General features: G+C 43.2%; 16 protein-coding genes, 1 long non-coding RNA gene and 1 pseudogene across 27 annotated transcripts; 9 read left to right on the top strand and 9 right to left on the bottom strand.

The window, feature by feature from the left end:
- Positions 1 to 3,334: 3,334 nt before the first annotated feature.
- On the bottom strand, positions 3,335 to 4,455 carry LOC127769647 (ethylene-responsive transcription factor 11-like). Its single transcript, XM_052295255.1, has one exon. The coding sequence runs from the start codon at positions 4,315 to 4,317 to the stop codon at positions 3,649 to 3,651; it is 669 nt and encodes a 222-aa protein (XP_052151215.1). The 5' UTR covers positions 4,318 to 4,455; the 3' UTR covers positions 3,335 to 3,648.
- Positions 4,456 to 8,866: 4,411 nt separating this feature from the next.
- Positions 8,867 to 16,051, bottom strand: LOC127771284 (uncharacterized). Its single transcript, XM_052297162.1, has 10 exons — positions 15,569 to 16,051; positions 13,161 to 14,451; positions 13,012 to 13,082; positions 12,270 to 12,403; positions 11,996 to 12,176; positions 11,482 to 11,913; positions 11,305 to 11,406; positions 10,901 to 11,206; positions 10,765 to 10,827; positions 8,867 to 9,817 (listed from the first exon to the last, which is right to left on the bottom strand). The coding sequence occupies exons 1-10, from the start codon at positions 15,980 to 15,982 to the stop codon at positions 9,719 to 9,721; spliced, it is 3,093 nt and encodes a 1,030-aa protein (XP_052153122.1). The 5' UTR covers positions 15,983 to 16,051; the 3' UTR covers positions 8,867 to 9,718.
- Positions 16,052 to 18,022: 1,971 nt separating this feature from the next.
- Positions 18,023 to 23,095, top strand: LOC127771397 (uncharacterized). Of its 6 annotated transcripts, none has more exons than XR_008017130.1 (9): positions 18,023 to 18,573; positions 19,595 to 20,545; positions 20,703 to 20,842; positions 20,948 to 21,137; positions 21,210 to 21,644; positions 21,747 to 21,857; positions 21,972 to 22,314; positions 22,448 to 22,537; positions 22,820 to 22,868. XR_008017130.1 is itself a non-coding variant. In XM_052297302.1 (9 exons), the coding sequence occupies exons 1-9, from the start codon at positions 18,106 to 18,108 to the stop codon at positions 22,940 to 22,942; spliced, it is 2,814 nt and encodes a 937-aa protein (XP_052153262.1). In that variant the 5' UTR covers positions 18,024 to 18,105; the 3' UTR covers positions 22,943 to 23,095. The 6 variants fall into 6 exon arrangements, 5 of the variants coding, with proteins under 5 accessions (XP_052153262.1, XP_052153263.1, XP_052153260.1 ...); XM_052297302.1 differs by having other exon boundaries at positions 18,024 to 18,573; positions 19,598 to 20,545; positions 21,972 to 22,280; positions 22,820 to 23,095; XM_052297303.1 differs by having other exon boundaries at positions 18,024 to 18,573; positions 20,706 to 20,842; positions 21,972 to 22,280; positions 22,820 to 23,095.
- Positions 23,096 to 24,337: 1,242 nt separating this feature from the next.
- Positions 24,338 to 29,277, top strand: LOC127771459 (uncharacterized). Its single transcript, XM_052297372.1, has 8 exons — positions 24,338 to 24,853; positions 25,199 to 26,579; positions 27,455 to 27,705; positions 27,783 to 27,986; positions 28,072 to 28,164; positions 28,236 to 28,343; positions 28,413 to 28,748; positions 28,865 to 29,277. The coding sequence occupies exons 1-8, from the start codon at positions 24,416 to 24,418 to the stop codon at positions 28,961 to 28,963; spliced, it is 2,910 nt and encodes a 969-aa protein (XP_052153332.1). The 5' UTR covers positions 24,338 to 24,415; the 3' UTR covers positions 28,964 to 29,277.
- A 666-nt stretch (positions 29,278 to 29,943) lies between these two features.
- On the top strand, positions 29,944 to 35,147 carry LOC127770555 (uncharacterized). 2 transcript variants are annotated; one of them, XM_052296317.1, is made up of 8 exons: positions 29,944 to 30,464; positions 30,641 to 32,558; positions 33,178 to 33,422; positions 33,505 to 33,708; positions 33,815 to 33,907; positions 34,111 to 34,461; positions 34,568 to 34,677; positions 34,788 to 35,147. In XM_052296317.1, exons 1-7 carry the CDS (start codon positions 30,012 to 30,014, stop codon positions 34,664 to 34,666), a joined length of 3,363 nt encoding a protein of 1,120 aa, XP_052152277.1. In that variant the 5' UTR covers positions 29,944 to 30,011; the 3' UTR covers positions 34,667 to 34,677; positions 34,788 to 35,147. The 2 variants fall into 2 exon arrangements, with proteins under 2 accessions (XP_052152277.1, XP_052152278.1); XM_052296318.1 differs by having other exon boundaries at positions 34,568 to 34,682.
- A 727-nt stretch (positions 35,148 to 35,874) lies between these two features.
- LOC127770034 (protein FORGETTER 1-like) lies at positions 35,875 to 55,496 on the top strand. The gene is made up of 32 exons (XM_052295702.1): positions 35,875 to 36,642; positions 37,230 to 37,295; positions 37,420 to 37,593; positions 37,671 to 37,801; positions 37,920 to 37,996; positions 38,098 to 38,279; positions 38,420 to 38,497; positions 39,087 to 39,219; positions 39,699 to 39,759; positions 39,980 to 40,061; positions 40,298 to 40,420; positions 40,636 to 40,779; positions 40,889 to 40,991; positions 41,349 to 41,477; positions 43,722 to 43,792; positions 44,240 to 44,409; positions 44,494 to 44,587; positions 45,355 to 45,452; positions 45,532 to 45,667; positions 45,760 to 45,866; positions 46,462 to 46,557; positions 46,631 to 46,718; positions 46,799 to 46,916; positions 47,007 to 47,118; positions 47,188 to 47,311; positions 47,394 to 47,471; positions 47,613 to 47,731; positions 48,195 to 48,248; positions 48,425 to 48,527; positions 53,694 to 53,822; positions 54,532 to 54,643; positions 55,064 to 55,496. The coding sequence occupies exons 1-32, from the start codon at positions 36,007 to 36,009 to the stop codon at positions 55,093 to 55,095; spliced, it is 3,960 nt and encodes a 1,319-aa protein (XP_052151662.1). The 5' UTR covers positions 35,875 to 36,006; the 3' UTR covers positions 55,096 to 55,496.
- Positions 51,007 to 52,448, bottom strand: LOC127770035 (L10-interacting MYB domain-containing protein-like; annotated as a pseudogene).
- An 8,457-nt stretch (positions 55,497 to 63,953) lies between the features above and the next one.
- On the top strand, positions 63,954 to 68,224 carry LOC127770608 (probable protein phosphatase 2C 44). The gene is made up of 5 exons (XM_052296384.1): positions 63,954 to 64,362; positions 66,554 to 66,805; positions 66,936 to 67,218; positions 67,316 to 67,470; positions 67,794 to 68,224. Exons 1-5 carry the CDS (start codon positions 64,228 to 64,230, stop codon positions 67,932 to 67,934), a joined length of 966 nt encoding a protein of 321 aa, XP_052152344.1. The 5' UTR covers positions 63,954 to 64,227; the 3' UTR covers positions 67,935 to 68,224.
- Positions 68,225 to 71,018: 2,794 nt separating this feature from the next.
- Positions 71,019 to 73,454, bottom strand: LOC127770607 (coniferyl alcohol acyltransferase-like). Its single transcript, XM_052296383.1, has 2 exons — positions 72,980 to 73,454; positions 71,019 to 72,277 (listed from the first exon to the last, which is right to left on the bottom strand). Exons 1-2 carry the CDS (start codon positions 73,388 to 73,390, stop codon positions 71,300 to 71,302), a joined length of 1,389 nt encoding a protein of 462 aa, XP_052152343.1. The 5' UTR covers positions 73,391 to 73,454; the 3' UTR covers positions 71,019 to 71,299.
- Positions 73,455 to 79,688: 6,234 nt separating this feature from the next.
- LOC127770606 (coniferyl alcohol acyltransferase-like) lies at positions 79,689 to 82,445 on the bottom strand. Its single transcript, XM_052296382.1, has 2 exons — positions 81,970 to 82,445; positions 79,689 to 80,899 (listed from the first exon to the last, which is right to left on the bottom strand). Exons 1-2 carry the CDS (start codon positions 82,405 to 82,407, stop codon positions 79,937 to 79,939), a joined length of 1,401 nt encoding a protein of 466 aa, XP_052152342.1. The 5' UTR covers positions 82,408 to 82,445; the 3' UTR covers positions 79,689 to 79,936.
- Positions 82,446 to 87,068: 4,623 nt separating this feature from the next.
- On the top strand, positions 87,069 to 91,135 carry LOC127769432 (organic cation/carnitine transporter 7-like). Its single transcript, XM_052295015.1, has 6 exons — positions 87,069 to 87,396; positions 87,942 to 88,213; positions 89,012 to 89,249; positions 89,445 to 89,970; positions 90,059 to 90,261; positions 90,409 to 91,135. The coding sequence occupies exons 2-6, from the start codon at positions 87,942 to 87,944 to the stop codon at positions 90,637 to 90,639; spliced, it is 1,470 nt and encodes a 489-aa protein (XP_052150975.1). The 5' UTR covers positions 87,069 to 87,396; the 3' UTR covers positions 90,640 to 91,135.
- A 5,767-nt stretch (positions 91,136 to 96,902) lies between these two features.
- On the bottom strand, positions 96,903 to 100,458 carry LOC127771194 (uncharacterized). Of its 2 annotated transcripts, none has more exons than XM_052297041.1 (3): positions 99,923 to 100,458; positions 97,416 to 99,358; positions 96,903 to 97,194 (listed from the first exon to the last, which is right to left on the bottom strand). In XM_052297041.1, exons 1-2 carry the CDS (start codon positions 100,306 to 100,308, stop codon positions 97,429 to 97,431), a joined length of 2,316 nt encoding a protein of 771 aa, XP_052153001.1. In that variant the 5' UTR covers positions 100,309 to 100,458; the 3' UTR covers positions 96,903 to 97,194; positions 97,416 to 97,428. The 2 variants fall into 2 exon arrangements, with proteins under 2 accessions (XP_052153001.1, XP_052153000.1); XM_052297040.1 differs by having other exon boundaries at positions 96,903 to 97,179; positions 99,923 to 100,457.
- A 3,200-nt stretch (positions 100,459 to 103,658) lies between these two features.
- Positions 103,659 to 107,535, top strand: LOC127770180 (serine/threonine-protein kinase STY13-like). The gene is made up of 3 exons (XM_052295846.1): positions 103,659 to 103,831; positions 103,965 to 105,033; positions 106,865 to 107,535. Exons 2-3 carry the CDS (start codon positions 104,105 to 104,107, stop codon positions 107,202 to 107,204), a joined length of 1,269 nt encoding a protein of 422 aa, XP_052151806.1. The 5' UTR covers positions 103,659 to 103,831; positions 103,965 to 104,104; the 3' UTR covers positions 107,205 to 107,535.
- A 167-nt stretch (positions 107,536 to 107,702) lies between these two features.
- On the bottom strand, positions 107,703 to 112,127 carry LOC127770179 (YTH domain-containing protein ECT3-like). Of its 2 annotated transcripts, none has more exons than XM_052295845.1 (9): positions 111,938 to 112,127; positions 110,973 to 111,028; positions 110,696 to 110,870; positions 110,245 to 110,321; positions 109,884 to 110,121; positions 109,685 to 109,749; positions 109,077 to 109,535; positions 108,698 to 108,910; positions 107,703 to 108,550 (listed from the first exon to the last, which is right to left on the bottom strand). In XM_052295845.1, exons 1-9 carry the CDS (start codon positions 111,969 to 111,971, stop codon positions 108,161 to 108,163), a joined length of 1,707 nt encoding a protein of 568 aa, XP_052151805.1. In that variant the 5' UTR covers positions 111,972 to 112,127; the 3' UTR covers positions 107,703 to 108,160. The 2 variants fall into 2 exon arrangements, with proteins under 2 accessions (XP_052151805.1, XP_052151804.1); XM_052295844.1 differs by having other exon boundaries at positions 110,955 to 111,028; positions 111,938 to 112,126.
- A 3,147-nt stretch (positions 112,128 to 115,274) lies between these two features.
- On the bottom strand, positions 115,275 to 117,316 carry LOC127771693 (uncharacterized). 2 transcript variants are annotated; one of them, XR_008017191.1, is made up of 3 exons: positions 117,115 to 117,316; positions 116,424 to 117,016; positions 115,275 to 115,700 (listed from the first exon to the last, which is right to left on the bottom strand). It is a non-coding gene; the product is annotated as an uncharacterized LOC127771693 (long non-coding RNA). The 2 variants fall into 2 exon arrangements; XR_008017190.1 differs by having other exon boundaries at positions 115,275 to 117,016.
- Positions 117,317 to 117,655: 339 nt separating this feature from the next.
- On the top strand, positions 117,656 to 120,507 carry LOC127769842 (probable nucleoredoxin 3). The gene is made up of 3 exons (XM_052295501.1): positions 117,656 to 118,017; positions 118,740 to 119,231; positions 119,747 to 120,507. The coding sequence occupies exons 1-3, from the start codon at positions 117,811 to 117,813 to the stop codon at positions 120,338 to 120,340; spliced, it is 1,293 nt and encodes a 430-aa protein (XP_052151461.1). The 5' UTR covers positions 117,656 to 117,810; the 3' UTR covers positions 120,341 to 120,507.
- Positions 120,508 to 121,928: 1,421 nt separating this feature from the next.
- On the top strand, positions 121,929 to 127,841 carry LOC127772198 (26S proteasome non-ATPase regulatory subunit 1 homolog A-like). 2 transcript variants are annotated; one of them, XM_052298204.1, is made up of 13 exons: positions 121,930 to 122,182; positions 123,314 to 123,377; positions 123,459 to 123,564; positions 123,670 to 123,781; positions 123,884 to 124,052; positions 124,218 to 124,352; positions 124,432 to 124,775; positions 125,044 to 125,179; positions 125,264 to 125,512; positions 125,598 to 125,818; positions 125,897 to 126,155; positions 126,366 to 127,109; positions 127,323 to 127,841. In XM_052298204.1, the coding sequence occupies exons 1-13, from the start codon at positions 122,028 to 122,030 to the stop codon at positions 127,650 to 127,652; spliced, it is 3,024 nt and encodes a 1,007-aa protein (XP_052154164.1). In that variant the 5' UTR covers positions 121,930 to 122,027; the 3' UTR covers positions 127,653 to 127,841. The 2 variants fall into 2 exon arrangements, with proteins under 2 accessions (XP_052154163.1, XP_052154164.1); XM_052298203.1 differs by having other exon boundaries at positions 121,929 to 122,182; positions 123,670 to 124,052.
- Positions 127,842 to 128,632: 791 nt separating this feature from the next.
- LOC127772199 (nuclear pore complex protein NUP88) lies at positions 128,633 to 135,035 on the bottom strand. The gene is made up of 10 exons (XM_052298205.1): positions 134,533 to 135,035; positions 134,093 to 134,244; positions 133,652 to 133,774; positions 133,316 to 133,460; positions 132,549 to 132,610; positions 132,056 to 132,269; positions 130,056 to 130,970; positions 129,565 to 129,814; positions 129,209 to 129,477; positions 128,633 to 129,130 (listed from the first exon to the last, which is right to left on the bottom strand). The coding sequence occupies exons 1-9, from the start codon at positions 134,983 to 134,985 to the stop codon at positions 129,209 to 129,211; spliced, it is 2,583 nt and encodes an 860-aa protein (XP_052154165.1). The 5' UTR covers positions 134,986 to 135,035; the 3' UTR covers positions 128,633 to 129,130.
- Between the last annotated feature and the right edge of the window lie 2,091 nt (positions 135,036 to 137,126).

The raw sequence follows: 137,126 nt of genomic DNA, 5'->3' as shown, positions 1-137,126 counted from the left end.
ACGAAGAAGTACTTGTTATGTGACCGATTGAGCTACAACCAATAAATTGTAATAAAAAAATATAAACGAAAGAACCTAATATAATTTTATGGATAAACTTTTGCAATTGCACCTTTGATTTAAAATCTAATTCTTAAAAATAAAATACCATGAAAAACCTTAACAATAAATTAAAATTAAGTTCAAATTTTAAATTTTGGCCGGTGGCAAGGGTACTAGCTGTTTGGGCTGTGTGTGCTGTTGATTCGCACCAATGGGCCGTACCGATCGACCGTCTCCTTGCTCCGCGCTGTTCGGCACGCCCTCCTCGTTCCGTCCAGCTCGCTAGCTCCACGCCTCCACCACCACCAGTGCGTGCCAACACGTCGGCACGTCGTGCCTCGTGCGGGTGGTTCGTGGGTGGGGGGCGACGCGTGGAGGCCTGCGCGCGTTTTCCGCACGCACTCGCGTGATCGAGAGTGGGTGGGACGGCGCGAACAATGGCCACCCGCGGCGCGCGGTACGGTGTTTAACCCGGTGGGTGGGAGGATTCGTGGGGTCGTAGACCGCGCGGAGCGGTTCATCATGGCTAGTTCCGCCGCGCGCGTGAGCCGCAACGTGCCGCGGGAGGCGGGAGCTCGATCGATCGGCGCGGCAGTTCGTGCACCTCCACGGCTCAAAGCACCGGACGAGCCGCATGCAGCAGCAGCAACAGCAGCAGCGACGCGGACGAGGAAATAATCTCCACGGACGCGGCGCCGTGACAGGTTTCGCGTGGGTTCGCTGGGGCCACGACGACGACGATCGATCGAGCACAGCTAATCCGGACGCACGTACGTGTCGTTCCGGCGCACGAAAGAGATCGTTCGGTGATTCTGTTAGTTACTCCTCGAGCACGGTAGCTGCACTACTAGTACTACCGGTGGACACACGCATACCTGGCGATGCGTACAATGTTGACCTGCCGCCCGCTAGCTGCGCATTGCGGTGTGGACGTGTGGTGTGGTGGGTTGCGTGCATCGTTTCGTAGGCGGCGGCGCGCGCGGGGGAGTGGTGGAGTACGTACGTACGCTGGTGGCTGGCCGAGGGGACACGACCACACGGGATTCCTCTTTTTTTTCCCGGTGGAAAGCGTGGGGGCTGGGCTAGCCAATGCCTCGCTAGTTAGGCGCCGTGACGCCGTCTGGAGCTGGAGCACGGCGCGCGGCGTGCAGGTCCACCGGTTTCGGTGGCTTTTGGCTCGTGATCCGGTGCGCGCGCGGCTACTTTTATTCTGATCTGCCGGCCGCCGCCTGAGATTCGAAGCCGCCGACGCCGCCTCCCTCTCGGATGTGGTGGAGTACAGGTGCATACACGTGACGCGTCCTGTGTGGCTGGCCGGCTCGAGGTCGGAACAGAAAGGCAGGTTCTGATCTGTCATCTTCGTCTTAATTTATTACTCTTAGAGCCAGTTTAACGGTATAGCACACTACTAACTCTGTAGCCGTTGCTCTTCTCTTTTTTCATTTATCTTTTTAAAATATGTTTATAAATGCTACTGTACCTGCTCTTACTACGGGATATACCAGTGGAGTTGATGAGTTGATGCCTTGATGGTGGAGCGTGGAGACTCGAGACTTTGCTCTTGTTTTCCTTTTTTCCTCCCTTCTACGGTTACTGTTCTTTTTCTGGGTTAGAGACATGGATGGGTATATATCAACCCATGTATATACCCATACTGTGTGTAGGTAGATACAGTAACCAGTAAGCTAGTAATCAAGTTCAGGCTGAGTTTAGTTCTATATTTTTTCTTCAAACTTTTAACTTTTTTATCACATAAAACTTTCCTCCACACACAAATCTATAACTTTTTCATCACATTGTTTCAATTTCAACCAAACTTCTAATTTTAACATGAACTAAACACACCTTCAGATATGTAATTAAGCATTAGCGCAAACAACATGTGCTTAGATGAGATGGAGAGGAGAACGAAAAAGATGCCAGACCGTTTAATCATGCCTTGAGAAAACCACTCAAATACTCGTAATTCAGTTGGAATAAAACTCTAGATTATCCAACTCCTCAAAACTTATAGACCCTTGTAGTAAGCTCACAGGCTAACAGCCAACATGTCCCTTAATTCTCTGGCAAATATACCAGCCAGCTAGCTAGTTGAGATACTGCGCCAACAACTACAGAGCACAGCCGAAATTTCGCAAAGTTGAGATAGTAAACTTGCGAGAGCTTCCAACGCTACCACCTACGCGAACCGCGAAAACCATCGGCGCTGATGAGCCAAAAGCAAAGCAGCTCGCTCGCGGCTCGACTCGCAGTCGCAGATCGATCCAAACAACCAACCAAACCAACCAATCCTTGTGCGGAACAAAAGGCGAGGACGCCTACTGTAGCCGACTAGCCGCCCCGCGACCGCGACGCCGGCCACCACATGACAAACACGATCCGAGCCACACGGTTGGTTGGGTCGTGGGGCCCCCGCGCGGTGGTGGACCCACGCATCCGCGCGTCGTTGGCTCACTGGCTCACGGGTCGCGCGTGTGCGTGCGTGCGAGTGTACGTAGCTTGCGCTGCGGTAGCGAGCTTGCCCCGGGGCGAAGCGAGGTGAAGAGACAGGAAGGCGTCAAACGCGCGTGGGGTGGTGGTGGGGGCGCGCCCAGGGAGGCCATAGCCGGTGGCTTTGGCTACGTGGTTGTCGCGCCGTGGGAGCAAGTGTGACTGTGTGAGCGTGACCACGACGACTCCTCCCCTCCCCTGGGCGACGCGACGCGGTGCGGCGCGGCGTCCTACGAGCTCTGCTCCCGCTGCGCACGCCGTGTGCACGGGTGGACTCGTTCTCCACGGGGCCCGCGGCAAGCGACGTCGTCGTAGACGGTCGTTGGTGCCGCGGTTTTCCGCGCGTCTCCTCCGTCCGGGTCGTACTCCAAGCCTTTCCTTCCGCGGGCCGCGGGGTGGTGTGGCTGTCGGTCGCCGGGGAGGAGGAGCGGGGCACTTGTACTTTGTTATGCCACGGAATTTCATCCACCGAACCGTTCAACGACGCGTGCTCTTGTACATCGAACACACACTTCAGATCGGTGGGAGAAGACTACTAGCAGTCATTGTTTGAGCTGATTTGCACATACATCTGCCTGTTTTGATGTGCAATTAAGATGCACAGGAGACGACAAAACCGGTTTCATTGTTTTCCTCCGTTTCATGATGCACAAGCTGGGATGGTAAATCTCAAGTCCTTTTTCCCTCAAGAGTCAAGACACAGATCTGGTTAGGTGCTGGAAACAAAGTTGCCTGTGCTGCTAACTTGCAGTGATGAAGCCACATACTAGTAATAAACGGGTAAAGCATCCACAGTAAATGGTTTTTAAGAACAAAATAACGTAAATTTCTCATTAATCAGAGATTGATGATCAATATGTTACATCGAACAACAAAATGTTTTCTTTTTCTTTTCTTGTTTTTTTCCTTCTTTCTTTAAAGGAACTGTAACACCGGGAGTAGTAGCCTTTTCCTCATACCTATCTCCCCGTGCAAAAAGGACACGATCTATGTACACCTAGTTGATCAATCCTGGCAATTAAACGGACGATTAACCTCTTACTATTACACGTCGCTCTAGACTTTTCTACGAGGGATTTGTGGGGGGGTCTTGTCGTCGTCATCGGGCGCTGCAACCTACGCCTCCTCGGTCGGCGGCGGCAGGTTCAGGTCGAGCCCCACGCCGACGGCCGGCGAGGCGTCCACCACGGATGACGACGAGCCGGTGTCGCTCTGCTCGTCCAGGCGAGCTACCTCCTTCTTGACGCTGACGACGGCCGGCCGGCGAGGCACCGGTGCCGCGACGGCCACGGTCACCGCGACCCTGGGGTCGAGGAACAGGAACGGCTGGGCGGCCACCATGGCCGACATCCCGAGGCTCAGATCGAGCGAAGGCGAGGCGGGCACCTGGGCCTTGGCCGCGGCCGCCACCGGGGCGGCGGCGGGCGTGTCCCGGGAGGACGACTCGACCGTGCTGCTGGTCGGGCTGACGACGGCCAGCGCCGCCGCCTTGGGCAGCGGCGGCGGCGGGGCGTGGTGGTGGGCGTGCGCGAAGGCGACGGGAAAGTTGGTCTTGGCCTTGGGCCCGCGGAAGTGGAGCGCGGCGCTGTCGTAGGCGCGCGCCGCGGCCTCGGCGGTGTCGAAGGTGCCGAGCCACACCCGCGCCTTCCTGGCCGGGTCGCGGATCTCCGCCGCGTACCTGCCCCACGGGCGCTTCCTCACGCCGCGGAACCTGGGCTCCATGCCGGCTCCTCCGCCCTCCGCCACGGCGACGGCGACGGCCTCGGCGGCGTTCCTGGGAGCCATGTCCGTTCTTGTTCGGGTCGAGCACCACGAGCAGAGCGAGCTAAGGCGGGCGAGAGCACCAAGTGTTCGACCGGTGGATGGTGGGTGGTTGGTTTGGCGCCGGTGGTGCGTTGGAGTTTGGGGGGGGGAAAGTGGGGAGGAGGAGGTGGTATTAATAGGGGAGGCGGGAGGTGCGGAGGGGCCAGCGGGAGGGGAGGTTTGACCCCATAGCGGAGCGGAGAGAGAGGCGCCGCCCCCGCCGTTTGTCCTGTCGTTAATCTTCCCTCTCTCTCTCTCTCTCTCTCTTTTCTTTTCTCCTTGCCTTTGACGGTGCTGATTTGGTAGCGTGTGTGTGTGGTTGCTTTCCCTTGCTCCTTGCTTGCTTGGTAGTACGAGTGCTGCGCTGCCCCGTCCTATTGTCCTTGTGATCCTTTTGGACGCACAACGGCACGACGCAGGGTGCTGTACTATACCTCCGTATTAAAATATAAGAATCAGGTATCCAATGAAACGTTTTCTAGTATAATATATGTTGACAGACTGTCTATCCAAATACATTATATTAGAAAATATTATATTTAATTCTAAATTATAATATTTTGTCCTCGCATTATTTGATAATCATGCATGCGTTAGAATGTTTGAGATCTGAAAAATAAATGGCTAAAAATATATGCAGTCGTAAGGTGCAGTCGCACTTACGACCGTATCCGATCTCAATCTGTATGTTTGGTTCCAATTTTTTTTCTTACTTCTTTTTGCCATTTCCCATCGGTGGAATCAACGGTGAGGTCCGTGTATTTTCGCGTCAGGTAGGCGGCGAAGCGAATGGTGGTGTCGCGCGCCGATTTTCGCGGTGAAGGGATGGTATAGCGAGCCAACAACGGCTGTGCCGTCGCGTCGCGCACCCAGCTGATTGCTTCCCATAATTCCGTCCACCGCGACGACGGCGGCGCGCGCAAAACGAGACATGCAGACAAGCAAACCAAAAAAAAAAAGCAGCAAAACCGTCGCAATTTCGCGTGGTGGGGCCAACGCCACCGGCCGCCGCCTTTGTTATCCCCACCTCCCCCGTACGTAACGTCGTAAACGCGAGTGCGAGAGCGCGAGGGCGCGCGCGCGGTGGTGGGGCCGACGGTGTCCCGGTCGCGGCGCGAGCCGCGTGGCGTGGCGTGGCCCGCGGTGCGGTGCGCAGTGCCGGGGGGCGACGACGCGGCGCGTGATGTGACGGGAGGGAGGTGTGGGCGGAAAAAAAAAGTGTTTTTTTTGGGCAACAGGGGACGGACGATGGATGTGGTGGGCGGCCGCAGGAGGACGACGCAGCTGCACCGCGTCTTCCTTGCTTGGCACGGCGGCGGGCTGAGGCGGCCGCGGGCAGACGGCAGATTCGCGGAGGATTATTGTATTGTTGCGCGTGCACGCTGCACCCGAGCTGAGCTGCGAGCTGGACCGGACAAGTCTTCGGGCGCCGGATTTGGACGGTGGAATGGGGAAACCGCCAACCCTTTTTTTTCCCTCTCGCTGTTCTCTGCCAGACGCTGAGGCGCAGGCGGCGTACACAGAGGCGGATATAGCCGGTATCACACCACCGATGATTTTTCGTAAAACCTATAGCAAAATTATATATCTATATCATCTAAATATAATTAGCATGCCATGACAACAACGAATCGATTTTCTGGAACCTTCCATTCAAACGAGTGTGATTTTAGTAGGAGTATTTAAATTTCGTAATTGCTATTCTAGTGTTGGTCTGTCGCAACAAAATTGGAGAGAGAACTTTGTCCGAAATAACAAGAATTAGAAAAAAGTTAGGGGTTGATTTTTTTTCAAAAGAAAATCTACATATGGATTTTTTTATTGAAAATCTATTTAAAATCTAATTTAGTAATATATTTGTTGGTATCCTTTAATGTGGTCACAAAATCATTCAGTTATTTAGCCATTAAAAAAACTAAAGGCATGTTCACTTTGATGCAAAAAAAAACCTTACCAAATTTTGGTATTGCCAAAATTTTAACAACTTTGCCAAAATTTTAGCAGGATTTCTTATGTAGTTACCAAATTTTGCAGCAAACTAAATGTAGCCATTTTTTTGGCAACTTTATCAAAATTTGGTAAGGTTTTTTTAGCATCAAAGTAAACAGTCCCTAAGCTACTGAATAATTTTGTTTTATCAATGCGATAATTATAGTCTTTATGTGATGGAGCGAGCACTTCACGTGACACATAGTGTAGCTGGACTTAATGGATTTTTTCACATTTTGGTCATTTGAAAAACTTATTTCGTAAATAGATCCCTGGGAAAACTTATCGAAGAAACGGTTCTTTTTTGTCGCCAGAGTGGCTGGCGTCATCCTCCTGCCACCGTGGCACATGCAAACCGACGTGGTAGGAGGAGGGCGCCGCCCTAGGGAGGAGGACGCCAGCCATGTTGGCGCAGCTCCCCCCCACCCCTCGCCTCCATTCCTATTCCTCTATATAGAGTTGCAACCTTTTTATTTTTGTTTTATTTTTTCGATGTTTTTTCGCACTTGGGATCACAATACAACCAACCACGAAAAAATTAAACTCGAACGGAATATACCACTTAGCTAGAAGTCTGAAAATAGCATACCACTTAGCCTACTTTCATCAAAATTAGACCATAACTCCTTTAGTAAATATAACCACATGAAATGATAGCCATAAGTTAAATAGTACAGAGATATGCACTTTTTTTATTTTTTTGATATTTTTTTCACACTTAGGATAATACAGGAACCAACCATAGAAAAAATAAACTCAAACGGACAAAATATGTAACTTGTAGAATTTTCCAAAGCTCTACCGAAAAGTCATTCGGGTGTCATTTATTAAAATAGGCGTAACTTTCTCATACGGACTCGGAAGATATTAAAACCTCCAAATTCCACTTGCAAGATTGTGTTTTCGAGAGAAGTTTTTTCGTAGAGCTTTGGAAAATTCCACAGGCCACATATTTCATCCGTTTGAGTTTATTTTTTATATGGTTAGTTCTTGTGAGTTCCTAAGTGTGAAAAAATATCAAAAAAACAAAATAAAAATAAAAAAGTTGCACATCTCTCTCCTCTGTACTAGTTCAGAGAAAGAGAGAGAGGAGAGGAAAAATTCTACAGGTCACATATTACGTCCATTTGAGTTCAATTTTTCTATGGTTGGTTCTTTGTGTGTTCCTAAGCGTGAAAAAAATATCAAACAAATAAAAGAAAAATAAAAAATTTCGGGGAGGGGGGGCGCCAACCACTCTGGCGCGCTCCCCTTAGCCACCTCAGCATCGCCCCGCCACGTCGGCAGGGGGACGGCGCCAGCCACTCTGGCATTCAAAAAGGACCATTTCTGTGATAAGTTTTTTTAGAGGTCTATTTGTGAAATAAGTTTTTTAAAAGGATCAAAATATGAAAAATCCAGACTAGACTTATCCTGTAGGACGTGGTTTGTAAAAAAGGTTTAAACCACTTAAAAATGTACTCCCTCCGTTAATACAACAACTTTTAATTTTTAGCTATCCCTCTGGACTTTACAATGGAGGAAGTGATTGATTAGATAGTTGAAAAAAGAATTCTAAATTTACTCGCAGTATGTCCCGTGTAAGGGTTTTATATGAAAAGGAGTAACTTTCCCGCTTGAACCTAACGGAGATAAAAATTAAGTATAAACATGTAGAAAAAATATTAGCACATAATTAATCGAGTTTCAAATTTTCTAATTTTTTAAAAAGATTATATGATATTTTAAAATAATTTTTATATAAAAACTTTTCGTAAACCCCCCCCCCCCCCCCCCCCCCAACCCACATTTAGCGGTTAGAAAAGAGCAGGACACGCATAGTATCCGAAGCGTACCCAGCGTGAGGCAATTCTCAGCTTCTGGTTTCCTGGCCAATCGCAAGCCTATTTTTATTCTTCGCGGCGTCGAACTAACGCGTCGAGCACCGGTGGCCGTCACGTCAGAGGCGCAGACCGCGGGGTTTCACACCACCCACCGTCCGCGTCGGCCGCGGGTCGCGTTGCGCGCGAGCCGTATGTCGCCGTCGTCGCAAAGCGCCCCGCTCTCGCTCGCCGAGCGCGTGACTGCGGCCCACCGTCCGTTACGGCGCCCACCACACACCACTTGTCCAATCAAATCTCCATCCAGGAGAAGGAGACGGAGACGGAGACGGAGACGGAGACGCACGCATGGGGACGGACACACGACTGCGGCGGCTGCGGCGTGGGAGGTGGGACCCGCCCTCCTCCGCGAGGTTTCTCTGCTCCACACGCACCCGCATCGGTGGATATCCGCCTCGCTACTTCGCTAGTCTCTGAATTTTATTTTGTCGCTCGGCGGCCGGCGCGGTGCGGGGCCCCCACTGCTACTTGTTTAACTTATTTTTTTCGTTCCCTTTTCCTCTTTTTTTTCGCCCGCTTCGGTCGCTCGCGGACTCCATCGCCTGGTCTGCGCGCGGCTTTTCACCGGCAAGTCTACTACTCCCTTTTCTTTCTTTCTTTTCTGGCCCTACAGTTGCATCGCACACACCGACGGGTCATACGTATGCATTACGGAATTTGGCAAAGCTGTTGTGATGGGGGTATGAGGTTTCAGTTGGACCAACTGATCAGCCCGTGCTGTAATAAAACACCACCGTCAGTCCGTCACGTAAATTACCGTTCAAAGAAATGATTTGTCGGGAAAATACGATCTAACACTTGGCAAAGCCGCGTCTCACGAAATAACCGTATTGCCAAAGACTAGCAGTTTGGCCGCACCGGGTCAACTCTAGTTTAGTGGGTATATTAGGCAAAATACTCCATTCGTAAAGATTGACAATTGGTTGACGAGCTCAGCGTACAGCTGGTGCTCAGCACTCCGTTTCCTACCTACGCACAAGAATATACGCAGAAGAATATATACGTACCCCTATTCAAAATACTACTACTACTATAATTCACGCCGAAAAGCTAGAGTTGGAGTACTAAAAAAAAACAGGCAACGGCACCGCACCGCGTGCAGAGGGGAGGAAGCCGCGGCGGGCGAAGCAGACAGGCAGGCGGTGGTAGCGTCACGTTGCTCACGGGGGGTGCCAACGCGTGGGCACGCGCGCGCCGGTGGCGTGCGAGTCGCGCGTCGCGTTGCCCCGCGCCGCGCGCGACAGCTTCCGCGTGACGCAGCGTGGCCGGCAGGAAAGCGAGGATGCGCAGCGCAACGGGGGGTATCTTTCTTTCGTACCACGCGCCTGCCTCCCACGGCGACGCACGACGGTGAGAAAAAGTCTGAACTCCGAAGCCGTATGGGGAAGCGACCAGCAAGCGATCGAGACAACCGCTTTCAGATGCTGGAAATCTGTACATGATTTACACGCTGGCAACCGGGAAGTGCTCCGAGGAGACGAAAATCTGGTGCCACCACAAGCTCACGTTTTGGCTCAGCTCCAATGCTCATCGTCATCATAATCCTGGTTCTCGGGGTCGTCCTCGCCTTCCCCCGCTGGATCCTTTTCACCGTCCACGGAATCTAATGTGTCCTGCAAAGCGTCAGGAGTGAACTGGGGTTAGGTTTTGTGCTCCAGCTAAGAAAGGCCGGATAGCTACATTGGCGAATTCAGCGACTGGCATATATCGTCGATTGATGCTTCAAGAAATTATGCAAGTTAGGTTCCAAATTTGAATACAAAAGCTGAGACCTTACCAGTTACTACCTCCAAATGGAGCATGCTTAACATACTAGCAGGCATATTTATATGTCCACTAACATCTATGGACGCAATAGAGCAGCTATGTTAGAATTTTTTTTTTTTTTTTTTTTGCAATATTGGATCTCTCTTGGTGTCAACCCAAGTATCTATTCCCCTAGCAAGGACCAACCACCTCCGGTCCATCGAAGGTTTCACACACCACCGAATCACCAATGTTTTCATCTAGCTTATGCTTTGGCCCATAATAATTACTAGATACAAGAGGCTCTGCCATGATTTGTACATGATCATAAAGCAAAACAATCCATATCAACGCACTAGAGTTTATCACACTAAACCACCCAGTCAAAAGAATTTTCCATGGATAAGTTTAATAGGTTAGCATGCAAGGGAGATCAAGAAAAATACATCTGGTTGAATTGATTTTGGTCAGTGTCGAGTTTCAGTATAAGCCAGACCAGCTGGGTAGTCTAACTCGTAGTCTCGTGCAGTCATTGTAAGCAGTTAATCATTTTTAGAACCGTTTTTTTTATTATTTATACATTGCCTATCATTTCGTTTTGTTTAAATTGTTCGCACAAACTTATAAATTAGCATCTGGTTATCAACAAGAGACCATGGTAGCTTAAATTTAGTGCCACTCCTTTTTCAATGGACTTACTTTTAAGCCCACTAAGACAAACAGAAACAGGCTTTCACCATAGCATCTCTCTAGGCAAATACTGAACTCTGCTTTAAAGGTACATGTACAGGCAGAATACAAATTTCATTATTACCTGGCATGACAGCTGGCATCGCTTATCCCCTGCAACAGCCGCCAATGACCCCTTTTTCGGACCCTGCAAATGGATTACATAAATAAAAATAATATGAATGCTAATTAAATGAGTTATATAACTGCCTTTTACTTACATCCAGAATAATGCGTGATTTTGACATGCTCCGCATGTTTTGCTCCAAAGACAAAAACTTCTTCTCCCATGTCTCATTTAACCCTTGTAGAGCTTGATTAATCATCTGTTGCACCTGTTCATGTGTGAACATCGGAGGTTGTCCTTGTCCGTGATTGCTGGAACAACCAGGGGAGGACTTTGGCAAAGAATCAGTCTGGACCTTCTTCCTAACACCAGTGTCGCAATAGTATCTCCCACGCTTGCAGCCTCCCATATGTTCCTGTACAGGCTCTCTGGCCTCTGCAGTATGTTCATACGTGGTATCCTGGAAAAAAAGAGTATAGTACAAGTTGACATGTGCAAAGTGATACTATTCACAGATTCAAAATTTTCAAATATTGTACATGTAACAGGAGTAGGTACCTCAGTTCGCAATATCTTCTTGTCAATAATCCCTCCTTTATCACTGTTAATCTTGGTGGATGGATCAATATCAGATACCAGCTTTCTGCCATTGTCAATGCTCTACAAAATCACACCTGGCTCGTTAACTAATGCAGAAAGATGTCAACAAGTAGGATTTGCATTCCTAGTTCTTACCGTAAACTGCTGATGCATTGCTATGCTCTGTGAGCCTGAAGCATTACAGGGGGGGTTTCCTGCATTCCGGTTCTTCCTTTTTTGGTAAGAGACCTTCATAACTTCATCTTTCGCCCAATGGTCACACAACTTCTCCCACCATTTTGGTTGCATCCATTCAGGGACGAATGGTTTCCAGTTAAGCGGATCATCAAGCTCAAGCACCAGAACAGACTCATCTCCATGCTGCTCCTCTGAATCTTCCCTACCATCGCCCTCTTCTAATGACCTACTGGCCCTAACAACCGTCGAAGATCTTTTGGCTTTTTTTGCCAGCAAATCTCTGACCCTTTGCTTCTCGTAGCAAAAGAGGTTAACTAATTGTCTAACTGCTTTACGGTCAAAGATCTTTCGACACTCCTCTTCCTGGCCAGGGGACCACTTGTAGCGTTTCTGCATTATTTTAAATAATAAGCACACATACTTTTAAATCTCAATGAAAATAGTATGAAACATGCCCCCGTAAGTTACTCACAAGGAATTCATCCAATACAGTATCTCTTATATCTGAAGGACATTGGTGCCAATGGAAAACCGCAAGCTCACAGGGTTGGCCATTGGTACCCACTGAAACATAGGTTCCAGGATAGTTCTGCTTGATAAGAAGGGATAGGGTGGTTGTCACCTTCAAACAGGATGGATGCACAGTCCAGTTTCTAGTTGCATAAATAAATTTTTCATACACATGAAGATTAGAATGTGCAAGTTATTTAACCTTCCATAAATCTATACACATCACCAACACTTACTCTGCACCACAAGGTGTCAGCACAGGCCTGTCAGCTTCTTTGCGTGGTTCCATTAGTACCGCAGGGGCACGGCCCCTGCGCTTTTTTGATGATTTACTAACAGATGCTGACAGCATATCACCATTCCGGGCATCCTGAAATTGCTCGGTGTCAGACAATACACAAATCATGGGATAAAATCCTTATTTGCCCCTGAAAGTTGGCCCAATCTCTCATTTGCCCCTTATTCCCTCAATGACGTGTGGATCCAGGATATGTCAGTGCTCATCATGGGTAAATAAGGTATAAAGTGAATTTGACAGGGAAAATAAGGATGCACATGAAACGTGCAAATGTTACATCCTTAGGTCATTGCAAAAGAATTCCATTTGAATACAATAGAAAGCTTTCTGCTTGCAATTCAATTATAATCATAGCACTACAACATTTGAGATATATCATGGAATAATAGTGGAACTGAACACGTAATATCTATCAACAATTTTAAACCAGCAAGCAAGTTTTCAAGTCAGCATCACAAGTTTGTAAACCTGCATGTACATTTATTAAGATGCATCAATTTCAAATGCTAAAACGCAAACCCTATTTCATCAAACCATGCCAAAACTTCTATAAGAAACTAGGTTGTCTGCTCTTTCCACTTTTCAAGCACACTGGCGTTCAGACCTCAAACTGAAAATAAAGTTCAGCATCACCCAAAGAAAAATAAAAAGGTTCAGCAAGAATAGATAAAGGGAGGAACCTGAGAATAGATGGGGGATGGTTGGTGGTGCTGGTGCGGTGTTGTTGGACTGCTACAGTTAACTGGTAGCTCTGCACAGGTGCGGAAGAACATGTTAGAAAGGACTCAACAGAAACAATTGAGCATGCCGGAGAGTGGGACAGACAGACTTTCAAATGAAGAAGGTGAGCTGATGGTGGGCAATGGAGTAGCATCCGCAACTGGCAATAAAACAGCAAGGCGGCTGCATGAAGCAGCCAAATTCATCTGGTGGCGTGTTCCCATTCCAGAGGACAAGCCCCCATGATGTTTGGCATCACCTGAAGAACCAATGAAGCCATTCTTTTGCCTGCCATGCTCTGAAAGGTTCTTGCCAGCACAAGCTTGTTGTTCTAGTTGGCCATCCATATCCTGATTTTGGTTCTCTAATGGAATTGAATGCACTTCATCATCACTACTATCGAGTTGGACAATCCCATCAAAGCTTTCATTAGGCATCTCATGCTCATGACATGAATTAGAACTACGATTTGGAAGTACCCACCTACTTTCTGGAGAGTACATCTGGCTGTAGCACTGGGGAATTCTCTCCTTTTGTTGCATACTATGATTCAAAGCAGGAGTAGTTGCATCAGCATTGTCCAACTTATTAGAGACTGATTGAGGATACCGGTGCTGGTTTGGTGAAATATGGTAAGTATCATCTATCGCCCTCTCAATTGGTGGAGTTTCTGATTGATTTTGGTTTGGGGAAGCATCTATCCTATGGATAGGCTCAATATCAATAGGGTCTGGCGAACCCTTTGTTAAGCGCTGACTACGCCTAAGATGAGGCAACTCAGTTGAATAATTCAACGGACTCTTACCTTGCCTCTTTTGATTTCCTTTTGTATACTTGGTACCTTTTTTATTGTTTTGTACTGCTTTGCATGCCACCTGTACCTGCTCCACATGAACCAAATCACTGGAATTTTCGCCAGGCTGCTGCTTGTCACAAACTTGATGGAGAGTGTTTATCTGCTCATGCTCGATAGCACTAGGGGCAGCTATATGCCCAGTTTTCTGCTTGTTGTGCACTGCAATCATGCCATTGTGAAATCCTCCTCCTACAGAGTTTGAAGGCATTCCCTGAGCCCTTGATGCATGGATGGCCTTACTAATATGCTCTTCCTGCAACTTTCCAGCTGGATGAGATTTTGGACCAGCAGCAGATGTAGTTTTCTTCTTGCCAGGCTTGGTCATAGTCCCGTTAGGTGGTTCTGTGCGTGACTCCTCTCGATCAGCTGAAGGATTAACACACTCGTTTTGTAACCTCCCTACATCAGGAATTTGTGTCCTAGAGTCAACTCTGAATGAACTGAATGACTCCTCTCTAAAAGAATGCTTGTAGTGTTGCTCTGGAATAATGGACTTCTGAACCTGTCCAGCAAGAGTTGGCTGATTTGAATTTCCATTCAGCACCTGAAAGAAGAAAAACACCATGAAACACTGTGATGAAATACTACTATTGGTCTAAATAAAGTGTCACCATGGGAAGTGCAGCCAATTCTGTCAACTTTGATCAATGATACCACATGTTTGTTCCAAACTTCCAATATAATTGTATTTCTTACATGACTTGTAACAGCTCTAATATATATTTGATCAATTTCCATAGTTATAATTTCGATGCACCACAATCAACTGTGCAGATCCAACAAACATGCTAATTTCTAGCTCAAGACAGTTAGAGAATATAGTGGCTGCAATCTTTACTTATTTATTTATAGATGGTTGATCATTAAACTAGTGGTACCACAGGTGCTTTGGAAGTAATAGAAAGGTCAAAGGGGCAAAGGGATGTTGTTATTCAAATGTTGAAGTGTTTAAACTTTTCTCCAAAGTTGACTGAATCAAATACATCACTTTTTTCCAATTCGTGGATACTTGAAAAAACAATGCTGGTTAATTGCACCAATCATGATTGCGCATAGGTAAACTCTTTCTTTAAATGCACACATTCAGTTCGAACGAAATGAGAAATGGCCATTTATGCTGGTAACTTTTAAACTTGTTATTCTTTAGGGATGAGCATGGATCATCCATGGGGGTACTCATTGAGCTACTTTAGGTCAACTAAAATACAGCTTTCTAATACATGCAATATATTTAGTTGAACTATAACTGGTCAAGGGGTACCCATATATTGGCCATGCTGATCCCTAGCGTTTTTAGCCAAACATGAGAAAATGCGGGTTGTTGAGATTAAAACAGGAATGCTACAATAGCAACTCCTTGCTAAAACCAAGTGATCTGATAGTAAAGTCACGCATGCTTATTCAGAATTCCTAATCAAATTTAATCTCACTGCTTAGTACACAGGACATAGTCCTCAATGTACAATACAAGCATGGTTATGCTACTAGCAACCTATAGAAAGTAGTTTCACCTCACATGTCACAAGTTTGTAGCAAAAGGCCAACAGATACCATCACCACATTGCTCACATTTGAGCTAGTATAAATAAACACTTAATGAAACCAATAATCAACGATGCATTGCGAGGGAAATCCTGGGAGGAAATGATTCTGGATAGTACCTCGGAGGTCATCGCCGGCCGATTGGAGGTAATCGGGATCGCTGCCGGCGGGGCAACGACTGAGACGACGGCCGCGAGGGGAGGGGGAGGCGCGATCTCGGCGCCGCAGAGCGGGCACGAAAACCGCCCCGGGCCGTGCGGCACGCTGAGGACGGCCGCGCATCCCCCGCACGAGACGCGCGTGGGAGGGGCGGCGGCGGTGGCGGTGGCGGGGGCGGGCACGGCGGAGGGGACGACGCTCGCGCGCCCGGGGAGCGGGAGCGCGCGGCGGGGGCGCGGCGGCATGAGCTCCGGCGGGAGCGCCTGGGCCATGCCGCAGTCGGGGCAGGCGAACTCCGTCAGGCCGTGCTCCACCTCCAGGGTCTCGCCGCACCCGGCGCACCGCACCTCGAGGATCCCCGGCGGCGGCGCCATGGATCGGGGGAAGCGATCGCTAGGGTTTTGGTTTTTTTTCCCCCTTTTTTCTCTTCGCGCGTTTTTTTCTTTTCCGTTTTCCCTCTTCCGCTCTCGGGAAAAGGGACTGTACGATCGGATGAGCGTGACGGGTGGAGTGACAGTCCCGACAACTGTTGGCTGTCGCCGCTGTCTCACTGGCCTAATGCGTGAGTACTATACATTATTCTTGTTTACAAATATTCATCTTTTCTTTCCTTATTATGCTTATGAATCAAAATTTAAAATTTAATTTTAGGTTTTACAATTTATTTATAAGCCATGTTGTTAACGTTTATATATGAATATGTGATAGTCTTTTAAATACTAAACTCTTTTAAAATTTGTACATAGTTTGCAGTATCATTTACAGAGTATATTTCATTGAATTGGTGTTTGTATTGAGTATTCCTCTTTTGCGTGGATAAGTTATGTTCACGTTTATAGGGCTTGTTTGGCATAGTTTCAGCTCCACCTCTTCTAGAGTTGGAGCTTAGCCAAACAATTTCAACTCCATCTAAAATATAAGTGTAGTTGGGTGGAGCGTTCTCATAAAATAAACTAGAGATGTGGAGCTGGGTTTAGGCTCAATTCCACTCTAGACCCAACTCCTAAAACTAAATTTAAGAGTTGGAGCTCTACCAAACAGACTATACATATATGCAATGGCAATTTAACAATATCTTAAGATCAAATTATAAGATATCTTCAAATTATTATACATGGAAAGTAATTTGAGGATATTGCATCCATTAGGGCAGTCCCAACCCTCCACCTAGTATGGTATCTATGGCATTAACTACATTGCCATGTAGGACTTTTAGTTTATGTGGCACTATATTAATTAAGAGAGAGAGTGAAGAGAGGAAGAAACTGGGTCTCATGCAAGACACGGCTTCAACACGAGAACCTATGCACTAGACACTATCAAGTTTTACATTGGGAGATAATAGTGTCTTCATAATAGATGAAGAATAAATATTATTGGTAGAGAAGAGAGATGATGTATTTATTAATGACCCACTTTAAGAAACCATGGGTTGTAGAGTGTAGTTTCTATTGTGATGTCTTATTGACATGGCACCACAAACACTGCTTATGGACACTATAGGTTGGGAGTGCCCTTATATCGTTTTTGTTTATGCAATTCATTTTTCTCTTTTTTCTTTCCCAACACAAGACTGAAGTACGATTATGTTCACTATTTTTTTACCTGCTGCTGTTACATGCCAATTATTTAGGACTTTGCTTAGTTTGAAGGAAAAAAAGATTTGAATTCCTAAGAATTAATTTTCATAAGTGCCATTCGTTTTGTGGAAATGAAACATAGGAAAATCAAAGATTTTTTTTTTCTTTCATACGAGTTGGATAGAGAAGAAAACATATGAAATTTTCTATTGACTCAAATCTCTTGGAAAATTGGAAGGGTTGGGGTAATACAACCTTATTTATCTATTTTCTCATTCTCAAGGGTTGAAAATTCTCAAAACCAAACAACCTCTAATATATAATGGGATTAACAATCTCAAATGATATGTGCTCACTATTCGAAGATGCTTATAACGATATGCTTGTTCAGATACATCCCTATAATTTTTTTTTTGGACGTAGGGTGTAAGTGTATGACTGTATATGTTTATAGGGGTGAGCATATATGCGTTATATGAGCACCAACATCTACAACATTTTTTCCGTGTAAACAAAAGCGATAAAATGAAATGGAAGATGCCGGGCGGGAAAAAGTTGGCGCGAAGGTATTTTCCCTCTAAGGCCGTGTTTAGTTCACTCCCAACTATTCCAAACTTTCAACTTTCCATCACATCACATCACATCTAAAATTTTTCTACACACATAAACTTCCAACTTTTCCCAAACTTTTAACTTTTTTCAAGTGACTAAACACACCCTAAGCAAAAAGTAAATTTCCGACCCACACGGCGCGACATGACACGGAGCCGTTTCTTTTCCCGACGGCCGATTCCGGCTTTGCTACGGGTACTAGGGGTTGGCAGTAGTAGTATCTCGCACTCACACCTCACTCCCAATTACTACTCTGTTCCCCGAGGGCGCACCGAAGGAAACCCTAGCCGCTGCTCCCCGAAGCCATGGCGGAGGCGGCGGGGGGCCAGCCGGAGTTCGTGGAGGTGCGGTGCGCGGGGTGCGGGGAGACGCTGGAGGTGGAGCCGGGCCTCACCGAGTTCGCCTGCCCGGACTGCGGGACCCACCAGGCGCTCCCGCCCGAGCTCATGCCTCCGCCGCCGCCGCGCCCGCGGCGGGCTCTGCCCATCCCCGGACGGGGGCCTCCTCCCGCCGCGGTGGTGCACGCTCCCGTGCCGGTCCCCGTGCAGGTTCCCGCGCCCGCGCGCATGCCGTGCGGTGGCTGCTGCGCTCTGCTGAGTGTGCCGGCGGGGCTCGTGCGCTTCGCCTGCCCGGTCTGCGCCGCCGAGCTCGTCGTCGACGGCGGGCGCCTCCGCCTCTACTTCGCTTCCCCTGCCGCCCCCACGGTCTCCGTCGTGGCGCCGCCCCCAGCTGGCGTCACGCTCACGGCGTCTTCCCTGCGCCATCGGCCGGAGGTGCGTACATTTTGATCTGTCTGTGATTTAAGCAGTCAGAAGCTTGGGGGATTCGCAATTATGACACTGCAAACATAAGCTTTGCTATAATGACACTGGATCCATATTTCATAGACACGGATGGGCCCATTTATCATCCACTCGGAGTGTCAACAGTGAAGCCCCAATGTTTGCAGTCCCAATATTGCAATTTTCTCCAGAAGCTTAGAGCGCTGGTCTTGCTCTACTGGAATGCCGCATTGGCTCAATAATACTCCACATGTCCCAAAATATAAGCATCTATTTTTTCACAGGAATTAAGGAAGTAGGTGGAACTGAATGCTGTGATTGGTTGAGAGGAGAAAATAGGTGGAGGAATTAAATAAGAGATGGTTGCGATTGGTTGAGATAAGAGGGTAGGTGTAGAAATAGCTACATTTTGGGACAAATTTAAACTCTGGAAATAGCTTTATTTTGGGACAGTGGGTATCATATAAGTTCTTGCAAGTGACTTGAGCAAGAATATGCAAGTTGCAGGGGGTCTTTGAATGGTATTGTGCGTAAGCTGTATATGTTCTGAGATTGTCAATGGATCCAGCAATGGGGGTTCCACTTTCCAAGTATTGTTGAGCCACATAAAAATTCTTGGCATTGGACTTGAGAATTCTATTTTCTTCCTGTCCTTCAACTAGGAATAGAGGCAAGCACCTTGGTTATATACGCTGAACTCAGCCTTCTTTTAGTTTCAGTCACATTTTGGTCATCTCAGATGATATGGTTGTAAATCGAACAACCATAGACAATCAGTCTAGATGTGGGTCATTCCAATCTTAATAACAAGCAAAATCAGTGTCAGTGATATAGCCAATAGCTGAACGGAGACTATGCAAGTCGAAGTCTTAATGTACTAAAATCAGTTACAATGATGTACTCATTGTATTTCTGCAAAATCTATTTGATCACGAGCTCCCCTTCAATGTTCTTTTCTTACTCTACTATGTATGGATCTAATCTTTTGATTTATTTATTTATTTTGGTGCAGCAGTCACAAATAGAAAGACACCATCCAATTCGTTCAGAGCAGATACCAGCACAATGCTCCATTCGTTCAGTTCCAAGAGAGGAGACATTCAGTTCTTTCAGAAACGACTCCCCAGCAGCAGTCCAACACACATTGGCACGAAAGGAGCCTGTTAACCATTCAATTCATAGGGGGGAATCATGCAATGAGACACTTGATAAAACCACTGCAAGGTCTAGTTCAAGGAAGGCTAGATTGCAGGCAGGTGTTGAATCTATATATATTGAAAAACTACAACCAGAGCGTCCTATTCAGGAAAGCACACCACAGGCACAAGCTTGCCCTCCGAGTAATTCAGTTCGTGGGGACCACGCACAAGGGCAGCAACCTCTTGTTGACATTTCAAGTCGTGAACAGCGGGCAAAAAATGTCTCAAGTACTATGGAGCGGGAAAAAGCAGAGCCCCTCAATCAAGCTAGTGAACTGAAAAAAGCACAAGCTGGTAAGACGATTGGATGCCCGAAGAGAAAAAGGAGCAGCAAGAATGCTGGTGAGAATAAGAGGAAAAATAAGGGCTTTCCGAGTTCTCCAAATGAAGGACTCTATCTTAGGCGTAGCAAGCGCTTGACGAAACAACCAGAACAACCAATAAATGATGATCCAGTCCAGCAGCCAGCTGCTTCTCCAAACCAATATAATTCTGATCCTCCAGACATTGACCGACTCATTGCCAATTTGTGTCCCAGTCCATCACCTCAGTGCCAAATGCCTCAAGCATGCTCAAGTGAGTCAGGCAATGCTGATGCATCTGTTTTACCAGCATCTTCAAATCGTGAGATGCCTCAAGCCGAGCAATCCCCGCACCGCTACAATCAACTGTGCCCTCCAGAGGTCAGGGGTACACACCAGCTTGATAAAAGTGGTGAGCAGGTGCAGCCACAGTCACCAGAGCAGGTTACGCATGCGCAACAGGTATGAGGCTCAGAGCTTCCATTAGATGCAACTTGCCCAAGAGCAAGATTGTAGGATCAAGTTTGAGGATCTGATGGTTTAATTTATGCATGAATTCTATATATTTAGTGTGACTGGGAGTCTGAATGCATAAGCTGATACGCATTCACTTGTTCAGCAGGACGCATATAGCTATCATCCCGTATTAAGAAAATATAGTCGTAAATCATCAGGTAGGGGCAGGGGACGCCGTCCTAGAGGACTGATTGAACCACGCAGGGAATATGACAGGCCTGTCTTGACACCAAATAATATCGAGTATGTGCATTTTATTTGAAGGCAATATGTGCGTTGATAAATTGTCGGTAGTGTTTCTTGATGCATTCTTTACCATGTACTTGACAAATAAACTTTCTCTGACAGTAACTGGGATGTCAACCCACTTTGTCCCAAGGTGTCCTCTACCATCACTGCTCTTTTGAAGCAGAAGTACCCTGGATCAACCTATTTGCCGGTTGGTGAGCATGGTGATGTTCCAGCTAATGAGGAATTGGTTTACCGCTGGAAACATTATCCTGCAGAGACGAGGGCTGCTATTTTGAATGAATTTCTTGTAAGGAAATTAATACATGTGCACTGTCATATATATTTGACAGGCTTCTGATCTTATATTCACTTGCTGTAGCAAAGGTACAAGTGGGCCCCTGGCCGTGAGGCCGAGTGCCTGAAGATATTTCAGCGCAGAGCAGTAAAACAGTTTACTGGCCTCCTGTGCGAAGAGAAGCGAAGGGTTAGAGCAGAATTGGCTGCAGTACAAAAAGCCAAAAAAGCTTCAGGTTCTCGTAGCTCCAATAGTCATGCAGAGTCAGAGGAGGAAGATGCTACAGAAGAGCCAAAGGACAATCAGACAGAAAAGGTAAATGAGGACGAGGACCCTTTACTGTGGAAACCCTTCCCCCCTGCATGGATGCATCCGAATTGGTGGGAGAGATTGTGTGAATATTGGGCCAAAGAAGAAGTCTTGCAGATGTCTCTGAAGTATAGGAAGAATCGGTTTGTTGGAGGTCGTGCTCATCACACATCAGGTTCTCGGAGCTTTGCCATGCAACGGCAGCTTATGGTAAGACATAAAGACAAATTCCATTGGTTTAGTCATTTTAATTTTCATCTAAAAAAACTCAGAATTATAACACATTACCCTGGTTCTGATTGAATTGCATAGGTCATAGAGAATGGTGGGAAGCCAGTGTCAGAACTTGAGATATTCAACAAGACCCATAAGTTTAATGGTGGCACAGGAGAATTTGTCAGTGAGAAAGCGAAACGGATTGTGGTAGGTTCTAAAGGTGTATGCATTATTTAGAAAGCATCATGCAACATGCAAACTAGTTAGATGAGTGTATCCAATGGCTGCTGAATCGTGTTTGCAATTCACTGAATTTTCCAGGAGGGTTTCAAGAAGCGAATGGAGGAGGCTGGTGATAAACCTGCAGATCCCGATGCTGCATGGATACAGCAGGTGGGGGGCCGGAACCGTGGGAGGTACTATGGACTCACTGGCACCATCGACAAGGCCAAAATCGCGGAGATAGCAAAGTCCATCCCTGGTAAAAGGGGTCAGCAGAAGTTCTCGCAGGAGGAGGTCCAACAGATGATCAATCATGCTCTGCAAGGTTTAAATCAATCCTGGGAGGAGAAGTTTAAATCCCTGGAGCAAAGTGTGCGTGGTGCGCCATTGTTAGGTGTTGATCATGAGGTATACATAAAAACTACTTCCTCCGTTTCACAATGTAAGTCATTCTAGCATTTATATCTATCTAGATTCATTAACATTAATATGAATGTGGGAAATGCTAGAATGACTTACATTGTGAAACGGAGGGAGTAAGTAAATGGTTTCACTTAATTCCTTTTCCAAACTAGACCCAAGAGATTGATCTGGTGACTCTGCAGCATGCCCCTGGGTCTTCGGCAGCTGGAGGAGATGTTCAACAGGACCAGTCAAAACATCAGGTAGATGATGAATTCCCTTTTTTTCCCAAAAGCAAAGGAAAATCTACTAGAGGTCATGCTTACCAGCTAAGGGTGTAAGTGGATTGACCCGCCAAATCACTTATAGATCAAATAAGTGCGTAACCCGCGGGTCAATCCATTTGATTAGTCTATAAGTGGGTTTGCGAGTTGACCCACTTAATCTTGCTGCTGCACATACATTTGATCATGCTTTCCAACCATCTTTTGTAGCTTGTTCGTTGAAGCGACTAAGCAGCGATCTTGTTTTGTAACGTTTTGCAGGACGAATCAGACAAACAGCATGTTGAAAGGCGTCAATCTGCGAGACACCACGACGACGATGACGACGACGATGACGAAGATTATGAGGTTGAGGAGGAGGAAGTGGTGTCTACAAGCGATTGATCTGCCTCGCCGCGTAGAATTTTGGCCATGTAATATATAAACCTGCGTCTAATGCTGTTTCCCTGTCCCTGGTCTTTTGGAGAGATGCTGAAATGCACTGCCAGCAGTGGTATTTCCCGCTGCTACGCTGACTCCGATCGATAGTGAAACTCATCTCTTGGCTCTTGACCCAGATGGCCAGAATAGCTTCATCTCTTCACGTTTTGTTTATTACTCTCTTTGTTCCAAAATTAGAAACCTAATACCGGATTAGATATTTCATACCACGATGAATCTGGTAAATATCTCTATCCGGATTCGTAAAGCTATAAAATGTCTAATCCAGTACTAGGTTCTTACATTTTAAGATGAAGGGAGTATCTATCTTCTCTGTTCAGATTCATTGTGTTAGGAAATATTCTATCACATATGCAAATGAGTAGCGAAAAATCGGAAAGAGTAAATTACATGGCTGATCCTTAAACTTGAGCGAAGGTGTTACTTATGTCCGTAAACTTGAAAATTACACATTGAGGTTTAGGATCTTGTTTTAATGAACCATAGCTGGTCCAAAGCGCGTTTGACTAGAGTTGACCGACTATGTGGCGCTTCACGTAGGTAGCATTTTGCATCCAACCCCTTCTGCATCTCGACGTGCCGGTAATTCTGTTCTTACCTCTTGTTGCTACAGTAGTCACCGAAATTCTCTCAAATCCTTTGATCACTTTGCATCCCCCTCGAGATGTGAAGGGGGCCAGATGTAAAATGCTGCCTACGTGGAATGCTACGTATGCGGTCAGATATGGTTAAACGTGTTTTGGACCGACCATGGTTCATTAAAACAAGATCATGAACCTTATTGTGCAAATTTTCAGTTTACGATCCTACGTAACACCTCTGCTCAAGTTTAAGCACCGCTCATGCATTTTACTCAATCGGAAACATTATCTTGGTCTTGTGGAAATGAGCGGAGAAAGCGTCCCTTGGCCTGTATATCGAAACGTTGGATCGCTAATTTGTGGTATCACTCGAAATAGCATAGAATATTAACAAAGGAAATTGTTGTACATACGAACTAATTATCAGAGTCACGTGCGACTGAATTTGATCATTAGACTCATGTACGACTGAATTTGATCAACTGTTGTAAACAGTACATGTGAACATATACTTTTTGATTGATCTATGGTAACATGTTTTTAGCTGTACATGAGTTTGAACAGCTAGTTCGTGTGTATAGCAGTACCGATGAACAAATTTGTATTTGGGATCGATTGATCCATTCTTTTTACTATATTCATAAAATTCACTCGCTGGTGAGTAAAAAAAAGCGTTAAACCTACTCCTACTAGGCAGACTAGCTAAAGGCTGACCGTCGCTAGAGATCAGCATCCCGCAACGCTTCTCCTTCCCCCCACTCTCCCTCCCCACTTCTCCTCATTCGCCGCAGAAAAAAAAAAAAAACAACCTCGAAACCTCTTCCCACCTGCGCCAATGGCGCCAGGGCGCGCTGCGGCGTCGGCGGCGGCGGAGGGAGGCTCGCCGGAGCCGCTGGAGGTGCGGTGCGCGGGGTGCGGGGAGACGCTGGAGGTGGAGCCGGGACTGACGGAGTTCATCTGCCCCGACTGCGCCATGCCGCAGTCGCTGCCCCCGGAGCTCATGCCGCCGCCGCCGCCACGGAGGAAGGCGCTGCCCCTGCCCCGCGGCGCCGCCGACGTCCGCGGCGCGCGGCTCCCCTGCGGCGCCTGCGGGGCGCTGCTCAGCGTGCCCGTCGGGCTGGCGCGCTGCGCCTGCCCCATCTGCGCCGCCGAGCTCGCCGTCGACACCGCGCGGCTCCGGCACTACCTCCTGTCGTCCGCCGCGGTGGAGGGCGCCGTCCCCGTGGTGCCGATCGGCACCTCGTCGCCACCGCCGATCCTCCAAGTCCGGGAGGTACGCTTCCACTCCCGTGTCCTCAATTGAATTGACTCAATTCAATGGCTACCATATCACTTCTTTTTAGAGGAGGTAGAATGGTGTTCAGCAAAGCGATGTACTGTGACTCTATGAGTGATGAAAGTGTTGCTAGAAAGGTTAGGGCAAATGCCCCATTTGATGTTAAAAAACAGTTTGACTACAGCTATGTTTTGTTTCATGATTCCTGGCTTGATTGAGTGAAGCATATTCTCAATTGGAGAAATTATCATGAAATTGATGCTAAATATTCTCTCCACTGAACTGATATGCTACACTGCTGTCTCTAATAGTGCATTGGTTCGTGTTGATGTTGTAATGCAGGCGCACGAAGAGCATCCTAATATTGCGAGTCGCACGGGACTCATCCAAGCAGAACCTAACGATCCACTAAATCGTATGGAACAGGGACATACAAAGCGTCCAAATCAGCTTCCGGAGCAGTCAGACCCGTATCGTTCTGATTACATGATGGATGGAGAAGGGATACATGAGGCCAATGAGATTATTAGAAGGCATCATAAGCAGAGAAACAGAGAATCTGTTGGCTGTGGAATCATAAGTGCAGAAAAGACACAAGAAAAGCCTCTGAACCAGTTCAGGCATCAGGCACAAGATCAACATTCTAGCTATGCTTTTCGTATGAAGCAGACACATCTAGATCATAGAGATAGAGTTAATGAAGTACAGGCAGATTCTATTGATCCCACAGTTTTTAGTGAGTCAAGATGCATTGCGCTGATTGATGAGACTAATGCAACGCGTATAAATTGCACAACGGTGCACTCTGTTGGACCCAAACCTATAAATGTAGATAAGAATCAGGCACAGGCTCCCAACTCCAAGCGGATCATACAACAGGCACAAAAACAGCCTTCTTATATTGCAATTTCTCAAGAGAATGCTCAGGATAAGCATGCAGATGGTGTGGTTCATGTCCAGGAAAAGCAATTGAGGACTGCAAGTCAAGTAAACCATAGACAAGAGACATGTGCTCAACTGGACAATCAGACTGTTGCAGGGGATAGCAGTGGGAGAATTAGATGCCCGGAAAAAGAACAATCGGAACCTTTTAGCTGCACAATTCGCAAGAGAAAAACGAAGAGTTTGTTGGCTAATTCAAATTCAGGTCTTGAACTTAGGCGCAGTAAACGTTTGGCCAAAGATTCTCCTGCTGCAAAAGACAAAAAACACAGCAAAAACAAGTCTTTTGAGCAGCAGGTTTCTCAAAATGACCAAGTATCTGCTGCAGTCATGGATACTGAATCAATACACAGGGATCCTGTTGAGAGGCAAGCTGCATCTTCAACTGGCCACATGCCAGCTGCCATCACAGACAGTGAACCATCAGAAAATGAGCCTGATGATCTGTATATGCCTTCTCCAGATCAGAGTTTGTCTAACTCTCCAGATATCGACAGAATCATTAACAGCATATGCCCTAGTTCATCCCCTATGCATAAGACCCCTGAAAAAGTCTCTAATGAGTTTGACAACGTCCAGTTAACTACACCACCACCTTCCGATATCGACATGTCTGATCCTGAGCATTTTGCATGTAACTACGTTCCGCAGGAAGTTAGAAAGGCCCTTGCGAAGCTAAGATCTAGTAATTCATCATTTGAGCGTGCGATGTCACAGGCAAGTTCTGGTGATGTGCATGCATTAAGTGATTCTGAAGATTGCGACGAACGCTGGAATGTTGGTAATTCACACTTCTATTGTCCTTCACTCTTATTATTATGTGTTGCACCATGGAGAATAAGTTTTCTTAGAAAGGGATATTTTCTTTGGGATTATGAATCTTATTAAGCAACAACCCATATCCTTTTTAACTCAGTAGGCTATTACGCTTCACTCTTATTATTGTGCCTCACATTAGGGCGAATAAGCCTCCATATAAAGATAAAATATTTTTCTAAGGATGACGAATCTTATTAAGCCCTGGTACATATCCTTTTGAACTCAGTGAGCCATTGTCCTTGCTCTTATTATTGTCTATTTTACACTGATGAGAATAAACCTCCTTATAAAGATAAAATAATTTCATTGGGATTATGAATCTTATTAAGCAATGATGCAAATCCTTTTAAACTCATTAAGCTATTCTCCTTCACTCTTATCCGTTACACTGCTGAGGGTAAACATATCTATAAAGAATTCTTGGGGATTAGAAGTGTTTTCTTTCTTTGGAAATTAGGAGCAGCGATTATGAGTCTTATTAAGCTATAATACATATCATTTTGAACTCAGTAAGCTATCTGCCCATGATTACCATAGTTGGAGGGTTTTTTTTTATTATTTTTTTTGCATTTTATCCATGCTGAATCCACAGAAGAATGGAGACTCGTGGGTACCGAGAGGAACTTGTCACACTAAAATATTCATTTTCCCATGTAGACCACTAAACATAGAATAAATTGGATTTGTTTGAAACAAACTGTTCACACTCCCCTGTTTCATTATCAAATCCTGTTCATTTCCTTATTCATACTCTGTCTATAAAGAACACCACCATTTGACAGCTGTTCTTGTTATGCTCATCTGATTGTCTCATTGTTTTTTTTTCCTTTCAAGCAGGTACCAAGAGGAATCAAGGGTGTGGTCGTGGTCGTGGTCTTACACTCTGTCTCAAGGTGTGGAATTTGCCTAAGGGTGTCCGCATTCCAGTGCTATTGAACGCTTCGGGGGAGCCTGTTGGGAAAGAGGCAGGCACCTTATCTACCTTTCTGGGTGCATTAGCACGTGACGGAATATTGGCACCTCTGACACATCAAGATTGGAGACGTGTTCCAGAGAAAAACAAGGATGTGATGTATCATATTGTCAAGGTATGCAGTTTTATATGGTTACTGCTGCTTTCTGTGCCTTTAGTTTCTTGTATGACACCCCTTGTTTGTTGATGTAGCTCAAATTTGACATTGCTCCAGCTGCTGAATTCTGGATCATGAAGTGTATAGGAAGAAAGTGGAAGAGTTGGAAAGCTCTCTTAAAACAAAAACATTATGATACTCATGAAACGGTGGAGGAATGCCTTGCTGATCAAAATCCTCGCGTTCTCAAGGAACAGTGGCAATATTTAGTTGCATATTGGGGTACGGAAAAAGCGAAGGTAACACCGACCATTCTATTTTCTTGCCATCTTGTTTGCAATTTGGCAGGCTTGTTAAATGATTGGTAACTTTATCTTTGATCAGGCTGTGAGTAGTCGAAATAAAGCTTGTCGGGCAAATGTAACCGCTACGCATACTGCAGGAACAAAGAGCTTTGCACGGATAATTGAGGAGGAGGTAATTAAAATCCTGTTGCTTTGCTTTCACTATCACCAATGACGTGCTAATTGTATTACCGCATGCAACAGAAGCAGAAGCGGCCTAACAATGAGGAGCCCACTGCTGCGGATTTGTTCCTATTGACTCATACACACAGAAACGGGAAGCCTATGAAGAAGGAAAAAGCTGATATCATTGTGAGACACAAGGAAGTAATTTATACTAATAATTTTCTGGTTGAGATCTGAGTTTTATTTTCCATGCAGGCACGAGTCCGTGAACAATCTCATAAGCAAGCCGAATGCTCAGGAAGTGACTCTGCAGCACACAAAGTCGGACTTGAATCCTGCTCCATTGGCCTGCGTGGGAAGAGGGGTCATCGTCGGAAGGCAGTCTTGCAGGCATCCTTCAAGGAAGCTGAGGAGGCTAAAAGAAAGGCTGAAGACGAGGCAGCGACGCTGAGGAAGAAGATGGTGGCAATGGAAGAAAGTCAGAAGAAACTGCAAGAGGATTTGGCGAATATGAAGAGTACAGTTAGTGCTATGCGGAAGACGACGTCAACTGGTGACCTATCGGATGGTCAAACGCAAAACTTTCCACAGGTAAATGGAGTATCCAGCTATAATCCATTTTGCACCTCCAGAAAGTATCTATCATTGTAACAGCTTATCCCACTGTTTCTGATCCGGAATCCATGCTTCCTCCTCATCCATTCCAGGTCCAAAATTCACGAAGCGCTCATGAGATTTTGCAGCCATATCTTGACTACTCTGCACTGTACGATCCTTCTGCCTCCCCTAGTCCACGATTTCGATGATAATCGCACCAGACAATGCCAATATGCATGGTTGATTCCATCTTGATCGTGGAATGGTGTATGAAACGAAGAGGTTTAGACGTTTAGTTGGCCGTTCATGTGTAATGTTGGCTCTCTAAACCCGGAGCCCAGTGCTTGTACTCTTCTGTTTTATTGGCTACTGTAACAGGATACTCTCTTCTGTTTTGTTTACACTGACTAGAACTACTTCACTTCGCATTTCCCTTCCTGTGAAATGATTTTGGGCGTGTTTAGTGAAGCTTGAGATTCTGATAAGCAGTTAATTGGTAGCCAGTTTCTGAGAACTTAGAAAAGTTGGGTTTCTCAGCTTCTGCCTTCAAGCTTATAGTTCATTTTCTGGATTCTATATCTATAACTTCTCAGAATCTGTACCAAAACATGGACTATTTGAGGGAGCTTTTGGTTATGGGAGAAGTTGCAGCACTCCCCCAAACATACTCTCTATAGGGTTATACCTTGTGTTTTCTAATTGTACTATGAGTTGAATTGGCAAAAACGCGACGAATTTTCTGTGCTTCAAGGGCTGTTTTGGATTGAAGCCAAAATACGCTCTACCAAAATTTTGGTAACTTTGAATAGTAAACATGCTAGTTTGAATTGAAACCAAACAATTGGTAATGTCCATACTCAATTTGATCACGTTCTAGAAACTTCTTCACCATACTAAACTTTGGTTTCATATTGGTATCAAACCAAACATGGGCTAGCCTACTTTACCCTACCAGAAAAAAATTAGTACTAGTACCAAAATTTACTTAGATTTGGGTGTAGGTGTAGGGTAGAGAAACATATAGCCGGAGAAGTTTAGGGAAAGTTGGTAGTTTGGAAAAAAAGTTAGGAGTTTATGTGTGTAGGAAAGTTTTGGATGTGATGTGATGTGATGGAAAGTTGGGAGTTGGGGGAAGTTTGGTGTGAACTAAACACACCCCAAGTGATGTTTGTTTGCCTTTTAGTGACGACCTGACGTCTCGACGGCCCAAACGTTCGCCTCCACACTCCGACGCTACTGCGCTGAGGGCTGAAGGCAATGGCGCCGCCGCCGCCGCCGCCGGTGGCGATGGCGGTGGCAGCAGCTGACGAGGAACCCGACGAGATCCTGGAGGTGGGGTGCGCGGGGTGCGGGGAGACGCTGGAGGTGGAGCGGGGGCTGACGGAGTTCGTCTGCCCGGACTGCGCCACGCCGCAGTCGCTCCCGCCGGATCTCATGCCGGCCCCGCCGCCGCCGCGGCGGAGGGCGCTGCCCCTCCCCCGGGGTGCCGCGGACGCGCGCGGGGCGCGGCTGCCCTGCGGCTCCTGCGGCGAGCTCCTGAGCGTCCCCGTCGGGCTGTCGCGCTGCGCCTGCCCGCTCTGCGGCGCCGAGCTCGCCGTCTACCCCGCGCGGCTCCGGAACTACATCCTGTCCTCCGCCGCGACGGCCGCCGTGCCGGTGCCGGTGCCGGTCGCCCCCGCCCCCGCGCAACCCATCCTCGGTGGCCGGGAGGTGGGTGGGTTGGGTTCTGGTCAAATCAAATGCACCATTTGGCTTGTAGCGTTCGATCTCTCAACATCGACGAAATCTCAGTTCAATCGAAGCTAGCCGAGCTAGTACCGACGTTTTCAATCCATTGCTTTACCTTGGCTAGGGTTTTAATTGCATCTCCTTCTGCTGTGATGCAGGCATGGCAAAGGCGCCCTAATTCTGCAGTTCGTTCAGGATCTGCCCGAGCAGAAGCTGATGATAGACTATTTCCTCTTGAACGGTCACGGATACAGCATCCCGATCGTCTTATTCATCTACAGCAGGATGAAGAAGAGTATCCTGATGGTGTGTTTGGTGGAGAGGAAGCTCATGAGATTGTTTCAAGTAATATCCAGCAGAGGAACCGATGTTCAATTGAACCTGGTATTGTAAGTGTGAAGAATAGGTTGTTGCCGATAAAAGCGGCCAGGCATCAGGTACATGATCAGCGTTCAAGCTACGGTACTCAGCGAAAGCCGGCACAACTAGCACGCCTGCATAGAGTCATCCATTCAGAGGAGGTACAGGAGGGGCCTCTTAGCCATGAAGTTTATAGAGAAGCAAGCCATGCTGAACTGATATATGAGACTGCTACAACTCATAGCAACCGGAGAATTATGTGCTCTGTTGCCCCCGAAGCTGTTGGGAGTGTAGATAAGAGGCGTATTAAACACGATAATCAGATCACACAGAAGCGGCAAAAGCATACTGCTCATGCAATTCGTGCAGAGCACACTCAGGTAGGGTGTCTAGATGGTGCGATTCATGCAGAGGAGGCGCAACCGGAACCTGTTGACCAAGCAAATCATGGAGAAGAGGGATGCATTCAGATTATAGATAAAACAACTGCAAGGGGTGGCAGTTGGAAATCTGGATGCTCAGTTAGACATAACACTGTTAGTGCAGGGAAGAGAAAAACATCGACCGCCGATCAGGTCACAAAGCAGACACAAACAAATCAATCTTATGCTAATGATGCAGAACATGCACAGATAGAGCATCCAGATCAGGAAATTCACGAGGCTGTAAGTCAAACGACTCATAGAGAAGCCATGTGCTTTCGACCCAGAAAAGATTCTTCTGCAAGGCATAGCGAGCAGGACATTGTACACGTAGTTGATCCTAAAAATAATGTTAACAAGAGACAGATAGAGCCACTGAGCCATGTTATACAGCACACAGGACATACCTCTGATATTAATAATCATGCAATGCAGGTGGATTTTGATCCTCAGAGTAAGCATATTGGAAGAAAAGGCAAACCAAAAACTGGAACTGGAGTTGACTCTAATTTGACCCTGAAGAACCAGGATCTGCTAGTCTCTCCGAATCAGCTTAGCCATATAAATCAGAAACACATGCCCCCCAATCATGAGGCTCAGAAGAAGCATATTAATGTCGAAAGTTGCAAGCAGCCTTCTAGTCAAGCCCGGGAGAAGAACAGGAAGGGGCTGATGGCTTCTTCAAATTCAAGTTTTCATCTTAGGCGTAGTAAACGTTTGGCCAAAGATTCAGTTGCTGTTGTAGAAAATGAACCAGTTGAAAATGACCCTGTTGACCTGCAGGTTTCTTCTCCGAATTGCCAGGTGTCGGCGGTTGCTATGTCTAGTGAACCAATAGAACAGGAGCCTATTCTGCATCAGTCTCCTTCTCCAAATTGTGAAGTTTTAGTATCTACGACAGACGCCGAATCTGTAGAAAGTGAGCATCACGAGCATTGTGCTTTTTCTCCACATCAAAGCATGTCTGACCCTCCAGACATTGACAGAATCATTGCTGGTCTTTGCCCTAGCACATCCTCTGTTCATGAGAAGCCTCGGGAAATATCTAGTGAACCAGATGACCCTGATTTAGCCACAACTCCTTCAAATCCTGATATGTCTGATCCTGAGCGTTTTGCTCAACATTACTGTCAGGTATTCCCTCTAGAGGTCAGAAGGGCCCTTTCAAAGAAAAGATCTAATTCATTACTTAATCATCTAGTCTCCGAGGAATGTTCCGATGAGGAATTTGTGCATGATTTTCCTGATGCGGAGCGAGCACGTGATTGTCAGAAGCCATCTGGCCAGAATATTGGTAATGTGTATTACTGTTCCTTTTTTTTAGATGTATTACTGTCCTTTGTTGTTACTGTTATATGTTGCAATATCACCAGTGGACCTGCTGATAAACTTCAGTGCTATTACTCCCACTTATGATTCCCCAATAGATTTTTTTTTAAAAAAAATATAGTTGAACCATGAAGAACAGGGCAACCAGTTTAACTTTCAAGGGATAATCACCAGTTTATTATCTGAAAGGGTCTTAAACACATTTTTAGTTATCCTTGGGCGCCACAATGATCTGTTAACCACACCTTTTCTATTCATGACACTGGTACTCCACTCCAGTCTGTTGTAAGTCAAAAACGATGGTGAGAGGAATATTGCTTTTTTAAAACAGAATAACAGTACAAAAGGTTAGAAAAAGTACTTGGTCAAAACTTCATGTTAAAAGAATTTTGGAAATCATTGTCTAAGTGGAGGGTGTGGATCAAATTACCAAGATAGGATCACAAGTAGAATTTCTACAGAAGCTAAAATGACTACCCTTTTCAAGCAAGATACAATTTTGAGTGAATCCAGATGTTTCACATTTGCCATTTTATTTAAAGAAGTGCTGTTCAGGTGAGTTATTATACTTTTGTTTCAAGTAGGTAGCAAGAGAAAGAAAGGACACAGGCGTGGCCCTACCCTTTGTGTCAAAGTGTGGACCTTGCCTGAAGGTGTGCGGCTTCCAGTATCCTTGAACAATTCAGGTTTTCCTATTGGAAAACATGCTGCCATGTTTGGTAACTTTCTGGGCACACTAGCGCGTGATGGAATATTGGCACCTCTTACATATAAAAAATGGAAAAGTATACCAAAGGAGAACAAGGATGTAATGTGGCATATTATTAAGGTATGATTTATGAATTATGATTACTAATACTGTTTTTTGTCCTGCCTATAGCTTCTTTCCCACTCCATGTTTGTCGGTGTAGCTTAAATTTGATGTTGCTCCATCTTCCGAGTCCTTGCTACTGAAATGCATAAGAACAAAGTGGAGGAATTGGAGGTGTAACTTAAAACGAAAACACTATGATTCTCATATAACTGAAGAGGAACGTCTTGCTGATTGTGATCCTCGTGTCCTAAAAGAACAGTGGCGATTCCTTGTTGCATTTTGGAATACCGAAGAGGCACAGGTAAGGCTGCACATTTCTCTTTCATATGTTGTAACAATGTAGTCATATTTTGATTTTGCATCATGTTGGACGATTGGTACACCCTTCTCTTTTTCCCCAAATACAGGCTGCAAGTGCTAGATGCAAAGCTTCTCGAGCAAAATCAACCTATATCAACTCTACAGGATCGAAGAGCTTTGCACGGATACTTGACGAAGAGGTAACCATAAACTATTCCTGTGTTATTTGCGTGACAGAGGGAAAAATAACCTGATGCAACTATACTATATGAAGTCTATTAGTTACACAAAAGCTTGCATTATTAAGTCCATTACTATATTTCACATGTGTATAAATTCGTACTCTTATTTTGTACTTGACCTTTTGAAGTGTAAAAGAACTGACATTTCTTTCTCCGTCTAGTCATGTTCTCGTGACAAGGCTCGTAAGCGCAGTGATGATGTCACAGCCATGGGTGAAAAGAGGAGGGGTAGGATGCATAACCATGAACCTGGGGCCAGCCCTAGTGGCCTGAAGGAAAAGGCAGCCCTTAAGGCATCCTTCAAGGAAGCTGTGGATGCAAAAGAGATTGCTGAAAATGAGGCTGCCACACTGAGGAAGAAGATGATGGTAATGGAGGAAAGTCAGAAAAAGCTGCAGGAGGATTTGGCTAACATGAGGAATACAGTGAGCGCCATGCAGAAAATGATGTCAAATGGTGGTTTGCCTGATGGATTGATGGGTGCATCAACGGCGCCTCCAAGTTTTCCACAGGTGATATCCTTATAACTTCTGATTTGAGGTATTACTATATTAGGTTGTTTGAAACTGTGCCATTTGTATCTAAATCAGAATTGCTATTTATCTTTTTACATCAAAGGGCCAAAATGCATCGAGCTCTCGTGATGATTTGCAGTCCCCCTATATTGATTACTCTGTGCTGTACAACCCTAACTCTTCTAGCCAACAAACTCGATGATTGCCTCACGGGTAATGTAATATCAAGCTCTCAATTATTCAGTGTAAATATGAAACTCAAACTAGCAAGGTTTCTAGAGGATATGTCATTTACTACTGTCTTTACCACGTTCCATTTTCAGGTTGAACCTGGTTGGTGGATGCTCGAGTACACAGTGGAAGTATTACTCACATCCTAGCATGCTGATCGTGCAGGCGCCGCAAGGATCTCGGATATGCTGCATCTGCGTTTTCCATTTAGTTGGTTGGTCACGCATGATAGCAGCTTTCTTTGGTCCTTCTTTGAGTTGTTAGGAGAGTAATTGGGAGAGTAATGTGGTTGGTCTTCCACTGTGTTCCATTTCACTTCCAATCTTGCAGATGGCATGTTTGAAATTTGAAAACAACAATATGTGTTCGTGTGTGTTGGTGTCACCGTGTCAGCATCTTCAAAACAACAGTCCCTTTTCTTATATCGTAATTTCAAACTGTATATGTAGTCACCTGGATGTTGTATAATTTGCGGAGATGGGGTAGACAAAGGGTGTAAATGGCTAACCCACGAAACACACTTATAAATCAAAATAAGACACTTATCCATTTATTTTGACTTATAAATGACTCTATGGTTTAGCCACTTACACCCTTACATAGACAGAGGTCCTCTAACAATCTTTTATGTAGGGTCATCTAATTAACTAGACCTAGGTATGAACTAAGTAATACGGTAGTGCGTTAGGTCTTCTCCAAGTCTCTTGGCTTTTATCTAAGCTAAATCTTGGCTTCGTTCTTCTCCAAGTCTCTTGGCTTTTATCTAAGCTAAATATTGGCTTCGTTACGTACTCCCTCCGTTAAATAAAAAAAAGCTTAATCTAGGAACCCCTTGGTTAAGTATTTTTTGACGAAAGAAGTACATGTGATAAAATTGTCGTATTATCTAAATTGAAACAACTCTCCATTTCCTTTTCCATTTTTGTGAAAGAACAAAAATGGAGCCTCTCTTTGAAAAAACAAAATGGTTACCATATGGTCAAAGTTTGAACTATTAAAAATTAAAAAAGAACCCTTAAAAACAACTCCGGCAACAAAAAGAACAGAGGTAAAAATGTAACTAAAATTCAAGCACCAAAATCCCCTCTTATTTGACGCTAGCAGTAAAAATTTACAATTGGCAGCAGGAAATCTTTTAATTCTCGGACCAGAAGACCAACCGACCAACCCACTCGCTCCTCCGGCTCTGCCGTTTCGGTTTCCTCCCCCCTCTTGCTCCTGCTCCTCCATAGCGAGCAAGGAAAGGAACCCGACCTCCCCCCCTCTTCCTCTCTCACAAACCCTCGGTCGCCTCGCCTCGCCTCGCCGCCGATGGCCGGCGGCTCCTCCCCCTCCCCGGCCGCCGCGCCCATCCAGGTGCGCTGCGCCGGATGCCGCGGCGTCCTCGCCGTCGCCCCAGGCATGACCGAGTTCATCTGCCCCAAGTGCGGCATGGCGCAGCGCCTCCCCCCGCAGCTGATGCCCAAGCCGCCGCCCTCCTCCTCCTCCTCCGCCGCCGCGACCCCCGCGCCTCCCGCCCCGGCGGCACCGCCGCCGCCCACGTCCCGGAGAGGAGGCGGAGGCGGCGCGGCCCTTCCGCCCCCGCAGGCGCAGGGGGTGGACCCCACGAAGATCCAGCTCCCCTGCGCCAACTGCCAGGCCGTGCTCAACGTGCCCCACGGCCTCGCCCGCTTCCGCTGCCCGCAGTGCGGCGTGGAGCTCGCCGTCGACCTCGCCAAGCTGCACAACTTCCTGGCCTCCTCCAACAACAACGCCGCCGCGGCGCCGCCGGACAACGTCCCGCCGGCCTCGGGACCCGCGTCGCGGGCGCCTTTGGTGCCTGCGCCTCCGCCCGCCCCGTTCCCCCCCGTGCCGACGCCAGGCATGACGCAGGCGGCGCAGATGGTGCCTGGCGCGTTGATCCCGATGGTGCTTCCCATCACTGATCCGCCTGAGGAGATCAACGAGGTATGCTGTTGTGCACTAACTTGCTCTGCCATTTTGTTGGTTAGTGTATACGATCTTATTCGTTAAGGCTTGATGAATGCGCTTTGACCTTTGAACGGTGTTAATCGAGGCAATTTTGGACCGATAGTTTATCATAACGAGAAATTCTGTTTGTAATGGGCTATATATTCGCTAGGAAGGCAATTTTGGTATAGTTCCATTTATACTTTTATTATGCATGAAATTGGACAATTGTTTTGCTTGAGATGATAACGAGGGCTTCACATGACATAATTATGTACAATCTGATTTCCTTAATTTTCATTTTTAATGGTTAGGGCAATATTTTTTCATTTCTGGTGATTGGCTTTGGCTGGTCGGTTTCAATTTTTGAATTCATCTGCTTGGTCGTCCATACATTGTTCTCTGCTCTTTGGATGTGTACAGCAGGATTTAAAAGTTTCTGCTGATTAATTTCAAACTGTACAATGTTTTACACCCATAAACATTCAGTTTCTCTGACATTGTTGATGCATGCTTCATATATTGTATTATAATAGTTTACCAGGTTTACAGCCTTTCACTTGCTGGGCTTTTTTGTCAAGCAGGTTGCAATTGATGTTGAGCGTGAAGAAGATGAAGGTGGTACTGTTGGAGAAACGTTCACTGACTATGTAAGGATTCTATGTACTTTAACAGCTGATTCTTTACTATGCATAAATATTCGTACACATATTTATTACTGTGATTCATATTTAATTTCTTGAGAATTTTTCCCATATTTTCACTTGTTTCCAGAGGCCTCCCAAACTCTCTCTTGGTCTGCCTCATCCAGATCCAATAGTAGAAACTTCTTCTTTGTCAGCTGTACAGCCTCCTGAGCCAACTTACAGCTTGAACATCATGGATGAATTGGATGAGACAAAGGCCTTGTCTTGCTTGCAAATCGAAACATTAGTTTATGCTTGTCAGGTTAGTGCCATTCTATATTCTGCTATGAAGTTTTATATGTCACACCTCTTGTAAATCTTTATGTTGTTGTATGACAGCGGCACCTTTATCATCTCCCTACTGGTGATAGAGCAGGTTTTTTCATTGGTGATGGAGCTGGTGTTGGTAAGGGCCGGACAATTGCTGGATTAATATGGGAAAATTGGCAACAGGGAAGGCATAAGGCAGTGTAAGATTGTTGCCAAGAAACAACATTTAGTGATCTGATGAATTCATAACAATATCTTATAGTTATGTTTCCATGCTTCATTGTTTGATTCTAGTTGTATTATGGTTGTATTTTCCAGGTGGGTATCTATTGGCTCTGATTTGAAGTATGATGCTCGAAGAGATTTGGATGACGTTGGTGCAAAATGTGTACAGGGTATGAAGCCAATTAACTCATAAAATTAAATTTTCACCTTAAGTGATCAAAAGTATTTATGGTTGATATGTGTTTGATGTTGGGTTTTTTTTTTCATGCAGTGCACCCTTTAAATAAGCTACCATATTCTAAGCTAGACTCAAAGGCCATTGGTATCAAGAATGGGGTAATTTTTGTAACGTACAGCAGCTTGATAGCATCATCTGAGAGAGGTCGTTCCCGTTTGCAGCAATTGGTTCAGTGGTGTGGACAAGAATTTGATGGTCTTCTAGTGTTTGATGAGGTAATGGATTTGCTTTGAACTTGTGATAGCAGCATGCCCCCCACCCACCCACGCACAACACTCCACATCATATTTATTTTATAGCCAGATCTATATTGATAAGTGTATTTATCTGTGCTGAACTTGTAAATCCCTTACAGTGCCACAAGGCCAAAAATCTCATTCCTGATGCAGGGAGCCAGCCCACTCGCACTGGTAAAGCTGTTCTTGAAATCCAGGTTTGTACATGGATTCAGCTATTCAATTGTAATCTTACTGGCAAAGAATTTTTCTCTCTATTTATATACTGCCTTGAGTTGATGTGTGCAAGTAGGGATGGTCGCGGGTTACTCTTTGGGTACCCATGCACCCACTCTAGTTCAACCAAATGAACTAGATACTAAAATGCATTGATTTTGTTGAGCTAGAGTAACGCGTACCCACGGACTGATCCACGTCTATAGCTTGGTGCAGTTTTAGGATCAGATCCATCTATGAACCCTTGAAGTTGGGTTTCACAGATCAACGGCCGCAAGTCACTAGGCCAGTAGATCCATCACATACCAAAATGGGTGAGTCCAACTTTGAGTTCGGACCATGTCATCTTCCCTATCCAAAAAATGGTTAGAAAAACCTAGGTGCTAGAAGTTCTATGTATACTGTTTTGTTTATTAATAGATGCTTTCATTTATCTAATAGGGCATGATACGTTCGTTTACTAATCCAGTTTGCTTGCCAGTATCTGAATGTTGAACTAATCTGTGAAACATTATTTTGGGTTGATGTACGTTTGTTGTGCTAATATGGTGACATTACCAAGCATCACAGGAAAAGCTACCTGAGGCACGGGTTGTTTATTGCTCGGCAACTGGTGCATCAGAACCACGGAATTTGGGCTATATGGTTCGGCTTGGACTTTGGGGCGATGGAACATCATTTCAGAATTTTGCGCAATTTTTAGGTCTACTTCTTTAACCTATTTGTACTTGAATCCTTCTTTTCTTTTATTATTTATTATTTGCATTTATTTTAACTTCGATACAAAAGAACAGCTTGGCTTTTCATGTTGGCATCAAGCATGCTGGTCAATACTGAACCCTAGTAATGGGCTATAAATTGTGGCTGTACTAGACTATTTTGTGGGGGATCACCAGAAACTTATGGTTGAGTCATACTAGTAGAGTTGTGAAGCACTGTATTTGGTTTCTGCTTCCCCAAGTAATTCAAACCGCATTATAAATTTACATGTATTGAGTGTGCCCCGTCTCCATTGCTGGGCTTCCAACACTTGTTTAGGGCAATTAGTAGTTATGGTTTTCGGGGTTGTATACTCCAGTTTTGATTTTTCTTGAGTGTTGTGTAGTTGGTAACTGAAGCATTGCATGTGACGTCATACTAAATGCTATCATTACTCACATTTTATGGAAAAAAAAAACATAGGATCTCTCGAGAAAGGTGGTGTGGGCGCTCTTGAACTTGTTGCCATGGACATGAAAGCCAGGTTAGCATTTTTTTTTCCAAGATCTTTAGTTCCATGGGCATGAAAGCGTCCATCTGCAATGGGTAACTGTTGCCACTAATATGTTTTGTCCAATGTTTTTTCTGTATATGGAAAACTGGCTAGTAGCCTTCGAAACCTTTTTTGGTTCAAGTATTGTCTCTTGCTTGTGTTTTTCCCCAGAATGATTTATTGAGTACCATCTCTATAAAATTTGTTGCAGGGGTATGTATGTTTGCCGCACACTAAGTTATAAGGGGGTTGATTTTGATATTGTGGAGGCTCCCCTTGAGGAAAGAATGATGGTAAAAAGTGACTTTCTGCTACTTTACTTTATTTCAAGATGCATTATTGCTTTGCTCTTTTGTGTCTTCTCTGTATCAGTGTTCTCTTTCATACTCTGATTGCTTATCAAGAAAAAACATTCTTTGAATTATTCCTATGCATTGATCATTGTTACAATATTAATATTAAACTTAAGCTAGTTGGTTTTTCCTATCGTATAGCTCATGGTAAAGTTTCCATCTTATTGGTAATGCAGAATATGTACAGAAAGGCAGCCGAATTTTGGGCTGAGTTCCGCCTTGAGCTCCTATCAGCAGGTGAATCATTTACAGAAGGCATTTCAAATCAAATATGGCGGCTATATTGGGCTAGCCATCAGGTGTTACCTCCTTACATATTCTGAAATAAATTTCTATCAAACCTTTTGTTTTTACTTTGCAATATTTGCATCCTTCTCAGTTCCATGAATGCATTTCTAGCATAAATATTACCCCTGATTTAGCATATTCAAAAGTTGACAAGTAAACTTCTAATATGAAATAAAGAGTAGGGTGGTTAATTATTCTTGCAAAATTGATTTTCTATGTTATACAGCGTTTCTTCAGGCATATGTGCATGTCTGCAAAAGTACCTGCTGTTGTGAAGTTGGCTAAGGAGGCCCTGGCAGAGAATAAGTGTGTGGTGGTTGGTCTTCAGAGCACTGGAGAGGCTCGAACAGAAGAAGCTATCACAAAATATGTGAGCTTATATTTCCAAAGGAACATTTTATTTGTCTCTTCATCATATTGTAGCGCCTTCCTAACTGACCTAATACTCCGAATTATTGATTGCTTCCAATATGAACCAGGGTGTTGAAATGGAAGACTTTGTTTCTGGTCCTCGGGAGCTGCTTCTAAAGCTGGTAGAAGAAAATTACCCTCTACCTCCGAAGCCTGATTCTTTTCAACAAGGTCCGTGCTGACTGTTTCATCATACTAATCTCAAGTTTTACCATATCTTTAATGCAATTTCCATGTCTACTAAGTGAAATGCTACTACCTAGAAGGTAGTATAAAGTCAAATGGTCTTTCTCTTTTCCTAATAAACTGTACATCTCATATTTTGTCAGCCCTTTCTGCTTGCATAAACAAAAGCAAATTTATTGGAATTTGGCCATTTTTCACTTATGAAATTGGGCTTAGTATCCTATAGAAAATGCTATTTTGCATATTCACTTACATTATCTCATCTTGTTTGTTTATAACTCATACGGCTCTAGTTGCCTGGTCTTCTACTATTGATTATTATTTTTGTGTATATTTTTTTAGGTGAAGAAAAAGTCACAGAAATTCACCGTAAGCGGCATTCTGCCCCAGATGTATCATTTAAAGGACGTGTTAGAAAAGTAGCAAAACTGGTAGAAGTGAGTGATGATGACAGTGATGATTACTCTCCATGTAAGTTTGTTGGGAACTACTTGATTTTTGTTTCAGGTGCCAACCATGTGGCTAATCTTTATTGCTTACTGCAGTTGCAGATTGTGCTAATTTCTTTGATATATATAGTTCATACTAATGTGAAATGTTAATTTAAATCAAGGACTTCTAGTTTGTTTTTGACCAGATATTTATATAATTTTTCCTGGTAATCTTATTCGCAGAGTATGATAGATTGTAATTTCTTTTATTCTGGAAATACTTAAATATTTGTATCAATGGTTCTGGTCCTGGATACACCTGGCAGCCTGGCAATTTCATTGGCGAGAATATCATGGAACATTTGGTGATTGAAAAAGTAGTTTCATTAATCATGGCATTGGATACACCTTTTATGGCATGGGCAACTGTTTGATGTCAGCCATCTCTTGCTCCCTGTCACTTAGATGCTCGGGTAAGACGTGGAACAGAGAGAGAGAGAGAGAGAGAGAGAGAGAGAGAGCGTGAGCCCTTCAACTGATGGCCTTTGTGCACAATTCAAGGAGGAAAGGGATGGTGTGGTCTGGTAATATACTCAGGCGGAGCTGCAAAATTGTCAGGGGAAGCGGGTTATTAATAGCCTTGTATTGAAGTGGGCAAAAGAGAACTTTACTACTAAATTTGTTTAGCATATAAACATCTGCCCAAAGGAGTACATGGAGCGTAACAGTAACGGGTCCAGGACCCGACATTAGCCATCCCTTGTTTCAGGCATTTGTGGATGATCAGCTTGTTGCAAAGTGTCTTCTGGGGCCAACCTATGAGAGGACAACCTAGTTGTGTTGATGTGGTTGCCAGCTTGTCAGATCCACCTCACCATACTTAGATCGACCACGTTGAGCTCAAATTTGGTCATCCGTGGATGCGGTGATGGTGCCTAGATATGTCACTGGTGGTGTTAGCCAAGCATTTTTTAGGGGGGCTGTTGCAAGCTAGTTAAGAGTTGAGACACTAGATCACAAATTCAAGTCTTATGAACTGCTGAATCATAAGAATGATATCTCACCATGCTTTTTTTTTCAGTTTTAGTTTCTTATTCAATGTTTTAAACCACAGACTGTTTCTGTACATCAGCTAATTGTTTACTTGTTGCATCTGGTACTCTTGTACTATATAACATGATCTAGCAGGCATACTTTGCTCAAGTATATTTACAGAAATAAACTTAATACTCATAGTAAACATCTTTAAAGCAGAAAGTAATGAATGTAGGAGTGAATAGGGTGGCATGATATGAATGTCACAACTGGGAAAAAATAACGGAAAGATGAATACTGAAGCAAAAAGCTAACAACGGTGCAAGAGAAGCATGGAACTTGCCTTATATCTAGGAGCTTTCTGTCTTAATCACTTATTGGGTTTAGATTACTTAGTGCTTCATAGGCACAGACATGGAACACTCTATAGGGCATAAAGGGAATGAGTTCCTCTATACGTCCATTTTTGTAGGATCAACCTTTTACCTGCTAAATCTGTTGTAGTGACTTGCGGGTTGTCCTTGCCGTGTGGTCATGTCAAATGGTAGTCGACTAGGTCGAAGCGTTTGCACCAAATTGAATGAGTTCCCCACCCCATCCTGCCCAAAGATGATTGGATGAGATCGCTAGTTGGCAGTGAATATGGAGTGTTGAATGCTATATTTTGTATACTAAGAACAGGAACTAGCCGAATTTCCTGCACGTTTGTGCAGGCTAGACTGTAGTTTATTTGAAAGTATAGTTGTATTTGCTATACAACTGTTTGGTTTCTTTCTGAAAATACAATTTTGTTTCCTATACGGTTTTAGTGTAATAATATATATCCATTTAACATACACTATTATAATCTGGACCCACCATGATGAATGAACACATAGATTAATCTCTTTTTTCATAACATGGTAATTTTTAGCCCTTGACAGCTTACACGGAAGCTCCTTTTCACCATGTTCTTAATAATAAAATAGATGCCACATACAACGTGCAACAAAGTTCTTCTCAAAAACAGGACTATTTACTAACGACTACCCCAAAAGGCTGAAAATTATTTGCACATGCATTATGGTAGTTGTTAATTTGTTATGGTCTGCTGCAGCTGTATAGCTGCTGGAGATAATTGCTCTGACCAGCTGCAATCAATGCTTCACTATAGCATGATGTTTAAAATTTTTAAACAGTACAGTGAATTTGTGATCAACTATTCTGACTTCACTCATTTGATAATTTTAACCTAATGTATATGTTACAGCTGAGTCAGATCATGGATCGACAGAGTCTGATGAGGAGTTTCACATGTGTCAAATCTGTAACACAGAGGAGGTGACTCTTATGGCTTATTATTTAGTACAATAATGTCATATACAGATCCGTAATACCAAAAATTATTACTCTCTCCATCTCAAAATTTAGAAACTTTTGGCTATGTATCTAGATAAATGTTTGTCCAGATGCATAGCTAGAAGTTGCTATATTTTGGGACGGAGGTAGTATATACAATAATGTTACATTCGGTCTGTGCCATGTTCTTTGACCTCAGTTCTTTTTGCTAGCTGGTTACATTTTCTGTATGTGCAATTCTTTCTTTTGTATTTGCTGAAACTATTTAGTATTTGATTACGATTTCCTATAGTTCAAGCTGGTAACCATACCACAATTGATTATTATTTGTAGAATGCTTACAGGAAAATATATTGTCCGTTAATGTTAAATCTCTTTGGAAGTGCACTGTCATTTATAGTTTTTACACAACAATATCTTAATTTTCAGGAGAAGACTCTGTTGCTTCATTGTTCTGGTTGTTCTCGACATGTTCACCCTGGTTGTCTGACACCACCTTGGACTGGGGTATTAACTGATGACTGGTCATGCTACACATGCAAGAAGTTAGAAGGAGAGGAAAATGAACAAGATGCTCATGTAGCTGATTTTTCACAGAGGTACGTGTGCGTTTGACAAATCAAGATCCCCATAAAATGCCCACACCCAATTATATAAATACTTGTCCTGTGCCTTGCTGTCAGGTATGATGCTGCAGTAGAGAAAAAAAAGAAGATTTTGGATATGATACGTTCTTTGGATCTCCCTAACAATCCTCTTGATGACATCATTGATCAGGTAATATTGGCTTACATCACCTGGAAATGTTGATAATTGAATCTGTGGTTATTTTTTAACTTTGAGCTTCCATTGACATCTGTTTGCACAGTTAACTGATGTGAAAGGGGCAGATTTCAAAGTTCAGAGTAGTGGTAGTACTGTAGTACTAGCATATTATGTTTGAGGACCAACCATTACAATTTTGGGCTAATCCTTTTTGCTGAAGTTGGGATGCAAATCCAAGTGAACTGCTAGACTTGCATAGGCCTGCTCAGCAGGGCTGGGCTGTAGAAGAAATTTGGACATCAAGATATTACAAAGATTCTCATGCAGCTAGCTAGGAGTTGTTACCCATTAACTCATATATACATGACATCTCTTCCATTTTCTTATCTTCTGGATGTCTGTTAGATGATTATCACAATAAGGTGTAGGTTAATGGTGTTGCATTTTGGAGCAGGAGAAAGGGTGGTCAGATATGTCAAATTATATGTTTATTTCTTGAGTAAGCTCTTGTGAATTAAGCACCACTGTCATATCTCAACTAAATTGTTCCTGCATAGATATTCAATCCCTGTTTATTAGTTAGTTCTCCCATTTTCAGACCCATTTTGGCTGAAGATTATGCAATGAGCTTGTAATCATTGTCCTGACATATGTTTATCAGTGTTTAATTTGTGTTGAATTATTTTACAATCTTTTTCCCTATCTTAATTTTAACTCGTTCTAGTATTATTGGACCATACATATAATTAATATTTTTCCATTTTATTTGGATTTTGCAGCTAGGAGGCCCTGACAATGTTGCAGAAATAACTGGACGGCGTGGTATGCTAATAAGAGCTTCTGACGGAAAAGGCGTTGTTTATCAGGCGCGGAATGCGTGAGATAGCTTACTTGTGATTTTGCATTATGTTTCTCTGGTTCAACTAATCCCATACGTGTGCATTTTCTGTATGTAGGAAAGAAGTGTCGATGGAGATGATCAATATGCATGAAAAACAGCAGTTCATGGATGGCAAAAAACTAATATCTATTATATCTGAAGCAGGATCAGCTGGCGTTTCGCTGCATGCTGATAGAAGGGCAAAAAACCAGGTTTTATGATTCTTCATTTTATCCACATGTTTCAAATACACCAGAGGTTGGTCTGTTGTAATTTTGATGAAACTTCTTAATGAACTTTGCAGAGAAGAAGAGTACACATAACACTTGAGCTCCCTTGGAGTGCAGATCGTGCAATACAACAGTTTGGGAGAACTCATCGTTCTAATCAAACTTCTGCACCACAATATAGGTATGCTTTATATTTCTCATATGAGCCATCTCTAGCTTCTTGTAGGTCTGTGTTTCGATTGTCCGTATTGCCATTCAGCAAAACAAATTGCTAGAATAGGGATTTCCGTTATATTGTCTTCTGGTACTGTATACGAGTCATGAATGAAGAGCTAGGGCAGACTGAAATTTGTCAAGCAGTGAAGTAAGCACAAATCAAACATATATAGATAAAATTGCTGGTTTCAGTGTATTGTATGTAGCTATAATATGTGATGGCTGTCTGCTGGAACCTGTAACAATTAGTGACGTGTCTGTCTGACGAAAGAAGTTTGAAGTCTCATGAATTTATTTATGTAGTCTTTAAAAATATCTAGCATGAAGGTGGGAATTGGGGACCAGTGCTGTGTACGCAATATATTCATGTAATACTTAAATGCTGAGACAATGAGGCAAAGTGGTTATTTGATGTGGATGGAAAAATAATAGTCATTCTACTTTATATTGGTTATCCAGACTCGCTATTTTACTATTAATTTCACATGTTCACATGGCATGGATGTACATTTGCTATATAGATGTATATCTTAAAAATAAATTTGGAATCTCAATTGCAGGCTTCTCTTTACAAATCTTGGTGGTGAAAAGCGATTTGCATCAATCGTAGCAAAAAGACTGGAGTCTCTAGGAGCTTTAACGCAAGGAGATCGCAGGTTTTTGCTGATTTCAACCAATTTTGTATCGACATCAGCTAAATCATATCTTAACTGACTTCTACTTCTGCAGGGCTGGACCTTCTCTGAGTGCTTTTAACTACGACAGCAATTATGGGAAAAAAGCCCTAACCATCATGTATAGAGGAATAATGGAGCAGGTTTATATAATTACACTATAGTTTTGTTTTCCTTTTCATGCTTTATTCACCATTCTAAGAGTTACTTTCAAGATGACCAGGATTCTTTTCCAGTTGTTCCTCCGGGGTGTTCTGACAATCAATCTAGCATCCAAGAGTTCATTGCTGAAGCAAAAGCTGCTCTAGTATCAGTTGGGATTATCAGGGATGCTGTAGTGTGTAAGTTTACCCAGAAACAATTAGACACTTTCTTTCTTCCATACCTAAGTGTTTGTGACTGTGTTGGACTCATTTAACGTTTTTCCTCAGGCAATGGAAAAGTTGCTGGGAAGCTTTCTGGTCGGATTGTTGACTCAGATATGCATGATGTTGCTCGTTTTCTTAACCGCCTTTTGGGACTGGCTCCGAAAATCCAGAATAGGTGAGATGCCATGCAGTATCCTGTAACTTGAGATGGTTGGACTATACTTACACATTCTCTATGTAACAGGTTATTTGATCTTTTTACAAGTATACTTGATGTTGTTTTGCACAATGCACGAATAGAAGGGCAGCTGGATTCTGGAATCGTTGATATAAAAGCTAAAAATGTTGAAATGAAAGAATCACCCAAGGCAATGCTCTTTTAGAAAACTTTTTGCTTTGTCTGCTCTGTGCTTCTAATCTGTAGATTCTTAATGCATTTTCTCCTTGCAGACCGTTCACATTGATAGCTTGTCAGGCGCGTCAACTGTACTTTTTACTTTCACCATTGACCGAGGAGTTACTTGGGAGGTAAACATACAACTTTGGTAGTCGAATTCTGTTTTTCCTTGAGAGACATGGTTGTAGCTGTATTTAAAAGTACAGTCCATGTTTCTTGTAAAACTGCAACTTCTATGGTTTTTGCTCAATTGCTTTTGTGAACGTGTAAAGACGGCAAAATCAATGCTTGATGAGAGGCAAAAGGATGGTGCTGGTTCTTCTAATGATGGGTTTTACGAGTCCAAAAGGGAATGGATGGGAGGAAGGCATTTCATACTTGCTTTTGAAGGGTATGTTGGATAATCATTTATTTATTCTTTAGTTCTTATCAGCCATCTGTTAGCAACTTAGCATTGCTAAAAACTGAAAACCCTTATTAAAATAGAGGAATAGATAAATAATGTAGTAGAAATTTACCATGCAATTGATACCGTGTGTATCGAGGAAAAAGACTGAATTGGAATATTAATCAATCTAACGCTGAATGAATTCTGGCCAAATGTGATTAGCAAAATAAATAAATAAAATGAAAAGGCACCTCATTATTTAGTTGAGAACTGCAAACTACACTTATTAGATAAATGAAAAAAAAATCTTTATTTGCTAGCAACTGAGGAGCATTTTCGTATTTCTATAAAGCAGTGGAAACTATACAATGTGCTAGTACTAGTTTTTCCTTTTGTCAACAAAAATAGTTGATTTGAAATGTGATGCTATGACCTGACTCTTTGTTCCATTTTGTTTGTGAACCAGCTCAATCGAAGGGATGTATAAAATAATTCGACCTGCTATTGGTGAAGCATTAAGGTATCTGCAGTTCATTATTATATATTTTTTCTGGTGTAACCTATTGTAAGAAAAATTTATACTGCATACAGCTTCATGTTTAATCACCATGTCTAGTAGCCTAGCAGGTACAATATGTTTATATAAAAAATGCTATTTAATTTTTTTTTTGGTTACACTCCATGTTTCTATTGCAGAGAAATGCCTTTAACAGAACTGAAAAGCAAGTACAGGAAGGTGTCATCAATAGAAAAGGTTAACAAAGGTTGGCAAGATGAATATGATGCTTCGTCCAAGCAGGTAATATATGAAGTATTATCTCCTTGATCTATGACCATTTGAAGACTATTCTATTTATTTATTCTTATATAGAAAGGGTGTTTCCACTTTCCACCCATATATGGGTTGGGATCAGATGTAGGACCTCACACTGTAGACACCTCCAGCATAACCTGGAAGTTGTCTTTTAATGGCCAGGAATTACTGCACAGTTGTTCCACTTTCCACCCATTTATGGATTGGGATCAGATGTAGGACCTCACACTGTAGGCACCTCCAGCGTAACCTGGAAGTTGTCTTTTAATAGCCAGGAATTACTGCACAGTGGCCTTGTGTGTTTGCTTTCAAATTGTACTGTATGAAAGAAAAGGGTAATGTGGGAACTGTTCCAAAGGCCCGCGTTGTTAATTAGGATGGTTCTCCTTCCCAACCCAGTTAGTTTGATTTGTTCCCTAGGATAACAGTTAAGGGCCCGTTTGGTAGGGTTTCAGATTCTGTGATTCTAATTCTGATTCTTCCTGAATCAGATACTGAAGAGAATCAGAATCAGTTAATTTAGGTGTTTGGCTAGAAACATTAAGATCCTAATGGGGGAAGCCAAAGACGTCCTTGGTCTATATAACCTCTGTACCAACGAGATATAGCTGAAATGGCAATCCTAATATTTGTTAGAACTACTTATGAATATGCACAAATATTTTAGCACAATACTTGTAAAAAAATACCAAGCTTCCATATGAGAAGTTAAAAAACACGTCACGTACATTGCATGGCATCAAAGACAATGTCCATTATAATAATAGTCCACTCAAATTGATTCAGTTATTGCAAAATACCATGGTTACATATTTCTAAGGAGAGTGGAACCACCACAGTTACATATTTCTATGGAGAGTTCTTCCAAAATATATTCCTAACAGCACTTATATGAGAACATTCATCTAGATTGCCACAATGGAGTTGCTAGGTCATCACGAAATCTGTCCATAGACCTATCACTAGACTCTGGAGTAGAGGTATCTGATGCATTTTGGGAAACAACATATCTTGCATATCTTGTTGGTATAGTTGGGACATAATTTGGATCTCGATCACACCTACGAAAATACTTGTCAGTTGTCGAATTCTGTCTTATAAAGTTGTGAAGACACATGGTAGCTGCAACGATCATTTCTTGCTTGTCCATTGCATAGGTAGGCATCTTTAAAAGGATTCGCCATTTCATCTTCCACACACCAAAGGTGCCTCAACGACATTGCGTGCACTTGAGTGACATTGGTTGGAATACTCTTGCTCACCACTTGGTGGAGGACCTCTTCTCCATTCAGGAATATGGTACCTTTGCCCCTTGTATGGTGCCATATACCCTGGCCTATTTGGGTAGCCAGCATCAACAAGATAATATTTACCTACGATATATGCATCGAGTCAATGTTATATGGTACAAATAAAAGATAAAGCAAAGTGTAGATGATTTCAGCTAGTATATACCTTGTGGAGGGTGTGGAAATATATCTTTATCAACATCTAACGCATGATAAAGGACGCTAGTATCATGCATAGACCCTGGTTGTCCAATAGAAGAATATGTAAATCGCATGTCAAAGTCGACTGCTGCCATCACATTCTGAGTAGGACTCTTGCTTCTACCAATGTATCTAACATAATCTTCACAAGGTGGGTTTGCTGTGATATGAGTCCCATCAATGGCTCCAATGCACTTTTTGAAATGTGGCCATAATCTTTTGTCATTCTTAATCCTACTATGAGCCCTTGGGAAGTTAGGATCTTTGGGACATGTAATCCTTGCACATACTAACCACACTCAATAAGACCTCTTCAAATTTTCTACTAATTGTTTCACCGGAATGCTTGAACCTATTTTGAACCCTTCTATTGGACTCACCACCTCCAGGTATGAAAAGAAAGATAGCAACTGATTCCATGGAGTTCATGTGGTTGGTTGCTTTCAGGTTATAGGTACTCACCAGCAAGTCATGCAATTTGTAGAAGAGGTCTGTATTCATTCGAAACATGTGGTGACTCTCTCCTGGAGTCCTCAGAGTCTCTTGTACCCATGCATATCCACTTAGTACTGACGTCCTTGGTTTATTTTTATCATAATACGTCATATAATATTGTCCAAGTAAGCAGGCAGCTGAAAAAAGATTGGCTTCCAATGCTTGATGATGACTAATAACTGATTGTATGGAAACCTCATCATCTTCATGTAGATCAGTACCATCACTTTCAGAAAAAGTCTCATTTCCATCAGTTTCACTAGAAGACATCTGGCACATGGAAAGAAAGTGTTAAGTGACAAGCATCAAGGCAAGTATAGAAGTACACATACAATTGACAACATCAATACATGTCCAGCAGCAATACAGTAGGTAATAAAAGTCAGTAGGCAATACTTGAAATACAATTGCATGCAACAATACATTAATTAAAGGAGAACTTGGTTGCATTACATGTCCAGTAAATAAAATAGGGGATAGTCAACACATCCAACAATTATTACAACAATAAAAAAAAAATAAAAACACTACTTGGAGATAAAATTGTCTAAAGATACAGAGCAAGACATTTGTTGAACAAACACAACCATGCTAGGCCACTACTTGGAATACTTGGCCATCTTGGATTCATGTTTCATGGTGAGCCATGCAAATCTTTCTTCTGAATTATCCAAGGTCATGAACATCTCTCTCTCAGATTTCTTTGTGAAAATCTCAGTAGCAATGAAGTGCTCTTTGGTACCAAATACAGCACCACATTCCTTCACTAGAGCCATGACATCTTTGATGGCACACCCTGAAGTGTCCTCCCTCCTGACAAGAGACTCAACAGATGCGGCTGATTTCTCTTGGTTATCAACAAAACGACTCATTTGTTCATAGAACCAATATCCACCACTGGTCTTGGGTTTCTTGGCTTCCTTACCAGCTGCTGCCTTACCTCTCTTGGGAGGAGGTGAGAAATCATCATCGTTACTATCATCATCATCACCTTCATTCACAGCTTCTGTATCTACATTAATAGTACTGGAAGGTTGGGTTGAACTCTGCGGTAAATTTCCACTAGTAGGATTCCAGTGGTCATCTCCTGTGTTTCAAAGGTCTTCAAATATTTGTTGGAGCAAATGTTCATTTTGAATCCCCCGTAACTTAAACTTTGCACAACCTGGCAAATCCTAGAGGAACACCAAGGGAATAATCAGAAGAGTGACACAAATATTTGCAAAATCATGGTTAACAACTTAAACATCAACATTAATATGTAGCATACCTTCTTGGCTCTTGCCCACCAATCATCAGATGCAACAATAGTAGCCCTAGCTTGGTCCAAACCTAATCCAGTCTCTCTAGCTATCAGTTTCTTCCATAGATTATACTCATTCCTCAGCTTGCTCCATTTGTTCTTGAACTGCAGCTTTTGATAGCGTAAGCCAGTCTTTTCTTCAAATTTTGCAATCACATTATCATACCCCACCTTGTTCAAATGGGTATTTGAGCGATTTCCTATCCTAACTTGTTCAGCGAACAACTCACAAACTATCCTAGTGTTTTCATCTGTCCATTCAGCATTATTTGCACCTTGATTTTCCTCTACTACTGTTGCTGCCATCTGCAGTACTTATGAAATAACACATATGCAAATCAGAGCACAGATGCACATCAAAACTATTTAGACATACACAGATCAGAGTGCAAATCCACATCAATATTATTTACACACAAATCCACATCGCAGTGAGCAATTCAGTTCTACTATTTTGCACAACAGTACAACATACAAAGCTAATCAAATGGAGAAGTTCAGGACATGGTACCTTGCCCAGTCAGTGCTGGTCGTCCTGCTTAGGGAGCTCGACGGAGAATGGCAACACTGGCAACTGGTGGCGTTGTCGGCCTGGATCTGCAGGGCTGAGGGAGAATAGGGGAGTGGCAGGATGGAGACCGGCAGTGGCGTCGAAGGTGGCTGGATGGTGGGAAAAGGCTCGGGCACGGGGACTGTGGTCGGCGATGTCGTCGGCGGGAGAGGTCGGCGGCGATGCGGAGCGCCGGCGGGGATGGCGGCGCTGGATGGGGAGCGCCGGCGGGGATGGCGGCGCTGGATGCGGAGCGCCGTCGCCTGGCTCCCGCAACCCTAGCACGTGATGTCGATCGATCTGCTCGGGTGGATGGGGAAGGCTGGAAAGAGGGGTATACCCAGTGGCAGGCGGGTAATTTTTTGGGAAAAATATGGGGATTTTCATATTTGGTTGGTTTGATTCTCAGCAGAAGCTCGCTTTCCACCGATTCTCCCTTCCTTCGTAAAAAAGGGAATCGATCCCGGTTGATTCGCTTTGGAAGCTGAGGGGAAATTGCCCGTTTGGCTCAGCTCCAACCGATTCCTGCTAGAATTGCTCCTAAGAATCCCAACCAAACGGGCCCTTAGTTGTCAAGTATCTTACTCCCTTCATTCCATATTATAATATGTTTTGGGTTTGTCCTAAGTCAAACTTCTTCAAGTCTGATCAAGTTTATAGAAAAATGTAGCAACATCTACAGCACCAAATTAGTTTCATTAAATACACCATTGAATATATATTCTTTAGTATGTTTGTTTTGTGTTGGAAATGCGGCAACATTTTTCTATAAACTTGGTCAGACTTGAAGATGTTTGACTTAGTCCAAACCTAAAACATCTTATAATATGAAATGAATGGAGTAGTTATAAGGTAGGGAAAGTTATTCTTAGATAAATTTGATCTGTATTTGTTAGGGGAGAACTTTATATAAAGGGGCATATTGTAATCATTGGAAGTTAAGCAAGATTTGAAGATAATAATTATCATTGGAGTACTTAGCAAGGTATATGGCGCTGACAGTGTTTTCCCATTATGATCTGAGGGACATAACACATCCTTTTTACGATGTGATTTTTTATATACACGCAAAAATTGTTGAAGCATAGAATATTTTGTTCAAGCAGGAATATTTTGTAATTTCATGGCCACGTGCATCTGTTCATCGTGAATAGCAATTTGTTTGTGGATCTGTTGTGTTTTATTCCCTTTGAGGATGAAGCTCATTTTTCCATAGTCCACATACAGTTCCTCCTAATTTACTTTAGGATGATGAAACGGTTGAGCTGTTACTGTGTCTACAACTTATCTAGTGTCTTTTTGCTTCATTTCAGTGTATGCATGGATCGAAATGCAAAGTGGGAAGCTACTGTACAGTGGGAAGAAGGTTGCAAGAGGTTAACATCTTGGGTGGTCTCATACTTCCAGTTTGGGGTACAATAGAAAAGGCCCTAGCTAAGCAGGTTCACTCCTATGCCACTTATTCTAAAGTCTTATGGTTGCTACTTTTTCATCTTAATTGAATGGTGGGTTCCGATATATTCAATGGGTTGATATGATTTTAGATCTTCCGATCTTGGCATTGCGTCTCTTGTATTGGCTCTTGTGTCATCCGCTTTTTCCATGTAGACACAAACTTCTCAAAGCTCTGGAGTCTCTACTCTTTAGTCTTTAGGGTAAGGTAAAGGGATCCCCTTGAAAGTACCTTAAAAAAATCTATTTGATGAACAAAGCTAAGAAGTTAAAGGACAGGCAGTAAAATGGTCTTGAGTGTAGCTGGATGGCAGGGGCAGTAGCACAGAGCTTCTCAGGGCATTAACTAAAGTTAGAAAGAGATTTGGTGGATTCGAAAATAAGGGGATAAAGTTTGGTGTTAACTTGAATCTCCAATACTTAATAGGGAATGATTCCTTCATCAACACAGAACATACACCATAGTAATAATGATGATCTGGACATATTTCCCTAAAAGAATCCTCTGAGGCTCTGACCTTTCTACCCATCAAGCAAGAGCTAGATGATTTTGTCTAAAGCTAAAAGTAGAAGTCCAGTATCTCACAATAAAACAAAGTTACAGAATGATTTACTCTCTGGATTTTTATGCTTTAGCTGAATTGGTGCATGATTGTTTGATGTTTAACGCCTCTGTGCCTTGCTGCTGTTATTGAGCAGGTTCGTCAAAGTCACAAGCGAGTACGTGTTGTCCGTTTAGAGACAACAACTGACAATCAGCGAATCGTTGGACTACTCATTCCGAATTCAGCTGTGGAGTCAGTATTAACAGGTTGGTTATGATTTCCCAGAATTTCCTGTCAGATGGTATTTGTTGTGGTTAGTGTCCAATGGGGAGAATCAGGTACGGCTTGTGGTAGTTGAACTATGGAGATAAAATTGTGCAACGGTAAACTGAGCTACTGTTATATCATGGAGCTTCTTGGGCAGCTCATTTGTTTGTGGATGGCATTTTCTAGTAAGATTTCATTCATTGGGCTCTGCCAAAAAGAAAAAAAAATCGTTGTGGAGAAATCAGAAGGACCAGAGGTGGAATGTGCCAGTATTTTTTTTCTCCTTTTCCAGCACTTTAAATGTTGAACACTCTGTGTGGATTCTGGTCACTTCCATTCCTCCAATGCCATGTATCATCTCAAATCAAGACCATATTCTTATTTATGAGAGTGGTAAACATTATGTTATCCTTTTGCAGGCTTACAGTGGGTCCAAGATATTGATGACTGACATGGATAGGCTTGATTTGTTTTGTTCACATTCATATTGGTGGTGTCGATCGCTTTCTGATGTTAGATGCAGCAGCTCAGAGGTGCGGCACATTTGATTTTGTTTTTTTATTGAGCCAGCAAGCTAATATGACTAATGTGACAGTGTCAACTTAGAAATTAGGCAGGTAAATACACCCTCAACTTCTGTATGTAAAAGATGTGGTGTACCCTACCCCTCTCTTTTCTATTTCCTTGTTATGTTGTATATTGGGATGTAAAACAACTAAACCCCAGCTTATATCAGAAAAAAGAAAAATGCGAGGGCGCACCCACCAATATGGCGCCATACTGTTTCGGAGGAATAGGCCACGGTTGCTTATTCCCTGCATATCATCAGAATGAAAGGTTGTCTATACTCTATACCATTTTTTCTGTCCATAGATGTGTGCAAGTATTACATATCGTCCCATCGGGAAAAGATTAGTCAATTGCAATCCTCCCATTTCCTTTTGGTTGTGTTGATGTTGAATTGGCCTTCCTGGTCCATTTACTGGTTGAGTGATGTACCTGCGTGGGATCGTTAGACTCTTCCTAGTGCGTGGTGACGGTTTTACATTGCCATCTTGATTGTTAGGTGCGGGGAGAACGAATGCATGATAGCGATTACTCTTATCCCTTTTTGAGTTTCCATAGAATCAAAATCAGGCGTTGCGGAGTTGTTGGTCTCGTTGATCAGATGACAAGATTTTGCACTATGAGTTAACATACTAGTATGACTTGTTCGCAATGCGATAGGTTTCAGGAGAAAAGAAATAGTTAAGCATATTACCTATATCATTTCCCCTAGAAGCATCTCAATTGTTCTTGTGGAGTTCTTACTGAATGTATTGCGAAATGGTTAGAAAGTATACTTGCTTACCGATCAGTCATGACTGCGACTAAGGTATCTTTAATTCGTAGGAAAAACATAAAATTTTAAAAGATTAATCAAACATAAAATTTTAAAAGATTTTAATCTTATAGAAAAAGACTAGAAAAGCCTTTGAAACAATGATTAAATCCTATCTTATCCTTCAAAATTCTTATGACATTAATAATCTTATAAAGATTTTGAAGAAAACTTAGTAAGAATTTCAATCTATTGAAAAAAAATCAGTCTATTTTATCATTTGATTCCTACGTTTTGTCTGTGGCCCAGTTAAACAATCATTCTCGCGTTTTTTCTACATTTTTCGTTTTCTCATTGCTACAATCCAAAGGATGCAAGTCATGCATCGTGGTGGCATCTCATCCCAGGGTGTGCTGCTGATGTGCAGCCACATCTGCAACTCAGGCGAGGCGTGTCACTCACTCACCTGGCTCATCAGTTCCTCCCTGACCTCTTTGACGCCGCCCAAGACCCTTTTTTCTCTTTTTTATTTCTTTCATAACTCGCCCAAGACCTCACATTTATTTAAACCAAAGATAGGAGTGGCTAGCGACATGAATTAAATTTAAAAATATACTATTTATTCAATTTATTTTCAAAAATATTCGTGATGTAAATTTTATTGTAGAAATATACCATCGATCTCGCTCTACCGTTGAGCGAAAATGACGCAGAAGTGACGTTGAGGGCGGTATCGCGCGGAGAAAACGCGAGACCCCGCGGTCTCGTGCGGCGACGGCGCGAGAGCGCGGAAGGACGAGCGGTCTCGCTCAAGCAGAGAGCGACACCGTCCTAAATTGCATTAGGTTAGTGACTAATGACCTAATTAATTATTTAACTAAGAATAATTAGCGATTAATTAATAATTAATTAATCGTTAATTATGGTAATTAATTACTAATTAACCATTTTGAAATCCGGTATCGCTGATTGGTTAAGCGAGACCGTTCAGCTCTTCTGTTTCGCGAGACCGCGCGGTCTCGCACTTTCTTAGCACGATACCGCCTATGATGTCACGTCCACGTCACTTTCGTGTAATGGTTGTACGAGATCGACGGTATATTTTTGTAAAAAGTTTTGAATTCCGAATATTTCTAAAAAATAAAATGAATGAATAGTATATTTCTAAATTTAATTCCTAGCGACATCTCGTTATCCATTAGCTGAGATTCTCTACTCATTATGTGATGTGTCGTCACGCGACGACCTTTGGTTGACATGCTGGCCGCTGGCTCCACTTCCGAGTTATAGAAGCGCGCAATCATGGAACGCACTCGCGCGCGGGCGCTACCACCACCCCGCCGCAATGCAATCTCACCTGATCTGATGATGATGATCATCACGCATCCGCGGTGGCGAGTGGCGACCGACCCCGGCCCATCGCTGCCCCGGATCAATCAATCCTGGGTGCGTCGTTGGCCGGGAGCACTTGCCGCCGATACGCTCATACGCACCGGCCGGGCGTTGTCCTCCTATCTCCCGTAGCCGTGAGCGCTGTGCTCGCCGTGAGAAAATGGATATTTGACCACGTTGAAAAAAAGGGTTTCGCTAGAATACATCTCGAAAACACGTTTCGTTAAAACTTTGCTATTTTCTCTATTTTTGCCATTTTCGCTGTGATCACACGCTGCATATTGGCATTTTAGCGAAACATGTTTTCGAGATGGCATTCCAGCGAAACCGCTTTCTAAATGTCCATTGTCCATTTTCTCTGCTCGCCGTAGCTCGCAGGATTGCTATTTTGCAACTCATGGCCTTCAGCAAATGCGGAAATAGGACGGGATGAAAACAGGTCGGGAACGATACCATGAAATGGTTCTCGGTTGTCTATCGATTTTCCATGCATATCCGTCAATTTAACTATTTAGCACCAAATTCAATATAACACTAACAGAAAATAAATTTAAGTCAATTAGTAATTTTCGGTACCATTTTCAAATATTACTTCACATATTCTAAGATGTAGTTGTTTCTATACTTTAAATTTGTTTCGAAATATATCTATTTCTTAATACTTTCTCATGGGAAAGTACCCTATCCGTTATAAAATATAAGGATTTTTAGATTGTATAACGAACACTCAAGTTAAGTCAAAAGGTTCCTTTTTAGTCATTTTACTTGTCATTTTTTTTATTTTGAATTGCTTATGTTTCCTTTTCGAGTGTCTGATTAGCTTTGTAATCATTGAAATGGTAGGAGCCATGAAAATCAGTACATGAATGCTTATATTATAATACTTCCTCCATCCCATATTAGATTTATTTTTTTCTCCTCTTATTTGTCACAAAGTAAGTTTATTTTATACTAATTATTGCATCTAAGTTTATACATGTAATAATTGTATTAGGAGTAGATAAAGTGAGAAATAGTTCTTTTTAGTTTTGTATTGATATGTGTGGAATGGGTGAAAAATGAACTTATTTTGAGACAGAGGTGGTCTAAATTTAGAATTTAAAAATACTTATATATTATAAAACGAAAAAAGTATTACTTACTTCGTCTCATAATAATTTCATTTTTAGTTTCTTTTATTTGTTCCAAAATAAATTTATTTTAGAGTAATCATTGTCTCAGAATTTATAAAAGTATAGAATAGTTGTATTGAAAGTATATAAAGTGAGAATAGTTGTATTGGTATTGACAAAGTTAGGATATTCTTTTTTTTACTAACTTTCTATTGGTATATACAAGATGAATGAAGAATAAATTTATTTTGAAACAGGCGTAGTACTAGATTCGTTTTGCAATGGCAACGCGAAGATCCGTGACTTTTGCTGACCCTACGGCCTGGCTGAAAGAGACGAGCGGGTTGCCGTGCCGCTCGTCTAGTCATCTGCTCCCCCACAGGGCGACCCGGTCCCACCTGACAGGTCAGCCGCTCCAAGCCAACCCCAGACACAAGACACAGACAGGCCGTGGACCGTGGACGCGAGCGCACGTGTCCCCCTGCGTCGCCGCGGGCCGGGCAAGCCCCCCACCCAACCCCTCGTCGCCTCACGATTTTCCTTAAGCCTTTTTTATTTTTTAAATTTTAAAAATAAACTATTACAAAATCTATTTTTAAAATCTAAACCTTTTCACAGGCCACTAATACACCACACACAACGGGTGTGACAGTTTTTTTTTTTGCCACACAAACAATATTGTTACGTCAAGCAGATGGACGCGAGCAAATAGAGTTCTCGTGCTAGCCAGATCAACGTGATATTGTTGTTTTGTCACACCGGTTCGACTGGCGTGGTTAAAATGTTTAGATCAAAATAAGTTTTTAAAAGGTTTATTTCAAAATTTTCTACTATTATAAAAATTAAATATGTTTTTTCTGGTATTTTTTTATCATAACACAGTGGGGGAGGCCCCACGTTTTTTTCGGGTATTTTGGTATTGAGTTGGTTTTTAAGTTCGTTCGCTTTTGGAAATACATATACATATTTGAGTTGGATTTTAACCTCGTTTGCTTTTGAAAATACAAAAGGAGGGGTATAAGAAATCCTTTTTAAAAAAACCCCACATGCTAACTTGAAGTGAAGTCAGACTACTAATTGCAGCTCATGATTTTCTTAAAAAAAATATCCAAGCGAAATTTCACAGTAAATTTACCCTACCTAAACCGCATAACAATAATAGGATTAAAATAGAATTCACCCATTGTAACGCACAGATGTTTTTTCTAGTAAAAAATAAAAATTAGAAAAGTTCAAAAACCGAATAAAAAAATCCCTCGCGCCTTTGTAATTGTAGCCGAATGCGATCCTCGTATCGGAACGGGTGGTGGTGGCGGTGTCCGGGCCCCGCCGCGCGGTGGCCGGCCGCCCAGGGCACAGGCCACAGGCCCTGCACGCCCCGCCGGCCCGGCCGGCTAGCTACTAGCTGCTTGTCCTCGCGTACGTCGTTCTGACCGGCAGGCTACCGTCCACCACCGCGCGTCCGCGCCCGCGACACAGCAGCAGCGGCAGCCTGTGTCCCCACGCGCGCGGTAGTAGACGACGACGGGTGATCCGACTGTTTCTGGCGCGGGTCAACCGGCAACAGAAGAAGCCAACGCAGCGCATGGTCCCCTTCCCCTCCCCCCGTCGCCCTGCTGTGCTGTGCTGCGCTGCTGACCCTGCCAACGCCAACGCCACGCGTACCAACGCTCCGCCGTTCTCCATACGTGCGCACTGTACCGGTGTACAGCACTCGGTACTCCCGGTACTTCCTCCATTTCTTTGAGATGTGTGATGTGATACGCTTGATTTTTTTTTCTCAAACTTAGACCACAAATATTTATTCGATTGTTATTTACTCCATCCGTTTTAAAATATATAGAGTTTTGATTGAATAGGACGTATTTTTAATACTATAAATCTGTCCCATCCAACCAATTTTTTTATATTTTGGAATGGAGGGAATATTTTCTTTGTTTTAGAAAAAATAGCGAATAGAGTATCTCGTGATACTATCAGAAAAAAAATGCTTTGGTTATGCCTAGTATGTTTATTTATTTGCATAAATATCTAAAGAAATAAATAGATAAACGAATTAGAAGATTCTGATGTGTCATATATTGGAAAAAACAAAGGTAACATCCCCTTTATATTAAAGAGTCATTTATACTGTACGTTTGTACAACGGGGTTACTCATCTTCCGGAACAGATCTACCCACTGCTACTCATACATTTTCTTTGTTTTTTTCTTTTTTATTACAATTAAGATGTATACATATAGATAGGGAAAGACCCGGAAAACCATCAAACTATCAAAGCCAAGGATGAACTAATAATTTGCTTAACAATCTTAATATGTATACGATTTACAATGGAATCTTAAAGGATTAAGAAAACAGGTCTATGGCTGGACTCTTAATTGTCCTATGCTTGTCTTCGCAACTGTTGTCGGTGATATGGGCCCGAAAATATCATGTTTAGGGAAGTCAGGCCTGAGGTGGGGTGGCGGCCACTCCTTCTCAAAGACTAGTCGGAGGAGGCCGCCCCCCAATGCCACGTGGCCCTCTCCCAATGGGAGTCAGGCCCGAGGTGGGGTGACGGCCACTCCCTGGCCGAGACTAGAGGGAGAAGGCTGTCCCAGGCGCCACGTGGCCCTCCCCCGAGGGGGGATCGGGCCCGAGGTCGGGCAGTGGCCGCCCCCTCCCGTGGCTAGGGGTCGGGCTCCCCCGACCCCCTCTCTAGGTCACCACGTACGCTGAGTTAGGTGCCCGCCTACAGGTGCCCACCTACCCGCATTTATGGCGACCCGAGTGGTTGCGCCAATGCGGCGTGCAGTGTACTCAACCGGTCGAATGACCCATGGGACTGGCTAGTACGCCTGTGCGCTGCTCGTGTGTCAGGCGGCGTGCAGCCTGACATGTCCCATCAAATAATGATGGTGAGAGGTTCTCATCCTCTTATCCCAGCCGGAGTTGGTCCTCCCGCTCTGGTCAAAGCTAGGCTCCCGTTTCCCGGTGTAATAGGAGCCCAGAAGTCTTCACCCATTAAATGGTGAATGACTTGGGCGCCCCCCGTGTCAGGCGGCATGGTTTGGTAGGCCCCACGACCAAGGCGACGTGTATGCGGCTTCCAAGTTAAGGAACAAGACATGCATTTAATGCAAAGATTGTAATACTTCTCGACGAAGTTAGGTTGTTGGGCCTATGTAGTAACCCCTTGAGGTATAAAAGGAGATCCAGGCCTAGTGAGAGAAGTAGGGAGGGGGGAGGACTTCTGAGCGAACCGGCACTTGGGTCTCGCAACCCCGAGCACTTGTGTTCTACACCCAATCAATCAAGCACAGGAGTAGGGTATTACGCTTCTTAGCGGCCCGAACCTGTATAAACCTCTTTTGTCTCATCGTCTTTGGGGGATTGAACCCCCTCAAATCACACAGCTTCGCTTACCAAGCCCTCGAATCTCACCTGCTGTCCCCGGCCGAACTCATAAAGGGGGGCCTCACGGTTCCCTGGTGGAGGAGTTCATTCTCCGATAACTGTATATATAAATATATAATATGTATAAGTTTTGACCACTAAACCCATCGATCAAATATAACATGGAGTCAAAAGAATAATTATATAAGATGCATTTTGTAACACCTATATCTATGTAATTGTGGATACCATTTAGGTAATATCGTGCACGGTGCACTCAAACATTAGCACCCACAAAAAGTCATAATATATCTCTTTTATTATTTTCTTCGAGGATACGAGAGAGTCATGCACCTTACGTTGCATTGCCCCTTTTGGAATAATTCAAAAAAAAGTTTGCTGAAGAGAAGTGTTTTAAAGTGGAATAGCTGCTATATATGGTGTCATGGAGTATGACACTATAAGCAAAAAAAAAAAATTGTGGTATCTTTAAGTTTGTTAGAAAAAGGCATAGCACAGATACAAAAGAAAATATTGTGTTCTTGAATTTGTTACATAATAAAGTATGACTTGTTCTTTTGGGACAGGGTCTAATGTGGTTATCCCATGCCAGCCTTTTGAATTGGTTTTTAGAAGCAACCTAACACGGCTAAGGAAGGGACACATGGAAATCATGCCAAGCTTTTCGATTTAGTTGAAATCATGGTATAGATACAAACGAAAAGACAGACTATCCCACCGTGTGCACCTAGCATTATTGCCATGGGTGGGAGCTGGACGAAGCTTCCTGGAAGCTCCCGGGCACCGAAACGAAAAACGATACCCAAAGGAAATGAAAATAGAAGTCAGGAAGCGTGCCGAACTGCAGATAGCAAAATATTTAGGTTGTAAATAAACATATTTAGCTTGTAAAATTTCTATCTTCTTTCCTGGTTCGCACAGGCATCGGTTTATCATCCAAGCCGTGAGGTAAAAAAGCCATCGAAATTTGGAAACCAATTAATATGTACGGATCATCTTGTCAAAATTCTACTCACTCTGTCCTAAACAAACAAATCTACTACTAGTTGTGACACATTTTAGTACAACGAATGATGTGTCATATCCAGTAATAAATTGGTTTTTTATAAGACTGAGGGAGTAAGTTGCATCTATCAAATAATTTGCAAATTAAATGTCTTCGTGTGATCAAATCATGTGATATATGAAAGTATTTAGCAAATAGGTATACCACAATTTACACAACATTGGTTTAGTTTGAGATAGAGTTATGTAGTTATGCCCATAAAAATTTGTAGCTATCCAATCAACACTGATTTATTTTCACATTTGGTATTTTATCCCACAAGGACATGTCCAAATCCAAGCTCGCCCTCATATTTATTTAAAAAACATATGTATTTAAAAACATGAACTTTAAAGGGACAAATTTATTGATTTTACAACTAGAGCAAATTCAGTATTCCGTGTTGATAAAAACAAATATGCACCACACTCGAAAGTCAAAACTAACTTAGTACGGAACTAAATAAGATATATTATTGTTATACTTACATCGTCGAGGACAATGAAGGACTTTTATTGGATGATTTGTCAATAGTAAAAAACCCAACAATTATTTCTGCGATATAGACAAATCGACATTTTGTAGACATACAATAAGTATTTGACACGTATCACTTCGAGCCATACCATTAATTTATACACGTAATCAACAATACCAGACAATAGAAAACTTTTAGGGAGCAATTTTGTCGATAACCCTTTAAGACGGATAAGTGCATGGTTTTATGCATATCCAAATATACTGATAGAATAACATTACTACGAAAACATATCTGTTCATGAATCCATCCTTTTTTTTATTTAAAAAACTATTAACCTATTTTCAAATTTGGTGTTTTTATCACGCAAAGATGTGTCCGTGTCCATCCATATCCACGCCGGGCACAGCAATGTTTTCCATTTTCCAGGTTTTCCACAGCTGTGCGCCTGTGCCTGGGTGCGGCTTGCTTGCTTCATTTTCAGCCGATTTTTTTGCCCCCTCCCTGGTGTGGGACCCACTTCCCGCGGCTCTTCCACTCCACCACAACACAATCATCAAACCCCAACCGCAACGACTCCTCCCTCTCCTCTCTTCTTCTTCTCCTCCATTCCATTCCATTTCTCCTCACGCTACCGCCACAGGTGTCCGCGCCGCGAGAGGCCTCGGGCTCGGCTGGTGGTGGAAGAATCGGATCAGGAGAAGCAAACCAAGGGATATAAATTCCTCCCCCCAGAAGATCTCTCATCCCCGTGCGCTGCTGCTGTGTCGTCGTCGTCGTCGGGAGTGGGGAGCGAGCGAGCGAGCTGGTCTGTGTCCGTGGTGATTGGACAGGACATGGTCGGGCGGATGGAGCGGCAGTCGGCGTCGTCTTCGGCGTCATGCTCCCCCTCCTCCTCCGCCGCCGGCACCTCCTCCTCGTCTTCGGCCTGCGGGGGCAAGAAGCGGCCCGACATACTCAACATGATCCGGGTATGTTTCCCTGCCTGCCTGCGTGCGCCTCTTCTTCTTTTTTTTCCTACCTTTTTTTTCTTTAATTTGACTATTTTGAGTTGTCTTCATGCGGTTCAATTCTTGGCTGCGTAGCAAAATTTTTGATTTTTTTTTAACTTCGTTTACCCTCTTTGATGTGCTGGTGCCTGCCTGATTGAAAGGAGCTTCGTTTTTTTAAGCATCTGATTAATATCCGTGTTTATCGAAACATCCACTGAAATTTTCTGTCAGGGTGCAGTTGAGCGCTCGAGGTCACAATAGGTAGTAATAATTAATTACCATTAGGAAAAAAAATAATCATTACCTTTAGGGGAAAAATCATAGTATTTTGTTTTTACCGGAGGAAGTTAATTAAAAGCTAAACATAGTGCAAGTTGTTAACTTGGAGTCACAGGATCTCCAAGTATGGGGTTGCAACTTCCAAGCAAAGTCGGACTTGTGCAACCCTCCGCTTCTTCCTTTTTGACTTAGTACGCGTGCGCCCATGCTGCCGTGCCAGCCGTAAGCAACTTGTACTTTCTTGGAGCCTTGCTGTGCACCTACTTAGGGAAAAGGCTATACGGACTAACTTTTTCTTACTAAATTCTTACTAACACTGTTATGCTATGAGTGTATCTAGATTTTTTGTAACTTTCATCTACTTAAATCAAACGGTTGAGATGATTGTATCAAACGGTTGAGATGATTGTATCAAACAGTTGAGATGATTGTTAGTAAAAGTTTAGTAAGAAAAATTTAGTACGTGTAGCATTGCTCCCTACTTAAGCTTGTAACCTTGCTGTACCAAACCAGACCAGTTCATGCAAATCATTAGCCTTATCTGTGGTTATCGGAATGATGGCGGTAGTTGTCTTCAAGCAATCAGATTATGATATTAGTGCCCTTGTTTTTATATTTTAATGTTATGTGTTTCTGTCTGTTTATGAACCCAAACAAGAAATAAAACTCTGTCATCTGTTCTTGCCTGCCTTGGGAAAGTTGCCTCTTGGTGTGTGTAGTTGATAATTGGTTTCTCAGGATTTGATTACACTGTGGTTAATGACGTGCAAGAGTCAGTAACTTGCGGTGCTAGACACCTGTTTTCACATGCTTACGAGTGTTATGAGTTCAGACCTGGACCACCCGTAAAGTAGCTCTTGAAGTATCCCTATTGCAGATATCGAGCAGAGGTTGGGGGATTATCGGCATGATCCTCATGATTTGATCATGTGCGTTGTCTACTAAGTTAGGAGATTACATCACCTTTGGAAACAAAAAAGGATGAATACTACTCGTCTATCGCCTATGAAGTCTAATATTACCTGCAAATTGTGATTTTATTCTTGTTTGTTTTTCAGTTCTATGCCGTGGCCCCCCACTTGGACCTTAGAAAATGTCCTGTTGTTCATCTAATAAATGTTTTGCAGAACATTGTTTCGGAATAATATAGCTGCTCCTTGCATACATTATACCACTTTACAGATAGTGATGTTCTCCGAATAGTTCGGCAATAGGAAGGCTAGTACTGGACCATGTGCTTTTATCTAAAAAAAATGCTATTGACTATTTCTGTCAATTTGTGCAAAACATTTTCTGACAAAATACATTCTATGTTTTAGAACTACAAAAATGGTGAAAATGTTATATTACTATTCTCAGCAATCACAATCCGCAGTCTTCATTGATGAAAATGGAACTTTCCTGTTCCTATGAATAGTCTATTACTATTATTTTCAGGGATGGATTATTCTCCTTTTTTAAATCATGGTTTGAGATTTCTTACATTTGTCTATCAGCGGCAAAAATGTTATTTGTCATACATAGAGACAACTAGACATTGCTGATTTATCAAGGTCATAACTTGTTTACCAAAAAAACTCTGATTTGCCCACAATTTCAAATGAAAGTTCAAAGCCAAGGAAAATGGTGTTCCACAAGACTAGTTTTTTCTGTTCTTATTCATTAACACGAACAATACTGTGAATGCTGCTATTTGATACGATTACAACCTTCAACCTTGTTTGTACAGTGAACTATTTTTTTCTTTAAGTTTTTGAGAACTTGTGCATGCTGATTTTGGTGCCATTTTCATGGAATCCTCACACCTCCTTTCTTCATTGGTCTTGTTTGGGTTATCATCAGTGTGTACTGACATTAATTTGGTTTGCCTGATTTGTGTATGGTCTTAAAGAGTGCAACATGCCTTAATTCGTCATCTACCGATACCGGCAAGGGGAGGAGTAAGCAGTCAAGCAACAAAGTGACTCATGGATTCCACTTGGTGGAAGGGAAATCTGGGCATGACATGGAGGACTACCATGTGGCAGAGTACAAGTATGACAAGAGCCATGAGCTTGGTCTCTTTGCCATTTTTGATGGTCACTTGGGAGACAGTGTTCCAAGTTACTTGAAAGCTAACCTTTTCTGCAACATACTGAAAGAGGTAAGCATTACTTTTTTGGTTTTTTTTTATGTGCCTGCAAAACTACGAATATGTGTTATTGACGTTCATTCCTTCCATTTACCTTACAAATGTATCTTTTGCTCACCATTTGCCTTTTCTGATGTTGCAGCCTATCTTCTGGACTAACCCTCAGGAAGCAATTAAGAATGCATACCGCTCTACAAACAAATATATTTTGGAGAATGCCAAACAACTTGGACCTGGTGGTTCAACAGCAGTTACTGCTATTGTCGTTGATGGAAAGGATATGTGGGTAGCAAATGTAGGTGATTCAAGAGCTGTTGTGTGTGAAAGAGGTGCTGCTAATCAGCTCACTGTTGACCATGAACCTCATACAACTAATGAAAGGCAGAGGATTGAGAAGCAGGGTGGCTTTGTAACAACATTTCCTGGTATGATTTTTGTTGTTCAGCTGTCTCATCACTGTTCTTGGTCAGAAAATAAAAAAGTTCATGTTACTTAATAATTTATTGTATGACCTGCTTACAGGTGATGTTCCCCGGGTAAATGGTCAGCTTGCTGTTGCGAGGGCCTTTGGGGACCAAAGCCTCAAGGCGCACTTGAGTTCAGAACCTGATGTTAGGCATGTACCAATAAATTCAAGCATAGAGTTCGTCATACTTGCCAGCGATGGACTATGGAAGGTTGGTACTATAATTCCTTAAAACTCTTGCCTACATTAATCTTGTCTTTTTAATGCTAAGAGTTTATAAGCATCTCCATTTTCCTTTCGCTTCTTCTGTCCTTGTATACTGCTTGTTTTTACCATGCTTCCTCTCGGAGCAAAAATATCTATTGTTTAGTTAGGACCTGTACATATCATGGTTTCTTGTGCACTTACCATGTGGCAAAATGCATGATCCTCGTGATCTCCATGATTAGTCATCAATCTATATTTGAGTATTCCGCCCTTAACAAAGTACATCCACAAATCAGTTGCTAAATCTTATGATCTTGCTCAACTCAGGTAATGAAGAACCAGGAAGCCGTCGATCTTGTGAAGTCGATCAAGGACCCCCAGGCAGCAGCGAAGCGACTGACGACCGAAGCGCTTGCGAGGAAGAGCAAGGATGACATCTCCTGCATCGTCATCCGATTCCGCTGCTGAACACCCGCTTCGCAACATTGTCTCTGCGTTTCTCTTCGTTCCGATTGAATTTGTGTGGTGGTGCTGAAAAAAGATGGTTTACCTATAGTATGTAGCTGTTGTGAACAGACCCTAGAGATGAGATATGTTAGCAAGGACAAAACTGGAGATGTTCAAACTTGTGGGTTCAGTAGCGAGTAGTGAGTGTGTGCAGGGTGGTGGTGGGCGGTGGTGATTCGTCTGTGCATACATACACCAGCATAAACTGTTTTATCAATCGAACGGGGCGTGCAGGTTGTTGCCGTTGTGTACATACATTGTTGCTTGGTTTTGGCTGTGAGTTGTGAAATGGTAGTAGTCCCAGTCATGTGTCATGGCAAAGGTTCTGTACATTGCAGCGAGCGCTTTCTGCTGCAGGCGGCAGACGCGATCCCGCGCGCTCTCCCTCTTGACTTAAGGAGAGTTTTTTTTTAGAAAATACAGAACGGTATACCGTTCCAACGGATTAGATGACATCAGCACGATACCATGCTGACATCATTATGGTATCTTCAGGACTAAATATGATACTACCTCCGTTTTTTAATAGATGACGCCGTTGACTTTTTCTCACGTGTTTGACCATTCGTCTTATTCAAAAAATATACGTAATTATAATTTATTTTGTTATGAGTTGTTTTATCACTTATAGTACTTTAAGTGTGATTTATATATTATACATTTGCATAAAATTTTTGAATAAGACGAATGGTCAAACATGTAAGAAAAAGTCAACGGCGTCATCTATTAAAAAACGGAGGGAGTATCTCATAGGTATCACGTTATCATGTTACCTTCGGTACTAGACATGATACCCTGTGTCAAGGTTATGGATACCACATACCTAATAATAGTTGAATAAATCTCGGCAGGACCCACCACATACCATGTCCTATACGGAAACAATCTGCGGATATAGGAGGAGTTCCGGATAAGGAAGGACAACCAGAGTTCTACATGGAAACGACGAGGACTACTCGGATTGTATCCATATTAGTTTCCCTAGTTCTACTTAGACAAGGGGACACCTATGGGTATAAATACAAAGCCCCCTAGGAGGAGAGGAGACGCACCCACCATAGAAGACACAATCAACAGACATGGGCAACATAGACGCCACAAAGCCACAAGCCAATACAAGCCAACATACGCCAAGACAAGACGCCGGATATCAACTTCGGAGATAGGCACGGCTAATCCCCTACGGTGTCTCCGGATACTGATAAGAGAGACATTGCGCTGTCTCTGATCTCGCCGGGCACGAACTCAAGGAGGAAGACTACCCTGTTGTCGACCACGAGTCAGACCTTCAGACCGTCATGTCGACAACAGTTGGATATGCTACCCCAAATATAGTACTGGTGTGATTATGGTGAATAAGAGCAATACCGGCTTCGGCCAACAGGATGTAGGGTTATTACCTGACAATTCAGGGGCCCGAACCTGAATAAAAATCTCTGTCTCCGTCTCTTTTACCTCAGTCTCGCGTATACCCTAGTACCGACGATCCCCATACTATGCAAATACCGGAATCGCGACATCAAACGTCGACACCCTGTAGGTATCATGCTGACGTCATCATGACAACAGTTATTTCGTTGAACGTTGGAACGATATGCTGTTTCGTAGTATTTTTGAGAAAAACTTAAAAATACCTATAAATTTAGTTGCCTTGAGCAGTTCAGATTGCGTAAATATTCGTGCAAGACAACCTTTTCCTCTCGCTGCACGTGCCACCTACTCTCTCTCTAGTGGTGTAGCTAAAAATTTTTCATTGGATAGTTCTACTTCACAAGTTCGCAGGGGTGGATTTACTGCTCGACAACCCTGCACAATGAAATTTGAATGTTTTTCGATGAATTAGAAGCAAAATCTTCGTAGCAAATACTTAATAATATTAGCCAGGCTCTAGAACTTATTTTGATCGGCCACTGCAAGTTCACATACATAACTAATTATTTAACACCGTAATACCCATGCATAAGTACAAATTTCGTAAAAGGGCGATACAAATATAGCAATAGTGCCTTGTAATGTCAAATCATCAATAATCGACTAACTTAAAAGCAAGTTCACAAACATTTTTTTAAAAGAAAATCAGGGTGTGTTTAGTTCACGTTAAAATTGGAACAATGTGACGGAAAAGTTGTAAGTTTATGTGTGTAGAAAAGTTTTGATGTGATAGAAAAGTTGGAAGTTTGAAGAAAAAGTTTGGATATTCACGGTTCCTGGGCTCCGGCGCCGCAGGGTGATGCGCGCGGTCGCTGCGCCGCGGTGGTCTGTGCACGACTCCACCCTTCGCGGATCGCGAGCAGCCAGGCGTACAGCGGCAGCGCGCTCGGCGGGTGACGAACGACGGGGATCGGAGAGGCGCAGCTGCGGAGGCTACGAGGACACCGGCGGCGTACGTGCGCGAGGTCACGCGTGTCAGCGCACCAGCTGCAGCGACTTCCAACGACCCAACCCTAGCGCCTACCTGACCTCCACCACCCCTCCCCACCCTCCCAACGCTTGAGCAGTAGCGAGGTGTCTCTACCCTACTCGTCTATCCCGTCTTTGCCTGCTCTCACCGTCGAGACGGATTGTGATCTTCTGACGTTGGAGTCAAAGGAACGTGCTGACTAACATGTGAACTCCACCGCTCGTAGGTCTACTCAGGAGGAGTTCACGTTAGATGATCCGCTTCCCATCGAGACTCAACACCATCACTACCCTTGTGGCCAAACCACTCTAAAATCTGATGCTCCTGCCGCCTCATCCTTCTCCCATCCTCTTCTCCAAGTCCGAAAATCCTAACTCGAAGAAAAGCCATCTGGGATTTGGGTGCCAGCGCCACTGGCGGCCAAGGCTAGCTCGCCGTCGTCGTCGTCGCGGTTGAGTCCTCGCTATCTCTTTCCTTCCTATCTCTTCGAATTCCTGCCCGCCTCCTTGTGGAACTTGAAAGTGACTGAAATTCCTAGCATTTCCATTTTGGTTTTTGTCATCTTGACACATCCATCCCGTCGTAGAGTAGTTGCCAACTAACGTTCCATCAACATTGCGCGTTTCTGCACTTCTTTACGTGCAACGTACAAAGATTAATAGATTTCGAATAGATTTCGTTAATTACATGACACTTTCTAGTTATTACAGTGACATTGCATGGACTGTTATTTTATTTTTTTTCACACACACTGTTTCATGCCAAGATTGATGTATCTGGCGATATCACACGGTACTCCATCCTTAACACACTACTACTCCCATACGACGATAGTCGATAGTCGATACACATTCTCTTATTCGAAAGAAAAAAAAGATAGACACGTTATAATTAGACATTAATTATTTTGTCGTGCATGGCCTTGTCAACCGAACACGTAGCTGTTGTCCAGCGACCTGAACACGGTGGGCTCCTCCTCCATCGCCGCCGCCAACTCCGGCGACACGTGCACGTACACCACCCAGTCGCCGTCGCCGCGCGCGCTGGGCATCGGCATCACGTACCCGGCGCCGGCGGGCCACGGGAAGTGGTACGACGCGAACGCCGGCGCGCCCGTCCTGAAGTCGGCCTCGCCGACGGGGAACCCCATCCCGGACGACACGATGCACGCCGCCGCGTCGCCGCCGCCGGTGCCGCCCAGGTACGCCCTCGCCGCCGCCGGCTTGGGGCGCCGCGCCTCCACCCAGTCGACGAGCCCGCGGAAGTGGTCGCCGGTGGCCGCCTCCGCCACCCACCGGTGCACGTCGCCGGCCACGTCGGTGAGCGCCGCGGCGCGCAGCTCGCCGGAGCCCATCACGCCGTACGGTATGGTCAGCACGTTGCCGAAGTAGGCCCTCATGGCGCCGTCCGGGAACATCCGGCCGCGCCCGTCGACGACGACGCCCATGCAGCACGGCCGCTCATGCTCCGCCGCCGCCGCCGCCGCCGCCGCCGCCCTGGCGTTGAGCTGCCACAGGTGGGCCGTGAACGCCTCCAGCTTCGTGCGCCCGGGCCCCGCCGAGTCCTGCAGGGAGGCGACGTCGGCGGCGGCGACGCGGTAGATGCGGTTGACGGCGGCCGCCGCGGCGTCGTCCGGTGGCGGAGGCGCGGAGCCGAGAGGGGCGAACAGGCGGTCGATCAGCGCGTCGGTGGACGGTGAGCGCGGCGGCGGCGGGTCGCGCGGCGCGACGATGGACCGGCGGAAGGACGGGATCGTCGGCGGAGGCGGCGCGGTGCCGCCGCCGTGACCATCGCGGGCGGCGGCGGCCCAGGCGACGAGGAACATGTTGAAGGAGTAGGCGTCGCAGACGCGGTGGTCGAAGGTGCAGCCCACGACGGCGCCGCCGCACTTGAACTTGGTCACCTGCACGTATATTAACCATGTGGATTAGTGCAGGTCAAAGAACTGACCATTTGTACCACTACAGGTCAAACAATATGATAATAATTAGTTAATTCGTCGATAGATATACCTTTCAGGTAATTTATCCTGCATGCATGAATCATATCAAGTCTACGTTTTTTCTCTCATGTTCTGAGTCTCAAAGAAAACATGTAGTAGGTTGATATGCGGTAGGTACGTCCATGTCACGTAAAGCACGTAAGTATATGTGTAATTAGTAGCCAGTGCATGCTTGACATCATACACACATTTTCTTTCCCACATAATTTTAACGTCCAGGGGAGGGGATAACTTGATGTGATATTCAGTTATATATGCTGGAAACATATATATATATACCAGCTTATTAGTTCATTAATTAGCTCTCCAGTTCCAGAAAAACAGCATCTTCATTTATTTTTTTTCCATGTGATGGATCAGAATTATCCTCACATACTAGTACTCCATCCGTTTCATAATGCAAATCATTCTTGCATTTTCCATATTTATATTTATGTTAATAAATCTAGATATAATATGCATGTGGGAATTGCTAAAATAACTTATATTGTGAAACAGAGGAAGTAGTAGTTAAGTTAGTTGGTAGATCAAATTCATATTTTTGAACTTTTTTTTAAAAAAAAGGGGCTTCCGGTAAATATATTTTCTCCCATATATATATACCTGAACTGCCATGACGCTGGCGGCTTTCTTGGCGGGCACCAGCTTCTCGACGCGCTCGTCCACCATGCCAATCCGCAGCCCGCGCATCTCCTCGCCGGCGACCGACTCCGTGAAGTCGACGCCGCGGCCGCTGCACAGCAGCTCCGGCTCGCCGTCGCCGTTGGCCACGACCTCGCCGGCGAGCGGGTAGAACGGCACCAGCGCCTTCGCCAGCGCCTCCTTGAGCGCCGCCGCGGACGGCGCCGGGTGGCGGTAGCAAAGGAAGACGCTGACGTCGAGCGGCGGCAGGAGGAGGTCCAGGTTTGACAGCGGCAGCCGGTGCTCCTGCGTCGGCAGCGCCGGCGCCACCGTCGTCGTGACGGCGGCGGCGGCGGCCATGGCCACCTCGCCACCTTGCTCTTCCTTCACCATGTTGGATGGTATATACCTACGTGTGTAGTGTACCGGAGAGTGGAGACAGTGGAGCTCAGCTTAATTAATTAGGCCTGCAGATTCAGACACTGGATGGGTGTGGTATTTAAAGGCAGGGTGTTAGGTAAACTAGTGACCAACTTAGAATGCAATCCAGCTTAAAAAAACTGTTAATAGTACACTTACTAATCTGATGCTTTAGTCAGTTGATCATTTCATTATTAGTTCCTTGTCAGGTTAAAAAATCAGTTAAATTACTTTTGCGCAATTCACTTACCTAGCCATTTTTTTAAAGCTGGACCACCCTAAAGATTACCTATATTTTTGGAATACAGGGTTGGTGTACAACTATAGTGTCAATACTCAATACGTGTGGTTTGGTTGTAGCCCCCTTTCGTTTCAGATGAGAAAACACTGATGATTGTATATGCTCTTTGAAGAAAAAAGGAATACTCGTAGGACTTAAGAGTAATATATGCTGCTCCCTTTATCCCATAATATAAGCGCACATGTTTTAGATTTAATTTTAAAACATTTGACTTATAATATGAATTGAATTTAATTTGCTGGATTTACTTTTTAAGTTTACTTTCATATGATTATAGCTAGTTTCCTTGCTACAGATATTATAGTGTATGAAAGATTATAACTCAAAAATTAGTTTTGAAGACAATGCCTTATATCATGAGTAGGATAGATGGAATCTCTTTTAGTTGGGGAGAATTAAGATAAGTGACGCTGTAAACACTGCATAGATTTTTTTTTAGAAACACTGCATAGATATTAGGTAGATAAATATTACTTCTATAAGATGGTTTTCCATTTCCTGCAGTTTCTCTAGCTTTCCTGCCAACAAATCTCTGTTCAGGTTCACAGTGAAAGAGCTTGGAAGAGAATCATAGAAGTCATGGCCACCTGACCTATATTTCAACTCTTGAAGCTTCATATCTCTGCTTCTGTTGAAACTTGTTTGAAATTGGGTCAAGGGTAGCGTTACTAAAGTTAGTTTTATGATGTTTCCTGCGTCGCAGTTGTGCTTAATTAGTTCTTATATCTGGATGTACAAGTATTGCGAGATGCTTTAGATGATCCTTGCTTTCATATTGTAGACTGGAGTAGTAACTATTTACAAATTATCATAAACATGAGAGAGAGAGAGAAAATAAGCCAATGTCCAGTTACAATATATAGCTTACTTTTTTCAACGATGTACCAGTTGAATACCCTATTTAGGAGAGCTTCTATCCGCCTTTTTATAGAATCTCCAACACTCCTAACTAGTTCAGATTATCATCTAAATTCTGACATTCCGTAGTTACATAATAATAATAATAATAATAATAATAATAATAATAATAATAATAATACAAGCCATAATATGAGAAACCCAATGTTCTACCTGGTGGCTAATCACCAGCTGCTTCTATGCATCTCGAGCTATTTAGACAAGATCAATTTCTGATATGTCGCAATGAAATTTAAATCCTACTAGGCTAAAGCCCGTGCGTTGCAACGGAAAACAAATTGAGTTTCTACCTTACTAAATCAATCAATAAGGTAAATCAATTAACTAGGCTAAATCAATTAATTGTTCTTTTAAGTTCTATTTTCTTTTTTGTCTTCTTTTCTCCCTCTCAGAAACTTTTTGGGATTGTAAATATCTTCTATTGGCAATGCATTTCAGTAGGAGCCTCTCCTGCTAGTTTTTCGTAAAAAAATCAATTAGCTTATTTAGTCCAAGTAATAATATTATTTTCCTTATTGAACAACCAGATGATTTTAAAATTTGAGGAAAATCAATAGTGAAATGAGAGATAACACTTTAAAAGACTATGTAATAACATAGATTGTGGGGCTCACATGTCAGTTGTAGGGGTGGTGTGGGAATGGACACCACCACTACTAACATTTTACATAGTATAGATATAGAAAAATAGAATAAATTTCTTTAAAAAATTATAGCTTTTGATTAATGATAAACATTTTTTATTTATCAGTCGACTGTTATTCTTTTACTTTATCGTATTAGTCACCTACCTGCAGACTATATGAAATTGAACAAATTTTAAAAAAAAACATACCTCTACAATAGGATGACGTATCGGTGTGCCAAGTGGTACTACGGGATGTTATGCTCACATGCTGACCAATGCCGACCACGGCGAAGAGTCAACCTACGAAGAAAACTAGCTAGCTACTCCCAGATTCGTAGTCTTAGAATGGGTAGGCTGTAAAATATATTGGGATGGAGGGAGTAGACTATATTATCGTTTAGTTTTCCAACTACAGATAATTCAGATCCTGAAAATCTTAATCGAGACCCCATGAGCCGGCCAACCACTCGAGACATGGCTCGATCGGTCGAATTGACTTCTCGGCTACACCTTCCCTTGTCACACCCACGATATATAGTGCCTCTTCTTTTGCAGCTGCGATGTGATAGTCAGATGAGGTACAGCGAATATATATCCCAGCTTTGTAATCATCGTCCGTCTGACCCCCCCCCCCCCCCCCCCCCCCCGCGAAAGGATAAACCATGATCAGCAAAATAGTTACGGTAATTCCCGACTTTTTTTTTATTTTGTACAGATCGAGTCATGTGAAAATGGTTATCGATGAAAGCGACTCCGGTGCTGTACGTACACTGCTGAGAGGAGAGGTACGTCGTTCTCTATCTACAGCGCGTGCATGAGACGTACGTACGCTCGCATTGACGGCAACCAGCGAACTAACGAGATGGATGGATCATATATAATATTCGTGGTAATGACCTTTCCCTATATTTTTGGGATCAAATTAAGGGGGAAGCCAGGTTGGTCGATTTCGGTTGCCATTTTGCCAAGAGAGCGAGATCGAGTGGTGTTACATTCACCGATCCGGCAAAAATGCATGGTTGAATCCAAGTTAACACGCATGACATCGATTGATCTCTCACGAATTCTGGCCAGTTCCGGTCCAGGCTATATATAGAGTGGTAGTTAGGTCGACCCTTTTGCTTCACTTGGTGTTAACCTCTCCGTCAGTCAGCACGGACAGTCAACTACTTCAGTTCCTCTTCGTAGATAGGATTTGCTTTTTTATAGGATGGAGTAGTACGTTTCATCCCTATTAATATCTCCACCATCGTAATAAACTGACAAGCACCCGTTGGCTGCATGTAAAATCTGATCTGTGTGCATCGATCATCAGTTTGTACGTACGCATGTCCACTGTACTCTTCCTCCTCTCATTGTCACGTCCCTTCGAAACGTCGCACAAAGCACGCGCGCGCGTGCACACAGACACCACCGTCGCACGCATGCACACACGCACAAAACGTTAGGTGCGCGCGCAAGCGCAACAGGCTACCATAGTCCATAGCACGCAAAACACGTACGGCCGGCTTCGACGAACAGGCCATGCTGGTCAGTTGTCACTAGCTATAGCTCGTAGCTTAGGACAATTTTTTTTTTAAGAAACACATGGTACAAAATAGACGCTCACAATATATCCGTATCCACGCAGGGCCATCGATGGGGGAGAGCGAACCCGTCAACCGCACATGGCCCCAATTTTTAGCTTAGGACAATTTCTTTTTAAAGAAACACACGGTACAAAATATACGCTCACAACACACCCGTATCCACACAGTGCCATCGATGGGGAGAGCGAACCCGTCGACCGCACAGGGCCTCCAATTTTTGGGGGCCCCACGCCACCACCTAGGGTGGGCCACATACCTGGCGATCTGCTAATGAGAGCTTCATAATATTAGAATGTGTCACCTCCAGTAATAGATTGGTTTTTATGGGACGGGGAGAGTTGGGTAGAAGCAAAACCGATGCATCGTGAGCGTCAAGCGATTGAAGATCGCATGCCTTAGTTGTGTGCATCGAGGTGTCACGAGTCATGAACGAAGGAGCGGTTTCATCATATAATTCCCACATATTGCACGTGCGTGCGTCAAGACGGCGAAGGCAGCCTACGATCGAGCGGGCGGGCGGCGGTAGCACGTATCGCGGCAACCAACGGCGAGGCGGACAACTGGAGGCGAGCGTGGAGGCCGAGCCTAAAGCAACGTCTAGCGACTGCCGCCTGCCAGTTTCACTAATCACTTCATTAGGTAATTTATAAATTCGTGCTCCAACTACTTTCTCTAACTCCGGCAAACTCCTCTTCTTCTCCGGCACCGGCGACAACCCAAACTCTGGCAGAGGGCTGATGAATTAGGGTCCCGGGTTGGGGAGGGGTGGGAGGGGGAGGGGGAAGAAGAGGGAGTTTGCTGGGCTTAGAGGGATGGTCGTGGGAAGTAGCGGCCTGGCGGTAGGCGTCGGAGTGGGCGGGTGGCGAGGCGCCGGCGGAGCCACGAGGACGGAGTAGGGTGGTGGGCCGGCGTTGGTGGCGGGGGCATAGCGAGCTTATGGTGGTAGATCCGGTGGCGAGGAGTCGCCGGAGACGAGGAAGACGCCGGGTTGGGAGCATCTCACCTTCGATAGCTCGAGTAGGGAGGTGAGGTGGGAGAGAGAGGATGAGGGGGAGGAGGCCGGCCGGGGGGCCCTTTCTAGCGCCGTTGACACCTTCCGGCCAGCCGACGAGGCCGGGCGGCGGCGCAGAATGTGCTCACGCTGAGGAGCGGGGCGGCGTGAGGGGGAATCAGGAAAGAAGAGGTTTTTTAGGGTTTGATTGCCTGTACAAATCTTAAAGCAATAGGGTGGTTCAAAATTTACAAGATTCTTAAGGGGTATTCTGTCAAATGATATATAGACAGTCCCTTACATTATTGTGAGTAAACGAACGATTGAATGGTTTACTTATTGAATCAAACACATGTCTTTGCTTTTGTTTAAAAATAGAATAGATTTGTTTCGTCAATCACCTCATCATGCCTTCTAGAAAGATAAAGTATGATTTAGGTGCTGAAAATGATGTCTTCAATAATATTAATTACGAACAATTGAAGATTTTATTTAAAAAACACTATACAGATGATGATATTTGTAAATATTGCACGAAATAATACATACTAAAGCTAAAATCATCCCTCATATATTAGATTAGATATATGAATTTTTCTTAAATTTAGGGCCTCGATTGGCATTTCGTTCCAGGGCCCCAAATTTCTGAAGACGGCCCTGTATCCACCCCTATAAATATATACACGTACACTTTATTCTTATGAACACTTTCGAAAGACTAGTCCAGTATATATTGAGATTAATGAAGTTACTATAGACATCTCGCTGTCAACGAGTACGTCGCTTACCACTGAAATAATAATTAGCCATAAATACGAACACCCCTATTAAAATTTATAATTAACTTGAACCCGAGTGAACGGGTTTCATCACAAGAAATCTTGAGTTGCGCTCGCTTTGCAGCTTTGGGCACCCCTTTGTTGCGTGAACATTAATGCGCGATGCACTATTATCAACTAATAGTTCAGTACGACGTCGGTGTGTGTGGACAAGCCGAGTGCACGATGCTCAGGTCTCAGCTCCAGCAAACCTTGATTTTAAAATTTTGCTTGCTTGCAAATTTCAGGCGTGAGTACTCCCTGCCTTAGGTTGATTCTTGATTTGTCCCATCTCCGTGCATGTTTATGCAACGAGAAAACGAGAGGAATCCATCCAAGAATAATTAGACGCGCGGCGCAGTGTCAAGTCGCCGGCGCGCGGGTTTGGGGCAGGGCAACGTACTGGACCATGCGTGAACTTTGAGCCCAGATTAGGTGTCGGCCCGGGAGTGGATTCTAACCCCTCGAGGGGATATCCCCTCGTATATCTTTTTCTTTCAAATTCGATGTAAATAGTTGTGAAAAATTCTGAAAAAATTTGACAATGTAGAATATAATGATACATACTAGTCCACTAAAATTCAAGTTTAAATTCGATCTATGCATCAAGAAAAAAAAAGACAAATTTAGATATAAACAGTACGCTTCTATTCATACGCTGAATTTGTCTTTTTTATATCTCGACGTGTGAGTTGAGTTTGGACTTAAGATTTTGTGGAGTTGTATATATGTGTTGTATGAATGTTGTCAATTTTTTCCAGAATTTTTTATAACTGTTTAGATGGTTTTTAAGCAAACGAGGGAACAACCCCTCGAGGGATTAGAATAGTTTCCCGTGTCGGCCCGACATGTTCGCCAATAGACATGGCCCAGCAGCAGACATGGCTCAGGTCGGCCCATGGTCTTGTTAACCAGAGACATGCAACCATAAATCGATTAAAATGGAGCATTTCATATTAATCGTTGGTTGAATTCAGTCGTACGTAAGTCGAACAGTTGGATAGTAAGCATAACAATTTCCTTCCATTTTGTACGGATAGTAAGCATAACAATTTCCTTCCATTTTGTACAAGCAATGCAACAAGACCGTTACAAACTTACAATTTACAACATACCATACGTACCACGGTACAACGAGTACAAAACGGTATATAAATGCTTACAGCTTACAGTTACTACGACACATGTGCACGCACGCAGATGTTTGTGATGCCACGATGGTGCCATCCCGGGCACAACTTTTACCGTGTGTATTATTGTGTTTTTGCATGTGTTTACTGCTGCACCGGACCGAACACGTAGTCCGACTCGAGGGCCCTGAACACGGTGGTCTCCTCCTCCTCCATCGCCTTCACCACCTCCGCCGCCGCGTGCACGTACACCACCCAGTCGCCGTCGCCGCGCGCGCTCGGCATCGGCATCACGTACCCGGCGCCGCCCGGCCACGGGAAGTGGTAAGACGCGAACGCCGGCCGCCCCCGCCCGAAGTCCACCTCGCCGACCGGCATCCTCATCCCCGACGACACCACGCACGCCGCCGCCTCCGCGCCGCCGTCGCCGCCCAGGTAGGCCCTCGCCACCGACGGCTCCGGCCGCAGCTGCTCGACCCAGTCGACGAGGCCCCGGAAGTGGTCGCGCGTCGCCGCCTCCGCCACCCACCGGTGCACGTCGCCCGCGACGTCCGCGAGGGGCATGGCGGACAGGTCGCCGGAGCTCATGGCGCCGTAGGGGATGGTCAGCACGTTGCCGAAGTAAGCCCCCATGGCGCCGTCGCGGCGGAGGCGCGTGCGCCCGTCCACGACGACGCCCATGCAGCACGAACGGCGGTGGCGCGGCGGGGACGCCGCCGCCCTGGCGTGGAGCTGCCAGAGGTGGGCAGTGAACGCCTCCAGCTTGGTGCGCCCTGGCCCCGCCGCGGCCTGCAGCGCCGCGACGTCGGCGGCGGCCACGCGGAAGATGCGGTTGACGGCGGCGGCGGCGGCCTCCGGGGCGGAAGACGGCGGCGCCGGCACGCAGCTGACGGGGACAAAGAGCCTGTCCGAGAGCGCGTCGGGGCACGGCGGAGCCGGGCTGGTCGGCGCGAGGAAAGACCGGTCGAAGGACGGCGCCGGCGCGGCGGAGCTGCCCCGTGCGGCGGCGGCCCAGGCGACGAGGAACATGTTGAAGGAGTAGGCGTCGCAGACGCGGTGGTCGAAGGTGCAGCCCACGACGGCGCCGCCGCACTTGAACTTGGTCACCTGCAGCTCACGTGCGGATCCGATACGATCAATCAAAAAACGGAATAGCTATCCATCTGCTGACAGATTTCGTATTGCTTAATCTTGCACTTTTGCAGCCACGTGTGCAGTTGCTGCAACTGTACGAGCGACGAAAACATATTGCTTCGCTTCTTCGCTTAAAAGAAAGACTACGTATTTATCTTTCAGTGGATTTATGGCTTCGAATATTGTAGATTTTAGCAAGACGAAATTAGAATGACAACTTGAATTATTGTTTCTGCATAAAAAATAAAACCATTGAATATTTATTTATAGAATGTCATTATGCAAAGTTTATTTAGAGAGCAGTTCAGTTTTCTTTTGGATTATGCCTTCCCAGTAACATATATGATATTTTTGATGATTGGCTTCTGGGGGGTTGATAAGAAAAAGAGTAGACTAATACTGATTGGAGCCTCTGCCTTATGTTGGGTTCTGTGGTTGAGCAGGAATGATAGGGTTTTTGATAAATCACCATCTGTTTCCTATATGTAGATAATTTTCAGGACAACATACTAGCTCTGGCTATGGGCTCAGCTACAAAAGTGTGATGAGGCCGTTGGTTGCATGCCGTACGCTTGAGACGATGGTTATGCAACTCTTTGCCAACTATGGATGGAGATTCACCGATAGACTGGAATAATGTTCTCCTTGCCTTGTTTGCCTTTCCTTCTTTTATTTAGTGTGATTGCTTTATTTTAGACTTTACTCCTCGAGAGTGCTAGACTGTAATAATTGGCTGTAGCTCTTTTGAGCAAAGGCCGGGATGTTTTTCATTCCATTATCTTAAAAAAAATAACCCGTTTTAAATAAAATAACAAAATAAAACAATAAACATATAAAAATCATACATTTAGAAAAACAATTGTTGAGAAACTATTTTTTTAACTATAAGTTGTACATACAAGAATACGAATATTGATGCAAAATTCTAAAAAAAGTTTAAAAAAAATAGGAGTACAAAATTCTAAAAAAAGTTTTAAAAAAATAGGAGTACAAAATTCTGTCGTAACGAAAATAGCAAAATCCAAAAAAAACGTGACGCTAACCTGCACGCACATGACGCCAGCCTTCTTCTTGGGCACAAGCTTCTCGGCGCTCTCGTCGACCACGGCAAGCCGGAGCTGACGCAGCACGGCGTCGCCGGCGGTCGCCTCGGCGAAGTCGACGCCGCGGCCGCTGCACAGGAGCTCCCCCTCGCCGCGGGTATTGACCACGACCTCGCCGGCGAGAGGGTAGTACGCCACCAGCACCTTCGCCAGCGCGGCCTTGAGGGTCGCCGCCGGCAGCAGCGCGCCGCCGCCGCCGGAGCCCTCGCCGGCGCCGTAGCAGAAGAAGACGCCGACGTCCATGGGCGGCAGGATGAGGTCGAGGTTGGACAGCGGCAGCCGGTGCTCCTGCACCGGCAGCGCCGGCGCCACCGTCGACGCCGACGTCACCTTCACGGTCACCTCGTGGCCATGTCCATTGATAGCCTCGTGCACCATGTTTGTGTACCTGCGCGCGCGAGTGTGTCGAGAAATGTTTGGTGATCGGTTTGAGTGTGAATCATGGATGGATGGATGGATGTTCTATTTATAAAGATGCCGGAAATCAAGGAAGTAGACTTTATCTCTCGAGAGGATATCTCCTCATTGTTTTCATGCCACTTAAATAGTTATGAAAAAATTTGAAAAAAAAGATATATTAACATATCATATATCGCCCTGTAAACATACAAGTTTAAATTAAGTTGACTGTGAATATACATTAACTAGCTGCGGTTTAATTTGTTTTTTTTCGTTACGAAATGTAGAAGTTGAATTTGAACTTACATGTTTGTGTAGTGTAATATCACATGTTAATACATCTTCTCTTTTTTTAAATTTTTTTTTCATAACCGTTTAATTGACATGCAAATAACGAGGAGATATTAGCTCGAGGGATCAAAATAGTTTCCCAGAAATCAATGCCATTCACACTATTTTTTTATACTGTTCTAGTCATTTCCAATTTGCACAATGTGATTAACAATGTAATAGTAATATGAATCAGTTCAACGCCGGAAAAAAAATTAGTCGATGTTTGCACGTCATTATTAATTTCATGCACAAACAGACAATTCATTTAGTTTAGAATTGTAAGTTGGTAGGAAAAAAAAAACATTAGCTATACCCTACACGGAGTCACGGAGAGTAACAGATGATGGTGAGATTTGTGGTCTGGTCCAGATGAGTGGAGAGCCCTGGAAGGTATCTGGAAAAATGCAGCGTATGGACTAGCTTAGTTGCTAGTTTTTGAAAGACCCTTTGGTTAGTTTTTCTTTGAAGACCGACTTTGGTTGCCAGTTTTACTGACCGTCAAAATTGTACTGCATATATTAAGAGATCGCAGCACGTTAATTAGCCGCGTGCATGTGCTCTTGACATTTTTTTTTTCAGCCGTCGTAGTTTTCTTTTTCTAAGCCTCAGTTTTTTATTTTATTTTGCTTTTTTCTCCTTTCCCAGGCATTGGACAGTCTGGCCGATTGCGTGGTGTAACTATAACTCTTTTCTTCTAATATATTGACGTGTAAATTTTTTTGCGCGTTCGTAATATATATATATATATATATATATATATATATATATATATATATATATATATATATATATCCATTTAACTGGGATATCTGGGTACGAAGTACATATATAAGCGCGCCACAATATTTTCAATAAGAAACTACATTTTTCTGTTCACAAATATACCCTTTTCTTTAAAATTGATTGTCAATAACAAAAATTAAGGAATAGTGTTACTAGATTTATCGTGGAACAGTATATCTTATATGTAACCCTTTCTATGTAAAATAATTGGTGTTTACAAATAATATTTGTTTAAGTTATAATTTGAAGACCGTGTTGATGTTGTTATATTTGTGGACGTAGGGTGTAGCCAAGCAATTTTGCAGAAGTATAAGCTTCTGCGTTTTCAAGCCTAATTAATTCCGTTTGAACCTGTAATGCAAGTGTGTATGACCATTCACCAACAAACATGTCCTCACATGCATGTCCAAGCATGTCTGTAGTCAGCCGTTTCTCGCCCAACACCTTCCAAGCCTTTAAACGTAGCTTAACACCATCCTTACTCATCATCATTATTATCAATTCGAAAAAGCAACAAAAGCATTTGTCAAGCCTTCCTGAAAAGGATTAACTCCGTCATTATCATTGCTCAATTGGCAGTGTTACAAACTTACAATCATATCACTTCATCAGTCAACCAAGCAAGAAGTAATTACTTGACAAACTGAAGAATCTGAAGAAATGCTAGCTTAGTCGCACCATTGCCTAAGCTAGCTATCTGAAGAATCTTGTTGACAAACTGCACGAGTTGCACAGGCGACAAACTGCCGTCGATCAGGTTTGGAAGAAAAACGGCAACGGCGACGATCATTCCACGAGCTAATTAAGCATCCTGATGAAGTCGGCCTCGATAACTATACTGCTTTTACTTGTGATCTTGTGGATCATCTAGGGAGCAAATTACAGGAAGATTACACATTCGCAGACACCTTTGATGCGCCGGCGCCATCCATCAAGTTCAGGCACTGCAGCTTTTTTGTCTCAGTTGACCTCGGTCAAACCTGCTGGTGAATACTGAAGCTGCTGAATAGATGTAGCAGAGAATCATAGTTTCCTCTGTTTCACTGATGATGCATATTAGTTATGCAGAGGTCAGGAATATTTCCTAGGTCTTGTTCGATTAATCCCTCTAAGGTTTAGGGCTTGATGTGTCTCAGTAAAGTGGTTATGAACTTCTGATCAATGCTGCATGCATGGCTGATCTTTCAGTCCACTGTTCATGGACATCCTACCAACCACAGTGACACGATGCTTGAGCTAATCACCACCTAAACAGGTTACATCTTGCATGCACTGATGAAAACGTCGCACATGAAAAAACAAGATAATTTGGTGACCGGGAAGGCAGGAAGTCAGGCTCTTTTCAACAGAAGGTGAAGAAGGAATGTGGTCAGAGCAAAGAGACCAGAAAGCCAGTGCCGAAGTAACAAGCAACCACACTCAACTAGTTAAGGAGTGGGCTAATATTAATTAATCCGAGATTATAATCTCTCTAGTTGCAACAAGAAGGTATATACAAGGTAATGCATCATCACTTGAACCCCTTCCTTTCTTGTCAATCAAAGCCTAGTAGTAAGATGTAACAGGCAAATATATTGGGTTCAGTTGGAAGATCACCAAGAAAAGGGCTCAATGCCAACGCAATGTTTTTAAACCTGAAGTTGGTCAGAGCAGATCATAACATGCTAATTAATATAATTGCTCACTGACACACATGCCATCACTTCCTTACATGCATTAGCCAGATGTGTATATGCTTATCAAGCTAGGTAGGAAAGAAGGGCATGCAGATACAGGTGTGTCGATGATGCTCTGATGCAAGCAAATGCATTACCAGATCGGTACGGTCGGACATTGTTAGGTAGTGAATTATATGTGCAATACTTTTTGTGGTCTAGATAGTAGGTTAATTGCCTCCAGAGAGAGTTAGGCTTGCTTGCAAGTCGTAACCAATTAAGCAGTACAGATCGATTGAGTAGGTGCACTTCGTTAAACTACAACTTATCGTGTACTTAATCTACATGACGTTTATTGTTTGGGAGTTTGGTCGATCGAGTATGCATATACTAGTACGTATGTCGTTCCGATCATTTCGTTAATTACACATGTCGCCTGTTGGTTAATTAGCAGCACTAGGTACAGACATGGATAGTGCACATCTATTGAAGCAGGGGAAATTGTTCTGTCTAATAGTACCATCTGCTGATGTATTTGGCGCAAAATCAGCTCGTGTATATGCCAATACCATCACTGTAATATTATCTCATAAGCACCTTTGTGTACCAAAGTGCTTGTTTCATTTTTACACTGTTTGTTTTCCTTTTCTTACACTGTTTTTTTTTTCTGAAGATACTTCAAAGCACGAAGTTTGATTTTTTTTACACTATTTGTTTTACACTGGTTAGCTTATGCTTATAATCCAAAATTTAAATTTTAGAATTTGATTTTGAATTTGTTTTTTGGCTTTTTCATTATAGTTTATTTTACAACTATTACTTTGAGTCTCTGAGGACAACTATATAAAATTTTTACCCTTAAACGATTCTTTATTTGCTAGTAAGCGATTCGAATGAGCATGAATAAACGAAAAAATTAGATCAAAAGAAGCGTCTTGTTCTATTGGGCCTTAAAACTTAGTCCGGAATATAATGCGAGATATCCCCGAAATAAGCCCGCTTTAACTTTCTTAAAACTTAGTCCGGAATATAATGCGAGATATCCCCGAAATAAGCCCGCTTTAACTTTCTTAAAAGTAACCCGAATTTAATCCGTGACACTGAACCGCAAAACCAAATATTTTGACCCCTAAATTGTTAAAACCAGTGTAATTTGACTCCCTCAGCGGTTTTGAAGAGCGGTTTTGCTGATATGGCGTCTTGACCCGGTTCAACTAGCTCATTTTTTTCTGTCTCCTCCCTTTCTTTATTCTTCTTTTTTTTTCCCACGCTGTCTAACCCGAGGGGTATGCGATTGGCAACGATGGCGTCGCCGCGGCCACACCTCACGGCGCCAGGGACGGTGGCCACCTTGCCTACTCCGCCGCGAGCGGCGCTTCCTAGTTCCTACCTCCGTTTCGTGTCTTCGACCACCACGGCGCTACGTCATGACGCCACCAACACCACCGTGGGCGGCACTCCTTTCCTTCGCGACAACCACCTCGCCGACGCGGTATGACGTCGAGTAGCGTGGTGCCTCCGCGGCGGGAGCCAGCTGGTGGAGACCATCGCCCCTGTTCTCGTCGTCATCGCGGAGGTTTGATGACACGATGGTGGCGTGTCGTAAAAAAACCGCTGAGAGAGTTAAATTACACCGGTTTTAACAACTGAGGAGCCAAGATATTTGGTTTTGCGGTTAAGGTCACATATATTAGATTTAGGTCACATTTAAGGGAGTCAAATTGGACTTATTCCGATATCCCCTAAAGGCCTCTATTTGGGCTCACATAAGCCCAAGCACACAGAGCCCACAACATTTTTGACATGGATATACCACCTACCTTTTCCAAGGGATTCTCCACATGGGTTTGCACATGGCACATGAACACAAAGCTCCGGTCAAAAAGGAGCTGAAAGAAATTGTCTAAAACTGCGCTTTCAATTCAAGGCTGGCAAAATCCTCAAACCACGCGCTTATCTCTGGAATCTGGGAGGATTTAGAGCTAATTTTTCCGCATCCATGAATTCGAGACACACTTTGACTTTTGGCTTTTGGCTTTGACTTTGGCTTCTTCTCCTCCATTTCATCGCTCGTTCTCTCCATCCACCGCTTTGATTAGTCGGGATCTGGACAGCATCGGCGAATCATCCGCCTCCGCCTCCGCCGATCCCCCATCCATCCCGCGAGCGCCGCCGTCGTTGCTTCCGCCGCATCCTGGTGAGCACATCCTCCGCCACCGCCGCCTGCGCCGATCCCCATCCATCGCGCTCTCTACCCACGCACTTTTTTCTCGAATTTGCGCTAACCCTAGCTTCTGTTCTAGAAATTTGCCTTAACCTTAATACCAATAACAGTTTGATGGTTCCCAAAAAGGTTTGGCCCATGTTAGATCCGCCGCCACTGCTATGGAACTTATGAATCCTTCATTACTCTTTAGTTATATGTGTGTGTATGTAACAGTTGTGGATTAGTACGTATGTGATTAAGACCTGTTTTGCAGAGTGAGATAAGGGAGATTTTTCCTCTTTTTCAGTTTTATCTGTCCTCCATGGATGATTAACCGTGAACATATACTCTTACTAGATTTACAAAGCAAAAGAAAAATGGTGTGCGGATACTGAACAGGCAGAATTACAGGAAAAATGTAGGATTCGAGTTCCTGTTTTCAGCCTTGGGCTTCTGCAGTTTAGATACAAGAACTGTCAGGAAGATTAATCAGCTGGCTGCTGAAAGAATAACCATATTTTATCATTGCCTTGCAGATGGAGGAGGATCAATCAGCCACGTATAGTGTCGATGACGCGCTTCTGTCATCAGGTTTTGGGAGGTACCAAATATTGATTCTTTCATATGCCGGGGTCGGCTTGATTGCAGAAGCAATGGAGATGATGCTACTATCATTTGTTGGTCCATCAGTACAGTTAGAATGGAAGCTTACTTCACATCAGGAAAGCATGATTACAAGCGTTGTTTTTGTTGGAATGCTAATAGGAGCTTACACTTGGGGTGTAGTTTCAGACAACTACGGAAGGAGGCAGGTCCATCTTTTACTCCAATCACTGATTTTGTTTTCTAGCACACATTATGCATAATAATTTGATCTCTTGGTGATGCTTATTGCTTTAGCTTAGCAATGGGTCACAAAAGATGGTCTGTGAACTTGTTTCCATGCACAGCTTGTTCCAGTTGATAGTTTTAGCCATAGTTATTAAGACCGGACCGGACCGGCGGTCGGACCGGGAAAAACCAAAACTGGAGCCTCTGCCGGTTCGGTCCAGTTAAAAGACCGGATATGCAATCAAGCCGGTATAAACCGGTTAGGCTGTCCGGTTTTCATGAAAACCGCTATAGAAACGGAGAAAAAACCATCGTTGAACCGGCCTTGCGAGGGAGTGGGTGCATGCAAGGGAGCAGTCGGGGGAAAATGAGGGAAAAAGAGCCCTCACCAACCACCAGGCAATCATCCTTGTTGTGTTTGAAAGGAATGAGTAATATATTTAATAACTATTGAACCGGGTTAGACCAATGGTTCAACCGGTTGAACCAGTGAACCATCGAACCAAGAGCCTCACCGGTTCAATTACCGGTCCAGTCTCAATAACTATGGTTTTAGCTAGTAACTAACAACTGGCAAAGGTCTTAGATAATTGATCAGTTAGACATTTCTATGTTACTTTCAGAAATATCCTTGAAACCATCCCTCAAATTTATGTTCCTGAAATCATATATTTTGGTGATGCTTATTTCATGATATTGCAAACACTACCTTGATATATTCCTCTTGGTGTGCAGCACACAGGCTCATACATTCTGTTGCATTTGTAATTTACAGGAGAGGATTTCTCTTTACCGCCATCGTGACTAGTGGAGCTGGATTCCTCAGTGCTTTTGCACCTAACTATGTGTCACTAATTTCTCTAAGATTTCTAGTTGGTATTGGATTGGGAGGGGGACCTGTCCTTGCATCTTGGTTCTTGGAATTTGTTCCTGCTCCAACTAGAGGAACTTGGATGGTAGTATTTTCTGCCTTTTGGACTGTTGGGACCATCTTCGAGGCTTCTCTTGCTTGGGTATGATATTTTTCCCTGGTATTTTTAAACTGGAATATCTGTACTTTTACTTGGTGGGTTATGCAAAGGTCAATAAGAAAGTGCCCTGTTCTGCATTCTCATTCAAGGAAGCCTACATTCTCATTGTGAAAATGTATGTAACTATCTTTAGGCCCTGTCATTATTGTAACTATCTTTTCATCATGCTAATTGCAGACAGTAATGCCCAAATTTGGCTGGAGGTGGTTGCTAGCATTATCTGCTGTCCCATCTTTCGTCCTGCTTTTATTTTATGTTATTACACCAGAGTCACCAAGGTTCCTATGCATGAAAGGCAGAGTAACAGAAGCCATGGATGTACTGGAGAAAATGGCTAGATTGAACAATGTACAGCTCCCCTCTGGAAGGCTTGTATCTGACAAAAACATTGAGCTAGATGAACTTTCAACATCTGAGTCTACAACACTTCTTGCTGATGCTGAAGAAGATGACACCATCATTGAAGACAAAGGTTCCAGTTTTGGAGGTTTGTCCGTCGCAAAGCTGCTGTCGCCAAAATTGATACGTGCAACTCTGCTCCTGTGGATGACTTTCTTTGGAAATGCATTTTCCTATTATGGAATTGTTCTGCTCACATCGGAGTTAAGTAACGGTAATAGGATATGTGCAAAAGAGGAGGTTGAATCCATACACTCAAATGATGCAAGCTTATACAAAAACGTTTTTATATCTAGCTTTGCAGGTTTGTTTTTTCTGTACATTATTAATTTTCTTCGAGTGCATATGATTCCCATTTTAACAACGAATGCTGCTCTGTTTTCTTGAAACAGAGATTCCAGGATCATTTTTGTCAGCCATGATTGTGGATAGGATTGGTAGAAAGCTGTCAATGGCATCAATGCTCTTCACAAGCTGTGTTTTCTTATTCCCACTAATTTTCTCCCGAACGGATATACTAACAAGAGTCTCCCTATTTGGAGCCCGGCTTTGCATATCTGCTAGCTTTACAATTGTATACATATATGCTCCAGAGGTTGGTTCAGTTCTGCTGCCTCACATGGTTCAGTAGTTCAGTGTCACTAGATAGCACATAATTTGTTTTCATTTCATCATCGTGACAACAAAATGGAAGATCAGATGTTAATGCTAACGGTTTTCTTCTCCTTGCTTCAATTTTCAGATTTACCCAACCTCTGTCAGAACAACCGGAATTGGCGTGGCGAGCTCTGTAGGTAGGATTGGAGGCATCCTCTGTCCTCTCGTCGCTGTTGCTCTAGTACACAGCTGCCAGCAGACGACAGCGATCCTTCTCTTTGAGCTTGTAATCTTCCTCTCCGGGTTGGCTGTCTCATTTTTCCCTTTTGAGACAAAAGGCTGTAGACTTAACGACACCGAAGTCGTTATGAATTGATGAGGTGATTGTATTGTCATACCATTTTTTCTGTGCTGAGTACGAAGTTCCCCTGTTAATTGAACATTTCCAGCAATGTGCTAAGGGTGATATTGTTCAGTCTTCGAAATCAATTGTTGTTACATAATAAAGCCTTTTTCTAGGTTCATGCCCCCAAAAATGTGCACGCACAAGTTTGAAGTTAAGGGGTGTTAATTCACTACTGCGAATTTGAGATCACGTGCAGTTATACTAGGGACTGCAAGACAAGAACTGCATGTGATCTTGGTCATCTATTTTTCTTATGGAGGGTTTGAAGCTACAACACAGGAGCTACAGTAAATATGCAGTATTTCTTTTGTTTGAATAGTATCTTTGATTATCTGCCCGTTTGATTTACATCCAATGGTCCTAGTGTGACTGCAAGGTCCAGTGTCACGCCACATTTTGTTAATCTTTACCACTATATTTTATAGGTTCAGGTCGATCCATATGTAAGTGTCAAATTCAACTGTGAGTCTGTGACTTCGATTAGTCATGAATGTTTGTTTGTGGACGGTCGACCAACATTTTGCTAACGAGGTGTACTTGCTTGTTCGTTGCCATGTTTGTATCGTGCCACGGGTTGCCCTGAATATACATACTATGCTACAACCAAAACGCGACGGGTTCAATTGACAGATCAGCCAAACCTTTGTTGGCAACCTTGTATGGCTTGGACGATCGAGCCATGCGGCCTGCGATCTCCAGCTGTCCGTTCTTGCCATGCGCGGGAGGAGCGGGCGGGAACCGTACGACGACGTGGCATGCGGTGTCCGGTTCGGCACTCGGCAGCACAGCGGCATCGATCGGCTGAGACACGTGGTGATGGGCGCGGATAGCATGCATCGACACGGATCGTGGGCCCCGCGGAGGGCGCGTGGGACGGATCTGGGACGTGCGTCTCTATCCGGTTGGGCCGCACGGGACCGAAGCCTTGGAGTGGCTTTACTGCCAGGCGACATGGCAGCCATCTGTAGTATTCCCTCGGTTGAGCTAAGAGTAAGATTAATAGTATAGCCAACTACTAGTTTTAAATTATCTATAGCTAATCTAATAGCTCATTCATATAATAGTTATTATAATTTGTAAACCATTAATATATGGTCCCACCTCTCATATAACACAACGTGTTAGAGTTTATGCTGCAACTGGCTACAAATATGTAGCCCGATTTTCTTCACTCTTCTCTTCCCTTCTCACCTCCACATATGCTTATAGCTGACTTATAGCCTGCTATTATTTTAGGTTTTTTTTGTTAGGTTTCTATCCAACTTAGCTTATAAATAGAGGATCAAACCTAAAGTTTATGGTGCTCCTTGTATGAGTCTCTAGGGCTTTTTTTTTAGAGAGTTTAAATTTTCATTGCTCGATTCGTGAATGTTCAATTCTTACAATTAAATTATGTACGAGTGTTGTCTCCCATCCTTGTAAATTTTATGGAATGTGTTGCATTTCTATCTAAAATTGTTTTTCTATTCAAACCTCTTTTGTTTTTTGATTCCTTGCAATGAAAAGAGAGGTAAGCTCAGTATTGTGTTTTGTGTGATTGAAGTATATAGGGACGATGGTGTTTCCATCAAGTTTATATTATAAAGCTAGGTTCTAAAATAGCCTTATCTAACGTGGATTTGAGAAAATGTTTTGAAAGTGTATTTTATGGATAAATTTGAATAACGCTATATTCATCTCCTCATAGCGCGGTACCTATTTTCACCAATAAAACAGATATGAGCATAAGTAGGGAAAGAAAGAGAGATAAACATGAGAAGCATAAAGAAAAAATAACATAATTTTTAGAAGGTAGAGGAAAAAAAGTTATATATTGTTCTTTCTGAAAAACTTAATAATAAGCTTGTTAGATCTAAAGTTATTACTAAAAAGATAATTTATTTGATAATATTCTTATTGAATTTTAAGTTATTTCTAAAAAAATAATTCATTTGATAATAGGTTTTTTGATTTTAAGTTATACCACCAAAAACAATTAATTTAATAAAGATTTTTTTGTATCGAATTTTTGTATGAAATTATGTATGGAGAATCATGAATAAAGTTGAGCCACTGTTGAAAGAAAGATATGAAAATATGTTTTCTCTAATTTTAATTTAAGACTATCATTTTAAATAAGAAAAAAAAGTGGGTGGGTTTATCTAATTTAAGATCATTTAAAAAATGATATTGAATATTTTCTTAATCGACTTTGTTGTTCAATTCCTCTTGTTAAATATGGACAGCCTGATTGTAATGAATAAATGGGTCATTTTCGGTTTCTCTACCCTCTTCCTGGTATTATCCAGGTTATTGCTAGGGTTAAAAATAGTATCTGAAATGTAACAATTAGGAACTAAACTTAGTCCCTGTCATATTCGATGTTGGGACACTAATTTGGAGTATTAAATATAGAGTACTTACAAAACTAATTGGATAAATGAGAGCTAATCTGCGAGACAAATTTTTAAGCCTAATTAATCCATAATTAGCACATGTTTACTGTAGCATCACATAGGATAATCATGGATTAGTTAGGCTCAATAGATTCGTCTCGCGAATTAGTCCAGGGTTATGGAATGGGTTTTGTCATTAGTCTACGTTTAATACTTCTAATTATATGGATTAGTTAGGGGTAATCATGGATTAGTTATGCTCAGTAGATTCGTCTCGCGAATTAGTTAGTCCAGGGTTATGGAATAGGTTTTGTCATTAGTCTATGTTTAATACTTCTAATTAGTGTGCAAACATCCAATGTAATATGCACTAAAACTTTGTAACCTCATCCAAACCCTTAAGACAAATATACCTAAATCTAAATGCAAAGAACGTGGAGGATTGGTTGTCTCATATAAGGAATGATCCCATAAAAATGAGCTATTAGAGGATTGGTTGTCTCATATAAGGAATGATCCATAAAGCTATTGATCCAACTATCACACATCAGAAGCGATTTAAATATATTGAAGCAGTAGTGAGAAAAAAATAGAGCAGAGATTATGAAAGAAATGCCAGTACAACCAAAGAAGAAATAAAATGGACGATGAACCACAAGTAACACCAAAGGATGCTAGTGAACAAACCAACAACAATGAGCTCTGGACAAGTAAAGTAAGTAAGTGGTAAGCTATATGAGATTTGATGAGAAAAATTGGTTGCCAGCTGCTGAACACAACCAATCTATTCTGGAGTATACAAATATCAACAAAATATCAACAGATGACATAAAAGATAAATAAGAGAGAGGCTTGACTTCAATACTTCGGCATTGTGCAAATCATATGATAATACATTAGTCGGTCGACGAATAAACCAGAGAAGTACTATTCTAGAATTTTAAAATATATTACATCATTTAAGAAGAGATGTTTCCAGGGGCATTATCCAATTTTTAAGAGGATATCATGTAATTGGAGAGCTGGAATATCGAAGTTTGAGGGGGTAAATGAGAGCTTGACTCATATTCCAGATACGCTTAATTGGTGAGCTAGAACGTCCTAGTTTGAATGAGCAAATGATCTGCTGGAATATCGAAGTTTGAGGGGGTAAATGAGAGCTTGACTCAGATTCCGGATACGCTTAATTGGTGAGCTAGAACGTCCTAGTTTGAATGAGCAAATGAGCTGAACACATATTCCTCTGTAATATCTTTGCGTTCTCTGTCATATGAACGAGTAGATGAGATTATAAGAGAAGATTTCCTATAATTTTTTTTTTAGGTTTCTTATTATCATAATTTGTAGGTTGGATCGTGCTTTAGTTTTGATAAGTAAATGTAATTATTAGATGGCAAATATGACCCTTTTAATTTTGGAAGGAAAATAACATTGTTTTACTGGTTCTTTTTCAGTGAGCTTTTTAGGCTAAATATTCTTGCAAACCACGTCATGATGATGGTCAGTGTTGTATATCATTCCTAATTGGTCTCTGTTATCTCGTCTACACTTGACTACTGCTAGTTTTGATTGGTGCTAGCTTTGAAACTTGCATACTCTCTCCGTCTAAAAAAAGCCAATCTAGTACTAAGATACGACACATTCTAGTATCGTAAATCTGGACATAAAGTATGTCCAGATTCGCCGTACTAGGATATGTCATATCCTAATATTAGGCTAGTTTTTTTTAGACGGAGGGAGTATGATGAGTAGCATTTTTTTTCTATAGTAACAGGTAAGTACATGGTATATTGTTTATGCATGCTCCGTCTCCCAAGAAATTTACATTACATATTGATATTTGTACCTTTGTTATGTTATTGAACGAACAAATGTTGCTGCTCTTGCTATACGGTGGTTCTTATTAGTTACTCTCTCCGTCCCGTAATATAAGAGATTTTGGATGGATGTGATATATTCTAGTACTATGAATCTAGACAGTACTATAATATGTCATATACCTTTAAAATTTCTTATATTATGTGACGGATGGAGTATTAAGGAGTACTCTTGATTTAGTGCACAGTGATTCTTACTATACTTATTAAGTACTCTTGATTTAGTGCACTTCTTTTTATTGAGAAGAGAACTTTTTTTACAAGGGACATTGAGAAGAGAACTTGAAGAAGAGTAGTATCTTGTAACTCTAAATTGGCACTGCATCCCTAAAATATAATAGTTTTTATATACGTCTATGAGACAAGCAATTGCTTAGATGTATGGCTAAAAGTTGCTATAAAAAAAATAGAGTACCGTGTATCTAAAAATTTTCGATAATAACAATACAACTACATGCATAAGGCTCCTAAAAGCAAGTTTAATAGTATAGCCCACTTGATGACGCTCTCTCTCGTGGCCCGATCTTCTAGTGAGGGGATAACTCTCACTTTGATCGAGTATGACGTTTGCGACGTGGCTACCAACCAGAACAAGTCCAGAACGCCATGCAATCGCTACACCATAAACGATGTTGTACCAACCGTGACGCGCGGTTGATGATCCCTGCAATTCAAACGAGAGAACACTGCAAGAACTAGATAAGATGCAATCTAAATATTGCGAATAGGTAATTAAGCACAAAGGAATAGTTGCGATTGAAGTGGTAGATCTAATCGACCCAGCAAATCAACACACCAACTATTGGGGGCTCTGAATCAATAGTCGCCGACTAATCGAGCGAGGACTAGAAACAAGGTGAATGGCACTTGGCAAAATTCAACTAAATAAAACCCAATTGTTTTTGAGGATGTACAAAGCTATTTATAGAGGAAAACAAAGCTAGGGTTAAGTGCTAATTCGTGGAGGTGGAGGGAGACACTTCCGAGATGGGCCTAGTCTATTAAAAGGCGCAAGGCCCAAGTTCGGTTTCAGCAACAGCACTGTCTTGTTTTGGCGATTCCCGTTGACTCGAGATGAATTTGGACATGAGACCGGATGCGTTTGAAAGGTAGCGAGATAAGCTTTCCACGAAGTCCAAGATCACCCAAATCGGAGTTGGCATGAAGGCGCTAGGTCTGTTTGTAGTCAGTGCTGTCTCCGGAGGCCAAATTGGATTCCAAAACTCATTGGACTTTAATATCTTGTAGATCCTCCATTCATCCAATATATTCTTTGGCAATGTTTTATATTTCTCATGCTTGGTTGTATGCATATACTTGATGGTCACATCACCACTACTAGCTCCAATTCATTTGTAGCCAATCTAATAGCTAATTCATATAATAGTTACTTAATATACTATGATATATAGTCCCACTGTCATACACTCACTGTATCTTGGAGTCCGTGCTACAGCTGGCTGCTGCTCTTCTATCTCATCTTTTATCTCATTAAAATATGTTTATAGCTAGCTAATAGTCCGTCATTATACCTGCTCTAAGCTAGATAACCATTGCAGGTGCCGTAAGAACAAAATGCGATGCAGACGTCGCTGCGCCGCGCGACAGGAGCAGCAGCACGAAGACAGCGGTCGCTTCGACATGTCCGATGATCACCAAGATTCCCAAATCCCAAGACGCTGCACAATCTGGAAACCTACCGGGTTGCCTTGCCTCTCTCTTTAGACCTCGGCTGGCTCGGCTGGCCTGCTTGGGGAAGATGTCCGAACTCCTAACCGACCATTAGTGCAAATAGGTTTCCCGGTCAAATTCGATCAGAGGTACCAACGTAGCGTAGGCGTAGCGCATAATTTTTCAACTGTTATTATCATCAAAAGTAATATATTCACTCCAGCATATGCAGAAATCAACGGCAAAATTTTGCCAACAAAAATGCTTGTGATGCTGTTCAGCACTAAGCCACTAAACCACATGGGCACAGTGTTAAACCATATATTTCTTGCAGACACAAGGTAATTATATCCACCAGAATACATATTGATCATTCACACAACAAAACAACAAGTATGAAAGTTCATACAAACATACGCAAACGTACATTCCTGAGGCAAAAGGTTCTCTACTGCTAGGAGAGATTTACTGCCGCATCAAGTCTTCTTCTGCTAGGACTCTGAAAAACTTGAGGGAGCAGGACATCGATCATCTGCTCGGTTCATGTAAAGATGCATCCCTCTTCTGCTTGAAGAAACCAGAGATGGCTGCAAAGGAAAATACTAAAGCATGGTGAGATTATACATTAGTTGCGAAGGAAGATGAAATTCATCCAATGTATTTGAACACTAAAATCTGTGATAGACCATTGACAATGCACAAAGTTAACTCCATATCCGAAAAAACATAACTTCTAATATTACTAAACAACAGACTACAAAATGTGTTTGTTTAAAACAATCCAAATATACACAAACAAAACAGAGGACAAAATCAGACTTACACATGACTTGCATTCAACGATGCCTCCTGTCTCTATATTCATCTCTAGAATAACGCTGTTCATAGTCCCTTCGAGAATGATGATAAGAATCATGTCTAGACCTTTTCGGATCACGGCTATCAAAATCTCTATTTCTTCGTCGACCATGTTCTTCATGCCTCCTATTTGGATCATACCTATCTTCATCATGTCTCCTGTTTGGATCATACCTATCCTCATCCTGCCTCCTGCTTGGATCATACCTATCTTCTCCAACTTTTCTTTTGTAGTCTCTTTCAACATCATTTTCGCCTTTCCTCCCCTCATGGTCACGCTCATATCTCTCTCCGTCCCTCTCCCCCTGCTTCTGCTTCTCCAATGCCTTTCTCTCTTCCTCCCTCTGCTTCTGCTTCTCAAGCTCTTTAGCCTTTCTCTCTTCCTCCCTCTGCTTCTGCCTGTCCAGCTCTTTTCTCTCTTCCTCCTGCTTTTGCTTCTCTAGCTCCTTTCTCTTCTCGTCTTGACTCCTTTTCTTTCTCTCTAACTCATCATGCTTCAACTGTCTTGCTGATTTCCTATCCTCGCGGCTGTCAGAACTCACATCTGATTCACTATCACTGCTACTGCTGTAATCTGAACTCTCTGAACTCTCACTTGAGCTAGTCACACTTCTTTTCTTTTGGGCAGCCAAACTCGCCCGTGCATCAAGGTGTCTTTTCCTTTCACGAGCATGGCTATCTGAATCAGAATCAGTATCATGCCTCTTGCGCTTATCAACATTCTTTCCAGAGTTCTCTTCCTTTTCTTTACCTCTTTGTGCTGGTTTATCGCTATGGTGATAGGACTTCGGAAGATTCTTCTTTTTCTTAACATAAGTTTCTGAATCAGTCTCTGATTCATCACTGTACCGGTCCTTCCGAACAACCTTGCTGCTTGGCTTGTCATCTTTCAAGTCATTGTATGGGATCTTAACAGGTTTCTTCTCTCCATAGCCATCGCTAGCAAACTCACTTTGATTTTCAGCATCCTTTCGGGACTGAAGTTCAGAATCACGGCGAGAAATCTTTGAATACTTTGATTTTCCACCATGATCACTGTCTGAGCCACTTCCTGGGCCATCAGAATACTTGTCCTTAGGAGCCTTTCTTCGGGGCTTATCATCTTTAGATTCATTGCGAGAACTATTTGTAGATTTCTTCTTCTTCCGATCATAGTCGCTGTCCGACTCACTGAACGAACCATCACCCTCCGAGTCAGTATCTGAATCATCCATGCGCTTACCCTTTCTAGGCTTTTCATCTTCTGAGTCATGTCGGCGAGAGATCGTGGCAGGCCTTTTCTTTCTCTCATCACGATCGTTCTTGCCATGTTTTGTTGTCCTCTTGCCATAATCACCATCTGAATCAGACTCTGAATCATGGCGAGAGCTCTTTCCACGCCTTGCATTCTTATGATCACTCTCAGAATCAGACTCTGAATCATGGCGAGAGCTCTTTTTACACTTTGCATTCTTATGGTCACTCTCAGAATCATCATCTGTATCATGGCGAGAATTCTTCAAGTGTTTACTGTGCTTCTTTTCATCATATTTAGCCTCAGAATCATCTTCTGAACCATAGCGAGAATTCTTCTTCTTCTTGTTGTTATCATCATGATCTGAATCTGAATCATGACCAAGTTTAATCTTCCTAGAACTTTTGCCATGACTCTTTGCATCACTCCCTTTATCCTTCTTACCCTTCTTTGCATGCCTTCTGTCATCCTTTAAAGTCTTGCCATCTTCTGGCCCATCTATTTCCAAACCTTCATACTCCTTCCCAGGAACAAGCTCCCCAGATTCCACATCACTTTCTACATCAGCGTTCTTCTTCGCTTTATCATCAACATCCAAACCAAGAGCAGCCCTCAGCGTCTCAAGCTGCTTCTCCTTCCTTGCAGCAACGTGGTGGCTTTGTGTGTCTGAAAAACTGAGAGAATTCACTTCTTGTAAGAAATTGAATGACCATAACCTTCCTGTGAGAAATTAAATAACCTTACAGAAACAGAACAAACAAATGAACATATAACAGCAAAAATAAAGAAACCCATGCATATGCAGTCGTATCACGTATGCTAGTTGGAAACTTGGAACTATAGTAAAAAAAAAATATACTAGTATAGTAGAAATGAAACAATAACAGTTCAGTTATAGAAATGAAACTAGCGTGATGAAACACAAGTAACAGTTCAGTTATAGAAATGAAACAATCTTAACACTGTATCGAACAAATATAAACTTTTAAGCCATGAGTCACCAGCCCTGCTCTCCTACACATGACAAACAGTATAGCCAGCACAGTAACAAGAACAAGCTAGCATGATGAACTACGAGTAACAATTTGTTTCAGGAATAACACACAACCAAACACTGTATCGAAAATTATTAACTTTTAAGCATGAGTCACCAGCCTTCCTCTCCTAGTACACATGACAAACACTATAGCCAGCACAGTAAACGGAAATAAGACGAACACTTCGATCTCTACACATACCCTTTGCCCGGGAGTGGCTGCCGCCCCGCGCCGCGTCCTTCCTCCTCGGCGGCCGCGGCCGCCGCGGCCTCGATCTCGGCCTCCTTGCGCGCCTCCTCGACGCGCTCCTCGATCTCCCCCTCCGTGTACCCCTGCTCCTCGAGCGCGTCCCTCAGCAGGAGCAGCCGCAGCTCCACCTGCCGCTTCCGGTCGTGCTCCAGGATCTCCTTGTTCGGCTTCCGCATCCCGCCGAGGCCCCCGCCGGCGTCGTCGAACCCCGGGGCCGGCGCCGCCCTCGGGGGCCCGCCCGCCGACGACGACCGCGGCTTGATGAAGAACTTGTTGGTCTGCACGTACCCATTCGTGCCCGACCCCCGCGCGGTCTGGAGACCGATGCCGTTGTACATGGCGGCGGCGGCGGTGGGGAGCGGCCGGGGAGGTGGTAGTGGTGGTGCGGCGAAACCCTAGCTAGGGTTTCGATCGGTTTGGTTCGTCGCGACTCGCGAGATCCCCAATTCGGGAGGGAGACGGGATGAGAGGGGAGGAGGAGGAGGCGAGCGTGATCTTATTCGGCGGCTGCTTCGTGGGCTGGAGAATAATTTGAGTCGGTTTCGTGGGGAATAAGATCACTTTGACTCCCTCAACTGACCACCGAATCTAAATCGTATCCCTCAACCATAATACCAGAAATCTTGACCCCCTGAACTTATAAAATCGGTGTAATTTAACTCCCTTAGTGGTTTTGGATGGCGGTTTCGCTGACGTGGCGCACACGTGGCAGTGTTGACTTGGTCTTTGTTCCACGTGACATTGACGTGGCGTATATGTGGCATTAAAATAAAAAAATATATGCGGGACCCATTTTTCATTCACACAAAAAAAAATTTGTGGGACCCACTGACATGTGTGTCCCACATGTCACCCTCTCCTATCCCTTCTTCCTTCTCCCCCTCCTCCCTTCTCTATCTCTCCCTCTTTCTCTTCGTGCGTGGGGAGCGGCGGCGGCGGCGGCTACGACGGGCAATGGACGGAGCGGCAGCCGACAATCTTCGCGCCACCTCTGTCGCCGCCGCTGCAGCAGCAGTAGGGATTCGGGGATGGTGGCGGGGCGAGGGCATGGCGGCGAGGACACCTTGAGCGCCCGCTCAGCGAGGGCATGGCGGCGAGAGCACAACAGCGACGAGCAGGATGATTCCGGCGATGATGGTGCGGGGCGGCCACGGCGGGAAGGGAGCAAGCTGGGCGCGGTGGCACGGAGGAATGTGCGCAGCGGGGGACACCGAGCACACCGAGGAGGAGGTGGAGGAGCGCGAAAACGCTGCCACCCCGGCGGCCACCGAGCCCCCTGCTCTTGCCGCCAACTTCCCAAGCCTCCACGAGGCCGCCGCGGGCGCGGCCGGTGGCAAATCCAAGAGGAAGAAGGGGGCGGTCTCGCAGCGGACGTGCTCGGGGAGGGGGCCCATGTTGGAGGAGGAGGAGGAGCTCCAATCGCCGCTCCGCATCATGGCCAGGTCGACGCTGGAGCGCTCGAGGCCAGTCCGCCGCCGTGCGTTGGGGCGTGCGAGCTATTGCTCCCTTTCCACCGCGGCCACCGCCCACCTCGCCGTCGACGCCGCGGCCGCCGCCCTCCTCACTGCCCACGACACAGAGTGGGGACGAGGAGCGGCGGTTGGGAGCGTGCTCCCATCTCCCCCGACGCATTCCGTCGCACGTCGCCCAAGGTCCACCCCCATTTCAAGGAGGAGCTGCTCCTGCGCTTGTCGCCCGAGGTCCACCGCCCACCGCAGCCACCACTCCGGCACCCGCTCGCCGATGCCACCACCGAGCCCCCGCCTGTCGCCGGCTCATGTCAAGGGGAAAGAGAGAGAGAAATAAGGAAGAGAGGAGGAAGAAGGGTAGTGAGAGAGAAGATGACATGTGGGACCCACATGTCAGTGGGTCCCACAATTTTTTTTGTGTGAATGATAAATGGGCCCCGCATATATTTTTTTATTTAATGCCACATAAGCGCCACGTCAATGCCATGTGGAACAAAGACCAGGTCAACACTGCCACGTGTGCGCCACGTTAGCGAAACCGCCATCCAAAACCACTAAGGGAGTCAAATTGCACCGGTTTTGTAAGTTCGGGGGGTCAAGATTTCTGGTATTGCAGTTGAGGGATACGATTTAGATTCGGTGGTCAGTTGAGGGAGTCAAAGTGATCTTATTCCGTTTCGTGGCGAGGTGACGCTATGGGCCTTGTAGCATAAAACTGGGCTTATAATGATGGGCCGTATATGGGGGATTTGTCGGCCCGTAGAATAAGGAAAGGGAAATATATAGGTTTTTTCTTTAAAAAAACTGGAAATATACAGTTCAACCTTTGTCGTTACTGTACGCTGATAAACAGTGAAAAAAAACGAAGCAATCAAAAGCATTTTGTAGGTGAAACCCTTTCACCCTTTGCCCGTTTGTGTTGTGCGCTTGTGCCACCTCCTACCAGACACATCATACACAGAAAAACTGGCTTATTGTCTGCTTAGATCAACTTGCTGCGGTAAATTTTTTGGTAAAAGTTTTGATGGAAAAAGATTTAGCATTGCAATTTTACAAGTTGGTATTTAGATGCATGGTAAAGTTCTGCCATTAATTGCTGCTGCCTCTCTCATGCACGGGGCCCGATGTTTTTTTTTCTTCAAATTCGCTGCTATAGACTATCAAATGACAAATACCAACTTGTCTACTTTTTATATTTATTTTGCTAAAAAGTGTTCTAAAACGGTAAAATTTTAATCATTTTAGAGGATCTAAACCGGCCCTTAGCTCAATGCTAAACCAAGCACGCACGTGTAGTGTAAAGCACCACGAACGCGGTCGATGTGATCTCCCATCGTCCCATGCCTGATGCTGATGCCTCCCTCCATCACACGCTTCCGCTGAATCGCACTCTGATCGCGCCCCGTCCACAACCACGAGCCGTGTCCCGTGTACGTGCATCCGCGTGGAGCGGGATGCGGGAGCGCAACGTCGTAACGCGCAAAGAACGGGGCGCGCGCGCACGCACGCCCTGGTGCACCGGTGCGCGGGCGCACAGCTGCCGCGGGGTTGGCACGCATCAACGGGCCGGGGAGTCGTCGTCGTCCTCGCAAAGAAAAAAAAATCCCCAATCATTTCGAGGTGATCACCTACCAAATCATCATCACGGGCCTGTGCAGTCTGTGTCGCGGTGTATGTGCGCGTTACTACCGGTTTCCCCTCCGCTAGTAATCACCGACTCTCCCCATTGTGTCACATGGGCCTTTTGCTTTGTGATACGGTCAGGTCATAGACAAATTCACAAGAGCCAAATAAAATAAAATAAAATAAGAGAGAAAGATGGGATAGTGAAAGATCGAGATGGATAGGTGCGGTTTGAAAAAAAAAATTAACTACTACAGCTTCTCCTAAAATTAAAAACTCTCTAAATGATTTAGTTTTTTCTAGATTCTGAGAAAACATAATGGTAGAATCTAAAAAATTATATAGAAACAAAAAGATGGAAAACATAGTATTTCGCTATCAATCAGCTGCTTATCATAATTTTAAACTATCTAAACAGGCCCTATGATCATGTATCCTCGACTGCAGATAGGGCAAACACACATTTGCATAACTCCATCAGCAAGTGATTAGATTAGCTTAATTAATACCATTTTCATTAGTAAGAAAGTTGATTAGCTTCCTTAACCACCACTGCTAAGCTCAGTCACCTGGCTATAGAAAAAGCCAATACCGGCAGCTGCCTCTGACTCGTCTCCTCGTTGCTCCTCCCTACCCTAGTCGATCTCCCCTTCGCCTCGTCTCCCCGTCTCCTCCTCGCGAGCTCGCCCGCCCGCCGCCTGCGCCGAGCACCGCCGATCTCCACCCCGGCGAGCAGTAGCGGCGGCCGGCGTCCTGCTGCATCCCGCCGGTGAGCTCACGTCCTCTTCCTCATTTCTCTCCACCCGCGCCATTTCTCTTTGCACTTGACCTTAGCTTCTCTTGTAGATGTGGAAGCTTTTGTTTCGGCCTTAAGCTTGGTACTAATGGCGGTTTGTTTGCAGAGAAATTTGGGGGTTCAGCTGAACCCTCTATGCGCGACGATAGATCCGCCCTTGGGGAGTAGGGAAGGGAGGTGAGGTGAGGTGAGGAGATAGGAGGAGTTGAGAAGGCGCTGATTGTTGGGAGGAGGAGGAGGAGGAGGATGGTGGAAGGCCCCAAGTTCGCCGGCATGATGGGCGGCGTCGTCGGCGGCGCCGGCGGCCATGACGACATTGGTGGGAATTTCTGCGACATGGCGTACTACCGGAAGCTCGGGGAGAGCTCCAACATGTCGATCGATAGCCTCAATAGCCTGCAGACCAGCACGCATGGCGGTGGCTCCGTGGCAATGTCGGTGGATAACAGCAGCGTCGGGTCTAGTGATTCCCACACCAGGATGCTCAACCACCCGGGCCTCAGGGGGCATGTCGCAGCCAATTACTCGGTTGGGCACAGCATTTTCCGCCCCGGGCGGGTGTCGCATGCGTTGAGTGAGGATGCGCTTGCACGGGCATTGATGGACCCGAGGTACCCGACCGAGACGCTCAAGGATTACGAGGAGTGGACGATCGATTTGGGTAAGCTCCACATGGGGATGCCCTTTGCGCAGGGTGCATTTGGGAAGCTATACAAGGGCACCTACAATGGGGAGGATGTTGCCATCAAGCTTTTGGAGAGGCCAGAGGCGGATCCGGAGAGAGCCGGGCTAATGGAACAACAGTTTGTGCAAGAAGTTATGATGCTTGCAACTTTGAGGCATCCCAACATAGTTAAATTTATTGGGGCATGCAGGAAGCCGATGGTTTGGTGCATTGTGACAGAGTATGCAAAGGGTGGCTCAGTTAGGCAGTTTCTGATGAAGAGGCAGAACAGGTCAGTTCCATTAAAGCTTGCTGTGAAGCAAGCCTTGGATGTTGCAAGGGGCATGGCCTACGTCCATGCTCTTGGGTTCATTCACAGGGACCTCAAGTCAGATAATCTCTTGATTTCTGGCGATAAATCGATTAAGATAGCAGACTTTGGAGTTGCCAGGATTGAAGTCAAAACCGAGGGGATGACACCTGAAACAGGAACCTATCGTTGGATGGCCCCGTAAGTTGAATAAAACAACTACATTAATACTATTTACCATATTATCTGTTAGTTCTAGCCGCGTGCAACACTTTATTTTAGTTAAGAGAATTTTGTTTGGTTACTGAATAAAACAACTACATTAATGCTATTTACCAAGTAGGATATAGTATGTTAGTTAAAGGCGTACTATAACAATTTTTCCTTGTTCTATTTATTGAGGATCTTTAGACTGCATAGCCATAGATGGAATGAAATTAATGCTTTGTTGTTCGGACAGTTAAGGGAAGCTTTGATTAAGAAGAGATGGCAGCTTACCGTATGCATAAATGGAAAACTAGAGGATATATTCCAGCTAGGGCACCCACATTGTGGACAATAAGAGTGTTTCATAAGCATTTAGAACCTGGCTTTGTAAATTGTGACAAAGTTCAGAGCTCTGGAGCCGTTGCACTGACGGCGGGCAGCAATGGAGCTTTTGGACTGATCATGCTCATCTGATGACCACCCTATATCCACAGCTCCGCGCGTCCGCCGTCCGATGGTTGCCAACACTAAATCTGCTCGATGGGGACAGTGCCCCTTGGTCCTGGGTCCATTGGATGCTAGTGCTCGAGTAACTTCCCAGGTTCTTGCTGCCCTCCCTTGGTCTTGTCCTCTTGGGGATGCTGTCCCTGTTGCCTGGTGGTCACTGCCTCCTGGATCTACATGCCTGACTTCAGATTGCACCACTTTAGCAGGCCTTTGCTGCCTGCCCGATGACTGACTCTCAATATAAGGGAGAGGTGGATGGGGAGTCTAGTTGGGATTTTTTTTTTACCATGTGGGACCCTCCTTAAGGTTCTGTTTGGTCATGTAGCAAGTTCTTGTTAGGCCTTGCTTAAAACCACGTTGGGCCTTGAGCATTAAGGATTCCAGGTTGAAATATCATATATGCAGGTACTTACCATAAATCAGATATAGGTCTTGCAATATGGTAGGGTAGTGCACATCAATTGCTTGTCTTCAGTGCATTCCTTAGTCCTTACCAGCGCAATCTGTTTACCATATGATTGCTCATAGATCTGAATTACCTTAACAGAATCTCTGTTACAAACTATAACAAATGTGTGCATATGTCTTTGCCTCGTTCCTTTTCTTCTGCATCACTAGAAGGCTTCATTTCAGCCCTTAAAATACTTATTACCTGTTATTGGGTCATTAGAATCTAATCCTGTCACCAGTTGTTACTCATTTAGGTTTGTGTAACTTTGTAGGTGAAATGTCAATCACCAGATTCTTTCTGGAGTCAAGAATATTTAATGTTCAATGTGATCATCATGGCTACCATCTCGGGATGCTAGTAGACTGTAGTAGTACTTAAGTTAAATCTGAGGTTGGGTACATGGTTTGATTGGTTTATCATACAAGGTCACAATTTGTTTGAATAATCTCATGTTAGTTGTCCTGAACTCTAAATCCTTGGCCACACTTTTGAGTTTCCATCAGTGAGTACTAACTAGATTCTTTCTCAAGTCTAGTGGCACATGCATGTACATTGATGGTTTATAAAGCAAGTGGATGGTTATCTCTATAAGAAATCCAGTCAGTTTAGTCATTATTCCTCATGCCTTAATATTGCTAACACTGTGTTTCCTAGCAGTCTGGAAAAGAAGAAAACAGCATGAAAGCTAAAACTTGCTAATACTGACCTTGTTGTGTTTTACTTCATGGTAGTACATCGTAATATTTTTCAATAGGATACTGAGCAATGAGTTGTTTTCTATTTACTGTTTCAAATTGTAATTCGTTCAATACATTCATCTTATTAACTTGGTTCCTGATGTCTGACTCGCCTATTTTGATCCTGCAGAGAAATGATTCAGCACAGGCCATATGACCAGAAAGTAGATGTCTATAGCTTTGGCATTGTTCTATGGGAGCTCATTACTGGCATGCTCCCTTTCGCTAACATGACAGCAGTACAAGCTGCATTTGCTGTGGTGAACAAGGGTGTCCGTCCAGCCATACCACAGGACTGCTTGCCTGTTCTCAGTGAGATCATGACAAGGTGCTGGGATCCAAACCCTGATGTTCGCCCTCCATTCACCGAAGTAGTTAGGATGCTGGAGCATGCTGAGGTGGTGATCCTGAGCACAGTCCGCAAGGCCCGATTTCGGTGCTGCATCTCCCAACCGATGACAACTGATTGAATGAGACAACAGAGAGTTGCGAAGACCTTGATGGAAGGAAGCATAATCGAGTGTATTTATCACATGTTAGACTCTGCGCCGCTGAAGTAGAAATCCAACTTGAGTGTACGACTGAGTTATATACTCAGGTGTAAGGCAGTTCTATATTCAAAATATTTCTCTCTTAGAGTGGTGTTTTCAGACTGCTTTGGTGTGTTAGGCTCTATCCTTTTGTCGAAACATCATGCAGATTTCCTTTTGTTGTAACTGACGCATGTTCCTGCTGCTTTATGCCTGTGTTATATAATCCCCCTGCTGGAACATGCACAAACTTTGCTGCGTTCAGAGTATATAGTATGTACAATTTGAAATGTTCCGTTTGCAGAGTTCTGCTAATGCCAAGCTTTCGGTTAATCTTCCTTACCCGTTTCCTAGATTCAGCTCCTAGTTACTGGCTGAGTTTGTAGTGCCTGCCATTGATGAATACACAAGTGTAAAATGTTCTGTGAGATTAGCTCATTTCCATATTATCCTTGTCTCTGTTGATTGATACTGATGGAGCTGAAATTACCAAGAGTGTAAAACTGTCATCTCAACAGGAGAACTTTGCTACAGAATTGTATGATATCACAGGAAAAGATTGAGAACAACATAATTTAACTGCAAACTGTACAGAGCTCTGGCCTATATATGCAGCTTTCCTTATGGCTAAACCACTGAGCACCATTCTTGGTGGCGCTTGTGGAACAGATGACAGAACAGAAAGAAGAAATTGGGAAGGAAACATAAGACTAACATCATAACCTAACTGGAGGTGAACCAAATCCTTCTCCTCCAGCCTATAATGCAGCCTATGGTGAAGTACAAAAGAAGCAGCATTTTTTTTTTCACATATCAACCTCCTTTGATTTTCTTGCTTCCATGTGAACATCACAAGGCCCAGCTGCTTCTCGCAATCAGACATGAAAGGGGTAAGATCAACCACTTTCCTTCAAAGGGCTTGGCTCTGAATCTGCTAACAATCCTTCAGTCTCAGCAAGAGCAACAGGCTCGTTCTCAGGAACAGCAACAGCAGCAGCAGAAGCATCTTCAACCTTTGGTTTGTCCTCCCTGCTGCCCTTGGTTTCTCCAAGCTGCACAGCCCGGGCAAAGGTGGCTGAGATTTGGTTCATAAGATCCACTGGTTCCTTGGCCTCCACCATCGGCTTCTGGACCTCGGAATCAGTATGCTGCTGCTTCTGTCGCTGTCTGATATCCAGCATGGCTTTCTCCCGCTGCTCGTAGAAGTCGAAATCCTCGAGGATAGTTGTCTCGACCTCATGGTTCTTGAAGATTGTTAGCATCTGGAGCCCGTGGTCCAGTCTCACCTGTGAGTTGACAATGTTAGTTTAGTTACTTGGTGCTAGAGATAAGACCTGTCAATAGACAACCACCAAGACAGAGCAAAGCTTAAATTTGCATTCTGAAGTTAGTTTTAACTACAAAAAGGCCAGCATGGGTATTGGTCTTTTTACCTCCTGTGTGTCCCTGCTGTTGGTCACAGGCTTGTTTTCATTGTTCTCGAGAATGATGTGCCGAAGAAGGCTGTTCGGGACATCCTTGACAATGTGCCATTTGACAGGAAACTGGCCGCTCCACTTGTCTTGCTGCCAGTAATCAACACTCTTGTCGAAGTCCACAGGTCCAATCATCTCAGCCACACCACAGAACTGGCCGCTGCCATTAACCTATAGGGAAAGTCAAATTTCAAATTCATTTCATGCATGAAAAACTGCCTCAAAATCAAAATCAAATGGTAAGTCAAAGGACAAATTTTCATTTCCTATTGTTTATCTTTTTTCCTGCCATGAAAATAGAAAAGAGAAGAACAAGCAATGACAGAAATGATCATACCGAGAAAAACAAGAAAATAGGACAAGTGGCTTCTTTCTCTTTTGCTTCACGATAAGCAGCATCCAACTTTCTGTTACCACTAGCAGTGCTGGCCCAGACACCATACTTTATGCTCTTGTGTACATGATCTTCGGTATAGGATTTTATTACAAAAAATTTGGCATCCTCATACTCAATAACAAAATCATGTTGGTTGTACAAGTTAGAATCATTTATTAATGCACTTTTCCTATTTTTGTCCTCAGTTGAGGAGTTATTCACTTCTTTCTTGGGTTTGGTGGCCCGTGGACCACGGTTTTGCTCATTCATAAACTCAAGAGAGCCCTTATCATGCTTGAAGCCCCTGTCAAAGGGGCTAAATCTGCGACTGGCAGCACTCCAATTTGGCGTGCTACCTCCAAAATTACCAACTTGCTGCCGTGCCTTGTATGACCCAGAGCTGTACATGGACCCCTGATGCTGCAAAAACACAAGTTATCAGTACCTGAAAATAAGCACAGCAGAAACAATCATCGACAAATGTCCTCACAGAACCAACTATTGAGCACAATCACTGATACAATCAGTACAAATACATCAAAATACAATTGAAACAGTGTATCACATACCATTCCAGAAGCCAATGGTATGTTCCCTTGTCCAAAAATTCCAGTAACACTTTGTTGCATTTGAGCTGCAATAATATCATACGGTCATTACAAAGATGGCATGGGTTAAGATAGTAAAATATTTCTAGCATTGCACACAGTTATCAAAACCCTGTATACATAATGAGAAGCCATAGAGAGATTAAAAAGGAAATCTTACTTCCATCGAAGGAACCGAAATGCTGGTGGAACCCAGGAGTTGGTGAATACAGAAGTCCATCAGGAAGGTAATACTCTTGCATAGGATCAAACTGCGACATCCCAGTTGCAGAATTTGAATGTCCCATGCTAGGAGAAGCAGGTGGCTGATAGTAAGGACTTGACAGAGGGCAGTGCAAAGGGTAATATGGTTGGCTGTCTCCCATGGTTGGCACAGGGGAATAAGAACTGTACATCACCTGAACATTTGCATATCAAGGAGATTACATTAGTAACTGACCCTTCTTGTAAAATCATGGTAGCAGAACAAGATGGTGAAAGCATTAAGAAAGAGGGGAGGTGTATAATAACCATGTACTTACAGGAGATGCAGCATCAGTTCCATCTGCACTGGCAACATGCGGATATTCTTCCCATTGACCCAGATGGTTCAAGTATCCTGTCGAAAGAACATTCTTCATTCAAATCAAGCAGTTGTAATTCATGAACAGGGTAATGTGCTATCATCTCAAAACAATAGAGCAAACATGTTCTACAGAATCAACAATGGGGAACCAAATGACTACAGTTTCCTGACTATAGTGCCAAGACAGAAATTAGTCAATCAATTTCCTCAAAATGTGTGAAGTAAATGTGCAACGTAGAGCAGCACATTAGCAAATGCCCCCTCAGATAGAACCTGTGCAGCTAATTAAAATCCAAATCTATTTCAGTCTAGAAACAAATGCTACAGTTTTTAGTATCTTCAATGCATGACAATGTGTTGGTGGGTGTAAGCATCAAGACAGAGAAACAAAAAAAATGTGCTCTAACCTCCAGAAAAGACTGTATGTGGCTGAGGGGTATACACATTGGGCTGGTAGATGAAATGTTGTTCTCCACCTTTACCCAAAAAGCTTCCCTTCTCTTGAGCACTTTTGGTTGATTTTAAGGAACTTGCGCCGTGCAAAGCAGTACTAGATAAATTATGATCTTCACTAGAGAGAATCTGACATAACACCAATCAACTGTTAGTAGTACCGAAACATTTGCGAAGAAAAAAAAAAGCTACAAGGATTATGACTGTAATAACCTGCTTTTTCACACTCACACTTGTAGAAGGACTTTTCTCAACCACAAGGCGTGACTCTAGAGGCTCCATGTGATCTATTCAAGAGGGACATCCATGTATAAGTCTCAGCACAGTAAATTAAGCCTTTTATGACAAAATAGTAAACTAAGTTGCATCCGGGCAAATTAGAAATGGAAGTTAACAAAAGGGAACTATTGCGTATAGGCGCATAAACTAAGTAACCAACTTTCATGTACAATCGTACAGACGAAATGATGAATAATGCTGCTAACATGTTAAAACAAACAAAGAACCACGGTAGAAATTCTTATTAGTGAAAAAAAAATGTGGAGGCACTTCCTAGTTTTTTCTTTTGCTTAAGTTGCATAGATTCTGTAAGACCAGGACATCAGCAACAAGCTCCCATAATAAACTACACTGTAAATTATCCATGTTGGTTTGTTCAGTGATGAACGCTTGGTCGCCTAATACATCACGAACTACCATTTAGGTCATTACTTACTCAAACTTTGTTACTGACCTTGCCACACAACTAGATACCTTACCAACTTACGAAGTAAATAGAGTAGAAGCTTGAGCACATGCTAACTAACAAGTGAAGAAATCACTATCAGCAAAATCGATTTTGGGGATAAATGGCATCTAAAATTGCTATTCTCCAATCAACCTAACAAAAAAATAAAGAAAAAACGAAAAGAAATAAGAGAGAGAAGAGAAGGTCGAGATTTTACAGCATCAGAACAGCAGCGTCGTACAAAATCTCAGTCCTGGGCTAATTTTAATTTTGACCAGAAAACCATGAAAATTCGCAAATTTACCACGATCCCCACACGAACAAACACCGCCAAGATCGCGACCTTCACAGATAAACTCCCACCCAACTCCTCAAATTCAACACAGAAGATAAGCAAAGTGAAGCAAAAAAAAAAAGAACTCCAAAATCAACAAGCAACCCAAATAAAAGGGGAAAAAAAGCAACGAACCAGCTGAATCTTGCGCCTGCTGAGCTGCCGCCATCTCCAAGATCAACAACTGGCAAGCAAATAGGCGCGGAGAATGAGAATCTTGCGGCGAAATCTCCCGGCGAGGGTTTAAGAGCTTAAACTGAAACTGGGGAACCAAAAGAGGAAAACTCGGGCAAATTTATTGGGAAAAAAATCGAGCGAATTGTGAGCAACTTTACCCCCGCTATAAATGCTCCATAAAATTTGCAATACGCCCCTTCACGTTTCACGTATTACCTAAACACACACCCCAAACTCCCTTGTCCCTCTCAACTACGGCTATTGGCACGAACACAATTGCGATTTGGGAACGAGGGCACCGTGTTTCTCATTAGCTTAAACAAGGATCAAATCAAATCCAGTTCTATACTAGTATATCGTGTTGTTCACTTTGATGCTAAAAAACATTACCAAAATTTAGCAAAAATTTGACAACTATGCCAAAAACATGATTTCTTATATAGTTACCAAAATTTGGCAGTACACTAAATGTAGCCACTTTTTTTTATAACTTTACCAAAATTTGATAAGGTTGAAAATAGCATTAAAGTTAACAGACCATTAGTTATGCTACTACTGCATCTTGTGCTTGTCCTTGTCATCTCACCTCTTCACCCAATGTCCCTTAAAGAGAGGTTTTAGATTGCACAAAAGTACCACAAGTACAACCACCATTCGCGTTCGTTTTGTAACTAAAAAATATATTTTTGAGTCCCATTTGTCTCTGGCCTTTCTTTTCTTCCACTTAGGGTACCCAATGTGGCTACTCAACTCAAAAGTCTTTTCTTTTCCACCTCTAGGATAATTAAGTATCGTGTTCTAAATAGTTGAATGTGGTATAGATTATTCATGCGACGCTTTCAAAATTATATGTTTCTATGAAGTATTTCTATGTCAGCATTGCTTTAAACAAGTTTTTCTAAGCTATTTATAGGCCCTATAATTGTGTAGTAATTAACATAATCATGTAACCAATATTTTTGGATCTATATTCTATCCAACCATGCAGTTAGAGCCACCAAGCTGATTAAAGTTTTTATTCTTTTCTTAATTATTATTAATCGAACTCAAACGACAATGTCATCAACTTGCTCACTTGCCCTTTGACCGTCCCTTTCTTCCTCCTGTTGTTAACCATCTTGTCACTACTCACGCTGATGCCGACCTTATTCTTGGGAGGAAAGTTTGGAGTAGCAAAAATAATAATAATAATAAAACTGTTAATCTGGAGTCCGAGTGTGAAAGCCGTGAGTAATCCGCGTCTCCATCGTCCTCTCATGCTGTAATCAAGGTCAAGACGAAGCAAGCAAGCAAGCTCTTTGATTCGAGGCTAAGGTAAAAGCAGAAGAAAAACTGTGACGACTTGACTTGTGTGTGATTTATTCCTTGTCGGAAGCAACCCTGTGGATTTTTTTTTAACTTTTTAAACATTCTTAATCTTAATTTTAATTTTAAAAAATAAACATTCTGGTCACGTCAACTATCCTGGTGCAGGTGACGTGCTGTTTAAATTTTGAAAATAAGTTTAGAAATAATTTATTTTTAAAATAAAAGTTAAATGATTCAAAAAAATTTAAAAAAATCAACCATGTGCGGTGCGTCCGCGGCGGGGATTGCTCCGTGCTAAAGAAACAAAAGCGTTGCCTTTCCGGGTCCTGTGACTGTGAGTGTGAAAGAGATGGCCGTGAGAAACATGCGAACTTACACGTAGGGACACCATCAAACCAGCCAATCTCGCCAATCAAACCAGCCAATCTCGCCAACGAGTTTCATCAGAGACCGCGTAAACTTCGTTGCAAGTCCATGGGAGGGATCACCATGATATTTGCATCTGAACAGGCCGTGTTTAGTTTCTTCCATATTCCTAACTTTCCATCACATCATATCACATCAAAAACTTTCCAACACACATAAACTTTCAACTTTTTTTCTAAACTCCTAACTTTCTTTAAACTTCCAACTTTTTTCAGAAATTAACGCTAACTTTCAACTTTTTTTTCCAAACTTCCAACTTTCTTCAAACTTCTAACTTTTTTCAGAAACTAACACCCTGAACTGGTGAAGTTAGTGCAAAACTCTCAACTTTCTTCAAACTTCCAATTTTTTTTAGTAACTATAACCCTGAACTGGTGAAGTTAGTGCGACACCAATGGCAGGCAGGCGGGCAGGTAGCCACCATCTGAAGCAATCAGGATGCAGCAGGGATGGATGGATCATTTTCAAGACGGGTAGTAGACGAAGATGTATTGAACCCATTGTCGCATCGAACTTCTGCAGTTTACAGTGTTACAGTTTTACTTGCTGAAACCACAGAATAACAACAGAGTTTGCGACTGTATACTTGAGCTCTTGTTATGCATGTATATATAGCAACAGCTGCTTCAGAAAATCAGAAGTTTTGCATTACAGTGAATTGGAAACGAGGAAGATTATTCTAGAGTCACATGATCAACTGATATATATCCTGTTGGAACTTGGAATAGACAGGTATATATGTTGCCCTGCTATACAGACAAATTGAGGTCAGGTGGACCCTGACACCTGCGACATCCAACCATGGCATATCCAAAGAGTCCCCATTCGAGACAAGGCCTGTACAAAGGAAAAGCATTAACCAAAGCAAATAATGCCTCAAGATTCTGGTCAAATGAAAGATACGATTCTTGACAGCGACACATAATTAAATTTTCTAATGATTTCCAAGCAGTACAGTGCTATACAGAAATATCCGAGCCAAATATCTAAATGTAATTATATTAAGTGATCTACCGATAACCTTTTCTTTAGTTATTATTTTCCAGGGTCTTAACCTAGGCCTCTGGGTGATTTCTTTTCTCGAAACAAAATGATCCGTGCAGTGAGATTACAAAGCATGCTTAACACAGTAGGGAATAAAGTATGACATAGCAAGTGCATAGCTGGAGAGCGACCCTCACTGAGACATTTTCTCAAAAGAGACAAAATCCCTGGTGGAAAATTTCTCTAATGCCGTTTCATTTCTCGGAGAATGTTTAGTACAGTAGGTGATAGCTTGGGAAGGAAACCATATATCTGAAAAACAACTAAACAAAATAAGGATATCGAAGTGCACTCTCTTCTTGTTATTTGAATTACATGCTCTGATTATATTGTGTTTGTTTGGTTTCTATTCTGAATGAAGGAAGGCCTCATTGGAATGCATTTTCACTCACAGTCACTATGGTGGCAACAAACGGCACAATCACTTAAAAGTTGCAATTGCTTGGTAGAAAAAGCTATTGAAAGTATAGAATCCTAACTCCAAATCTAATTTCAACTGCCTAATCATGAAAATGTATTATTTTTTGCCGGGCCGGCAAAAGGATGAAGGCCAGAGTATATTAAGAAAGAGTGCAAGAATGTGCATTATTACAAACACGCCCCCGAAAACTAAGGGCGAGAAGACAGAAAAGAAAAAAGGCTACAGCACACGGCCGCCTCCGCCGCTTACGAAGCTACAATCAAGCCCGCTGCAATCCAAGTTCTCCATTCATCTTCTATGGCCGCACAAAGGTTGACAAAAAAAAATGAAACTTACTGATGAAGAAATGAAACTTACTGCAGTATCCTGGAACGAACAAAGAGCAAAAGACAAGCAAAACCTACCCATATCTTCACAAATACATCCATAACAATTGGAACCACACGTACAAAAATGGTAATTGCAGCTTGATCAGCTTCAAGGCCATAGTGTTCGAGAACCACTTCTACTAATGTGTGCCAACTTGACTCCGAATGATTATGCAAAATTGTAGAAGGGAGAACTTCAGAGAAAGGATGACGCAATTAATATGCACAGAGCAAAGGAGATAGATAAACTAGATTGGCAATCATGGATATATGACTTTTCCTAATTTTTGTCCCTTTGTAAATATTGTAACCTTTTTATTATATATTTAATATAGCGCAGTAGGAGCTTCTCCTGCTGTTTCCCGTCAAAAAAAAATTAATAGTAAAATCGTGATAAAGTTCAATGGCTCATGAGGTTCATATAAGGATGGCTTCTGCACAGACTAGTTCCAGTTGAAAGAAGAGATACTGGCATTCATTTTCAGTTCTTTCTCGGTATATCGTGAATGAAAAGTTCCTGCTATGCACAAGGTGCTACCACGCAAAAGGAGAAATTATCTTCTATTTTTGGAGTAAAATATCTGTAAGATCAGAAATTTGGTCCTATGATGATGTCAGGCAATAGGATGTGGACACTTGCATATTTGTTGAATCGTTAGCACTTTACAACATGCTAAAATATACAATACAAGAATAACTAAAGGGAAAATATCCAGTGTAAACCATCGAAAAGGTGAAAACCCATGAAAACCTGACCTAAAAGTTCTCTAAATTCATGAAAAAAATGCTAGAGATAGGAATAGGCATGACATATATTATCACAAAATCTCAAGTTCAAACTCAATTTCATTTGGGAGAAGAAAAAAAGACTATTCACCTGAAATTTGTGTTTTTTCCCTTCCAAATAAAGTTTAGTTTGGACTTGAGATTCAATGAGCCAAGCTGCCTGAGTCAATCCGATCCTCCCATGATCGTCCTTCTGAATTCATCGCCTCCTGTTGTGCCTACCACAGCTCAACAATGGCCTCACCTTTCCCTTCCACTCTTTAAATTTCTCATCATTAGGAAGCTCTTCCTCTCCATCAAAGGCATCAAGAACATCATCTGTGCTCCAATCAGGCCAGACCCATGCATCGGAGAACCAACTCTTCCATCAACGCTGCCTCTTGCTACTCCTCCTCCTCTTGGCAAACACCACCCAATTCCTCACCCTCCTCCTTTGGGAACCAACAACAAACACCTTGCATGCATGAACCCTCTTCTGAAGAGTCTCCTCAACAGTGAGCCGGACAGTGTTGGCCCTTGGGCGCAGCATGCAGCAGCTCATAAACCTCATGGAAAAGATGCCACATCTTCGAGGTGCCCATACAACATCAGCATCACATCACCCCGAGTACGGCTAATGGAGCCAAGAAACCTCCCAGAGAATCACAGAGCATCACAACTTCCTTCCTCTCCTTCCAGCACGTGCTGTTGCAATGAAGCACGCAACAAAGAACGATAAACAGTCAACAAGAAGGAGAAGAATCACTCCGATTATCGGTAGATCAACCTGAAGAATCCTGTACCTTCGGAGCCTGAAACACCTCGAGGAGAAGAACACGATGAGAAGGTGCTCCTTTGCGTAGCAGCAACCCTGAGAGGCTCCACCAGGTGTCGAGCTAAGCACGCGATTCCACAATGGCGTCGTCGCCTTCCTCTGATCCACCAGAAATCCATTGGAGTGGACAAGAGAACCACACACACGACAGACCGTACGCGCGGCGGAGCACTCGCGAATTTGCGATAGCGATGGCTGATGAACTGTAAAAGCAATCGGATCATGGAGATTGTTGGGCTTGGGCCTACAGCCTCCTCCCTGCTGGGCCTGACCCAATCAAGGCCACATCATGTCTTGACTCTTGACTCCTTTTTTTTCATCAGATTTCTCAAGATAAAGAATGAAATATGTGATACTAATTCATAGTACTATTCAAGAGCACATTTTCTCATATATCAAAGATAACTAGATAAGGTATTCTATTCTAAGTAGGCAATTGCGTCAGAAAAAAAGGGAAATTACAGGGCACAAGGTGGCTGTCCACATCATCTGCATCCATGCTGACTGGAAGGATGATCACTCATTCTGTTTCACCTTCTCCTGTTCTTGATACCAACCTTTATCCTTATCCAACCTTGTTGTGTTTTTCACCCCAACTGCTGGGATTCTGGGAGCATATTAGTAGAATATTACCTAACCAATTTGCACACACTAGCTGCCAAAGATGCCATCCCTAGGAAGCCATGTTGGAACAGACCACTTGAAGCATCGGTGCTCACACGACAAAACCATAAAACTCCAGCAGCTGTTTCTTTTCTTGTTGTCATTGCCAGACATGGGAGAGACGGCAGAAGGTGTTGAAGCAGGCGAGAAATATGTGAGCATACCACAGTTGGCTGGAGTTGGAACTCTTCTCTCCAATGGAGGAAAGGTGAGACTGATCATAGTATTTGATAGCCCTGATCTTCAGCTTAGCTTGTGTTCTGTTGTTCTGAATAAATATTTCTCTAATTTTCTTGTGGATATACTATTTGGCATCCAAGCATGATTTAAATATAGCAAATAAACATCAATACATAGAAGTACTCCAGGGATTGGCTGTTCTGTTTCATGATCAAATCTGAGATCTCTGCTTAAGTATAGGCCCCCTTTGAATCACAGGAATGAAAAAACGGGGGAATAGGAAAAACATAGGATTCTGATAGGAATACAAGTATAAAACAGAGGATTGCAAAACACAGGAAAAACATAGGAATGACCGTTTGATTGAGCCGCAGGAAAAACACAGGAATTTGAGGAGAGAGAAAGACTCAAAGGATTCTTAACATGAGGTAGAACCTCATGTTAAATTTCCTTCAAAATTTGCATGGGAAGAGGCATTCCATAGGAATTTTATAGGATTCCATAGGATTCATTCCTTTGATTCAAAGGGCTATATAGGAAAAATTCCTATAGGAATTAAATCCTTTAAAATTCCTATGAATTTCCTTTGAATCAAAGGGGGCCTAAACTGCTAACATGGCATAGTTTTTCCAAATTAGTATCAGTATTAAAACTTCACACTATGCAGTACTGCAAAAATATGTTTGCTTTTGGTTTCAGAAAGAGAAGAATTAGTTGTCTCCTAAATTTGTCATTGTGTATCAAAAACAGGAAATACCTCTGTCGTCCATTGAAGGGAAGAGAATCTGCCTCTTCTTCTCGGCTCACTGGTGCAGGCCATGCAGGAACTTTACCCCAAAGTTGCTCCAAATCTACAGGAAACTCAGGAATACTTGCAAAAATATGGAGATAATCTTCATATCACTTGACCGCGACGAGATCAGCTTCTTGGACTACTTCAAAGGCATGCCATGGCTTGCCTTGCCTTTTGACACTGGCCTAAGGCAAAAATTATGTGTGCAATTTGACATTGAGCATATCCCAGCATTGATTCCTCTGTCAACAACGCTATCTCATGGATTTCGAGTCGAAGAGGATGCAGTGAAGCTGGTTGAGGAGTATGGAGTAGATGCCTACCCCTTTGGTGCAAAGAGGAGAAGTGAACTGGAGGGTATGGATGATGCCAGGAGACAAGGAGGTAATCTTCTGCAACTTCTTGGATGCAAGGAAAGAGAATATGTCATAAGTGAAGATGGCATAAAGGTGACCAAAATCATAACCTATAAATTCGTAATTTGCTTGTTTATGCATTGCGTATGTTTAGGTAAAATATAAGGCTAGATGATGCAGACTTGATAGATGGTGCCAGTATATAGATACATGCTATGACAGTAACCTGCTAGCAAGAACCCCAACAGATTGCACTAATACAAGCTAATATATGAGCACAGTCATCAAAATCTTAATGATTGTATAACCATTAAACTGAGTAAACTGGCAATGCTAGATTAATAATAGTAATCTAGTCACAAAACAATGAAACCAACAAAATATGAATTAGGTGAAGCTTTATGAAGCTACATGAGATAAAAAATAAAGGAATATAGCTACAGGTGCAGCACAACAGTTTTTTTGGATACTATGATCCTTGAAAGGAAGCATGGACCAACAAACTTAATGTGTAACATGCACAAGCGGAAATTGCTTTGAATTCCTCATCCCCATCAGGTACAATTGGCTTTGCTTTACCATTTCACCTTCTATTATAACTCTTTCAGACTCCTATATCTGACCTTAATGGCAAGACAATTGGACTGTACTTTGGAGCACACTGGTGCCCACCTTGCCGTGCCTTCACTAAACAACTCAGGGAGGCGTACGATGAGCTGAAAGCCTTGAGACCTGGGAATTTCCAGGTCATATTCATTTCCATGGACCGCAATGAGGAAGAATTCCAAGCAAGCCTGAGTGCAATGCCATGGTTTGCTATCCCCTATTCTGACACAACTGTGCAAGAACTCAGTAGAATCTTCACTATCAAAGGCATCCCAACACTCTTGATACTTGGACCAGATGGTAAAGTGTTCAAAACAGACGGAAGGAGAATAATTTCAAAATATGGTGCAATGGCATTCCCTTTTACAGAATCAAGAGCTTATGAGTTGGAAGAAGTTCTCAAAAAGGAAAGGGACAGCCTGCCTCATCGAGTGAGAGATCACCGTCATGAGCATGAGCTTGAGTTGGACATGGCTAAGGCTTATGTATGCGATAAGTGCCAACAGAAAGGGCAAAACTGGGTCTTCTCTTGCAAGCAGTGCAACTTCGATCTCCATCCAACCTGTGCGCAAGAAAGTACTGATGTAAACATCTGAGATATTTATACTTCAAATATACTGACAACAATGATGTATGCGTTTATGTATATTGTGTCCAACAGATCTAGTGCTAATGTGGCACTGGAAAAAAAATACTTTTAAGATCTAGTACTACGGGACTCAACACTCAATAGAAAAAACAGCTAACGTTCTGTGTCCCTGAATGCAAGATTAACAGATGGAATCTATGGGTGCACATTCCAAGTTCCAACAACAAAATAGTTATGTAATGATTTTTTTCAATAGAAGTATTCATATGTGACTATATATAATCTTGGCAAGGGATGTTCCAAAGATTTATGTAACTCATGCACTCATGAACTGATGGACCATCTCATATAGCTATCCACGCAGCTATTTCATCAAACACCTAGCGTGCAGCCGTGCAGGCTCAACCTCAAGACTTTAAGAGAAGAATATCATCTTATTTTCACGAACAGCAATAGAAAAACATCACGACCGCAATCCTCATATACCAGGCAACAACGAGGTAGTCTCAGAACTGTAGCGTGATTGGATTCTGAACGGCTTTTTCAGATTTGAACAACCTATACAGCGATCCGAAGCACTTACCACAACTTCACAAGCACTTCGACCAATCAAATGTGGCCACAGCTGAAAACTCTCTGAGATTTCTCAACGGAGAGCCTGAAAACAGCGACATTTCCTCGATCCACGTAGCCTTCGCGGATTTGGCAGGAAAAATCAGGGGAGAGGATGATAAAAGAGACTGAACAATTTAAAATGGGAGAATTGGACGGCAGAAAATTTAGCAAATATCCCCTTGTACATATTCACAAAAGGGACTACATTTGTTAAATATTAAACTAAGGTCCTTTGTCATTTCCAATAAACTCTTTGACAGCCTCAACCCATTGCAGCCATGGTTTTTCATGTCAAACTTTAACTGTCTGTCTTATTTAAAAAAAATTAAAAACATAAATTACGAGTAAAATACTATTCATATTTTATCATCTCATAATAACAAAAATATTAATTATAAAAAATTTCAAATAAGACGGACAATTAAAACTGGGCGAAAAACTTATGGTTGCACTTGAAATGATACGGAGAGAGTATTAAGTAAGGGTAAAGGGTCCGTACAATTGGTTATTTTTTTTAATATTTACTTTGTTGTTCTTATTTCTTATTAGGAGTATTTTTTCCAAACTACTAAACGATATGGTTTATATAAAAATATTCATAGAAAAGTTATAAAAATCATATTTACCTATACAAAAATTAAAATTAAAACTTAATTAATTATTTCCTGATGAATCATTTCATTTTGCAAATTAAACTTGCACCGCCGTATTTTTTTAGTTTTGAGCCATTGATGATGGTTGATAGGCTAATTAATTACTGGCATGTACTAATGTTCTTCGTGTCGATTACCAATGCTAAATTGCGATTAATCAGCATTAATTCGCAAAAATCTAGTATACTATTTTATTTAATCAAATCGCTCCTTATCCGAGTCAGAGGGGGAAAATCAGGGTGTGATTATTACCTTTACGATTTACCCCTCGCTCCATCTCTATATTTGCGTAGAGCTCCTCCCGCACTTGATTCCCTTCTCGCATCGTCGCCCTCGTCTCGAAGCCAACTCGCGACACCCAAAACCAAAAAAAAAACCAAACCCTCGTCACTTCCCACCTCTTCGGCGGCGGCGGCGGAGGCGGCCATGGCGGCGGCGGCGGTGGCCACGGTGAGCTCCGCGAGCGGCATCCTCGCGATGCTGCAGGAGCCGGCGGAGGAGCTCAAGCTGCACGCGCTCGCCAGCCTCAACTCCGTCGTGCACCTCTTCTACCCGGAGATCTCCACCAGCATCCCCACCATGTGAGCGCCCCCTCTCCCAACCGCTCCCCCGCCATCTCTCCCTTGGGTTTCCCCCCGCCCTACCTAGTTTCCGCCGCCTCGGCCTCGGCCTCGGCCGCCGTTGTGGAGGCTGTAGCTGTTCGATCCGTCCCGGTGCCGTGGCTACGCCTAGGCTTGTTGGTGTGTTGATTCGATTGCCCGATTGATGAGTATCGTGGAGGGGAAGTTTCCCTAGTTGCAGCTGATGTTGCGTGATTCGCTAGCTTGGACTCGGTTCGGTTCGATCTGCAATTGGAAACAGTAGGTTAGGTTTTGTTCTGACCTGTAAACTTAGGGAATTCGGTAGTTTAATGCGCGGCTCTGTGCTGTTATACCTTACTAATCTATAAGATTTGGAGTGCAATTCACATTTTTCTTGCTGGTCATCCGTATGTTTGAATTGGTACCCCAGTGTAAAATTCTGAACATTTTTCTCTTAGGACTAGCTGTTGTATTGAACAGCAGTTGGTTTTAACTGAGGAGGAATGATAAATCCAAAGGGTTTAAACATTCAGGGTTCCAAAGGTTTCTGATTCTGCGACTATTGTTCTTTTTATGTGTACTAAGTGAAATCGTATGAGTTAATTGGAACTATAGGGATTGTTTTAACATATAGCAAGGAAAAAATTGCCTGCTTTATTCTTTTCTGTCAAAATTTATTTCTATTGGGGGCCAATGTGGTTCTGTTGAGGTGGAACAGATAGTTCAGTTGCAGTATAAGTTTTGACAGCTAGTTGTTACTGGTGTATTATTTGTGGTTTTGACAGCTAGTGTGTTTATCTTTATGTTCTTTATGAAACTGTTCTAGCTTGGTCTATTTTGTGAAGCGAAGCTTCATACAATTTTTATTTATAAAATATATTTGTTAGTAGCTAGTACCTACAAAATCAGTATGATGTGAAAGGACTTTGAAGTATGAATATAATGGTATAATTTTTATTTACTAAACTTGCTAACTGCTGGTCAAAATCTACAAAGTTTAAATATTTGAAAAATCATGAACATGCTAAATGATGAGGAAGGAAAAGGAGTACTTGGTATGTTGAGAAAATATAAAAAAGTTACATCATGGAGCTTTTATAATCTGTTTCTACTGTTCCTTTTTCTTTGCAGTGAGAGCCTGTATGAAGACGAGGATTTTGAACAAAGGCAGCTCGCTGCACTTGTTGTTTCTAAGGTAGCACTCCGTACATAATTATGTATACATTTTTAACGAGCTTTTTATCTCGTTTACTGATTTTTGTTGTATATCACACAGGTATTTTACTACCTTGGGGAGCTAAACGATGCACTGTCCTATGCACTTGGTGCTGGGCCTCTGTTTGACATTTCCGAGGATTCTGATTATGCTCATGCTCTTTTAGGTGAGGAGTTGTCTGATGTTCTCAACCATTAGGATGTTTGCTTCCATACTAATATTTCTTTGTCATCTACTCACCACGATGAATTCCTGATTTTTCTATCTTCAGCAAAAGCATTGGACGAGTATGCCAGTTTCAGGACGAAAGCTTCTAAAGGCGCCGAGGAGGAAGAAAATGTGGACCCCAGATTAGAGGCCATAGTGGAGAGAATGCTGGAGAAGTATGATAAAATCCTCTTATTGTTGATATGTCAGCATATGAGATGGATCATTCACCTATTGTTTACATTATCTGATATTCTGTTGATTATTCTTTATTGCAGGTGTATTCTTGACGGTAAATATCAGCAGGCCATGGGAATGGCTGTTGAATGCAGGAGACTTGACAAACTGGAGTCGGCGATTGTTCGATGTGACAATATTCATGGGGCTCTTTCGTATTGTATCAACCTTTCCCATCAATATGTTAACCACCGTGAATATCGATTTGAGGTAGGGTCATGGAACATCAAATTCTCTGCTCTTAGTTTACTTCTGTCAGGTTGGAATATAATTATCATTTTAGAGGTGGAATCCCAATTTAGCATACAACAAGTACTGCTAAAAAAACTAAAATATATTCCAACTGACCAGATCTCCAATATACTGTCTTTACAGGTTCTTCGCTGTCTTGTTAAGATATACCAAACATTGCCACATCCAGATTACCTGAGTATTTGCCAATGCTTAATGTTCTTGGGCGAGCCTGAAACTGTGGCAAACATATTGGACAAGCTGCTTTCTGGAAGCAAGGTATGGGTCTCTTTACTCTTTTAAATGGCATTACTTAAATGTCAGTTTAACTTACTAAAGATTATATGTTAATATCCAGGATGATGCTCTCCTTGCGTACCAAATTGCCTTTGATCTCGTTGAAAATGAAAATCAAGCTTTCCTTTTGAATGTGAGGAATCGTCTGGCTTCACAAACTCCTGAGTCTAACCCTGATAGTGGATCGGCTTTACCGGATGATCAAGCTGCTAATGTGGGTACGGGCAGCACAGAACCAGCTGGGGATGTTCAGATGAGAGATGACACAGCTACACCAAATGGTAGTTCTCACACAGTAGATCCAAATGAGGTAGCACGTGCTGATAGGCTTGCGAAAATAAAAGGAATACTGTCAGGGGAGACATCTATCCAGTTGACACTGCAATTTTTGTATAGCCACAATAGGTGAGCTGACTATTACTTGCTAACTGAGCGTACTATTTACTTCCTCCGTTTCACAATGTAAGTCATTCTAGCATTTCCCACATTCATATTGATGGTAATGAATCTAGATAGATATATATGTCTAGATTCATTAACATCAATATGAATATGGGAAATGCTAGAATGACTTACATTGTGAAACGGAGGGAGTACTTGCTAACCGTTGATAACCAGTCTTGCAAATTTCCATGCCTGGTGCTGATTTGATGCAACTTGTTTGTCTCAACAGGTCGGATCTTTTAATTTTGAAAACAATAAAGCAGGCTGTGGAAATGAGGAACAGTGTTTGCCACAGTGCAACAATATGTGCCAATGCAATCATGCATGCTGGAACAACTGTAGACACCTTCCTAAGAGAGAATCTGGTACATTTAGTTTCTATTTGTTGTCTTACTGTTATGCAACATTTTGGCCTTTGTCCTGTTCTTGTCTCATGTTGGTTCTTGCAGGAGTGGTTAAGCAGGGCAACCAATTGGGCTAAATTCAGTGCAACCGCTGGACTAGGTGTCATTCACAGAGGCCATCTTCAACAAGGGCGAGCTTTGATGGCCCCCTACCTACCTCAAAGTGGTGCCGTTGGTGGTGGTAGTCCATACTCAGAAGGAGGTGCCCTATATGCCCTGGGTTTGATTCATGCTAACCATGGTGAAGGGATCAAACAATTCCTTCGTGAAAGCCTTCGCAATACCAGTGCTGAGGTGTCCTTTTATTCCTTTCCTGTCTTTTTAATCTCATGTCATTCATGTCATGCATATTTTGCTTACTTCTAAGCAAATTATATAGGTGATCCAGCACGGAGCCTGTTTGGGCCTTGGGCTTGCAGCTTTGGGAACAGCAGATGAGGAGATATATGAGGACATAAAAAATGTTCTTTACACGGACAGTGCTGTGGCTGGTGAAGCAGCTGGTATTGGAATGGGCTTGCTTATGGTTGGGACAGCCAGTGAGAAGGCCAGTGAGATGCTTGCTTATGCTCATGATACACAGCATGAAAAGATTATTAGGTCAGTGTTGTTTGATTACTGTCATGGTAATTTCTTATATTGTGTTATGCTCTTGTTCTGACATCTCTCTCTTTCCAGGGGTTTGTCACTTGGCATTGCGTTGACAGTTTATGGCAGGGAAGAGGAAGCTGACACCCTGATTGAACAAATGACAAGGGATCAAGATCCCATATTACGTTACGGTGGCATGTATGCATTGGCTCTAGCCTACAGGGGAACTGCAAATAACAAAGCCATACACCAGCTGCTGCATTTTGCTGTATCAGACGTCAGTGACGATGTTCGGAGGACTGCAGTTATGGCTCTTGGATTTGTTCTATACAATGAACCTGAGCAGGTATGTGCACTATCAAATGGTGTACTTTTTATGTCTTCATTTAATTTGATGATTCGCCTTCATTAAATTTGATTTGTGCTGTGAACATGCTTTAACGTATTATGTGTTTGATCAAGCAGCATCTCTTCATAATATTTCCAGCTAATTGTTAGAATAAACAAACACTGATAGCGTTGATCCACAACTCACTTCTTTTTTGTGATTATGCAGACTCCTAGAATTGTGTCCCTGCTCTCTGAATCATACAACCCACATGTCCGTTATGGTGCTGCTTTAGCTGTTGGGATATCATGCGCGGGAAGTGGATTAAGTGATGCAATTTCCTTGTTGGAGCCTCTCACATCAGATGTTGTTGACTTTGTTCGCCAGGGAGCTCTCATTGCTATGGCGATGGTCATGATTCAGACTAATGAATCCTTTGATTCTCGTGTTGGAACATTCAGGCGTCAATTGGAAAAGATCATTCTTGACAAACATGAGGACACCATGAGCAAAATGGGTGCCATACTGGCTTCTGGTATTCTAGATGCTGGTGGCAGGAATGTCACAATCAAACTTCTCTCAAGGAACAAGCACGACAAGCTTACTGCTGTGGTTGGCCTTGCTGTTTTCAGTCAGTTCTGGTACTGGTATCCTCTCCTGTATTTTATTAGCTTGGCCTTCTCGCCAACAGCCTTCATTGGACTCAACTCCGATCTTAAAGTACCAAAGTTTGAGTTCTTGTCACATGCTAAACCATCCCTCTTTGAGTATCCCAAACCGACAACGCAACAGACTACGACTTCAGCTGTCAAACTGCCGACAGCCATTTTGTCAACATACGCCAAGGCGAAATCTAGGGCAAAGAAGGATGCAGAAAGCAAAGCTAACCAGGAGAAAGCAACCGAAGATGCTTCTGGCTCTAGTTCAAGCAAGGCCACCAAAACTCAGGAGAAGGATGCCGATGCAATGCAGGTAATGATAGCTATAATTCAAAATTTCTAATGATTGGGTTTAGTATAACTCTTTGGTTTTAATCTTTTACCTATTGTGTTTGAATCCAAGATAACAAACTTTGCAGAAAGCAGCAGCTTCTACTCTGCTGCCCGCTTTCTGGTTGTGGGGATTTGTTGATCCAGAGTCAACTCTTCTGCTGTTCAGCACATAACCAACTTCATTTGTTCCCAGGTTGATAACGCGGCGGAGAAGAAGGCTCCTGAACCCGAACCAACCTTCCAGATCCTCACAAACCCAGCACGCGTCATCCCTACCCAAGAGAAGTTCATCAAGTTTATCGAGGGCAGCCGATATGTCCCGGTGAAACCTGCTCCATCTGGATTCATCCTCCTCCAGGACATGCAGCCAACCGAGGCGGAGGTACTCGCACTCACCGATGCCCCCTCAACTGTGACTGCGACCACTGGTAGCGCCGCTGCTGCCACAGGCCAACAGGCCTCATCTGCCATGGCTGTCGACGACGAGCCGCAGCCACCACAACCTTTCGAGTACACCTCGTGATGGTAGAAATGTAGGAGGCTTGTAATAGAGATCTGGACTCGCAAATCCTTTCTTTCCTACTGTATACGTTGCTTATTCTTTTTTGAGTATGTAATGCGCGGAAATTTGTTGCTGGAAAAAAAATAACTGATGAATCGTCCGTAGAGAACTTTGATGCAGATTATACGATGGGTCTTTTGAGTTGGGGTATCGACTGGCAGCGCAAGCCGCAACCTGCATCGCGTCCTGTGATGCTTTGAACTTGCAATGCTTGTATTCCATCGTTTTCCAACGCTAAGGTATCAGAACTTGAAATGCTTGTATTGCATTATTCTCCAACGCTAAGGTGTCATGCTTGTATTGCATTGTTCTCCAACGCTAAGGTGTCATTAAGATTTGAGCACGTCTTTGCTTTGTTGCAATCTTCGGTTGCGATCTGCTTACCATTTGTTGCAAAACACACCCTTTCGCCTTCCTTCCTCCTTTCACCATTGGTTGCTTGCAAAGCCAGCGAGGAAGGCGCCATAGCTAGCGAACACCGAGCTGCCGCGTCAGAAGGTTCAGAGAAGATGAGCGTGCTTTCTTATTCATCGTATATTCGTATTCTTGTTTTGGGGAAGATTAATGTTCAGGTAGAAACATTTAGCTCTGCGGTTTCTCTGTTACAGGAGTTTTGTGGTTAGAAAACGAAATCAGTGAGCATTAGCTTCTAAGCAATGCAACAGTGTTGCCTTCCATCCCTATTCTTGTTCAGTGATTACTCCGGGGATGTTGGGGTAACATTTTAAAACTGTTATTGCCAGTTACCCCTCGGTCCCCCAAAAAAAAAAACTAGATTTATGGGTGGTCTAGATTCATTGTACTAAGAGGGTAGTTTGAGTTTTTTTAAGGATGGAGGGAGTAGTTACTAAAGCAGAAGATTTGCCGGAACAAACAGTATCGTAAGAACTAATATTGGTGGCCATGAATCAAAATATAGCCAACTGAAAAACCATACCACGAGACGCAAGCAAATTAGCGCACAGAACTCTCCCAACTGGTTTACATCGTCAAAGCAGACAAGCTGGTAACATCATGCAGCCATGTTGATAATCAAGACCGAGCAACATTCTCAACCTCGTCAGCTTTGAAGTTCGGTTTGGACCTCTGACCGTGCAAATTCAGTGAAGCACGAAGAAATCAAGACTTAAATACGCCCATAATCCCCAGGATGAGAAACTACTACAGTGGGCAAGTTATTATCAAAACCGCTATTGGATACACATGCTGGTGGTCATTGTAAGTAGCGTTACATGATTTCCTTCACGCTGATACGCGCTTCGAGTGTTAACAGGCTTGTTCATGATGCCGTCCCCTTGCAGAGTAACACCTGAAGTTGCACTCTGCACACACACCCACAGTAGACAGTGGACTGGTAGCGATTTGATTCAAAAGGGCGATAACAAGCTCGAGAAATCAGAATCTGTGAGGACTTGTAATACACAGTTGTTCTGAAAGACCTGCCAAAAGAAAAAAAAACTTGTCAGTGTTGAGAATTGTAGCTACAATCCGCCACAATGGTATGAACAAGACATCACCTATTGCTCCTGGTTCTTGAGTTCATGCTCAATGAGCCTCAGCTTTACATTGTTCTCCTCATTAAGGAGAGAGAGCTTCTCAAGCGAAGATTTTAGTAACGACATCTGGGAGTCCGAAACATGGCTTCGTCCGACCTTTGGTGTCTGCCATGTTGACATTCCTGTACCAGCCGCACTGCCAATGGCCGGGTGAGCAAATCGTTTCATCCTCGCACTCAGAGCAGTGATTGAAGAGCGCAACGCATCCAGCTCCACATCTGCAAACCTATCTGCAAAAAAGAAAAGGCGGATCCAAATAATGTTAGCAAATGAAACTGTTTCGAAGAGTTTAAAGATCACCTTTCTCAACTACAGACCTAGCTGTGCTTTGAACTCCTGCTCTGCTTGTGACAATGGTTTCTTGTTTGCCGCAGGAAGTATCTTGAAGCCCTCGATGCGTTTTTCTAACAAATTGTATACCTTAAAGGCCCGATTTATCCGGTTGTTTATATCTTGGTCTTTGGCTTCTATGGATAGAAGTGATTGCTTCACTGCTTGCAAGCGTTTCTGCTTGTCCTCAATTTCTGTCTTCAGGTAATCCCCATGTTCCTTGAGCTCAATGAAAACCTAAGAATCATTAAAATAATATCTTGATCATTATGTTTGCCTATACTCCCATTTATTCTCATCTGATTAGTGATGGTACATTTATAGCTAATAGGTTTGGGGATTTGGGCATCTGCAGGTCCTATTAATTCTAGTTGCCGCTAACCATTCACCAACAATGACAAATGACATGTTCTGAGGTCTGGAAATATGTGAATATGATAAGAGTTATATGCAAAGTATCATGGTGACAGTTTCTTACCTTATGCCCATACTCCACGTAGTACTCATGGAAAACTTTAATATAGTGATGAAGAGTGGATTTTCCTTCAATAGAGTCAGGGGTCAATGACCTCAAGCTTGATGAAGATGGAACTATGGGTGGATCTGGACCTGCGATGAGCTCTTTACTGATCATTCCAGTTGTAAAAGATTCCACGTCCTTAATGCTCTTGCTGTCTATGTCAAGCTGAAGAGGCGTTGGTTCCTTCCAACCCTTCATCTCCACCACAAAGCACTCACCTGGGCATGTAATGCTGACTAACTGCACATGGCCATATGCATCTGCTATGGTAACAAAACCAGAAAGGAAGGGAGAATTTGCCTCATTGTTTCCTGTAGTGAGGATAGGATGCACAGAGGGTGGAGTGGATGCCATTTCAGGGTATGAAAATGGCAGGAAGTGCAGTGTGACCATGTCAAGTCCCCCACCATGGGCACAATAAAATCTCTCTGGAACAAGGGGATCTAGAAACAATGATAAAGAGCTATCATTGGAAGTTTTTGCTAGTGCTAAATCTACAATTGCGAGTCTTAGCAAAGGAGGAGAATGCCCCATCCAGACAGCATCAGTATTACTCTTCACATTTGATCCCGTACTGGACGGGCGATACGATCGCATGGCCCAAGAATCTTCTGAATTAGAGTCACATATCATAGCAACACTCTTTATCTGCCCATGTGAATCAACATTAAGGCGGGTAGGAATTCCTATGCTCCACTGTGGTTGAATTTCATCAGCAAGAGCATCAATCTGGAGTTGCCCACTACCCCAGGCAGTTACAAGAATGGAATCTTTGCCAACAGAACTATACACAAAACCCACAGCTTTGCCTTCACAAGAGTTGCTCTTGCTTTCAGGTTCATTGTTTTCTTCGCAAACTCTACAAAGAGGTCCCTGCATGGAGTATCAATCAAATCATATTTACTAATGACAAAAATGTAGAAGATAGTTACATGTACATTGACAATAGGTAGCTATAGTTTGGATTATCAGATGTCATATCAAGAATGATTGTCCAGTTCTACAAAAAGTTACCAAGTAAGCTAGTCTAGTATTTTGATAATTTCTCTTTCACAAAGTACAAACTACATCAATACATTACAACAATACAATAAAAATGGTAATAAAAAAATATCTTAAGTACCAGATTTGCGGTTGTTTATTAATTCAAGAAATTCCATATTCAGTACCAGAAACTAATTTACAGAATTTTGTAGACCTAGAGTAATAAAGTCAAATAGCTTCCCCTAATGTTTTCCGGTCAAAAAAATCATACATGATTTTGTAAGACAGAAGTTTTAGTTAGTGCTGTCTCTTGTTTTCCTTTCTTTCTGTCATAGCCATTGCGAACTGGCCCAGAAAAACATGGGAACTATCTGGACAACTTAATCCATGGTTTAGGTCATGACCAAAACTGGGTACAATAGTAATTATGGCCATTCTTGAGCCAATGAAGCGCAAATCTTGTGCACACCAGGGTTCACATTTCCATTTTCAAGGTGAAAACCACTTTCGGTTTACCAAAAACTAAGCAAAAACTGGTAAAATCTGACAAATTTGGTCAACTCCGTATGAAAACCATCTAAAAACACTCAATTTTCACAAACCAATCCCCAACAGTTTCACGAAAACCGAGCGGCTTTTGCGGTTTTCGATCAGAAAGGTGAACCCTGGGGCGCACTGCCAATTCCAAACTGTGGCAGCAAATCGTACTAGCACAAAAGTTTTCATGCAGACATGTGAATGCGGTACATGTCTGCGGTAGACACCGCCGCTACATGCAAGTTGTGGAAATGTCTGGTCGCAAACCAATCAGCTCCTAACTCCTACAAAACAATAAATCTCATATACTAAAAAACAATGGATTGATTATGACCAGCTGCATGAGCACCAAATTCACATTTCTCTGGTCATTGCATTAGCATAGTCCACTAGCTTTTGGTTCGAACAATATTTCACCAAGTCAAATAGAAGCAGACCTGTAAAGTTAGAGAATCATCTAATGATGCGTATGGATGAGCTCTAGACATCAATGCACTATTATCAGCTGGCTGACGTGACAAGTCAGGAAACGTTGCTTCCAACCAAGCAATTGCCAAACGTGAGTTGGTGACAACATTTTGGTTTGAGGATTTCAATCCAAATGAATTAACATCTTCATATATTTCTTGAATATGCTTCTTATTGTAATCGCTGAATCACAGGGAAAAAAAATAAAGTCAAAACCAATATGCAGATAAAGAAAGGGCACCATATGATCATATCATTAAGGTCGCATTTCATAAATACAAGACTACAAAGTGAAAGTGTGAAACTGCAGGGACCATAATTTATTTCCCATAAACAAAATTAGTACAGTATTTTTTTTGTTTTAACAAATTAGGACCATCATGCTGTCAAATTGTTGTAAGCCTTCTTCCCAATAGAGAGAAAAGAGGGGTGGGGGAGGGCAGAAATAAATGCAATACTTACCTTCCAAATGGAACAATGGGGCAGAGCACAAAAATTGAACCATCACTGAATAAGATGAAAACCTGTAAAAGGACAGGCTTACATGTGAAATTAAGCACATAAATGAGCCATTAAACATACGAAGTATGCCGAAACTACTAAAAGTATTCCATATGTCGAAACAACCAATTGAAAAGGTGACATGAAAGAAAGTGATGCATAAAGTATCAAAAGTATTCCAGTAACTCTTTCATGAATAGTGGGGACAAACATTATTAGATGTTCCAGAAAAAAAGGGTTTGGGCGTAGAAACCATGCAATCAGCTGCCAAGTTCATTTATGTAGTAATATGACTTGTGACACCCTAAATCTTGCTACAGATGTAAATAAAGAAACTACAAGGTTAATCCCATATGTGAAGCAAACAAGTACTCCCTCCGTCCCAAAAAAAGGCAACCTAGGTGGGGATGGGACACCACCTAGGACAACGAAGCTCATGTCCAGATTCATTGTCCTAGGTGGTGTCCCATCCCCACCTAGGTTGGTTTTTTGTGGGACGGAGGGAGTAGATTCTATAAGGCTAATTCGGGTAGGACTCTAATATCCTATTTTGTGGTTTAATATTAACTATGCTATGATATTGCTTGCTAAATTACAAAACAACCCCAACGGATGAAAAATCATTCTGGTTTTGTTTTCAGCTAATAAAGACACTGTAGATCATTTACTATTTTTTTTTTCCAGATGACTTCTACAATATTTAGGGGATCAATATTCAAGAAACATACCGAAAATCTATCCCACAGATGATCACTCCCATATGAGAATGCCACTGGACAAATTGATGAAGCATTCTGGCATTTGCCAGGTAGAATTGGTTGCAAATAGAACTCCTGCTCTGGTTGCTCTAAATCGAATGACAGATCAAATAACCTGCAGAAATAATAACAAAACTTCTATAAAAGGGTCATGCAAGAATTATTTTTAAAAGCAAGTGTTGTCTTCAATTAATTTAAGTGTGGATGTAAAAGACGTATTTCCATTCCAATCAAATCCAATAAATAGCAAGGAAGCATAGATAAAGTGGAATTCCTCCATCTAGCATCGATACTCATTTATCAAACCTGAAAACAGCATCTGATGTCAAGACTCCAAAATGACTACTGCTAAAAGGGTGCCACGATGTTTGCAGTACTTTGATGCCATCATTGTTGCTAGGTAAGATCTGAGAAGCAACTGGCACAGTCCTGTTGTAAGGTCCATAGGTACAAGTCAATACAATGAAAGAAAGAAGATATGAGTAATGATATTAAAAAAAGGAAGAGAAATAATGATTCAGGTCATAAATCTAAAGAGCAAGGTGAAATAAAATTTTGGAGTTGCGTTCTTCAATACCCTGATGATAAAGAGTACTCAGAGAAACCTACTCTTAGTGTTCACGGCTATGAATATGCTGCATGTATATATGCAACAACCTATTGCAGCTTAAATAATTGCAAGATGGTCGGGAAAAATACCAGTACAATACTAATAACATAAGATAAAGCTATAGTGGACTTATGTACCTGCATATGACCTTATCACCATCTTCAGAAACCCTCTCATGCACATACAGAATACTTATGTTATGTGATCCAGCAAGTAGTAGCGATGAACCGTCGGTATTAAGTGATAAATGAGTGACCTTGTAACCAAGATCAGTCTCCGGCATCAACATCTGGACAGCATAGGCAACATCAGCTACTAATTACTACCTCCAGTATCAAAAATAGCATGACACGATATGTTTATTTCCTGCAACACATTTTAAACTACAAACCCCCTAGGCGACACTACGAATTCCATTTTTTGCACTCACTAGCACAACATTTGTTAGTGAATTGCAAGTTGACCTAATTCACAAACGTGAAAACTCATACAAATGCCTCCAGTTCAGTGTCTAGAAAGGAATTGCATCACTTTTACAAGTGAGAACTGACACAACCACAAGAGGAAACGACCTCACCTCGGAAGGCACGGCGGCTTCCACGGCGACATCCTCCCCGTCCTTCCCCGCCTCCGCATCGCGAACCCGCACGCATATCCGGTGTACGCCGCGCGCCGAAGGGTCCCACACGTACAGCCGCGACGCCGACGCATCCCACGCGGCGCCGCCACCGCCGCCGCCGAGGCCCTCCCCGCCGTCCCCGCGGGAGAATGCGGGGTGAGAGGGGAGCGCCACCCACTGAGCCGCGGCGTAGGCCCTCCTCGGCGACGGCCGCACCTTGGGCCTCGACGAGGTGGAGGCGGAGGCGGAGGCGGAGGCGGAGGCGGAGGAGGACGGGGTGAGCGCGAGGGACGGGGAAGGCGAGTGGCGGCGGCGGGAGCGCGGGGTGCCCAGGGCAGCGGGGGAGTGGCGGAGGGGAGGCGGGGATGAGGGCGGCGAGGACGGCGGCGGCGGCGCGGTGATGCGGGTCATCGCCGCCGACGAGGTCGAGTGCTTGCCGCTGGAGAAAGAGAAATGCGGGGTTTGGGGTTTGGGATGGCAGGTCAGGCCTACTTGTCCATGGGCCTTAGAAACAAATAAGTGGGCTTTTGGGCTTTTGAAGGGAAGTGAACCGGTCCAGCCCGTAATGGCATGACATGTGGGACCTACCTGTCGGGCTGTTCCACTACCTCCGTCCAAAAATATTATATTTTGGGATGCTTCTAAAAATACATTTTTTGAAACATACTACAGCGCAGACGCTCACAACTTACGCACACTTATCCCTATGAATACACATACACATATCTTTCCCCTACGGGCACTTTCAAAAGATGAGAAAATTGCTTATAGACATTAGTATATTACCATAAAAATTATATATGCGTATGTAAAGCTTTTAATAGTATTTTAGTAACATCGGGTATTTGTTGCTATTTCCTCCGTTTTACAATGTAAGTCATTCTAGTATTTTCCACATTCATATTAATGTTAATGAATACATATTCATTAACATCAATATGAATGTGGAAAATATTATAATGACTTACATTGTAAAACAGAGGAAGTAGTATTTTTTTTACTGTGTTTTAAGGGTATATTGATAAGCGCATGTAATATTGTGTGTGTTTGTGCATATTAGGTGTTAGAAAATAAATGTTTGAGATGAGCGTAGCTCAACAGATTAGATTTCTTATGATTTAGTTGATTAGATTTTTTATGGTGGAACCAACCCATTCGAGTCCAAGTAAGATTTGATACGGGTACTCGCATTTATTTTTTTCAGTGGTAAGCAACGTAGTGACTTATTTGTTAATCTCAAGATTTGCTAGCCCAGTTTTTTAAATGTGCTCATAAGGATGAGGTTTACATGTGTGTTTTTATAGGGTGAGAGGGTGCGTACGTTATGAATCTCAACATTTTCATTGTTTTTCTCAAAAGGAAAACATAACTGGTGAGACATATGAGCAATTAAAACACCCACTCATCGGGGATTTAGATCCTCTAATGTAACTTTTCTCTGACGTGATGGTTAACATATGAGGCCGAGAAGGATAGGGCCTACTGTACACGTTAGTTACGGTAATAGTAACGTTAGATATATCTGCTTCCTCCACTGGCACGATGAATACCAGGAAACCCGGAGTTATACATTAAGGGCATCCACAATGGTTATCTATATAAACTCTCTACAAGAGATAAATGTCAGCATATTTTCCTACTTGTAAGGTATTAAATGAAGAAAGAGAGCAAAGCTACCTCCTAACTTAGAGATAGTCTATAGAGAAAAACGAGGCAATGCATGAGAGAGCTATAGATACTAATGTATACATACTATTAAGGTGGTTTACTATTAATCGAGTCTATTGCTGAGATGTACATGTTTTATAAAGAGCACATTACTTTACCATTGCGAGTGCTCTGAGGGGTTGAAGTCATGGCCTTGCCTGTCGGCTGTCGACTCCAATCTCCATGCATGTCGATGGACGGACCGGCCGTGCATGACGCATCGACGACACCGCCTGCCGATCTGCCTGCAGCCTGCTCGATCCATCCATCGATTATCCAACAGCATCACGTCCCCACCACAAGGCAGGCACTGCCGCAATTGCATCCCTGCAACACATGCGTGCATCGGATCACTTGCCGTGGATTCATATCGCAGCCGTGACGGCGTACGGTGCCGTTGCCGTCGTCTCGTACAACTGTCAAGCCCTTTTTCTAACGGCTTATTAGAAAATAAAAATAAATTTATAGATAAAACTTTTATATATGTGTTCTTGGTGACTTAAAAGTCAATGCTGAAAAAGAAGTTACGTTGAAAATATCTCAAAATCAATCTCAAAATTAAGTTTGAAAATTTAAAATTTAGCTTTTTCTTTGATTGATTAGGCCATCCGATGAAAGCCTCGGTGGCTTGCATAGCTGCAGCTGCAAGCTGATCTCTCCTTCATATCGATCCACACTGCGTCTTCGTCGTCATCTCTATGATCACCATGAGGGGAGCTAGCTGATCGATCAGTTAATGTAACCCTGTTGTATATTTGCTCATGCTGGTGCTAGCTGTAGTAGCTAGCTAGATTAATTTGCCCTTTGATATTAGCTTCATGCCTGATTAATTTTTCCCCCTTTCC

This window comes from Oryza glaberrima, chromosome 4, assembly GCF_000147395.1.
Source record: "Oryza glaberrima chromosome 4, OglaRS2, whole genome shotgun sequence".
NCBI lineage: Eukaryota > Viridiplantae > Streptophyta > Magnoliopsida > Poales > Poaceae > Oryza > Oryza glaberrima.
Note: the sequence above shows the minus strand (reverse complement) of the source record. Positions and strands in the feature narration are given on the sequence as shown.

Excerpts from the sequence above, each read along its gene's own strand:
- LOC127771397 (XM_052297300.1), top strand. The coding sequence starts at position 18,106 with ATGGCGGAGGCGGCGGGGGGCCAGCCGGAGTTCGTGGAGGTGCGGTGC. Across the intron at positions 20,843-20,947 it reads TTGACACCAAATAATATCGA|TAACTGGGATGTCAACCCAC; the intron begins GTATGTGCATTT and ends TTTCTCTGACAG. Across the intron at positions 22,281-22,447 it reads TGTTAGGTGTTGATCATGAG|ACCCAAGAGATTGATCTGGT; the intron begins GTATACATAAAA and ends TTTCCAAACTAG.
- LOC127772199 (XM_052298205.1), bottom strand. The coding sequence starts at position 134,985 with ATGACCCGCATCACCGCGCCGCCGCCGCCGTCCTCGCCGCCCTCATCC. Across the intron at positions 133,461-133,651 it reads ACATCAGATGCTGTTTTCAG|GTTATTTGATCTGTCATTCG; the intron begins GTTTGATAAATG and ends TTATTTCTGCAG. Across the intron at positions 130,971-132,055 it reads ATGATTCTCTAACTTTACAG|GGACCTCTTTGTAGAGTTTG; the intron begins GTCTGCTTCTAT and ends TACTCCATGCAG.
- LOC127772198 (XM_052298203.1), top strand. The coding sequence starts at position 122,028 with ATGGCGGCGGCGGCGGTGGCCACGGTGAGCTCCGCGAGCGGCATCCTC. Across the intron at positions 125,180-125,263 it reads CCTTCCTAAGAGAGAATCTG|GAGTGGTTAAGCAGGGCAAC; the intron begins GTACATTTAGTT and ends TGGTTCTTGCAG. Across the intron at positions 127,110-127,322 it reads AGGATGCCGATGCAATGCAG|GTTGATAACGCGGCGGAGAA; the intron begins GTAATGATAGCT and ends ATTTGTTCCCAG.
- LOC127770555 (XM_052296317.1), top strand. The coding sequence starts at position 30,012 with ATGGCGCCGCCGCCGCCGCCGCCGGTGGCGATGGCGGTGGCAGCAGCT. Across the intron at positions 30,465-30,640 it reads CCATCCTCGGTGGCCGGGAG|GCATGGCAAAGGCGCCCTAA; the intron begins GTGGGTGGGTTG and ends GCTGTGATGCAG. Across the intron at positions 33,709-33,814 it reads GGAATACCGAAGAGGCACAG|GCTGCAAGTGCTAGATGCAA; the intron begins GTAAGGCTGCAC and ends CCCCAAATACAG.
- LOC127770606 (XM_052296382.1), bottom strand. The coding sequence starts at position 82,407 with ATGGTGCACGAGGCTATCAATGGACATGGCCACGAGGTGACCGTGAAG. Across the intron at positions 80,900-81,969 it reads CTGGCGTCATGTGCGTGCAG|GTGACCAAGTTCAAGTGCGG; the intron begins GTTAGCGTCACG and ends CGTGAGCTGCAG.
- LOC127771284 (XM_052297162.1), bottom strand. The coding sequence starts at position 15,982 with ATGGCGCCGCCGCCGGGGATCCTCGAGGTGCGGTGCGCCGGGTGCGGC. Across the intron at positions 14,452-15,568 it reads GGCCGGCGATGACCTCCGAG|GTGCTGAATGGAAATTCAAA; the intron begins GTACTATCCAGA and ends TTCTTCTTTCAG. Across the intron at positions 10,828-10,900 it reads AATCACGCATTATTCTGGAT|GGTCCGAAAAAGGGGTCATT; the intron begins GTAAGTAAAAGG and ends ATCCATTTGCAG.
- LOC127769842 (XM_052295501.1), top strand. The coding sequence starts at position 117,811 with ATGCCATCCCTAGGAAGCCATGTTGGAACAGACCACTTGAAGCATCGG. Across the intron at positions 118,018-118,739 it reads TTCTCTCCAATGGAGGAAAG|GAAATACCTCTGTCGTCCAT; the intron begins GTGAGACTGATC and ends TATCAAAAACAG. Across the intron at positions 119,232-119,746 it reads TAAGTGAAGATGGCATAAAG|ACTCCTATATCTGACCTTAA; the intron begins GTGACCAAAATC and ends TAACTCTTTCAG.
- LOC127770180 (XM_052295846.1), top strand. The coding sequence starts at position 104,105 with ATGGTGGAAGGCCCCAAGTTCGCCGGCATGATGGGCGGCGTCGTCGGC. Across the intron at positions 105,034-106,864 it reads ACCTATCGTTGGATGGCCCC|AGAAATGATTCAGCACAGGC; the intron begins GTAAGTTGAATA and ends TTGATCCTGCAG.
- LOC127770179 (XM_052295844.1), bottom strand. The coding sequence starts at position 111,971 with ATGGCGGCAGCTCAGCAGGCGCAAGATTCAGCTG. Across the intron at positions 111,029-111,937 it reads GCAGGCGCAAGATTCAGCTG|ATCACATGGAGCCTCTAGAG; the intron begins GTTCGTTGCTTT and ends CCTCTTGAATAG. Across the intron at positions 110,322-110,695 it reads ACATACAGTCTTTTCTGGAG|GATACTTGAACCATCTGGGT; the intron begins GTTAGAGCACAT and ends TTCTTTCGACAG.
- LOC127770034 (XM_052295702.1), top strand. The coding sequence starts at position 36,007 with ATGGCCGGCGGCTCCTCCCCCTCCCCGGCCGCCGCGCCCATCCAGGTG. Across the intron at positions 38,280-38,419 it reads GTCTTCTAGTGTTTGATGAG|TGCCACAAGGCCAAAAATCT; the intron begins GTAATGGATTTG and ends AATCCCTTACAG. Across the intron at positions 40,421-40,635 it reads TATATTGGGCTAGCCATCAG|CGTTTCTTCAGGCATATGTG; the intron begins GTGTTACCTCCT and ends TATGTTATACAG.
- LOC127770608 (XM_052296384.1), top strand. The coding sequence starts at position 64,228 with ATGGTCGGGCGGATGGAGCGGCAGTCGGCGTCGTCTTCGGCGTCATGC. Across the intron at positions 64,363-66,553 it reads ACATACTCAACATGATCCGG|AGTGCAACATGCCTTAATTC; the intron begins GTATGTTTCCCT and ends ATGGTCTTAAAG. Across the intron at positions 66,806-66,935 it reads TCTGCAACATACTGAAAGAG|CCTATCTTCTGGACTAACCC; the intron begins GTAAGCATTACT and ends CTGATGTTGCAG.
- LOC127769647 (XM_052295255.1), bottom strand. The coding sequence starts at position 4,317 with ATGGCTCCCAGGAACGCCGCCGAGGCCGTCGCCGTCGCCGTGGCGGAG.
- LOC127770607 (XM_052296383.1), bottom strand. The coding sequence starts at position 73,390 with ATGGTGAAGGAAGAGCAAGGTGGCGAGGTGGCCATGGCCGCCGCCGCC. Across the intron at positions 72,278-72,979 it reads CCAGCGTCATGGCAGTTCAG|GTGACCAAGTTCAAGTGCGG; the intron begins GTATATATATAT and ends ATATACGTGCAG.
- LOC127771459 (XM_052297372.1), top strand. The coding sequence starts at position 24,416 with ATGGCGCCAGGGCGCGCTGCGGCGTCGGCGGCGGCGGAGGGAGGCTCG. Across the intron at positions 27,987-28,071 it reads GGGGTACGGAAAAAGCGAAG|GCTGTGAGTAGTCGAAATAA; the intron begins GTAACACCGACC and ends ATCTTTGATCAG. Across the intron at positions 28,344-28,412 it reads AGGAAAAAGCTGATATCATT|GCACGAGTCCGTGAACAATC; the intron begins GTGAGACACAAG and ends TTTTCCATGCAG.
- LOC127771194 (XM_052297041.1), bottom strand. The coding sequence starts at position 100,308 with ATGTACAACGGCATCGGTCTCCAGACCGCGCGGGGGTCGGGCACGAAT. Across the intron at positions 99,359-99,922 it reads CAGCCACTCCCGGGCAAAGG|TTTTTCAGACACACAAAGCC; the intron begins GTATGTGTAGAG and ends GAATTCTCTCAG.
- LOC127769432 (XM_052295015.1), top strand. The coding sequence starts at position 87,942 with ATGGAGGAGGATCAATCAGCCACGTATAGTGTCGATGACGCGCTTCTG. Across the intron at positions 89,971-90,058 it reads TTTTATATCTAGCTTTGCAG|AGATTCCAGGATCATTTTTG; the intron begins GTTTGTTTTTTC and ends TTCTTGAAACAG. Across the intron at positions 90,262-90,408 it reads TATACATATATGCTCCAGAG|ATTTACCCAACCTCTGTCAG; the intron begins GTTGGTTCAGTT and ends TTCAATTTTCAG.